This window comes from Scomber japonicus, chromosome 14, assembly GCF_027409825.1.
Source record: "Scomber japonicus isolate fScoJap1 chromosome 14, fScoJap1.pri, whole genome shotgun sequence".
NCBI lineage: Eukaryota > Metazoa > Chordata > Actinopteri > Scombriformes > Scombridae > Scomber > Scomber japonicus.
The window spans coordinates 19,255,266-19,370,474 of NC_070591.1; the positions used below are offsets into that span (position 1 = coordinate 19,255,266).

At 40.8% G+C, this 115,209-nt stretch overlaps 6 protein-coding genes across 6 annotated transcripts; 1 reads left to right on the forward strand and 5 right to left on the reverse strand.

Annotated features, from left to right (window-relative positions):
• The first annotated feature begins 1,777 nt into the window (after positions 1-1,777).
• wdfy4 (WDFY family member 4) lies at positions 1,778-39,831 on the forward strand. The gene is made up of 64 exons (XM_053333084.1): positions 1,778-1,945; positions 3,087-3,344; positions 4,622-4,733; positions 5,466-5,590; positions 5,778-5,906; positions 6,083-6,272; positions 6,890-7,079; positions 7,389-7,549; positions 8,680-8,912; positions 8,996-9,135; positions 9,367-9,497; positions 9,897-9,998; positions 10,107-10,297; positions 11,266-11,996; positions 12,120-12,213; positions 12,347-12,561; positions 12,668-12,762; positions 12,900-13,128; positions 13,461-13,537; positions 13,625-13,843; positions 14,043-14,221; positions 14,322-14,553; positions 14,913-15,064; positions 15,145-15,256; positions 15,356-15,546; positions 15,641-15,793; positions 15,878-15,951; positions 16,338-16,499; positions 16,611-16,705; positions 16,816-16,912; positions 17,042-17,244; positions 18,081-18,247; positions 18,323-18,442; positions 18,542-18,703; positions 18,792-18,950; positions 19,399-19,525; positions 19,633-19,784; positions 20,112-20,350; positions 20,440-20,552; positions 20,672-20,863; positions 20,948-21,057; positions 23,439-23,516; positions 23,648-23,839; positions 23,968-24,043; positions 24,135-24,349; positions 26,057-26,205; positions 26,316-26,430; positions 26,752-26,837; positions 26,935-26,997; positions 30,319-30,361; positions 30,548-30,667; positions 30,921-31,044; positions 31,144-31,253; positions 32,189-32,339; positions 33,263-33,354; positions 34,470-34,679; positions 34,786-34,906; positions 36,179-36,336; positions 37,075-37,233; positions 37,327-37,506; positions 37,779-37,961; positions 38,481-38,577; positions 39,249-39,378; positions 39,539-39,831. The coding sequence occupies exons 1-64, from the start codon at positions 1,925-1,927 to the stop codon at positions 39,600-39,602; spliced, it is 9,750 nt and encodes a 3,249-aa protein (XP_053189059.1). The 5' UTR covers positions 1,778-1,924; the 3' UTR covers positions 39,603-39,831.
• On the reverse strand, positions 27,186-28,014 carry lrrc18a (leucine rich repeat containing 18a). Its single transcript, XM_053333083.1, has one exon. It carries the CDS (start codon positions 27,993-27,995, stop codon positions 27,186-27,188), a length of 810 nt encoding a protein of 269 aa, XP_053189058.1. The 5' UTR covers positions 27,996-28,014.
• Positions 39,832-42,468: 2,637 nt separating the features above from the next.
• vstm4a (V-set and transmembrane domain containing 4a) lies at positions 42,469-52,170 on the reverse strand. The gene is made up of 8 exons (XM_053333018.1): positions 52,012-52,170; positions 50,289-50,786; positions 46,729-46,782; positions 46,531-46,638; positions 46,402-46,435; positions 44,614-44,762; positions 43,870-43,931; positions 42,469-43,145 (listed from the first exon to the last, which is right to left on the reverse strand). Exons 1-8 carry the CDS (start codon positions 52,058-52,060, stop codon positions 42,984-42,986), a joined length of 1,116 nt encoding a protein of 371 aa, XP_053188993.1. The 5' UTR covers positions 52,061-52,170; the 3' UTR covers positions 42,469-42,983.
• A 1,530-nt stretch (positions 52,171-53,700) lies between these two features.
• LOC128372532 (titin homolog) lies at positions 53,701-65,644 on the reverse strand. The gene is made up of 4 exons (XM_053332625.1): positions 63,827-65,644; positions 61,853-62,713; positions 59,116-59,731; positions 53,701-57,537 (listed from the first exon to the last, which is right to left on the reverse strand). The coding sequence occupies exons 1-4, from the start codon at positions 65,642-65,644 to the stop codon at positions 54,419-54,421; spliced, it is 6,414 nt and encodes a 2,137-aa protein (XP_053188600.1). The 3' UTR covers positions 53,701-54,418.
• A 7,359-nt stretch (positions 65,645-73,003) lies between these two features.
• Positions 73,004-77,387, reverse strand: drgx (dorsal root ganglia homeobox). Its single transcript, XM_053333226.1, has 6 exons — positions 77,330-77,387; positions 76,441-76,541; positions 75,765-75,866; positions 73,954-74,126; positions 73,459-73,571; positions 73,004-73,368 (listed from the first exon to the last, which is right to left on the reverse strand). The coding sequence occupies exons 1-6, from the start codon at positions 77,385-77,387 to the stop codon at positions 73,004-73,006; spliced, it is 912 nt and encodes a 303-aa protein (XP_053189201.1).
• Positions 77,388-79,452: 2,065 nt separating this feature from the next.
• On the reverse strand, positions 79,453-94,146 carry ercc6 (excision repair cross-complementation group 6). Its single transcript, XM_053333183.1, has 22 exons — positions 94,129-94,146; positions 93,453-93,640; positions 93,124-93,352; positions 92,657-92,777; positions 92,417-92,531; positions 90,935-91,652; positions 89,465-89,596; positions 88,658-88,816; positions 87,741-87,876; positions 87,373-87,543; positions 87,046-87,222; positions 85,703-85,819; positions 85,176-85,271; positions 84,237-84,455; positions 83,572-83,682; positions 82,855-82,974; positions 82,529-82,623; positions 81,859-82,004; positions 81,161-81,766; positions 80,869-81,040; positions 80,699-80,777; positions 79,453-80,603 (listed from the first exon to the last, which is right to left on the reverse strand). The coding sequence occupies exons 2-22, from the start codon at positions 93,631-93,633 to the stop codon at positions 80,172-80,174; spliced, it is 4,332 nt and encodes a 1,443-aa protein (XP_053189158.1). The 5' UTR covers positions 93,634-93,640; positions 94,129-94,146; the 3' UTR covers positions 79,453-80,171.
• Positions 94,147-115,209: the final 21,063 nt, after the last annotated feature.

A 115,209-nucleotide genomic window follows, 5' to 3' on the forward strand; every position in this document is an offset into this window, starting at 1 on the left:
TTTGTTTGGTAAATCAAGCAATATCATCAAACGACCAGCTAAGGTTTGAAACGTACAATACAACTACAATATTTCCCTTTGAAATGTTGTGGAAGTAGCATCTAGTGAAAATACTCAAGGTAAAAGTACCTCAAAACTGAAGCATCTCTGTCTGTTTGTGTGTTTGTGTGCAACAGTTTGTTTCAGTCCTGAAGAAAAACATTAAAGTTGGTGAAAAACTTCAAATTCAAATTGGCAAGAAAACTATAAATTTACCACGACAAAAGGAACAATAACAATAATAGACAATAAATATAAAATATGTCTTGTGTACAAAATTTTATATTGGCAAGGTGATGCTGTCTCAGGTGGGTGAACTGATGTCCTGCTTACAAAATCTATTGATGGCATGAGTTAGTATTTCAATTATCCTCTGCCTTCCAAACTTAAACTCAATTTCCATGTGTGAGTGATGCAGCATTTGAGTAAGAGTGTGTGAAGCAGGCCCAGGTCAGGATTGTCACTCTGCTGACTGGTCAGTCAGAGGCCTACTACAAGAGCTCAGGGAGGCAATGACGGAGGTCCAATCAGCTGTCCTGAAGACTGCTGCCACCCTGCGTCACAGTGGTACACACATAAAACACACATTCATTAAAGGACAGTGTTGGAAAGTAACTAAATGCATTTACTCAATTGCTATGCTTCAACACTATACTTCCTTCACAGGGCATGGCAAACAAGCATTTTATAAAAATACCAATGTACTTGGGTCTTGGGGAACGCCAGTCCAAAGCACTCAACTCCTAATTGAAATGATCACACACTATTAGGACTCTGTCAGTCATTTTGAAGGCTTTGTGGAAAGATTGTACTTGGGATAAAAGCTCTAATTTGCATTCAATTAAAGTATACAGTATTCATTTTATATAATGACTTCTTTCCTAAAATAAAATAATTTTTGTACAGACAACATTAATTACAAGTCTAATTATACCTTGAAAGGAAACAAGAAAACATTTTGCTATGATTGTTGTTTCTTATAGTACTTTATTCTTTGGGTCTACAGGGACCCGATTTGTTATTCATTGTATATTAAATATGTTGGTAGGATGAGAGTTAAAGTTCTGTGCATATACCATAGACTGTTTCTCTCACAATATTGCCACCATAAAGCACAGTTCTGTGCCATTAAAACCCACTAGATGGCACTGTTTAGCCATATTTGCACTGTGTCGCCAGTACAATAATAAACAGTAAATTAGTCTCACTGCAATTCCACTCACTGCCGCAACACAAGCACTTAAACCACAGTAACCCACATTGTCAATGAATGCCAAAGCAATCCAAAATTAAGAATAAAAAAACAGGTAGAACGTAATATTTTCCCCAATGTTATAGAGGATCAAGATCTGGCACTGAACATCAACTCAGTTTAGTTTTTCTTGAATTGTTATCATCACTAAACCCTTCAAACACAAAGGTTTAAAAAGCCATTAAATTATATACCTAAACTTGTCATTATAAATTGTGCTTGGTGCCTTCTTTTGTGAATCATGTGACATTCACACTGTGATTCAGATCATGACAGCTTTACACGACATGTCTATATAAAAGTTAGGGACTCTTGATAGAGCTGCGGTGGGAGGGCTCCATTCAACCAGCTAAACAACAGTTTTTCACTTCTGCTTCTCTGAGGAAGTAGGAAGGCACATGACCTGGGAAAGCTGATGTGAGTTGCTCTGCTTGTTCAAAGTTCAGTCTGTGCTTGGTGCAGATTAGTAAGGGGCGGGTAGTTTTACAGAAGGGTCTACACAGTAAGGGCTTGTCATGTGTTGGCAGGTCTCTGCTTGTCTTTCCTCCTGACATGGACAGAGATAGACCATTCACTCAGCTGGGATAACACAGCACAGCGGACAGGCTCCTCTCAGAGCCTGGAAACTCCCAGATGGCTCTCACACAAGTACAGGTAATAACATTAGGACTAAGCTGTGTGTCGCATGCATGACGTTTCTTTTGAAAAACATACTGTAAATTAGATCACATATGTGTTCTTTTGCTGTGACATACTCGTGTGTGTGTGTCAGAATGTGAAATCATTCTCAGAATCATAAATATCTTTACTGGCAGTCTATATATACACATACAAGGAATTTGACACTGGTTTAGTGGTTGTCAGTGCACTTATTGTACATGCAACACAACAAACTTTAGAAAGATACAGAAAGAATGCCTGTATTGTCGGTTTCACTCATACACGAGGAAACATCAAAGTATTAATGAACGTCTGTGGAATGTGAGCCGCCTCTCCCTTTACATATCATCAGAACTGATTCTACTGGCTCTGGCTAATCAGTTTAGCGGTCTGTCTCTACCAGTTTTCCTCATTGTTCATCATGAGTGTATGTGTGTGTGTCTATAAACAGAGTGCCCAAAATAATACCACTGTAATGAGGAACCAATGCTCTAGTCAAGCCTCAGTCATACAGTGACGCGCGTAGCAGAACTTTCCGACACTTGTGTAGTGTGATAGAGAAGTGTAACACTTATGTTAACAGCCTCCTGTCTGAGGGACCTACATCTGTAGTGGGATTATTTCACTTTATCAATAGCTTTGAGAATAGTAGGGCAATCTTGAGAGGGGAAGCAAGGGGTTTTTATCAGTGTCACATGTATTCAATTTTATAAGAACAAAAGGTCCTGTTTGCCATCTTTTGCATGTGAGCACCATATATAGGGTCATACTATCAATGTTTTACTCAAAAGGTAAATTATAAAACTACTCAGACATTATATGCTCCAAATTATTGATAATTGGGCATTACTTTCACCATGCTGATCCCACAGAGGTTGATAACTAGTGTAGTAAACCAGTCGCGTGTGTGTGTGTGTGTGAGAGAGATTGGCACATGACTGACAGTAGTCTGTTCTTCTATCTCTACTTCTCTCTGTACACTGAGGGTAGTGGGGGAAGTTTTGGTAATGTACAAATTTAACCAAGGAAGTAACACAGGAAAAACATTTTTAAAGATATTGTAGCGATTATGAAAACTCAGGATTGAATAGGCTATGGATTTGTCACCTTTGTCTCTCTTTTCCCCCCCCTCTAGGACCAGAGTATCAAAGGGGAGAGGATCAATAAGGAAACTGGGGAGCTGAGCGCTTCAGGGGAATTGTCTGTGTCTGTGGAGTTTAAGGTGAAGAAAGTGGAGGGTTCTTGTAGGGACCCTCAGCCCCAACAGATGCTCAGAGAACAACTACAGGAGCTGGGAATTTACACATACTCAAGCTCTGACCACAGAACCGATTATGTTCCTTTAGAGCAGAGAGGGGAGCATCTAGTCAAAGTCCTGCCTCTCTTCATTCAGGTATGGACCACTGGGACTTCATCCTTTTTTAGACTTATATTTTGCAGTACGTCAATTAGCCAAGTCTGTGTTTGATCCTTGATTCTGAATGACTTCTGTACGTGTTTCCACACACACACTTTTCTATTTTAGTGGAATTTTAAGTGAAGCCGCAGCTCAAATCATGGAAAGGCTCAAAGGATGCCTCAGGCTATCATGGCCTCCAAAACAGCTTGAATTGACAATGAAAACACCATGAGACAGCAGTCAGATGTTTGGCCCTCAGCTGATCCTATCACCGTCCCTTTAATGAATGTTTATGTGGTCTCCCGGCAAAGCTAAACAGTTTACTAAACTGGAACATGAAACACAAAAGCACTAGAGATCCATGGCCTCTGGCTTTGCTTTAAATAATTGTAATAATGAGGAATTTCTTCATCACCGTGTTTGAATTGCATCACAGTTATGAAGAAACCTCACATCTTTTTTTACCCGTGCAACAGTCAGTGTAAATTCCATCACTGATCTCTCTCTCTCTCTCTCTCTCTCTCTCACTCGCTCTCTCTCTCTCTCTCTCTCTCTCTCTCTCTCTCTCTCTTCTTGCTCTCTCTGTGTTTGTGTTTGTGTGTGTGTGTGTGTGTGTGTGTGTGTGTGTGTGTGTGTGTGTGTGTGTGTGTGTGTGTGTGTGTGTGTGTGTGTGTGTGTGTGTGTGTGTGTGTGTGTGTGTGTGTGTGTGTGTGTGTGTGTGTGTGTGTGTGTGTGTGTGTGTGTAACACCATTGATCAGGCTTACAGCTGCAGACGTAATCACTCTTTAGTTGTGTAGCTGTGCATGTGCGTATGTGTAAGCCTCATGACCAGAGATTTGACCAGAACCTAGGGCCTTACTTAAGAACAGCAAACTCAGTGAAATGTAATATCCTCTTATGGAACTGAAAAGAGCATATACCATACCACTGGCGTCTATTATTTATAGCGTAGTGCATTAGCCAAAGTAGATGAGATCCAACTATAATACGGATACATTGTTTCATTGCCTCTTGTAATGCATCAAGTGTATTAGATGTGAACCTTTCAGAGCAGGATGAGAACATACAGTAGTTGGCAAAGTGCAACCCAGTGAGGATAAAATGTAATTTTATGATGTAAATTGTCTGTTAAAAACAGTTTTGAAATCATATCAACATGATATTTAAATTGTAGTTTAATGTTGTATATTGTTAGTTCATTGTCAGGGTCTCTAAGGTGTTTTTTGCCTGCCAATATTTGTGTGATAGACTTTCTCCTCTCTGATGGCAGGTCTGTGAGGATGGTGACAAACTGGAAGGATTGGACATGGAGGGGTTTGTGGCTCTCACGGCTGACACTGTCATCCATAACATCCACAACAGACTGGCAGAAAGGCCTGCAGGTACTTAACAACACACCAGCACATACAGTGCAGCTGAGTTACCTCGAGGTATTAGGACTTTGTGCCTTCTCTATCCAGTTCTGCTTTTTCTGCGTGCTGCGGTTTTTGCAAGTAGGCCAATATAATTTTTATATTGTAAATGTCTTTGATATTACTAAAAGTGAAAAACCAAAGCACATTCAATCTGTCTGTGGTTGATTTTGGAACCATGTTTATCTGTTTTTATGGAAGTAGATGCTATCTTTTTTTTTGTTGTTGCTGCTCTGCTCAGGGTTTTAGTTTGAAGAGGGCACTAGAAGGAAGCTGTGAAAAACACACTAAGTGTATTAAACCATAAAAGTGCCATGTCTCAACCCACTTCAGGACTAAGTTTGTCTTTTTATGGGTCACAGCACTGTCATATTAAAATCAAAAACAGGAACTTCTGTGTAACATAAAAAAACACGCACCTGCAAAAAAGACACACAATGCAAATTTTGTCTTCAGAAACAGAAATGAATAATTTATGAGAAAAATTCCAATATGCATGTTGTTTTCTAAGAACAGAAAAATTAAACAATTAAACAATCAGAATAAATGAATTATTTGTATGACAAGAGATTGCAAAGAGAATAAAGTGCAGTATGTACTGTAGCAGTCTTCTTTTCTTTGTTGGACTCAGTTTAAAACCATGATCCTTAGGCCTCCTGAGTCATGGTTCAGCACACATTGAAGAATCTTTTGTGTTATCAGAGGGTGCTCGTGATGAGGTAGTGCAGTTCTTCCAGAGGCAGGGTGAGGAGACAAACTGTGTGGTGGGAGAGAGTCCAGGATGGCTGCTATTAAAGTCTCTGTTGCTGCTGACAAGTGACAACTCAGTAAGTGATTAACAGTTAAGACTTTTTTCCCCCATGTATTCTCATGTTGTCAGAGTCTGTTTTTTGTTTGTTTGTTGTTTTTTACATTTGATGGGAGTCACATACATTATATTCATCATGTTAACAATTGCTACACATATCTTCACAACACTAGACTGACACTAGACACTTTTTCTTTCGTTTGCAGGATATACTGTCCTGTATAAACCCAGGACTCCCGGCTGCTCTAGTGAAATGTTTGTACTTGCTGGTTTGCATTCCAGCTAAGAAGGAAAACATGGCCATAGAAGAGACCTTCCAGGAGTCGCTAACACAGGTGAATAATAGCTGAGGAAATGACCTGCGTTTTATTTCTGTGATGTTTTTGTTTAATCAGCATTTTTCTTCCTTCTTTCTTCTTTGTTCTGCAGTACTTCTCTCTAGTCTCTTCCACATCTCTCTTTTCTCTTTGTATTTTGGACTCACTCACCCTTCCCTCTGCTGTTTTGTTAGGTTCTCCTCCAGCTTTGTAGGCACCCAGTCAATGTGGAGAGGCTGGTAGAGACTCAGGAACTGCAGTGCTTAATCATTGGACTCACGTCACTGTGGGACCAGACCAGTGCCTTGTGGAGGCATCAGGCCTCCCGTGTCCTCAAGGCAGTCTCTGCTGCAGCAACAAGCAACACTGTCCCAAGCTTGTTAGGTGAGCTAACGCAAAACTATTGGGATAAGTAACATTAGTTGCTTCCAGTTATATTAGACTAAATTCCATCAATTCCACCAAAGAGACTGAACACACGTGGTAAAGTATTAAAAACATCAGAAAACAGGCTTGACAGAAAGTGAATAACTTGATTTTATTGGGGAAAGTTATTTGTGCAGACTGATATTTTTATTCCAGTAATGAGTTGATTATTCAGAGACCCATGACCACACATACAGCAGAGAGACATGCAGCAAGTATGTTTCACATGATACCTCAATTAGCGCAGATAATTGACTCAAATGTTCTGATGCACACATGTTTATTTAGATCTGCTTTGGACATCAATAAATTACCAGAATGTCATCATGTTCTTTGCTCACATGATTCTATAGCTCTGATATAAATTGACCATACATTATGTTAAGACTGGGATAAATTAAAGATATCAGTAAATTATTTTATTATGCTATATATCTCTCAAAGACGTTCTGATAAAGAGTAGCATGCTCAAAACATCACTCTTTTGTTTGTGGTGATAATTAGTATTTTTTGCATTGGGGTCATTTGATTTTCAGACTATTGTTGTGATGTACTGCATGTATCTTTCTTTTTAGGCAAGAACTGTGTTCGTATCTGCATCCAGAACCTGTTGCACATCAAGGCTGATGTCTCTGGATCACTACTGGCTGAGGTAGCTGTGGCTGTGTTTAGCTTCATTAGAGACACATATCCCCTCAGTCCAGCCCTCTTCACCGAGTTTGACACCAACAATGGCTACAAGGCCCTTGAGAACATTCTCAAACGGTGAGTTTAAAAGACAGAAACACAGAAATACTGCAATTAGATGACTATGAGAGTTCAGGATTAGGAATGAATGAGACTCTCTCTGTGAGAAAACACAGTTATTTAAAGAAATGAAAAGGCATCAAAGGAATTAGATTTTTGTGTCTTTGGTCTGTTTTTAAGCCAAGAGAAATGCATTGGAATTTTCTGTTGTAAAAATACATCTCCATCAAAGCACTCAATGATTCATATTACTCCACTAGTAGAGATATTGGTACAGAGAGTTCTTTACTTCTCTTTTGTTGTTTCTGATCATTATACCATCATAAGCTGTGAGGAAGGTGTGTCTGCGGATCAGTTCCAGTCAGTGGAGGAGCTGCTGGCTCTCATTGCATCATTCACCATGCTTGGAAAAACAGAGCTGAAAGTGGCTCTTTGTGTCAGCAACCCTCAACCTCCAGGTTTTAAGTTTGACCCGGCACTCACCAAGGGTAGGTCACCACAAGTCCTACATTGTTATTCTCTGATCACACCATCTGACTTTTGTCTAACAGCTGATTGGTCCATGAGAATAGAAACTAAACAACCATCCCATTATTATGACTTGCATGGTTCAGCAAAGATTGGCGTAGAGGGGAAATGGAGCTCCCAAATGACCACATAGTTCATCCCTTCTTTGCACTTTTGCCCTCATGTAACCGACCCAAGCTGCATCACCCCCTTTTACTGAGTTCCCACACACACCCACTGCTACCCCACTGCAGTGTACACCACCCCCCAGCTTAACAGGAAGCTGAGGTGATTATGTCTGGGATGATGAAGTGGAGGCTTCTCCTTTAACTCTGTTAGTGTGCCCAACATCCATTCACCACTGGCCTACAGCAACCAGCCATCTATCATAGATGCACACACACCTCCATCCAACACTCATAAATAGAGTGTCCATAATAAACACACACTTACCCATCCAAACATACACACAGACACACACACTCAGCAGCCATCTATCACATCAAGGAGTGTATCTCTTTCCAGCAGAGGGGCCAGGGGCTGTTTTGTGCTGATCTTATTTTGTTCTGATGCAATTTTGATTAAACGTGCAAATGAATCCTATTACTAACCAGGTATATATTTATTTACAACAAACACAAGTGTGTTTTGGCCTCCAAATCTAAGACCTTCTCTAAATATTCTGACAATGCAGCAAACAAACTCTGATCAAAGCAGATTATGCTGCATTTCTTTCACCTTCAAACATGTGATGTTGTTTGTTTTCAATCTATCTATGTATCTTTAACTCAATTGCTTATGGAATTCAGCATGCACTCAGTGTTAAAGGTTGTTTGTAATTTATTGGTTTTCATTCCTCTATGAAACTGACCTGACCTTGCGAAAGCAAAATCTGATAAATTGAACTTTTAAAATCTTTTGGCTAAATTGACCTCAAGCTGATCTTGCTTTGCAGTATAGACTACCACAAGGATACATTCTATCCTAATTCAAAATGTTAACATGCAAACTATTCAATATGACCAGTTGTAAAGTGCTAAAACATACTATGATGAGTGGAGTATAATGACACTTTTCAATTCTTTATCTCCTAATGTACCTTTGTCTCCAGGTTTGTCAGTGAAGAACCTGCCTGCTTTCCATCTGCTGCAGGCCTCCTTGCTGAATTCCAAGGATTCTCTGCTGTGTTGCCAGGTCCTTCGGACCCTACAGACTATATGGGAGAGGGACCCAGCCAATTTCTTCCTCTTGGAGTGGACTGTCCAGTCAATGGCTCAAGTGGCTGTCTGTGTGTGCCATAAACCAGCACCTGTCCATAAACTGTTCTTTTCAATGCTGGAGATGGTACAACTTTTATTGTCAAGTCCTTGTACATACTTTTCTTTGCTGCAATTTTTAGGTCTGATAAAATGCTGGGTTTCCTACAGGTAATATTCAAGCTGAACTACATTCCCCATGAGACTTTGCATTGTGTGCTCGGTGTGCTTAAGCAAAGTTGGGCTGGGACACTGGCTTCAGGGGTGGCAGGGACAGAGTTTGGAGTTGTGGCTCTCAAATGTTTTCATAGGTAAGCAGTGGTAGTAAGTTACTACTATAATACTCTTAGCATATTCATACATAGAATATTTTATCTTAAATTCACCCACATAATGTTACTCTGCTCATTGAAACAGTTGAGGTAATTCCACATTTTATCTTGTATAAATACAGTATATTTTTAATGGAAAAGAGCTGGCTATTTTCTAGCCATAGTGTATTTGGTATAGTCTCAATAAGATGTTTCTCATCTGTTCTGTAGGCTGACAGTTCACAGCGGTATGCTAGCAGAGGTGCTAAGTGACTTGGGTCTGCTGGAGCTGCTGCTCGGGGAACTTCGAAGGAGAGCTAAGATCCTCAGGAAGGCTGGAGTTGTCTCTGCCCCTCAATCAAGTATGAACCAAGATGTCTTGTGTTTCCACCTCTGATGTAATCATGATTGTAAAACAGCTGAAAGTACAAAGACAGTGATTGATTGAAATAACACCAGCATTACAGTGAACTTGGAATTGAGCAACACACTGTGTTACAATTTAGTTATTTTTTAAATAAAACATAAACATTGCATCTTAGGCCTGCAAGTGTAGCTCAAAAGTCAAATTTTGTTTCTGGAGCACCCTGGTGGTTGAGTGGTTAGAGTGCATGCCACATAATTACAGCGTCCCTGGTTCGAATCTGGCCAGGGACCTATGCTGCAGTTCATTCCTCTCTCTCTCTCCCTACTTCCTATCGGCATCTCTGCCAGTTACGATGTAAATAAATAATAATAAAAATAAGTTCTTGTGCTCTTAGATCCACAGGAGCTGCCAAGTGTGGAGGACAGTGAGAGACTGCTCACTACCTACATGCTTCAAGTTGTGTCAACTCTTACTCTGCGTTCAATCAAAAACACAGGTATACACATCCACTTGTTCACACATCCTTCAGTTTTTTATTTCCTTACTCTTTCACTTTCTGCCACCATTTGTTTGTTTCTTTATTTATGCTGCATGTGTGCTCCAGTTGCAGTGCGAGACCTTGGTATGGTTCCCTACATAAAGATCTTTTTGGATGAAGACAAATATCGAGGTCCAACTCTGAGCATCTTAGAGCAGCTAGCTGAGATTAACCCTGATGAGTTCATGAGTACAGCAATAGGAGCTCTCTGTTCCTCTACACAACAGGAACTTGGGTTGAAGCGGGACCTTCTGCAGGTACTCACATCTTACATGCACCCACACACACTCATTCCCAGGCAACAGCATACACACATCCTGAAATACTCCGATATGCCATGATCTCACCTGAACTGTGAGTGTAGTCTCCACTGTACATCAAATCATAACAAATTGTAATGCACTTAAAACATAATAACCTAGTGAATTTATTTTCTTAGCACGTGGGACCCTGATTACATTATAGACAAATGCAGATTGATTTGCTAAAACAGGTTTAGCTGTTAACTCTGGACCGATTTGATTAGGCCAGCAGCACTGTGCTGTGGCACTCTGAAGATTACCACCTTGATCAGATCAGTGAATGGGACAGAGATTTGATTAAGCCTAACTAAGTTACACACCTACTGTATGTGTCCGTTTTTATAGATGGCAGCGAGAACAGCACTCACTTGCAGATATTGTGTGTGTTCAATGTGTGTGAGTCTGTGTGTGTGTGTGTGTGCGCTTGTGCTTGTTTATGCACGCACGCAGAAGCCTATATGTGTGTGTGAGCTTTGTGCTAACATAGTTAAAGCAGGTGGCAATCAGATTGGGTACGACCTGGGTTGGCAAGTGTTTAGAGCCATTGTGATTACTCCAGTTTCAGTTAATCACATTTCCCTCTGCGTTCTGCCTCACACATTACCTATCTGATGGATTAGCTCTCTAAATTGAATAAAGCTAATGTGATTTTGTTCACCTCCAAAAACTAGTTACCTGAAATGATTTATGATATATCTATATGTTTCATCTATTTTTCATTACATTTTTTTAATTGACAAGAGCGATCATTTTAAAAGCTGAGAGATTGAGGAAAGCTTTGTGTCTATCAGAATATATTCTCTGAGGTTAATTGTTACACATAATAGACAGAGTTAAGCTTTACTGTGACTTGGTTATTTCACAGCGCAGTGTTCCTCTTTTGAAATGATCCGTATGTCTGATTGCTGTCCTTTGTGTGTCAGTCTGTGCTGAAGGTGCTGGAGAGTCCTAATAGCTGGGATGCTTTCAGACGAGCAGGGGGCTTCACTGGACTGCTCTCACTGGTGGTTGACATGGAAGGAGCTCTGTCTGACCCTCCCCAGGGAGAAGTGTGGAGGTCCCTTGGTCATCAACAACTGCTGGATCTCCTCCTTCTCATTCTCCACATCCTGGCCTTAGCTGTGCATCTTCACACAGTAAATGCACACCATTTTGAGACTGGCGGCTTTTATGAAAGGCTGGCAGAAGCTCTGCTGCAGCTGGGCTGCTTCCACACCGACGGCCCACAGGATGGGAAGTGGGACGGAGAGGAGGGATGCTTTCCCAAAACTGCAGAGGACGACCAGTCTCCAGGAAAAAGCTTTCATCAGTTTGTGGAGTTAGCAGAGGCTCCTGTGGATGCCTCAACTACCTCCACCAAACTGCAGTCTAATCTGCCTGTTACTCTTCGGACATGTATAAGGCTGCTTTCCTATCTTGACCAGTTCGCCACAGGGACCTACTCTCCACAGGGGCTAAACTTTGGACTAGAAGCTGAGGATGTGTGTTACAGAGATAAAGATAAACTAAATGGCTCAGCAGTGAATGAAGGTGTGTTTTCAGGATCCCCTCCTGTCCACTTGTCATCAAGCCCGAAATCCATAGAGGACACACTGGGAAGAGCTAGAAACCAACCAACCAATGTTTCTACAGTCTGCTCAGAGTCTCAGTACAGGTGGATATCTGAGTCACATTTACAATAAAATGAATTTATATACAAGTCAAAATTATAGTGTTGAGTTGGGACCATATGTAATCTCAAGTATCAAGATGTGTTTTTCTTTTTCTTGGTTTACAGTCGGTTTACCTGTCATCATGCTATTCTTCATCCAGGAGCAATTCGAGTCATTATGACTCTTCTTCCATCAGTGTTTACTCCAGAGGATCCACAGGTACATTTCTAAGCTGAACATGTCTTGTTCCTTAATGTTTTATACTACTTCATACAAGACAAGCCCACCGGTATCAGACAGACTTGTACTTTCTCTGCTTAGCTCCAACTTAGCTGCCCTCCCTTTTTTTCAGCTTTCTATGGAGGTCCAGTTCTCGCTGGCATACCACATTCAGGCTGTGGTCAAATCTGAGCAAAACAGGCAGATAGTGTGTGAGGGGGGACTGGTCTCCACACTCCTGACTTATTGTCAGAGCATGTTGCTGGCTCCAAAGCACCCGTTACATCTACCTGTTACACGTATCCTGGAGAAACTCTCCTCCCAGTCCATCACACACTCAGACTTCAGGTGAGATATGCTCAGCCTCTGAGGTTCAGATGGATTTTGTGTGTTTTAAATGTATTTGTACACGCACAATACTGTATCTGATATGTTTGTTACTTTTCCTCCTCAGAAAGTTCCTGTGTTTAGGAGACCCTCTTATGTGTTTGGCAGACAAAGCATCCATGCCATTACAAGATGAATGTACCCCAGTTGTCAAAGCAAATGGTAAATACTTGCATTGTGACTTTCTCAGTGTTGTTTTATATTACTACTACTGTTGGATGTTAGATATAATAAAAACACAGACATGAAGTCAGTCACACACGTCACACATCGTAATTTGTTTGTGTTGTTTCTGCCAGGTGAGAGTACAGAGGAGGACACCTCATCGGGGTCTCCAGTAAAGACACTGAAGCGAACCTTCAGCCTTTTAAAGTCTACAACTCGCAGTGAATCCCCTGTTGGTTCGGCAATGCCCATCCACCAGATCATCAGTCTGGTGTCCATGACATCACCCCGCACATTCAGACCGCACAGAGTCTCCTCTTCACCTGCCTTTGTAGAATTTGACATGAGTGAGAGTGGATATGGGTAAGTCATTGTTTTACTGGTTTTCAGTGCAGTCATGCAGTATCAAATAGATTTGACTAAAAGACTATTCAGTGATTCTTTTAGTGATTCCTAAACAAAATTAGTAATACAGGAAAGACATGTTATTTTTCAGTCATGATGATCAAAATCCCACATAGGATCCCACATAGATTGTACACGTGCTGTAGTTTAAAACAACTACAGAGTAAGGGTTGAAAATAAATCACTGGATTTGGTTTGAGCTCACTCTAATGTTCAGAAAAATGTCACCCCTGAGCAGTCAACATCATTTTTTTCACTTATTGTTTGGCATGTGGTAATATTCTTTGCAGCTGCCTTTTCCTGCCTTCTCTGGCCACAGTGAAAGGAGTAACAGCTGATGCAATCTCAACAGGTGGAATAGGAGGAGGTAAGAGATTAGTCTGCATGTTGAATATTTTCATATTTGTAAATATATCAAAATAAATGGTATAATGATCCCCTTCTTATTTTTCAGACTGCCGAGGTTTTCCTCCTACAGCTGGTCTGTCATTTTCCTGCTGGTTCCAGATCAACAGGTTTAGTTCAGCCTGCGATTCCCACCCAATCCGATTACTGTCAGTGATTCGCCACATGTCCCGGACTGAGCAACAGTACATCTGTCTGTCTATCTCCTTCTCTGCCTATGATGGCTGTCTGGTCATCTCCACAGAGGAGGAAACATTTACATACCTGGGTAACTGTGACAAGGTTTAATCAAAATTTGCCCTCAGTGAACTTTACATAACATATATTGATTGACAAGGAGTTAAAGGAATCTGTTTAGCTTTCTAGCATTCTCTCTAGACTTCCAAACTGTCAGCTATTTCTTATCAGTCGTGTTCAAAATGGGGACAGCACAACAGTTTTTACTAGTCTTTCTTCTCATTTAACAGATATGATGGAGCCCGAGATGTGCACCCCTACGTCTTTGCCCACCTCATTGAGGTTTCGCTGCTCCAGCATGCTGGTCCCAGGTCAGTGGCACCATCTGACTGTGGTTATGGCCAAAGATGTGAAGAAGAGCTGCCTGACTTCAGCCTACTTCAACGGCAAGGCAGTGGGGACAGGAAAGGTAGGACAAGAGGAGACAGAGGAGCTGATCATTGATTCAACAAAATGAATGAATGTAAATGCAACAAAATAACATCTCATATCTCCACCTTTTGTGTCAGATGAAATATATTCAGCCGTTCCCTGGCCAGTATGTCTCCATGGACCCCACAGCTGTGATTGATGTGTACGGATTGATAGGTACACCACCCATTTGGAAGGAGCATGCTGCTCTAGTGTGGCGTGTTGGTCCAGCTTACCTGTTTGAGGAGGCGTTGAGCCCTGAGGCTGTTGCTGTCGTATACACACAAGGCACCGCCTACCTGGGAAATTTCCTGGCTCTGCGCAGCAGTGGTGAGTCACAAGATCTTGTGATGAATGATTTGTGCTGTTTGTTGTTTGTTTACCCTCCAGTAGGTCATCCTGGAGGAATCTTCAAATTTATTTCATGTGGTTTATGAGTAACATCTTCGAATAAGATAACATTTCTTTCTAGATTCTTTATGACTGTAGTTTAGATTGGATTTTGATGCAGAACAACCATCATGTGCATGCAGAATACTTTAAGATTAATATTTTATGATTAAGATGCATACCTGAAATATATTAATGTATTTAGGTCAGTATTATGTCCATTATTGCTCAACCTTGCTCTTGCAGAATGGCATGTAGGATACAGTTCAACTTACCTGTGTTGTCTCACCTCTCTCTAGGCCATGATCCAGATCCTGAGTCTCTCCCTCGCAGGTTAGTTCCTGAGGAGAGGATCTCATTTGGCATTAACCCTGCAATTTCTACATTAACAACTGTCGCACAGATCAGAGAGGATTACAATGAGGTGGACTGTAGACTTATTGCTAAAGAGGTATGGTCTGACCTGTGTTGAAACTACATTATGTGTTTGTTATTTAGGTGCATTGTAGCAGTCATTTTATCTAATTACAGATGGGGATAACATCTCGAGATCACTCCACCCCCGTGTTCCTAGCTCGAAACATCAGCCAGCATCTGAATGGAACAGCTCGCACTATAGGAGCAGCCTTGGTTGGGCATTTTGGTGAATATAGTTTTTTTTTTTTTTTTTTTTTTAAGTGTGTATGCTGTTATGTTGATTCCTGCAAACACATTTGTTAAGCTCATGGTCTTTCCCTTCTAGGTGTGCGTACATTTACCCCCCGCAGTGCTGCCAATGGTTTCCTGTATGTTGGTGGGCCTACAGTTGTTCTCAGTCTAGTTGCAATGGCGCCAGATGACAGCTCTCTGTATGCAGCTGTCAAGGTTCTTCTCTCCGTGCTGGAGACTAATCCTGCTATGCAGCAGGAAATGAGCCGCATCAACGGATACAAGGTCTGCTTAAAGTCATTGGAGTAGCTATGTATAAGCAACAACATTTGCTACCTTACTATTGTGATGTTTTCTATATAATGTTCTCTCCTTGTAGCTGCTAGCTTTCTTGCTGAAGATGAAGAGCAATGTGGTCAGCTACAGAACATTTCAGCTCATTCTGTATCTCTCGAGTTCAGTGGAGCTGAGCTCTGGCTCTGCTTGCCCGCAGAACACATCTGCTTTCCAGGCCCTGCTGTCAGACCTGGAGGTAAGCATCTCAATTTAAGGATAGCTAATCTATTAATCAGCTTAATTATCATTGAATTCATTTTTTCAATATCCCTCTTTTCAGGTATGGCAGAACACATCAGACAATCTGGATCTTTCTGTTCTCAACCACTTTGCTGAAATCTTGAAATCCTCAAGGTAAATACCACTCTGTGTGTGTGTGTGTGTGCGTGTGCGTGTGCGACCAGACTAACACAGAGTATGTTGTAGGTTTAATCTAATTCATCATTAACTCACAGGAAACTAGTTTTGTAATACTGAGTACTGAAATAAAGAGGATATTGTTCAAGACTGAGGATAGACCTTATCAGCTGTTCTGTCAACATCTGCAGCAGCCTGACATCAGTATCATGAAAATGTATGACAGGAATAGTCCAGGGAATGTTGAGCAGAATCAGTCACAGAGGCTGAGGAGAAGAGCATGACTGTACGAGTGCATGGATTGCTGAATTAGATTTTCTGTCTGTGGGAACAGATTGTGATTGATATTAATGTTCTCTCTGTTTCACTCTCTGTGTCCTCAGCAATGACAGCAGGATATCTGAGGTCATGCACAGCGTAGGCCTGCTACCAAAGCTGCTATTTGAGCTTTCTGATCCTGCTGTGACCTTTCGAAAGGCTAATATAATTTCTTGTGTCATTACAAGCCTTCTGAAAACACACTTCACCCCTCTGGACATAAGCAGGTACAGCCTGAAAATGCACCAGTTGCAAATAAGCTGCTTCTGTTTTCAGTTTTCACATGACATTTTTTGGTTTAGCTCTGTATTTGAAATATGATCTTTATATTTGATCAGACTTGGGCTCTTCCTGGTCTACACACTACCTCCTCTCAGTAACGTGACTGAAAGCCATTGCATCTCTGACAGTGATCTTTACCAAGAAACTACAGGTAAAACAAGTTTCACACAATAACATCTTAATTAGTTATACCAGTTTCTTCATGAATGACACAACTTGTTGCAGTACTTGTAATCCAGACTTGTCTTGTCTGTACTGTAGCTCAGAGTTCTGGTCCAGCCAGTCTCATTTGGATTCGTAACCAGCTGTTACTTGCTCTTTGTGAAGTACTCAGCTCAGATGGCCTTCTAATCAAAGAGTGAGTGGCATCTGTTATTGCTTAGTGAAACCAAAAGTGGAACAAAAACACCTTTTCTCAGTATTTCATGTACCATAATGTCAGTGCAGACATGTTAACCCTGTATATTGTGTTCTTATTCTGCACTAGTCAACAAAAGGTCTTGTTTGAGGCTCTGGGCAGTGATTGGTTCCTGCTCTTCCTTCAGCCCCACCTTCACCCTTGCACCTTGAAACTGGGACTTGTCCTGCTCACATACTTCGTGTGCGATCCCAGCCAGCAGAGCATGTTCAGAGATGGGGTGCTCCCAGGAACCCTCATAGAGAGCATTGAAGAGCCTTCTGCTATCATGGGTACAAGTTGAATAATTAGACACAGCAGGGAGATATAATCATATAATAAAAAATGTGCCTCTTTCACTGAAATGATGAAATTAACTTTGTGTTATACAGTTCTGATATCTTAATTGATTAAACTTGTTAAATGGATGACACATTCTCTTTAGAAATCAACATTATTGGAATTTTATGAATATTTTTAAAGCCTTTTGAGTTTTCTTTGACATCACACTTGACATTACCATACTGCTCAATTACATTAACAACATTATCATTTAAAGTAATAATCTTAAAGATTTTCATTTAAATGAATGTCTGTTGAGTCCTTATCTGTCGCAGAATGAGGCAAAACAATGGTGATTGAGCCTCTGATTCCCCGGGCTCTTGGTGGTGACATTCCCGGGAAAAATCATGTGCACTGTTAGTCACACATTTTCCACCACTCAGCATTTTCCACCGCCAGAGAGGGTAGGCAGAGCTAAAACAATAGACTCACACTTAAACTCACTTTACATGAAGCAGCGGCCTCTGCTAGTGTTGCCTTAAATTGTTATGGAGCTGGGGCCCAACTGCCAACTGACTGGCATCACACAAATGACACTCTCTGGGAAGTGAGGTCCAAAAACACACCTGCAATTACCACTTACCACCATAGGTGCTGCCAAAGAGAATGATTCTTATGATTGTTACTTTAACATGATTGTGCATACATAATCCATACCATGATTGATATCATCAGTGCTGTGATATTAAGTTTATCCATAATGAAAATCTTTTTTAATTGAAAAATGTGTTAGCATGTTCATCCTAAATCAGATTTCATTATCCTTTGTTTCTTACCCTGTCACCAGACAACCTTCGGGCCCACTCTTGGTCATATGAGTGCGCCAGCGTCACGTGCCCAGGGTTTGTTGTTCTACAAGGACTGCTGGTGAGACACTCTCACCTGCCGCAGGTGTATGAAGCACTAGCTTATCTACTGCTAGGGAAGAGGGCCAGTCATACTGCAGAGGAGAAGGTGGGTATTTCTTTCATTTTGGAAATCATCATCTTCATCATACATACTGTAATTATCTTATTTTGCTTTTTACAGGTGAATTTGGATGATGTCCTACAGTCACTGATTGACAGTCAAGCAGACACTCCTGCTCATCAGCTCTGTGTTGAGGCTACAACAACACTGCTGGAATTAGTCAAAGTCATCACCAATCAAGTAAAAACATATATTTCCTTATATCTCCTCTATTATTGCCACAAATTGTAAATGTAGAATACATTTTCTCCTCACTAACAGTCTGTCTCCTCAAAATAGCAGAAACCAGGCAGTGATGCATCTTGGGAGTTGCAGCTACCAGCAAGTGTGATGCAGTTCTTTTGCCTACTCCATAACCTCCGACCCAGAGACCCACTGTGGGCATCTACAGAGTTTCTCCATGCACTCGCTAGTGTTGTGTTCCCCCTAGATGCTTCAGAGGTTTGTGTGTTATACATAGGGAATACTTAATCTAAACAGTTCTTCGCTTTCTGGGTGCTATTCACTGGTTGTCCAATTTTTTTTTCAGGGTGTGAATGAGCCTTGTTCAGTGAGTAAAGGTGAGGACGCATCCAAGAGTCATTCATCCAGGAAGCCAGTGTGCGACTTCATTCGTATTCTGCTGATGGACAGTCTTCTTAATGTTTCTGCCAGCAGCAACACACATCCTCTGGCACTGCTGCTAGAGGTGAATGCACACATATAAGCAGTCATTTATGTTGTTAACAGATCACTGTCACATTTCTTCATTCATGTATACAAACAGACATTTTTGCTGAAATGTATACCCTCTGAAAAAGGGTGTCCAATATATTATAATACTGCAAAACTCATATTTCTCCAGTAGGTGCCACTCTTTGCTCAGTTACTGAATAATGCAGAGCAGAGTTACTGATGATAAAATCATTTGCCACTAGGAGAGAGAAAATACCAATAGGCCAAGGGCTACAGATTTCTCTAGATGTGTTTTCAGCCAGCATGTACGCACACTGCCATCTACACCTACACTTAGGACAGCATATCACTATATAATAGAAAAAAAACCCATGACATTTAAAACTTTCCTTCTATATGTTGTTTTCAAAACAGTGTTGCCTTATGTTTTCTAACTGATTAACACTATATAAATGATACAGTTCTCTCCAGATGGTTCATCATTGGAGCAGAGGCAGAGTTTCCAGACTGAGCTGCTGGAGCTGATCATGGACATCATCCACATGCTGAGCCATGAGGAAGAGAACATGACTCATCTCATCTCACAAGGTACAACGTCCATGTAGAGTTATCTCAGAACACAAACTGGCCATACCTTTTGTGCCAATGCTAAAATAATCTAATCTGAAAGCACTGATTTTTACGGTTTCTCTTAGACTCCAACAGTGATAGACCTGAGGGGCAGATGGGCACGTTGATGGAGAATGTAGTGCTCGTCAGTAAGACTCTGCAGAAGAAACTTTGCAGTGGAACATTTCTGGGAGACTCAGAGAGTTTGATCAACTTCCTCGCAGATCAGATTGTGGTGGTAAGATCATCATACAAAAACATGTATACACAATGTACACAGACGCTCTACGAAAAAAAAAAAGAAGATTTTCCACAGTTAATCTGACAAATGAAAAAAAGTAGTCAATAATGCACATTTAGTTGAATTTTTATTGAACTGGTCAGCAAATAAATAAACTTGCAAAATGTTCCTCTGTAAATATTTTGATTGTCAATGAGAAGACTACTTTAACTAGTTTGAGTTTTGGATTATTATAATGTAAAATCTAAACCACAAGATTAAAAATATTTAACTTGATATTATTTTACACTGACTGATAACAGATACACTTCTGTATCCTTTCAGGCCCTGGAGAAAGGCCAAGCTCAGAAAGAAAAGACGGTGTCAGCTCTCTACTCGTGCATCAATAAAGTTCTGCTTCACTTCCTGTCTCAACCTCGACATTCCCAAGAGGAAAAGGAAGGTGTCATCAGGACGCTACAAACAATTAATGAACGCTGGGATGTTGTCATGGCAACTTACAATGCAAATGTGAACTTCGTTACATGCCTTCTTCATTGCCTGTTACTAATACGATCTGGAAGGTAACCCACATGCAGACACACACATTTGTATAGATGAAACCAGAATTTGCATTTGCTGCAAATTCACAAAATCACACTTTTTTTTAAAGCTATCCTGAAGGTTTTGGATGTGTGGCACAAAAAGTGCGCAACAAGAAAGTTTCAGCCCACCTGTTTTCCAGCGTAACCAGACATTCTGCCAATGGAGCAGATTTTACCACAGGTATTGGTGCGTTTATTTACTTACATCACTTTATCTTGAAATTTTCCTCAATGGACTAAGTTTATTGAGGTTTACTGGGTCACTTGAGAGTTCAGAACAAACATGTTTGTGTGTTTCAGATGACAAAGAACTAGTAACCATGGCGGAGGCCTGCTGGTTAAAGGTCATGACGGAGAGGCAACACACACTTGAGGAAACATATAAGATTGAGATCTCAGCCAGCCAAACAGCAGAGAAGGGGCCTGTCACCATGACTGACATCAGCCCTCTGTGGGAGGAGACGGCACACAAAGCCTGGCTGCTACACATAGGTTAGCTCTTGTTGTATTAATAATTTGGACTTGCAGTGCATTCAGAAAGAGATCTGAAATTTTGCTTGTAAAATGTCTTCTCAGAGTCTCAGAAGAAGAAGCTGGCCAGCAGCGTTCACAACAAGTTTGATATGATCAGCAGTGCTGTTCGCTCAGCTTTGGGCAGACTGGGCAAAGAGACAGTAACAGTAGAGGTAAATACGTTCACATTCCCTCACACTGTGTGGTCCTTCTCAGAATATAAAGATGCATATGCTTGTGACCGTTGTCCCCTTTGACGAGTGTGAGGTTGGTACCCTACCCCAGGTGTCCCTGTACCAACAATCATCCCAAAGTCACTGCTTTTTTTGTGTTGTGGTCCGTCCAGCCCTGTGGGGGTGTTTGATTATTTCTTTAAATGGATTTGGATTATCACAGCTGATTGCCCCTGAGTGGGCATAGTAATTGATATCTGTTAGGCCTATCCATGGGAACACTCACTACAAACACACTGTTTGCTGCTGAAGGTTAAAGACGCGTTTATTGTTGTTTTTTCCCTGAAACACGTGGCCCACATCATTAGTTCCCCCACAACGCTTAAGACGTTGAGCCATCTGGAGCAGGGAGCAGGGACATATTACTCAGGCACACAGGCATGAAATTACCGCGTCTGTGTGTCTGTCTCAACCCCAGAAAGTGTGTGCGTTCTTGTTTACGCGCATCTCTTGCCCACAGAAATCGGGTTGGCAATTATAGTGGTACCAATCTGATGAAAACATTATTCATTTGATGTTATTCTTTATCATATCAGTCTTTGACAGGCTATCAGAGAGGGTGATGAATTGTTTTTTCATCTGAGAGGCAGGCAAGAGGAGGGAGGGATCTTTGCCTTCTCTTCCTCTGCAGTGCATTGCACCACAGAATAGGTTTGGGGCATGGCGTGAGTGTTCAAAAAATGATATTCAAATCATCAGTAATGGTCAGCCACTTTCCTTCCATCCTCACGAAGAAACAAGTGAGTCATTAATTAATTTCTGGATCATCAACTCATGACCTTTATTTAGCAAGGCATGAGAGATGCTTATGGGGAGTCTCTTTTCAGTCACTGGATCCACAGTAATACATTTCTACAGAGCAATGAGTATAGTTTCAGAGTCTCAGATTTCTACTTTTATTGAACAAGAAAAATAGTTTTAAAGCCTACTGTAGGTAATGAATGAGAATATAGAGACTGATAGGCAGACTCTGTCCTCAGTCAAGCTTCAGTGCAATCCTTCTAAAGATTTATTTCATCAGCGAATGCAGTTTCCATAATCATATCTGTGTCCTCATATTAGAAAGATAATTAACAGCACTAATGATCACGTTAAGTTCATTACACATTCACTGCCAGCCTAGAATGAAGTTGACATTATGTTGCCTTATCATCAAAGGTGGCTTATTGTTGGGAAGTCATTAAAATGGAAATGAGTGTGATGTTCTGATGTTAATTGCAGAGGGAAGAGATGAGTTATGTATTTAATGCAGCATTTAAAAAGCCAATGAGGTTCCTATCTGCTAAATAGGGTAATTAATGCTATATATTACTTATGTTTGTCCAAATGAAGGAATGAAATTAGACAATGATGACGCTGACTTGCTGTTTATCTGTCACACCATGGCTCTAGCTTGCAAACTTCATTATTACTCTCTTTTCTGTCTGTAATATTTCTATAATCTCCCCTCAAATTACTCCTTTATTTCTTTCTCTGCACAACTTCTCATTTGGATAGGCAGTCAGTCATTTAGAGAAACAGTTTTCACTCTCCAGAAGGCTTGTCAAAGTTTGCTGTCAACTTTTATACATGGATTTATTCTGAAATTATGGCAAGTTTTTGCATCTCTTGTATTAGAGAAGTAATTTTTTTCCTTTTTATTGTACTTGAAATCAATTATGGCATTCATAGGGTTATACCCCAAAACACAGAATTAGCATCGGTAAATAAGACTCGATATAAAGAATTACAGCATGTTCATTCAGTCAATTAAATGGCTTTCCTGGGTCAGCTGTGAGGATGGACACATGTTGTTTCACTACTCTCTCAGCGAGCACTGCTGTGATGATGGGCTTAATGAAGCAGTTAACAGTCAGAATATGATCCCGGTGTGTCTGCTGAACATGAGCATCCTGCAGTGTCAACACGGCTCTGTTTTGGGTTTTTCTATTTTTTCTTTTCTTTTCCCTTTTCATCGACACATACACACTTGCTCACGCACAACAAAGGCGCACACGCACTTACCTTGCCCTTGACTGTGGCGTGGCTCAGTGATATTAATGTTTATGTTAATTAGATCACACCAACAAATGATTACATTTCCAGACAGGGTTATTGTAAGACTGTAGCCACTAGCTTATTTTGCCCAGTGAATGCAATTTAGAACCAATGTAATTGCATGAATGTATTGTAATTGCATGAGGAAACAACAATACCATTATGAATATACAATCTGTGAACATGATGTGTGCTGTGTGTGTACAATATGAGCTAAAGGAAGAGCGATTGTGCTGCCTGCTCTTTTCATTTGCATCCATCAGGTTACTCTCCTTTCTTTGTAGGAGTTCCTGTCCTACATGGAGTCACATCGACAGAGAGGCTACAGCATGTTTGAGAATATGAGGACAAACCAGTTACAGGTTTGACATAAATATTTCCATGGATATATTGAAATGTTATTAACAAGCCCAAATTATTTAAATTGGATCTGTTATAATGTTTATCTCTGTCTCATCTATTCCCTGTGTGCTGGCCTCTTGCTGCGGCCCAGTTAAGAGCCGCTGAGTGGGAGCGTGTGAGCTCCAAGTGGCTGCATGTGGAAGCGGAACTGCTGAGGGAGAGAGCTGTGTTCGGCCCTGGCCCAGGGGTGCTGGTGAGCCGAGACTGGGTGCAAGATGCTGCTGAAGGACCTAACCGGACCAGATTACGTATCCGCAGAAAGGCTCTTAGACGATCCAAACGGGTATAGCTCTTCAGTTTAGAGGGCAACCTCTGGAGCTAAAATATATATATATATATATATATATATATATATATAGTATATAAAAAAAAAAATTCAATATATTAAAGCACCGTATGTTGTTACAACAGATGCTAGGATCTCTGTCTCTATGTCTGAGGACCGGCATGTCTGGGGAGAGCAAAACTAGACCAGAAGCAGACACAGGTGAGCACCAGTGTTGCCTGCTGTCTTTTGAAAATCTCCCTTTCTCCTACAATGCAGCTCAATGGGAAAATGTGTGTTTCCTTTGTAAAAGAGCCAAAGATCCTGTGTGAAGTTGGAGCAGAGGCTAAAGAGGATGAAGAAGAGGGAGGCCAGGATTGTGATCATCTGACTTTCTTCCCTGTTTTGAGTGAGACACCCACTATCAGTGAGGGCCCACTCGACCCCTGCACCCCACAACCCTGCTCTCACACACAGGACTGCCCTGACATACGTATCATCCTGCAGGAGCTGTATCCTGGAGAGGAGGTATGGTAGCACAAGAGGCATGCCTGGCTAAAAACAACATGCCTAAACACAAGCACAACTGCTTCCCGCCTTGCTAATATTCACAATCATAATTATCTGATGTAGACTGAGGGATTCCAATAGCCTAGTGCTGCTATCAGAATTTCATCTTTCCTCATTAGTGTAATGTTTTAATGTCGAGGCCCAGCTCAGCTCTTCTCATTCTTCCAGTGAGTTAGAAACCAAGGCACATGTTGACAGGGACTCTCATTGCTCCGGCAACCAGCCGCGGCTTTTAATGTTTCTGACAGAAGTATTAATAAAAACAGTAGGAGGTGATGCAAGCTGTCTTACATCCGCTTAGTAAGTGTGTGATGTGTGCAAGTGTGTCCTGTTGTCTTGCAGTGGTTTAGTGTGTGAATCCTGCTGAGCTTCCTGTCAAATGAACAGAGTCATTAGCTCTGAAAAATGCAAACACTAACACACACACACACACGGACTAACACACACACACACACACACACACACACACACACACACACACACACACACAGACTAACACACACACACACACACACGAGTATACCCACATGGACTAACACACACATACACACACACATACACACAGAATAACACACAAAGGGAGACCCACACATAATTAGCTTTCCAGCGCCAATAGTGTGATTATGACAGTAATGTGTGTGGGGAGAAATCAATGGTCTGACATTAGGCTCTCAGTCAATAAAAGTCCTCCTTTTCTCTCCTTCTTCCCATCATCAGCTAAATCACCCTCAGACTGATAATACATATCTGTCCAGAGCACAGTAAGGAGATAAGGAAACAAGTTTATTGTTATGTATTTAATCTTTGATAACAATAAATTTAACTTTTTTTTTCCTGAAATCTAGTCATTGTTAGGGACCATAGGCCTGATGCGAGTTTGTGTTCACTTATGGAAATCGCCATAAAATGGGACCATGATACAGCTTAGTGTAACATTTCTGTGCCATGTTGAGGCTCACTCACCTTGACTCTTAAATGCTCTCACATGACAAGTGATATTATCCATCATTGCATGTCTGTATGTGTGCAATCACACAAGAGGTTCTGATCACTTAGCAGGTTTCCTATTGTGTATGTGGCAGTGATTAATTCTCCTAATAATGGCCAGGCAGGGCTTCCTCCTCCACCACCACCAAGTGTGTGACTCTTGTGTCTGGGGGTTGGGAGTCTGATTTGATTAGTATAAATTGTGAGGGGCCTGCGGGTATGTTGGGGCCCCATATGGTTTTTGGGTGCTGTGTCCCAGAGGGCTTGCAGTAGGGCCAACACAAGGAGACAGCCAGGTGCACACACTCACTGTGAAATGAGGGGAGACAATAGAATTAGCCACACATTATCACAATGCAGTTAGCATTAGCCGCAACCAGCGCTGAAAGCAGCATGTGGGTCCACTTCGGTGCTAGAAGGAGAACAGAGACTGTTGAAAAAGGGGCCGAGCCTTCTCCTCCTCATCAATCAGCTCTGATAATGAAGTGTTCAACTGTGTCTTTTTAATAATGATTAAAATATGTGATTAAAATGATCAATCAAGTAAAGCCTGAAGTGCCTGTGTTGCTGCCATATCATATCCCAGGAGAGAAATGTGCTGATGTGAATTGTACCTCTCACAAGGGGCTTAATGTATCTCTCTTTTCATTCTTCCTCTCTCCCTCTCCGTTTTGCTAGGTAAAGGCCAAGATGTGTGTAGTGATAGTGAGCAGCCTCAGAGTGACAGAGGGGGTGCTGCTGTTTGGGAAGGAGAGTCTGCTCTTATGTGAGGGATTCACTCTTTGTCCTTCTGGAGATGTTTGTTGCAGGAAGCACCACCCCAGCAGGTACAGCTATGTTTGTGCTACAGTTGTGTGCGGTTACAGCAAAGCGTGTAGAACATAGTTGCCCAGTTTTCTCAATCAGTCATCTGTTATTATCTTTCTTTCTCTGCCAGTGTGAGGGATTCCTTCATTTCCAACATGCTGAGTAAAGAGCTGATATCAGCCAGCTGTAGACGCTGGCTCTATGAGGACATCAAGGAGGCCCGCTTCATGCGATTCCTTTTAGAGGTCAGACATTGAAATTCTCCTGCTGATGCCAGAAATAAACAAGCATCTTATATTCAGATTGTGTCTACTCAGGATTTAGTTGGAGAAAATTTACTTTAGATATTAAAGTTTGAGCACATTAAATTTCTCCTCACATTCAATATGTGCTTAGAGTTATTTTCCATTTGTTATTTCTGTATGTGGATTTGACAGTCATTCAACATGCATGTTAAGCTCAGGGTTTAGAGGGGATCTGTTAGATATAAATATTTACTAGAGTCAAATGTCACTGCATCTAAGTTACTGAAGAGCTGCTGTCCTCTTTGTTATTGCCACCATCAGGACAATGCTATTCAGGTCTTTATGAAAAATGGACACTCAGCCTTCCTGGTATTCCTGAATAAAGACCACGTCGCTGCATATAAAAGGTACCACATTTAGATAGATTGGGTGGTAAAAAAGGTTTTTTTTCAGTATTCTGACTCAGATCTCAAATCTTATACCACACTCTCTCTCTCCCTGCAGGTTGTGCACGGTAGTATCGTCATTAAAAGGCAGAGGGGTTGCTGAGGTCATTGCTAATGCAAAGTAAGTGTCATCAGTTTGTCACAGACATCAAACAGCAACATTTTGAGACAGTAAATGTAATCTCTTTTTATTACATAAATTAAAATGTGAAATACATCAAAAATAGGTGAGTAACATGTAGCTAGATATAATACACATATGATAAAACATTGTAGGGCTGTCTAACAATAATGTCAGCAGCTTTTAGGTCATTTGATTGGCTTATGTTCTAACTTTTTTATTCTCCACACATCCTGATTGACTGTAGCCACTGAGTTTGGTGCCATTAGTCCAGTATAAGTCCTTATCCTTTTCTCCTCAAACGCATCTCCTCCTCCTCCCCCTCCTCTCGAAAGCCTTTCCGTCTGCTCATTACATCTCTTAAGGCATGTCCTACACAGGCTGCTCTCATGGACCACGTACACACCTCCCTTTGGCTCTGACTTTTCCTTCAGCGTCCCCTCACCATCCTCCTGAATGTACGACAGGGGATTCCGTTTCACATTCAACTTAGTGAGGTTGTGTAAGACTTTCACGAACTCTGGTAGGCTGATGAAGAGGTTATCAAACAGGCCTAACTCTTGGAGACTGTCTAGAGCCACCATAGTGGGAGGCAGGTCGTCCAGCTGGTTCATTCCCAGATTGAGACTCTTCAGGCTAGTAAGCAGACCCAGTGTAGAGGGCAAAGCTGCAGAGGTTAAGCAGTTGTTAGAGAGGTTAAGGTGTGTTAGTCCCACTAAGTTGCCGATGGATTCGGGCACAGACTCCAGCTTGTTGCTGTGTAGATCCAGCCATCTGAGTGACGAGAAGTTCCCAATGTTATCTGGGAGTTTCTGTATCAGGTTGCGGCTTAGGTCCAACTCATCCACGTTGGTCAATTTGAGGAGACACTTTGGGAAGATGGTTATTCCCATGTTGCTGAGGATGAGTCTGCGCCGTCCATCTGGTGTCATCCGTATTGCCTTTTTGGCAATCTTGACAGTCACCTTTGTCCCTTTGGCTCCCTTCCCTTTGGGCATGGTACTGCAACACACAGAGAATTACTGCACAATTCACTTTAAAATTAAGCTTCACTTTTTTGATACTTGCCTTTAAGAGACTGATATACAGTAATGTATCTAATCTTCACCATCACACAGTACTACAGCAAATAAATGTGATGTGTGTATGTTTCCGTGTAAGTATTTGTGTGTAAAGCTGATGTGATTTATTCAGATACAAGGGGCTTATGTATGGCCTCGGGCAATAGGGAAAGCAAGGTCTCTGAGGATTGAGAGCTTGAGTGGTGTGTGTGTGAGTGTGCGTGTGTGTGTTGCAGTGTTATGTCTGCACTAGTGTGTGCTCACCCGGTGTTGCCCATGGGGGTATTTAAGAGCACAACTCTCTAATTAAGGCTAATGCTGGGGAACAATAGGAGAGAGGCGACACTGGGTAATACAGTAAAAACAAATGAGTGCTGATGCTCCCTCACCATTCAACTGATTGAGCTGTTTGGCTCTTTTCGGGCTTTCAGGCAAGGAGTGTGTATGTGTGCTCTTGTTTGTGTGTCTGTGTGTGTGTGTGTTTGTGCGTGTAGGACATTCACATGCAAGTGTGTTGACATACATGGTTGTACTGTACTACGTTACGTGTGCAGCACGTGCACAAAGAGACAGATCAGGACTTTGATAAATGATAGCTAAGGAGTGTTGGTAGTGTGATGAGGGCTTCGCTCTTCTCCCCTCCCTGTCGAAGAGAGCAAGGTGTGTGTCTGTTTGTGTCTGTGTTACACCCCAAGGCCCTCTCTCGCCTCATTCATCATCCTCAGGATGCGAGAGGTTATCCACTGGTGCTTGTTCCCATTATAACCTCCTATAGAAAACTATTGCATGAAATTATTGCCTGCAATTAGATAACACATACTGGGCCAAATGCAATGATTGATTTAATGTAGTTTACAAAATTATTTGGTCAGGAGTTATTGGACAAGGGGAGGAGTTAGAAACTAAATACCTTTTTAAAATAGCCCCTCGCTTCCTAGTTAAATACATTTATATTGTATGGATGCCTGTTTCATTTTCCAGTTCATACCCTGCTATATCCCTGTTATAAACATTTATTTAAATTGTTAACAAAAATGAAGATATGTACTCACCATATTTTTATCTTCTTTTTTCCTGAGTTGATGTTAATAAAGTGTCTTCAATTTTAGAAACATACCAACAGCATTAGCTCCTGTGCCATTTTAGCTTGAAACCTCTCACCACTGTGTCAAAAAAAGAAAGTAATCAAGTCATATTTTCATAGCATAGCAACAAACCATTAAATACCTTGACATTAGATTTCCACTTGGCCTGGCATTAAGAAGTTACACTCAAAATGCAGTAGTGTAGTCAAAAGAAAAGATCAGGAATGCACCGTTTGTGTATATCAGCATTTCCCTAGCCTGAAAAGTCAAGGTTCCTCTTGTTTAATAGCGTTACTTAGCAACTGGGGTGCTTGGCGCCAGGACTTTATTGCCATGTTACTGGCCCACAGAGGGAAAAGAGATTTCAGGAGCAGTTGAATGTTTTCCTAATTTAGATGTAACTCGTTTTGATAGGTAGTATATAGATATATTGTAAATATTTTGTAATCCATGAGTAAATTGTAGATTAATTAGAAACATGGAATTTTGATTGAGCAGGTTTTGTGCTCAGCAGTTTGTTACAGTGTAATTTTTTTTAGAGAATGCCTCTCTATTTGAGTGAATGCCTATTCAATGCCTACCTATCAACTAACAACAGTCTTTGAACAAGCACCTCAGAGAAAAAAACAAATGTAGAGGAAACTATTGTGTGTTTTCACCCTGAAGCAGGAAATCTTATTTATTTTTCTTAGAAATCAGTAAACTTGTCATTCCTGTTTGACCAGCAATCATTAACTATGTGAAGCGGTGCCACCATTGAAAAACGTGATGTACAAGTAAAATATTGGCTCCTCTATTAAACGCCTCAGTTTGCAGTTGGAGACTAGTTCACACAACTTTCAGTACAAGCGTTACTAAAACTATTTTTCTTTACAACCTACAGATGGCACCATGAGTTTCATCCTCCACATTTCTACTCACTACTTATGCTACACACTGTAACTCACCTCAATCCCATAACTGCTCCTACAGCTGTGTACACACAATTTCTGTTTCCTGAATCACTCACTCACCTCCACTCTGCTGCTGGTTCAGAACTCTGTGTTACATTTCAACACTGGTTGCTTGGCAACAGTGCAAGCAAAAAAAAACAAAACAAAAAAAAACTTTGTATTGATAGGAATTGCTCAGTGATCAGCCTCTGATGCTAAAGTGTTTGTTTTTATGTGTATCAGGAAGACCCCTGTGGTTGAAAAGGCAGCCCTTGTGAAATGGCAGGTAATGCAATAAACATGGCTCTTTCTCCATTTTGTTTTTGTCAGAGTTGTTTGTGCTCCCATGTCCCCCTCTTAAACATTCCTAATTATTTTTAAATACTGTCATTCAGCTCCAGTTTTGTTTATAACTACATTCTTGTGTTTTGTGAGGTGTTATTAACTTCATATCATCTTGTCTGTCCCCCAGAGAGGGGAGATAAGTAACTTTGAGTACTTGATGCATCTGAATACTCTTGCTGGGAGGACATACAATGACCTGATGCAGTATCCAGTTTTCCCCTGGGTCCTAGCTGACTACCAGTCAGAGGTAGGCTCACACAGCAACATCTTTGTATTCCAAGCATTCCACATAAAGAAAATATCCTTCATATTGTAGGTCAGAGACTCTTGTAATGAAAGTATTAGGAGTTTTATTACACAAACTCATGCTAAAAAAAAAAAAAGCTAAAATGTATAGCTTATATCTTTGTCTGTAAAACACTAAATACCATGTGTATATTTTCTCTTAATGGTTATATTCATACTTATATCCCACCCCCATTAATCTCTGTCCTGGATAGACACTCGACCTGTCAGATCCTGCAACTTTCCGTGATCTGTCTAAGCCAATGGGAGCTCAAACAGAGAAAAGGAAACAGATGTTCCTACAGAGATATGAAGACCTGGAGAGCAGTGAGGGTGAAGGTACCTTTTCAGCTTCTCACTTTTCATTATTCTCCCTATTGTGGTTCAATGTATCTTTTATCCAACATGTATATCCTCTTAAACTGGTTCACTCTTTAGGAGAGTTGTCAGCACGATGCCACTACTGTACCCACTACTCCTCAGCCATAATCGTGGCTTCCTTTCTTGTCAGGATGGAGCCATTTTCACACACCTTTCAGGCCCTGCAGGTAAGCTCACTGACACCAGGAAATTTAAAAATATATCCAATATATCCAGATGAACCCCCCCCCCCCCACACACACACACACACACACACACACACATACACACACAAAAGAATACCACTCTGTATGAGGTAGATAAATATAGGTCATATTTAGAATATAATCACTGCTGATCACCGGAAGTTTCGTCTTGATTTCTCTGAAGAAATGTTAGAAAATTCAGTGCAATATGTATCAGTCTGTTTCAACTAACCCACAGGCCTTTGGCAAACCCACTGCTACCCAATGACATTCATCACTGTGTCATCTTCCCTTTCGAAACATAACCTTGCTAATAATATGACTCTAATATGAGCTATTTTGAGTTCTCTGGATCCAGCTTCACTGCTGTTTTTGGTATGAAAACAGATTATTGTGAGATTTCAATATATATGCAAATAATTACAGAAAGCACCTAAAAAAAAAAAGTCAATGCAAATAGCCACAGATGTTACCGATTTACAATACAGCATCCAGTTGATTATAATGAAAGGGCATGCATATTTGATAGTCGGAATAAAGCAATAAAGATGTTAGTCTGGTAAATTACAGTGCCTTTTTGTCTTCTGAAGCACATAACGTGTGTGTAGTAATATCCATAACTGGATTTACATCTCTAACCGAGTTTACCAGTATATATGCTATTTTCATTCATTGAAGTAATTGTTTTACTCTAAATTACATTCTCTCTCATGAGATTTCCATCATAGATTATGGAATTTTACAGAAAGATGAAATGCCTCCTTCAAATAGTAGAAAATCTTTGTATTATGTAAGCAGGAAATAGGGATGTAAAATATGGTTTACTACTCTGAAATTACTTTATTAATATGCCTATTGCCAAGTTTGGTTCAACAATATGCCAGGGTGTGACAGTGCTGTGCCTCGTCTCCTCACAGGGAGGATTTGATATCCCAGAGCGGATGTTTCACAGTGTAAAGAAGGAGTGGGAGTCGGCCTCCAGAGACAACATGGGGGATGTCAGAGAGTTGATCCCAGAGTTTTTCTACCTGCCTGACTTCCTGATGAACTCCAACCACATCCAGCTGGGTCAGGTTCATTTTTATCTCTGGGTATCACAATAATTAATAGAAAATAAAAATAAAAATATTAGTCTTGTGCAAGCACCCTTGATAGTCATGAATATGTGCTTTAAAGATAAGACTGGTGTAATTCTGTATTTTTCTTACTGTCAACAAATCCTACCAACAATGTTTTTCAGTATTTCCCAACTTCTCCACTGTGTCATCTGCCTTTCTGGCCAATGCCTGCTGGCACAAATATACACACATACATGTGTGTGTGTGTATATATATATATATATATATATATATATATATATATATATATATATATATTCATTTATTTATTATTTTTTTCAAGTTTAAAAACTTGGGCACTTTTTTTCTTTAGCAAACATTGATCAAAGAAGAGTAAATAGTGCATTCCTTGGCAACTATTTTCATTTGTGGGTTAACCCACTTTTGGTGTTGCAGTGAGTATTGTATCTTTGGGATTCACTCAAAATGAATTACAGAACCTGGTTTGGTGTTTCCTGGAAACACAAATGCGAGTACATTTAGTGCTTTTTACAGTGTTTTTGTATTACTCATTGAGGCCGAACAAATGCAGAGAATGCATTTCTTTCCCCAGGTAGCATTTGCAAAGCAGAAGTTACAAAAATATTTTTGAACCTTTTATGGTGGCAAGCTGTCTTTTTCTTGTGCATCACCACATTTCTTGGCACCAACAATTCAATCAGTGGAACAGCATGAAACCATTGGTAACCTTGTGCTTGTGATGCTATACTAACTCATAGAGCTTGGAATATTTTACATAGTGCACAATAACTTTATAGCACTTTTGATGTTTACTATATATCACTGCTGGTGGGTGCCTTTGAAGGGTTAGGACACATGGTGATGTGATATGACCCAGCATGCTCTATGTCATGTATTTTTCTATCTCTGTAGGCTGTATGGAGGATGGTACCTCTATTGGAGATGTGGAGCTCCCTCCATGGGCAAAAGACGATCCCCAGGAATTCATTAGAATCCAACGTGAGGTCAGTGACCCCGACCTCACTTAGGCTACCTGTTACTAATGGGCAGTCTGGCCTGTTACACACAAAGACCTTTCCCATAAGACCTAATAATGTTTTTCAGTGCTCATTCGCTGATGCAGTCAGAGAATGTACTGTATTAACAAGAAGTGTCCACTGTAATAGTGTTGGTTGCAGTCAGTCAGTATGTCTTCATTCATCCTACCACTGTATAAGAGACAATAGCCGTCTTGTCTTACTGTGTTTGGCTGTGTTAAATTCTTGTAGTACTGACTGTTTTCAAATATAATGGCCAGTTGTTTAGCTTATACCATTTTGATGAAGTTTAGATGGCAGACACTGCAGGACAACATGCTTATTTAACACTATTCAGGGCAAGAGCCAAACTTTCTTTTTCCATAATGCCAGTATTTTTGCCAGCTGTTTAGGGGCTAAATGTTTTCTTTCTTCACTCTCCCTGTGTGGGGTTATTGTATCTCTCTGTTGGTCTGATTTCTCCGGAGTTTGACCCTCCCTTTTTCCATTCCTGGGGCATCTATGATGGTTATCACTCTGTAATCTACTGAACTACCCATATTGCCTACCATTCTCATAAAATTAGTGACTTCAGAAGATTGTTTTTTTCTTCTGTAGACAAATTAACTCAGGACAATATATCCTTGTTATGATGGTTTTTTTCAGTTTTCTGCTATTCCAGGATGGGTTTATTAAGATTGGGTGCAAGGATACAGCTGGGCATAATGCCCACTATTCCTTATTAACTCTTCAAAACCAATCTCTGGCTAATTCTACCCAAATCATTCTTTAATTCTAACATGAAGATAAGCTCATAAAACAGGCGTGCAGCTTTTGCCGCTCTAGACCTCTAAATTGACTTTTGGAAGAAATCATACAGTACCTGAATAATTTGATTGGTTGTGCATTCTCGTAGAAGTTTCTTGTGTTTCTAAACTCTCATATTAACAGTTTGACTGATGGTTTTGGTCCCACTGTAATAAAAAAAGAGCATTGCATACTGCTGTATTTAAGACTGTACAGTGCAGGTATAGTAGTTTTGTAATATTACTTGACTAGGTGGTCTTAGTTTGAGCAACAATCTGCTGCATTGTTTCCCTTAGGCTTTGGAAAGTGACTATGTGAGTTCCCACCTCCACCTGTGGATTGACCTGATTTTCGGACACCGGCAACAAGGCCCTGCAGCTGTAGAAAGTTTAAACACGTTCCATCCATACTTCTATGCCCAGAGAGGTCGGAAGGATGCTAAGGACCCCCTCATCAAGAGCACAATCTTGGGATATGTCAGCAACTTTGGCCAAGTTCCCAGACAGGTAAAAATAAGAACTAAGAGGCAAAAGCAGGATACGTACGTTTCCTGTGTGAAGTTGTATCATAACATTGTTCTTCAAAATAATATACAGTATGTCTTTCCCATAGCTCTTCACCAAGCCCCATCCACCTCGCAGTGGCACCAAGAAAGAAGGATCAACACCACCCCATCCAACTCCATTTTTCTTCAAACTCGACAAACTTAAGACCACTGCTCAGCCATTCAGAGGTACCACTAGACAACAAAAAATAACACGAAAAATAATAATAAAAAATATACTTTAATTTAGATTCTTGCTAAAATGTAGATTCTTTTTTTTTTAAAGATTCTTTACACTAAATTATCAGCCAATTAGCTGAGCATCAAACCATAACCAAGGAAAAACTACCCTCAGTTCTGTCTAAAGTTCTGTCTAAAGCCAATAAATTTCACCCTAAAAGAATATAAAAAGATTTAGTTTTAGGCATACAAATAATACATTAAACTTTTACACATTACACTTTTTTCTTAGTTTTACAGGTACTTGTTAGTGGATTTTTGGACGGAGGCTAGTTGTTTCCTCGTGCTTTTAGTCGTTAGGCTAAGCTAAGCTAATTGACTGCTGGATAAAGCCTCTTATTAAGCATACTTTCAGTCAAAATGCCAAACTATTCCTTATTATGTCATCTTCATGTGGTGTTATTTTGTATTGTTCCTCCTTTATTTTATTTCACACCATTTGATGTCAATTATTACACACAAGATGTAGTCAGGTCTCGAGGGAATCGTTGAAACAAAGCGAGAACATCCATAGATTAATTTACACTATGGAAGGGTAGCAGAAGCTATCTGTTAGAGCTACAATATGGAGATGACTCTTCCTACTTAATAATCTGAATATCCCTACAGGCCCACTGAGGGAGAGGAGATGAATCTGCGAATGCTCAGGGAGAGATTCCTGCATATTACATTTCATATTAAATCTTAGAGTGTCTGATCTGATCAATAAGCAGATAGAGATGAATAGGAGGAGGAATGCTAAGACTAATGCAGACGCTACTTCTTTCAGGGGATTTTAGAAGCAGAGCTGGTGGCGACAGGATATAATGATTTTTGCCTGTTCCAGCATGAATAGGTCAATTACAGGCACAATTATGGCCTCGCTCTTACACTGCCTCACATACACGCAAACGTACATACACAACTTGTGCTGTCCAGGTTGCGTGTGTCCCCCTAGGAGAAAGCCTCACCTTGGTCTGACCTGGGAATAGCTGTTTTAATTGCCCAATTTTCTCTGGTCACTTCCTACAAATTTTCTGAACTGCCAAACTCTTTAATGTGATGTTTTTGTAGAGCTGTTATCTTTTTGGGGCCTGGCAAGTTTATTCATGTATACTAAAGGCAGAATGAGGTCACTTATTTTTTATTCCATAACTATTACATAGTTGCATATGGTTTAGGTGACAAAGTCTTAAAAAACACCCTCTTACTTTTTTGTGACACTGTAAACCTTTCCTGCAGAGCTGCCAAGAGGCCCAGTAGGTCAAATACTGTGTCTGGAAAAAGAGGTGTTGGTCCAGGAGAGAAACCGACTCATAGTGTCACCGCTGTTGAGCTGCTTCTTCAGTTGGGGCTTCCCTGACAACAGCTGTGCCTTTGGAAATAATGCCACAGAGAAGGTATGTAGTATATTGAGATATACAGGCTATCAGGTTGTCATTGTTAGTATTATCTCCCTGACTTCTAGCTAGTTGCATGAATCAAAATGAAAAAAATTAAAATTTGGTACATTCATCTATCTATCTATATATATCTATATATATATATATATATATATAATGTACTCCATTACATCAATTAGATTTTACAGACATCACACACACACCATCAACTAATCAGTATCAGCTGACTCTCACACTCAGTCAACAGTGAGGAAGTCTTTATGATCTGCTGAGACTTCACTCACTCATTTTCAACTGATTGACTGACCGCTATTTAAATGAACTTATTTATAACTGTTGGCAAAGCCTTATGCACTTTGTGCTCATGTCAGTGATGTTTGTCTGTTGGCTTTTGTTTTCTAAGGCTTTGTGGGGTTTACATCACAATGTCCCTGTATAAGATCCTGCTGGTTGCTTTGTGCAATAAAACTGTAAAATGTATAAACGTGAAGCCAAATCACAACATGATGTTGTAATTACTACCAGGAATTCTTACTTATATTTTCATGAGAACTGTCAAATAGTTTCATGAGAAAAGTTACTCATGAAGTAAAGCTTACTTATTTTGCTATTTGTGCTATGTGTGAAGAATGCCTGTGTGGGCGTCATTTTTCCACAAAAGGACAAAACACAAGTAATTCCATCATACACACTTCATCACAGTGACATGATGTTTTTTTGTCTGTCTAATTGTAGATTTTTGCATTGTGTGAGAGTTTATGTGACTGGGGGGAGACGCTGTGCGCCGCCTGTCCCAATCCCACTACCATCATCACTGCAGGAACCAGCTCTGTGGTGTGTGTGTGGGACGTAGCAGTCAACAAGGACAAACTCATCCACATGAAACTTAGACAGGTTAGTCTGTCTGCAACAGAGAGCAGAATTATTCGCTTCATCTCGTACTGACATATACAGAGAAACTTATACTGACCCTGTTTTTCTTCATAGCCATTATATGGTCATACAGATGCAGTTACATGTCTGGCTGTATCTGAGGTCCACAGTTTGATAGTGAGTGGCTCCCGTGACCTCACCTGTATCCTGTGGGATCTGGAGGACCTAAGCTACGTCACCCAGCTAGTAGGACACACAACTAGCATCTCTGCACTGGCTATAAATGAGCTTACAGTAAGTCTTACCATTTATAATGTCTTTCTCTGTATATTCAACTTCTCCTTAAAAACCTCTCGCTTTCCTCTCTGTCTTCTGTTCATTGTAGTCTTAGGCTCAGTGTTGCCATGTTGTTCCCCTTCACTCACCTCACCTCACCGCATAAGGAAGGGAGGCTTCTCATTGTTGACAGCATGCATATCCTCTTTGTGCACCTTTATGCTTTTTTTGTGCATCTCTGTGTACATTTGTCTACACACGGGCGTCAACACCATATTACTCTTTCCAAGGGTGAGATAGCGTCATGTGCAGGGCCTCTGCTCTACCTGTGGACGATGAAGGGTCAGCTGTTGGCCTGCACTGACATTTCCTGCGGGCCTCGGGCAGACATCCTGTGTGTCAGCTTCACACAGCGGCATGAGTGGGATGCCAGGAACGTCATTGTCACTGGCTGTGCAGATGGCATCATACGGGTAAGTTGGATTGTTTGTGTGTGTGTGTGTGTTGAAAAAGAAAGAGAGAAATAATTACTGTCTTTAAAAATCACTGTCTTGCAACTCTTTGCAGGACTAATTGGTCAGCGGGAGAGGTTTTGCTTGCTTTTATACAGTATACTTTACGGTATTCAAATATGCCAGTCATTACTTTGGCATTAGCCTTGCAGGTAGCAGCTTGGATGTCCATTGAGGTATTAGTAACAGCATATGGGTTGTGTGTGCGGTGTGTGGCTGTTTTTTCTTAGGATTAATTTAAACATATGCTGCCTCTCTGCAATCAAAGCTGCGAACTCTAAATTGGGCTTCACTTGGCGGGGGGGTGGGGGGGTGGGGGCATCCATGCCACATGCACAACACACACACACAAATGCTATTATTACTTTAATATCACCTTGAGTTATGGGGTGTGCGTGCACAGCGGTGCGTATGCGTGTGTGTTTGTTATTATGTTGAATTATGTCTGATTTTGCTACTCGTTATGTGTCTCTCATACAGATATGGAGGACAGAGTACACCAGAACACAATTACCTGGCCCTCCAGAAGAGCCTGTGTCCCCAGGGCAAGACCGAACAGCGCAGACAGAGAGAGACGGTAATGCTGCTGGCAATAGGATAGGATAGGGATGTATCTATAACAGCAAAGATGATGAGGATGGCTGACAACAGCACAACCGTAAGACTGACTGAAAAGAAAACTGCACAAAAAGAAATGCTTCTTTTATTCTGTGTTTCAAAAAGAAACTCGTCTCGATCTAATTAGATAAATCCTTAAGTGTGAGATGATTATTTTTAACCGCTCATCTCAGAGCTAGACAGCGTTGTTTTCAGATGAGCACTTGTAATGCTTGCCCCATCCCTCACTAGCATTAGGGCTAGCAGGAATTATGTTGTTATAAAGTTATTAAACATAGAGGCAGTAAACACTGATGAGTAATTCTGCTGACGTTTGTGTGCGTGTATAATTTAGAAAGCAATAATACCCAGATCCAATTTGGCATACGTTGGTTACAGCCTCGCGTCACCTCATAGGAGTATTATGCTTGGCAAATTACATTGAGACAAGTCTTTACGTAACACTGAGGCATTTATATTCGAGGGATTTTTCTCCCTTTAACAGCCTACTGACCACAGATAAACACTGCGTTATGCACAACTTAATTTTTTTTGCGAGGACCTCTGGGTCAGGTTTACAGACAGGGTGGACACCTGGCCTGTGATTCGATAATACATGGAGATTGAAGTATTCTCATGATGTATCCACAGTGAGCAACTCGTGCCAGGTTAAAGGCTGGGAGAGACATCTGGTGTTGTGTCAAGAGCTGAACAGGAGTCAGGCTGCGTCACAACGCCGTCACAAAAACAATCCAGCTATCACAGCGCTGGCCATGTCCAGGTACAGTAAATGACATGCTCCCACACAGCTAACAGTGGTGGGATTTAGTTTGTTAGAACTAACTACATTTAAACTAAACCTTGACTTACATGTACTGTATTTTATATGTATTAATGCATTGAATTTACTTCATTAACTTGGATTAATCTTTTCTGTTTAGGAGCCATGCAACTCTGCTGGCAGGTGATACATGGGGCAGAGTTTTCACCTGGACCTGTGAGTGAGAGGTTGCAGGGTATGAGCCCTTTCAATGCGCCCTGGCTTCTACACAACTTTTACCCTCTCAGAGAGAGTGTAACACAGACCTCTGCAGGCAGTGACTTAGGTAGAACACCAGCTGAACATCGAGAGACACTGTACTATATTTCAGTTCTCTTGTATGTGCATTCAGGGAGAACAATATTACAATATTTATCTCATTCAAGTCTCACACAATAAGGAATATTTGATCTCCTTTACATGAATATTTAATTGTGTATTTTTCTGTGTAAATACTGAATTTCAACAAATTTGAATAAAACTTTATAGCTATTGATGTCTACTTGTCTAAATCATCTCTTGTCCTGTGACTCTAAGTTTAAAATATCAACTGGGATTTCAATTATAAATGAAATCTGGGCTGGCCAGGATTTTATCAAATTTTACTTTTAAGGCAGATCTTGAGGGACACTATCTAGAATTGTCAAACATGTTGGAAGATTTTCAATGATGAAAGTCATGGAAGCTTCATGGTGAAAACAAAGTATTATGTGAATGATGAATAACAGCATGCATATTGAGCTAGTGTTTCCTGAGAAATACGGCTTCTTAATAGTATTACAGGGCTGGAACAGATCCTTTTCTCATGAAATGAAAACTGTGGCACACACACATGTCAGCATTTTATGCAACAAGGGTTGCATTGTTTTGCTTTGGTAAATGTTTGTGGTATGAGCAATTCAGGATGTTTAGTTGGTTGCGAAGAGTTTACTGGACTTACTTTGTTTTTCACAATGTGTTTTCAATATGCTTTGTTATGTGGCATTCATGAGTGAACACTGTTTGATCCTCTTGCACTATTATCCTCCACAAGTTTACTGTGACCATGTCAAGTATGTGTTGTGGATGATGTAAAAATGTGTTTGGGTCTTTTTGAGTATCGTGTGTGTGTGAGTGTGTGTGTGTGTGAGATAGTTGATTGTGGACAGACGGGCTATTTTAGCTAAAGCTTACATGATTGCAGCAATCACTGCTGGGCCTCCATAACACACTCCTGGGTAAATCTGACCTATTTTGTGAGAGAGATGGTATGAAACTTAACCCTTTCTAAACACTGATTTGGATTTTATAAAAAAAAAAGTGACACCCATCCTCACACTGATATCCCCATAAACAACAATTTACCATTTTAGATAAAGGTACATTGTAAAGAGTGTGGAGACTCACTCTCTTTCTGCGCCTTGCTTCCTCTCTCATGCACATGCACCACTCCTCTCTATCATAAAGGAAGAGGTCTGTGTCTTTAACCTTTGTGTGTGTGGCTAATTGTGCTAAGTGGAGTAGCTTAATAGAGTGGAAAATAGTCCTCATAATTTTCCCAGAGAGCGAGCAATGACCTTCTCTAAAGACAACGGCCATCTCCATTCTCTCTACACCACTGGTTTTATGATATGAAATGTCAAACCATTGGGTTCTTCAGAATAATTAAATCAAATAAATTATTGCACCTAGGCAGAACCATCTTGTAGCCTAACCCAATTATAATGCACTGTAAAGCTAATTATTAACCATGATTACAATTAGTCTAATTTGAATAAATGTAGTCATTAGCGGGTTCATCCTAGTCAGTGAGTCTGAACTGTGGGGGATGATGGTCTCTCTCTCTCGATCTCTCCCACTCACTGAGAGAAGGGGTTGGATGTGTATCATTCTCTTTCTCCATTTTTCACACACTGACCTTCACAAAATGGTCTACATCCTCTACCTTTGTGGGGTACTTGCAGCCTAATGCCTGCTGCTTCCAGAATTCCTTTTTAATGTTTATGCCTCTGCAATTTTGGTATAATTTCCAAATCAGAGGCACAACATCCAGGCTATTTGGCACTACCTGGTAATAATTACATCAAATATCCACTTTTGCCATTGCATAGGTTAAATTCAAATCCATAGTTCAATATTTTTGGGACATTGGCTTATTTGCTTTCTTATTTGCTATAAATGAGAAGAAAAGTACTAGTCATGTTTGTCTGGTAAATATGAAGCTACAGCCAGCAGCATAGCTTAGGATAAAGACTGGGAATGGGAGGGAAACAACTAGATCTGCTTACTAGCACCTATTAAGTTCTTTAGTAATAAAATGGTAAATTGTGATTGTATGAATGGCTATTGGCTGAAGTACTTCTTTGCTAGGAGCAGTAATCTTTTGATATTTTTGCAACTTGTCATTTCTATTTTTAGTTTAATGAGATATAATGAATAATGAAATAGTGAGCTTCAGAGGTGTTGGTTGGAGGGTCTTGTTTTTGTTGTTGTTTTTAAACATCTATTTATTGCACAATTTGTTAATTTTACAAACAAGGAACAACAGAACAAGAAGGCACATGTAGATAATTAATAATAATAACAAAAATACTTATAATAATAATGATAAATAAGATAAATAAGTGGGTATATATCAACATACACATATATGTACAAACATACACCCAAACATAGAGTCGGTGTTCTGGTAGAAAATGATATATTGTCTGCATATACACACACACTCATCGCTTACATAATATGGAGGATCTTGTTACTTTTGGATAGCTAGCTGTTTCCCCCAGTTTCCAACTGTTATGCTATGCTAAGCTAACTGGCCGGCTAGCTGTCCACTCGGATTTACCAAATAGATATTTGTGAACTATGTCAATCTTTTCATCTAACTGTCAGCAAATGAGCATATTTCCCAACATGCTAGCTATTAGATAATACGTTATAGAACTCTCAGTAAGCGTGTTGTAATGTGATTTGTGATATATACAGTTTATACTACTGTCCATTGTATGTAAGACACTGGATGCACTGTGGCTGTTTGTGACACCAGAAAATTGTCACAGAATCAAAACCAATTTCAACACATTTATATAAACAAGATTTATGCAAAGCAAAGACTCTTTGAATGTCAGACCCAGGCATATATTTATTAAATCGGTGTGTTAGTAGTACTGTAATTATAAATGCATTTAAAAAGGCAAGTGTTACAGTGCCTCATGACACTGCAGTAAAAGAGCCTGGACAATGATTTCTTTCCACAGAGTCTCCTGAGTTTATACAGAATAGTTAGCCTAACAGTCAGAGTATTAAACATCTGGCTCACAGGCCAGCGATGGCAACAAACAAAACAACAGAATCATAAGACCCAAAAACCGCTGTGCTGGAACGGAGCCGCTCAGAGGAAACACAAAACCCTCATCCCATTTACCAACAGTTGTAGCATACTTACAGCCACAAATCAAATGCTAAATGCCATATTGATAGTTCATAAATATAGTCCTTTGGATGCCAATTCCAATTCAGCTTGGAGAACTGTATCTCTACCCTCACCAGGAGGTTCCATGACGTCCATGTGTCTAAAGCTGCTGTGTTTACAGCTGTTTCTCCTGGAAGAGGATCTGAGCATACACAGTGTCCGGGCTGGAGGCTGTGGGGTCAGGGCTGGAGGAGGCTGGGGGCTCCGGCCTTGGTCTGACCAGCTCCAGCTCTGCATATGTCAGACTATCGTCTTGTAATACTCGTGTAACTCGAGGCTGGAAAAAGGAGGGATATGATGAGAGTAACTTAAAGGAATTTAGCTCACAGATAAGGCAGAGGAGTGCTGCATGTACATAGTAAACAAAGATATGTTTCTCACAGACAACTAATCTTATTTCAGTAAACAGTGGTATTCTTTCAGTTTCCATGGAAAACATCTACTCAGTATGTGTTTGTAGGACCTCTCAGAACATTCAGTTAAGTTGAAAAACATTCGGTACAATAGGCGCCCTATGCACCGTCTTCAGATCCTCCAAGTTGCACTAATCCAATCAGTATGTTCATGCAAAGCAAATGCTCACATCTTCAAAATCACAAGAGCAGCATCGGTAGAAATACTGATGATCCTTAGTTTGAGTAGTTTTCTTCTCTATATACTTGTTTGACACTTTTATTGTAGATATAAAACTAATGAAGCACTCTAAATAAGTAATTGTGTTTGAGAAGCAATAAAGCTAAATAGAATTATCAAGCTCATAACTGAATGAAGAGACGGCAAAAAACTCCAGCAGACAATCATGCAATCATGAGACAAATTCCCCCTTGCATTTATCTCAATAACAACTATGTGCATTAAAAAAAAAAATTATCTCAAAATGTTAATACATTTGTTTTAACAAATCTATTAAGCACATACGGAATGTTATATATGATGGAAGTAGTGGACAGAGGTAAGGGAATCATTGAGACTGTGTGATGTGTGAAGATGAGAAGACTTACAGTGGCAGATCTCCTTGGCTGAGTCTTTAACCTTCTGGGCTTCTGTGGTCTCTTCGCAGCAACTGGCACTGAAAAACAGAGACCACCTTAATTGACTCAAAACAGCCAGAGAAATGAAATTACAAATATGCACTGCTTGTGTATGTACTATGTGGTTTTCAATGTACTGTTTTTTACAGAAAAAAAGAGATTTATTCCGCCATTTTCAGCGTCAGTGTTGATTTTACCTCAGACAATATGCTCAGTGGGATTTTATACAAATACAGTATAATGTTCCCCTCTGTTTTCTGCTGTTCTCCCAGTGTCTCCCAACTTATGCAGTTTTCGCCAAGGAGATCATTATCATTTTCTGCCTTTGCCCATGCTGGATACCTTCATTTACTCTGTTTTCTTTACCCAGTAATTCATTTTCTTTGCGTCACAGGAGGCTGGAGCCTCTCTCCTCCCCCTGTGAATCTAATGCCTCCAGTGTGTTTGGAATATTTTGAGGAAACTCAAACTCCACACACAAAGACAGGTGTGGAAAATAAACCAGGTTCCCCCATGCTGTGAGGTTGCATTACCAACCACTGACCCACTGTATCCCAAAAGACTAGACTGTGAACATATCTGATCTTGGTGCTGGAGTTTAAAGAATAAAGGCTATATTAGTTCACTATGTACACATATTTACAGCTGAATTGACCTGTGAAAGAATATGAGATGCACAAGATATCACATCCCCCACTCAATTTGTTACTTTACCTTTGGTTGGTATGTGTGGCAGTGGCTCCTCTGGGACTTCAGGTGATTTTACGACGACTTTTCTGTCAGTTTTCTGTCTTGTGTCTTTCCTTTTTGTTCTTGGGGGAGAACTCGATGAACTGCTGGAGCTGGTTACAGTCTCTCCTGAACTGCATGGAGCAGAGCAGATTAAAGGTTGAATATGTAGAATATTTATTAAAAGCTATATATTTTTTTTAAATAATACAGCCAGGGGTACAGAATGAAAGTATTGCTTTTCCATTAAAAAAAATATTTAGTCTGAATTAATATTTTTACATTTTTTTGACGGGTTCGACAATGACGTTCTGACACGTTCTGTGTACATTGTACCAGCCAATTAACGGCCGGAATTGCGGGTTGCCAGGGTTGTCTGTTGTTCCGGTGCAGCTACTGTAGGCAGGCACTGGGTGAAATGGAGTTGTAAACAAACACGGCCGTGTTGGACTCACTAAAACCAGCGTTTTTTGCTCTCAAGTACAACTTTTCATCACAAAACTTCGAAGGTAAGACAGAATATCTGTTAGTCACTGTAAATAAGTGGTTGTTTACCTTTGTATGCTGCTGGTTCACTGAGTTTTTAGCGCAATAATAGTGGTACTGTTGAACTCGGCAGGGTCTTAGCTTTCATATGAGATGCTATTTGTTTGTGTACCATGAAGTATCAAAACGGTAGCAATGGAAATGTGGAGAGTGGGTTGACTTTCTGAAGCTATTCGGATTTTGATATTTGATCATTAACCTCGAACGCACGCTGTTCCGTTCACGGGACGGGACGGATGTTAGGAGGTAGCCACACGTTCTTCTGAATGTTTTAAACACCAACCCTTAAACATATATACTCATGCCGTACATTGTTGGAAAGCTTAGATTGTTCTGATTCATTCAAGACCACTCACGACTTATATGGTTGCTCACAGCCGTAATAGTATTACCGATTAGCTCGGCTAGCCATAGAGAAAAGCTATAGAGAAAAGCTATAATGCCTACATACCTTCAAAGTCTTCCCTTTATCCACAACGATCATCTTATGACTCAGGACTTTGTGTACAGCTCGCCAAGTATCCATTCTTGTGAAATATGAAATCCGTTTTCATAAAACCGGAATATTTTCCTCAATATGTCCATGTATTTAGTCCAACACGTAATGTAATAACACAAATAACAAACCATATACGGTCCGTTTACGTCATTTCCTGACCTGCGCGTCCATCTCAGAGTACACGTGACTAGATGTTTACGACCGTGAGCCTCTTCTGCTTCTGACGACACCACACACAAGCCAATCGGTGTTTAGGATTAGGCAGTACATGCAGAGACATTGCTGCTACTCCCACTGGCGTTACAATGTAATGTACCTCGGTGGTTTCAAGTCAGTTACAGCGAGGGTATGTTCGCTTCCTGTTTTCAAAATAAAAGCACCAACTCTATCGTTATGGTTTTCTTAATAATAAAAGGCAACGGGTGTTTTATTTTGTGAAAATGACCGGAAGTGCGTTACTCGCTACGGCTAACTTGAGTGGCTCCGAATTCGCAGGAACAAAACTTTAAGCAGATGTTATTTGGACAAATTAGCGTCACATTGTGGATCTAAAGGGCTACTTTCTCGCCTAAAAAGGTTAGACATGTGGATAAAGTGGTATATTTACAGAGTTAGAGCTAAAATAAAATCCGGCACCGGACCTGGCAACCCGACTGCTGGAATTAATTTTTGGTTGTTGCGACTACGATCACTACTATCACACTCTTATTGCTGAAGACATACTGTACCTGCTTTCTGGACATCTGACCAGAAGGTAATTGGCTGTGAAGCAAAAAGTGCAAAAAATTAAAAAGTTAAGCAACCAAAATATTGCTTTATGTGGAGATATTTGAAGGTTTAGTAAGAAACTGTTCAACCTTTGAGTCTGTGTCTCCTGTAAAAGTACTGGCAGATGAGGACCAGCGTGAACAGAAAGATGGACAGCAGGCCCAGTGAGCAGATCAGCACAGCACACACATACACGTCTTGAAAATACAGACAGATAAAATCTCAGAAAAAGATAAGATATTTACATTGTAAATTGAAACAAAATTAGCAAAAGTCAAGAACAGTACCTGCAAATAAACGCCACACTCCTTCACTGCTACCGTCCTCAAGAGTAAAGTGCACTGGAGAAACAAGTGTTCCAAAAAGTCAGCAAAAACAGAATGTGGATGACAAAAAACTGTGCCCACACTAAGTATCTTTGTAAATTGCTGTTGTCTGAGGGCACTGACCCAGTACAGCAGACAGCCTTAGTGGTTTCCAGAAATATCAAAACCGCTGTCATGAAGGGTGAGTCTGCTGTAGCATCAGCCAAAGCCATCCCACACAGACACACATACACACAAAAATAGATATGCACACACGCAAGGGCCTGGCTAAACTGCTGTTCTTGGACAGTGTTTGGGGGTTCCCTATTGCTCTGTACCTCTGCTTCCTTTTGTTGGTCGCATTTGTTTCATGTCGTAATTTTCATTGTGTGCTTCTCAGTGCGGAAAAAAAGAGGACGAATAAGGAAGTTGTTGTCAGTATGTGCCAATGAGTGATGGGCTGCAAATAGGTCAGGGGTATTTAACAAGAGGTTGAGGAGAGTGAACAGAGGCTATATAAATTACTTAGACTCTGCTCCTCGTAATGAGTTTTTAATATGTCTTTTAAACACAGGTTGATAAACATATTAATAAGAAATGATAAGATATTAACTCTAATTGACTTCTAGCCTGTTTACAGACTGCCTGCAGAATTGTCAAATATGGCCTGAATATCATGTTAATCAATGTCAGGGAGCAAAACAGTAGCTTTTGTGTTGTGGCTGAACATGAAAAACTGTATCAGAAACTGTATCAGTGCTCTAATGTACAGGCAGTAATAGCAGGAGAAGATACTCTTACAATAAGATAAGATCCTGTTGCTTTCTCTTGCATGTATTTTATCGTTTCGGTGTTGTGTGAGTTTTCTGTGTGTTCTTAATTGTGTAACTTTCCTATGCTGCTGTCTTGGCCAGGCTTCCCTCGAAAAAGAGGTCATTGTATCTCAACGGGACCGACCTGGTTAAATAAAGGCAAATAAAATAAATAAATAAGATCACAACATTCAAGATGCTGCTGTCTTTTTTTTCTTTCTTTTTTTCTTAAAATAAGTCATAAAAAATATTGAGCCACTGAAAAAGATAACAAAAGAGTAAAGATTAATGACACTAATACAAGTTTTCTTGTTCATATTATCTTGTGTACACAGGTTATCTTGTCTGCACAGTTATTATCTTGCCCGTACAAGATAAAGAAATATTATCATTCAAGACTTATGGGGCTCTCTAAAATACAAGTTTGACTGTACATTGAATGGATGAATAATAGGATAATATTACAATATAATGCAATGCAATAAATATTTTTTGCATTTTTAAAAAGCTGTTACACACACTTACTGACCACCTGTGCAGCATTGTTCCTAATATTTTGCCCCTTAATGTATGTTAATGTGGTGGACAAAATATTAGGAACGCTTTTCAATGGGTTGGATATCATCAGATTGCACATGTGTTCCTAATGATGTGCTCGGTGAGTGTACTTTTTTTTAAATGAAAACTGAATAATAACGGTATTAATTCAAAAATACTATATATTTTTTTTCAGGCCAATCTTTGACGTTGCATTAAATTGTTCACCTTCCATTATATTCCATAACAGTAAAACTAACTATGGCTTGAGCAAAATATGTGCAAAGTACACACATTAGAGTCTTAGCCCTAGTTTTACTCATTTGACGAGGTGGCACACTATATTTAAAAAGTATTTTTTTAAATGTGAGTAGTTAACAGTTAATACAAATAAACCACATACTGTATCTAGTCTTCACAATGTGGTTAACCACATGCTAAACATCTGATCAGTGCATGCAGTTTAAGGTTAACACTCTACATATGCGTCCAGATGCACATCCAGCTGAGCCAAGTTCATGCAAAAGAATATACTGCACAGGTTTTCATGCAAAGCTGAAAGCCATTAGGTACATACTTGTGTGCTTTACTGCAGTCTAGCAGTGAAGACACGGCATAAAAAAGTAAGCCATCCTCTGTACCATGTGGGGTTAGAACCTTAAAGCCAGACAGCAGCAGCTCTTAAAAGTTAATTCAAAAGTGTCGACTGTCTGCTCATTTGATCTGTTCAGAAAAGCAGCAGCAAACACTCGACCATTAGGTTCATATAGTTCATATTTAGAGATGAGAATCTCCCAAAATCTGCAAAATCTTTTGACTAAAATCCGTCCAATGATCTCAGTGGGGCGTAGCCTTTCCTGCAGACTGAGGGGTTCCCTGGATTATACTTATAACTTAGTTTTCTCTTTGTTTGCACTTATAATGTCAGCTCTTGTGTTTCTGGTTTTGTGGTCAATGCATGTCAGAGATGCCTGAGGTTGCGTGGCTTCCTTAGTGGGACATAGTCCTGAATATAGGGCAGGGCGTTGTCAGATGGCTCTGTCAAACTGAAACCTCTTCACTTTTAAAACATAAGAGGTAATGAAAGGTAAACTTTACAGCTGTGTCAGGTGTGGACAAACTTATTGCATGGTAGCAACATTTTGAATGTTGGATCCCTGTTGAACCCCTTTATCCAATGCACCTCAATAATTCAGTGTAGTTCTTGGCCAGGTCTGTTAAGATTGTTTATTGTTGATTTCTCACAGATTCCTGGCTCAGACTAAATGAGTTCCACTGAATTTTCCTCCAGAGGCTTGCATAAAGTAAACCCAGAATGCTGACGTCATGTATTTTAGAGTTTTCTAACATAGCTAGCTCAGCAACACTCGACCTTTTACTCCTCACACTCTTACACAGAGAGTGATATTGTTGAGTGTGGTTTGGCTGTGTGAGCTCATTGTTTTGAGATGGAAATGCCAGAAGATTGGGGTCACACTCAAACACACACAAGCACTAAGCAAACAGCCAAGAGACTGTCAGTGAATACATGGTACACATCCCTGTTTGGCCTTTGTTCTCTAATAAAAACTGTTGCCTTTCCTTTATTCGGTTATTATTTCCTCTGCCAGATAACATGAACAGCACGCCTCAGCTGAATGTGTGTGGCTGTAAGGGAATTCCTTGTAAAAAGGTGTTCCAGGGAAAACATTTCAGTTTATTAACACCAGAAATCCCCTTTTTCCTCTGTGTTTCAGTTTCTCATGTCAGTGATCAAGGTTGCACAGAATGTATTCTAAAAAAAGGTGAATGATGTCATGATGTCATGATGTGGTGATGAGAGATTTGTTTTCAATCACCTGAACCATATTAATACACCCAAATCTGCTTTAAAAAAGTTATTATTATAAAAAAATATTTGTTTTGCTTCACCATGAAATTCTCCTTCAGCGTTCCCTCTACCAGGGACCACCGCCCTGTTGAAGGAAAGCCTCAACATCTTACTCATAGACACTAAAACAGGGAGGATACTTTCTGATAAGCAGCTCAACAGCTCTAACATGTTTTATTCTTTAAAAAGAAGCTGATACCTAACCAATAAAAAGTCCCTCATCTCTCATCCTTCACCCCATTATCAGACTAAATGTAGCACTGATGCTTCCCACAGACAAATATGACATGGAGAGCCTAGTGTATAAACACACGTCTGGTTACCTGTCAGCTGTGTGGTGCTGGTACCATTGGATGATGCTCTCCATGTGTTTCTATGTTTGCGGATCTCCTGCACCCTACAGGTGTAGAAACCCTGATCCATCCCCGTCACACTGAAAATCCACAACCGGTACACCTCTCCCTCTTCTTCCTCATAAAGACGGAACTTTGGCTGAGGGAAAAGGTGGGTGTAGTTCCCATACAGCTTCCCTTTTTTTATGCCCATCCTCACAATCAGAAACTGCGAGGGCTCGAGGGCAGTAGAAGTAGAGGGGGATGGTGCAGAGGGAGGAGGAGGAGGAGGAGAAGGAGGAGGAGGTGGAGGAGGTGGAGGAGGCGTGAGAGTGGGAACAGCCAGGGGAGAAAAGAACCAGCGGAGGATGAGGACACTGTTGCTCCTCTTCCTCTGAGATACCAGGCAGGACAGTGTCAGATTGTCTTTCTCTGTTACCATGACAACAGGCCCAGGGACCACTGTCACATTCAGGGCATGACATACCTCTGTTGACAAAAGACACAAAAAGTTAAGCGTATGTACACTTTGTTTTGTTTCATGTTATTATTTGTCCTCACATAACAAAGTCTATTGAATATGTTCTTTGTTTAACCATATTGTACACACTTATTGAAAGTATGCTATGTACTTATTGTTTTATGACTGAATAACAGCAAACTAAACCAAAAACACATTCTTTTCGAACATTAACACAAGCACACTCATAGAGTGCTATGATCTGGTAGCTTGTGTGACTCCTCCCTACTTTTTAAATTAGTAATTAACTAGATTTGGTAATGTGCCTGACATGGAACAAGTCTGCGTTCATTTTTGCAAGATGTTTGATTTCCTGCCAATAAAACATAATTGTAGCATTTAGACAAACTAAGTTTATGTGCACACCCACAGTGGCTGCAAAGATTTAGGGCATTAGAGCTTGCTATCGCTGGTTCTACTTATATATGTCATTCCATCATTAGACGGGAATTCAGTCTGTAAAAGTGAGCAAACGCAAGAGATCTTAGGATTCAAATAAGTCGGACATTGTGTGCCCCAATTTTTACTTCCCTGCAGTTAATGGGGTTTTATTCTGCTGCCAGCTGGGTCAGGTCTGTCTTTGTAGAGACATGGTGTCTGGACACAATGTGTGTGATCAGACATGCAAAGAGAATCTACAGGTGGGAAACATTCATCATCTTGTATGGTCCACCCCCCGCCCCCCTTTCCAAGCAGGCTAAAAGACAAAAACACGACAAGATAACAGGGACCATCTGGGCTCCCATGCTGCATCGCTCCTTTTTTGTTGGTTACTTGGGAAATCTCCCTAAGGGTCTGTCCTCCACTATTTAATGTGACAACCAAAGCAGCAACAGAGACCCAAACCAACATAATACAACAGTCACCAAAACGTTATAGAGTGGGAAATATTAGTGTTTCTCCGATTGCAGAGTACAAACTTCCTTAACTCCATGATTGGTTTGACTTTAAACAATTACACTTTTTCCAAGTTTGTAAAACAGCTTTAAAGTACTAATTATTATTGTTTATGTATATTCAGTTACTGTAAGGAAGTGTTTTATTTCATTTGGCCTTTTATTAAAGTCTCATAATAAAGGCAATATTTATGATTTAACCATATGTTAGATAATAAATCAAGTTACTACTTTATTTTTTGCCTGTCTGCTCGCTTTCTTACTGCTGTATTATTGCTGTAAACAAGGTAAAGCTTACCTGTGACCAGAGCCTTAGTCAGGACAAGGACCACTATAGAGAAGTACATTTTCCACAGTCAGCGAATCCATAAACCCAGAAAACTGCACAGCACTTACACAAGCAGCTACATTCAAAACAGAGACTGACTGCGCGACCCACCAGAGCCCATACCCTCCATTAACTCTTCTCCTCTTTCTCCTCTTTTCTGTGTAATATGAAACAGTAAATGCTCTGTTCCCACTTAGAAACTCCCACTCTCTCTCTCCCAGTACTCTCTCTCACTCACTCTCTCTCTCTGTCTCTCCCTCTCTCTCTTTCGCTCACTGTGTGTCCTGCAAAACGTAGGAAATGTCATTTCCTGTGTTCCTATGAAGAGTCTTGGCCCAAGGCCCAAAACCTCAGTACTTCAATGCAATGGTCAGGTCTTGTGGTCTGCATGTGTGTATGTGCATTGTGAGTCATTTTGAGAAGCCTATACTATATAATAAAGCACTAAACATGCATTTCCATCATCCAAGCTACTTTGAAAGCCAAGTGGTTATGCTCATTTTGCATCTTCCATAAAGCTCACAAAGACCAAATGCTGATGTTCATACATGTGCGCTTTATTTCTGCATGCAGTAATGTGTTCATGCATATGTGGATGTGTGTGTGTGTGTAGGACCTCTCCCTGTCTGGCTGTTGGACAGAGTGGCATGGGCTTGTCTCTGGCTGTGGTTGTGAGACTGTCCCAGTGGTATGAAGCATGCTGCTTTATTGGGCAGGCTAAACTGCTGAGGCAGGGCTTCTGCTAGCGCTTTGAGCTTTGCCAAAGCCAAATGGGATTACACAACAGATTTAACTTTTTAGATTATACATAGGATTCTCTTAAAACGCATAGATTCACTGGAAAATGTATTGGCTTGGTTGACAAAGTGGATCACTCTTTCCTTAACTTTATTCTTTGGGTTTTAAAAAAATATACTGTAATTGAACAGCAAGTTAAACTCAGGTTTTATCACATAAGTGTAAAAGTGTCAAAATAACACTTCTGGTGACTGTTGAGAAGCATTATGTCCTTGTCACTCCAACTTTTACTTGGGGTTTCCCTCAAAGTTTCCCTTTACATAAGTCTTTCTCCACTGGAGGAATCACTCTCCTCTGCCCTGCAGTGGTCAAAGCAGGTTACTGCTTCTCAGGGGATCAACAAAAACGTATTCGAGGTCACTGAGAAACCTGGGAGCACTGCAAGCAGGCATTCCCACCACAGCAGTGTACATTAAATCTCAGTTTGAAACAAGGGAAATCAAAGGAAAGACATTTTCAGACTGTATTATTTCTATTATTGGATCCCAATGGTATAGTAGGCAAAGATTTAAGCATTTGGATAGGTTCATACAGAAAAAGGACACACACACACACTGATTTAATATACAAAATGTTATTCTCTCTTTTTCTGTCTACAAACTCTCTCAGGACATATCATTGCACTCTCTCAATAACACTTTGTAATTGTCTTATGCACTCAGTAAAGAGACTCTTCATTTAGAGTCATTCACACCCACAGGATGTTTAAACAGCCAGAACATGGAGCCAGTGGTGGTAATATTATATTGTTACAGTCTTTTGTGTAGTAAAATGAAATCAATATCTTCTTTTACATTTCCTCTTTGTTTATGTATAACCTTTACAATGTGATTCTGAAACATTCATTGTGGTGAGAAATGATTTAGTTTAAATGAAATGTGTTTTTATTGCCTGAACAAGTCCATGTCACACTACTCACAGCAACAAAGAAACATCCTCACAAACCTCCCACTTTAAAAATGGACTACAGTATGAAATTAAACCTTACACACAGCTATTATGACATCCCCATGTTTCAACTTTCACACAGTGGTTGAACACACAAAACTATGCTTTACACAATCTGCAGATCTTTGATTGACGCTGTGGATTTAAGATTTCATGCATCACAAAATGCCAAAAGTAGGGTTTTTCTCCTACAAGAAAAGAGAATGACAACTTAAGCAAGCCGATCAGTGTTCATAGCATAAACCAAACACTCCTCTGGGCTGGGCTATTTGCTACATCATAATGTACTTCTATGAGGCAACAGATTATTGATCACACTGTATACACAAGAAAGATATCTTAGCGTCTCACATTCAAAAAGTCAAATGGAATGGTGAACTTCTCTGTAACACAATAAATAGCTTAACAATAATTCTCCAAAATTGACAGCAGCAATTTAACAGCATGTCACAGGGACTTTTTTCAGCTACGAAGCAAAAACATTGAGACTTTTTTCCCTTAAAAAGTCACATTTACAAACAACATAATTTATATGATGATCCATTCATACTGTGCTTTTGGGTATCTTTATTTTATCAAATGCTTTACTTAGCCACTTGTATACATTGCATAATCAACCCCTTAAATCTCCTCACCAGTCAGACACCTCCATAAAGTCCTCCAGTTCACCCATGGTTATTATATCACGGGACTCATACCTTGAGTGGGCTGAGTTGTCAGTTTCACGAACCAAGCTTTCTGCAAGCTGGCTGTTTGTGTCACACTCATATGAGCCATGTGTGTTGTAAACTGTGTTATGTGTTTTGTCTTTATCATTAACCGTGTCCATGTATGGAGTCTTCTCTGGACTGTAGCGATGCCCCTCCGAGTTCTGTTCATTTTCGGGGGCTTGATGTCTGTAGGTGTGGTTCTCCCTAGCAGGCTGTTGATCCTGGGAGACAGTCACTGGGGTTGACCTAACTGAGGATGACCTTTGGGGGTGCACAGAGGAGGTCCCTGCAGGTTGGTAGCCTTGTGGATAACCCTGGTAGCCTTGATAAACCACATAGGGCTTGCCAGCTGGAGAAGCTTGGGAGAGACGCTGTTGTTGCTGCTTGGCTGGAACTTGGGGTTGTAGCTGAGGCTGTGGGTGCGCTTGCTGGGACTGTGGTCGGGAGGTGCTCTGGCCAGATTGGCGCACATTCAGCTGAACATACTTCCCTGTCTCTGGGTCAAAGAAAGTTTTTGTTTTCACCTGAACAGGAACATCCACTACGAAGTACTGACCTGAGTCAAGGTCTTGCAGCACCTTACGCTGGGTCAGCGGGTAGGAGTGGGGATAGCTTGACTCTACATGGTACTGTGTCACTGGAGCTGGGTGGTTAGTATGATGGAGAGTGGGAGAAGAAGGAACATGAGCAACTGTCTTAAGAGCTGCATGATGGGAAATAGGGCCAGTAACATGAGGGGAGGCAAATGGGAGGGAGTCAGAGGTAGTGGCATGAGGGGATGCAACTGGGAGGGAGACAGAAGTAGTGGCATTAGGGGAGGCAACTGGGAAGGAGACAGGGACAGTAGCAAGAGGGGAGGCAACTGGGAGGGAGACAGGGGTAGTTGCGTGAGGGGAGGCAACTGGGAGGGAGACAGGGGCAGTAGCATGAGGGGAGGCATGGAAAGAGTGACGAGAAGGCTGGGGCTCTGAATGCGAAGAGGGCAAGCTTGACTCCAATGCTGGTGCACGAGCAAGGGAGACAGGTGGGGAAAAATGAGGGGAAGCCACAGCATGGCGGTTTGAGGAGCATACCTCAGAGGAGGAGGTGGAAGGAGTACTTGAGACCTCTTGAAGAGATTTCTCAGCCGGGCTGTCTCCTGTAGCTTTGGACAACTCTTTCTTTATCCTCCGTTTGGCCAGTCTTTTCGCCCTAAGCAGGGCTTTCTCGCTTTTTGGGGGAACAACTGGAGGCTTTCCTAAGCGGGACACATCACTACTGAAACTGCATGCAGACTCTGGCCTCTCGTAGTCATATAGGCCCCGTATATCTGCCACGTCCCCCACACTGGTGACAAAACTCTCCACATCCTCAGACATGTTGCTGATGACAGAGCGGGAGTCATCTTCATCCATAGCAAAACTCCGCCTGTTGTAGGGCCTGTGGTGCGAGAGAGGGGCTGAGTAATCCTGTGATGAAGATAGCTGAAGAGTTGAAGATTCTTTGATAGCAGCAAGTCTGGTGGCTGTATCAGGATGAATTGGGGTTCCTGCGTTACGTCTCATAATCTCCGGCTCCTCATCTCCTCTGTCTGACCAGGGTGAACCTACCCTGAAATCTTCTCCGAAGTTCTTATGGAAGCGTGGTTTGACTGATTTGGTGAAATAGGAACCTCTTATAGTGTTATCCTTCACCCTGAACATTGAGGGCTTGGCTCCGTGTGCAGGAGAGGATGTGTTGGAGCGGGGGAGGGATGGAGCTGGAGATGCAGCATTATGAGACCTGCGTAGCCTATTGTAGGATCCAGAGTCCTCAGCTGACTCAAGTTCATTGTTTCTGTGTTGGGAGGGTGCAGGAGAGCGTAGTTGTCTTTCTCTGAGTTTCTTTTCTGACTCTGTTGAGGTGATGGCATAGTACTGAAGAGCATCCATCCTCTGCGCTGCTTTTTTCGACTCCACCTGAGAAACTCTCTCCTTTTCTCTCTGAGCTGCTAACTTTTCTTCTTCTCTCTTTTTAGCCCTTGCCTCCTCCTCTCTTTGAGCCTGCAACCTCTCTCGTGCTACTCGCTTCTCCTCTCTCTGCGCTGCCTGACTCGCCTCCTCAAGCTCCCTGGCCCTCTCCTCATTGGCTTGCTGTTCCTCTCTTTGCTTAAGAATTGCTTTCTCTTTGTCAGCAGCTCTCCTTTCCTCCTCCTCGTTTTGAGTTCTTATCCACTCTTCTTTGTTCTGTCTTTCTCTCCTCTTCCCCTCAACCTGCTCCTTATGTTTCTCCTGTTCCTGAATCTGTTTAATCATTTTCTCTTCTGCAATTTGAGCAGCTCTCTCCTCCTCACTCTGTTTTCTTTTCCTCTCCTCTTCAATATAAGTGAGTCTCTTCTTGTCATCTTCAATCTGTTTGGTCTTTCGCCTTTGCTCCTCAATTTGAGCAGCTATCCTCTGCTGCTCCTCTCGGGCTGCTCTCTCTTCTTCTCTTTGTTTTCTTCTCCTCTCTTCTTCAATCTGTTTGGCCTTTTGCCTTTGCTCCTCTTGAGCAGCTCTTTCTTCCTCTATTTGTTTTCTTCTTCTCTCCTCCTCAATTTGTGTGGCCTTTTGCCTTTGCTCCTCAATTAGAGTGTCTCTCCTCCGCTGCTCCTCTTGAGCAGCTCTCTCTTCCTCTCTTTGTTTTCTTTTCCTCTCCTCCTCAATAAAAGCAAGTCTCTTCTCCTCCTCAACCTGTTTGGCCTTTTGCCTTTGCTCCTCAATTAGAGCAGCTCTCCTCTGCTGCTCCTCTTGTGCAGCTCTCTCTTCCTCTCTTTGTTTTCTTTTCCTCTCCTCCTCAATAGAAGCAAGTCTCTTCTCCTCCTCAACCTGTTTGGCCTTTTGCCTTTGCTCCTTAATTAGAGCAGCTCTCCTCTGCTGCTCCTCTTGAGCAGCGATCTCCTCTTCTCTCTGTTTGACCCTCTTTCTCTCCTCAATAGCTTTCATCCTCTCTTCTTCTGCTCTCAGTTTTGCTCTCCTTTCCTCCTCAATTTCCTTCATTCTCCTTTCGTCCTCTCTTTGCTTTGCCCTCCTGTCCTCCTCTTCTTTTTGTGCAGCTCTCTCCTCCACCTGTTTTGCGTTTCTTTCTTCCTCTGCTCTTCGCTCTGCTTCCTTTTGTTTTTCCCGCCTCTCCTTGATCCTTAAAGATATGGCCTCCCTCTCTCTTGCTCTTCTCTCCTCCTCTCTTTGAGAAGCTCTCCTCTCTTCTTCAGCCAGAGAGGCTCTATTCTCCTCTATTATGGTTTTTATTCTCTTATTTCTCTCTAATTCTGTCCTTGAAGCTTCCTCCACTTGTTTTGCCCTGCTCTGAGGTTTTGCAGTGGTTTCTTCATGAGGAGTTGCAACAGTTTCTTGTCTTGGTTTTTCTGTCCTGTCTTCCGCAGTCTTTTCACCTTTTGTTAGATTTGTTGTTATTTCTTTCATGTTGTGCATTTGCCCCACATCTGGTTGTGGATGAGAGTCTCTATCTAAGTTTGGCCTTCTTTCAGCTGAGGAGATTTCTGTTTTTTCATGTAGATTGGAGGTATCAAGTGGCTTTAGGTGTTGTGACACATTTCTTGGCTTGTTGACTGAAGAAGATGATGTTGTTGCTTGCATGTTGTTTGGCTGATGAATACTTTGAACTGCTTGATTACCTCTTTGGGTACCAGCTCCAGCCACTTCCTCCCTGCCTGCCTGGTTCTTAATATGTGCTTGTGATGACATGTTTCTCTCTGTGAGGTCTTGGGTATGTTTTGCAACAGTTTCTAAGATACCTTCATTGTCTTTGACATCTATAAGCATTTTCTCTTGTCTTTCTTTCTCTCCCAGTTTAAACATGCCTGTCCTTTGATGTTCTTTCTCTGTAATGGGAAACACTACGGTTTTGGGCTCTTTGTTCACTTTGGAGCTGACCTCTGTCTTATTTGGCAAACTCTTCTCTTTCACAGAGAGGTCTTGATGATCAGCAGTGAACACTGGACGTCTGTTATGACGAGTATGGATTAGTGGAAAGAAACCCTCTTTTTTGTTGGGAGGGAATTCCTGAATTGGGTTAGCTGTTTCTTCTGAAACAATTACTTTTAGTCTGGCATAGTCTGCAATTGCTGATATCTCGGGTATTGTAGAAACTCTCTCTTTTGGTTTTGGTTTAACTTCAGGTTTCTCCTTTACTACATTTTCCCTTGTTGGCTGTGAATTTCTTGAGCTATGTCTTTCCCTTGCTGATAAACTGGATTTGCTTTCTGTGTGGTGTTGTCTGATATGAATAGCTTGACCTGCATCCATATTTTCACATTTACTGCTCTGTTTCTCTGTGGAGTAATCATTTATGTTCTCATCTCGAATGCTTACTGGGCAGGATTCCATTGTTTTCTTTTTGCTTTGATCCAACGCAAAGCCTTCATGTTTTACTTCCTTGTATGATTCATTGCTGATAGCAGCCGTGCTTGGAAGTAATCCTCGAAGTTCCCCTCTCTTTGAAACTGCATCTGACCTATCTCCAACATTTGTGCGATTGTTGTATGGTTCATTGTTTCTTTCTATTACCCCTTGAACTTGAAAGTAGTCTCCTTCCATTGGTTGTGTCTTTGATGTCTCATTTTTCTTCACTTTATCAGGATTTCCATTTTGAGTATTCTCACTTGTTTCATTTTTGCTGCTGTGTTGATGTACTCCCACTTTGCCTTCCAAATTGACAGGATTGCTTACTGAAGTGAGATCCTTTTGCTGGTCCGCTTTGCTTAAGGTGCTCGCTTTTTCATCAGAATTAGGGACAGCTGTGGTATGTTTTCCCATCATCTTCTGGTTGTCCTTCTCAGTTACTGCTGGCACAACTCTGATGGCAATACTGTCTATATGAATATTATTGTCCACTTGATTATCATTCTCAGTTAAATGGCTAGATGGATTGGTTTTGATGAATGGCTTTGATTGGTTTGAGTCATGTCTCTTTTCTTCCAGTAGAGGTGCACTCTTGTCATCTATATTCCTGCTCTTGGAAGGATTTATGATAGTTGTCATATCTTCTTTCACTGATGGCTGGACATCATGTTTTATCAGAGTTTCAACATCAGCTCTGTTGAAATCGTCCTTGTGGTTGATCTTGACTTTGAACTTCTCATTGACATCTTCTGCTTGTGTGGTTTGTGGATTTTTCTCTTCAGTAATAATTCCTCCTTGATCTTTCTTGATGATCTTTGCTGAGCTCTCTTTTGGTGTGTTATCTGTGTGGTCTTTCTTTTCTCTTGCTATTATGTCCTGTTTGTAGAGAGGGGGTTGAGTTTCAGCCAACACTTTATTTTTAGCAGGTACAGTGACTGTGGTGGGTATATCTTTTTCAGTCAGGGTTTCTTGGAGTTGTATTTCCCTTTGGGGTCTCACATTTGTATAAGAACTCTCCTGACAGGGAGTTGTCCTTTTCTCAGAGAGATTCTCAGTCACATTGTTCTTCCTGGTTGAGGTGTTTTGCTTGTTTTCAGGATGGTTATTCATACCAACTTTAATCTGATCTTCTTTTACTGTAAAATGAGTTTCCTGTGCAACTCTGCCTTTTGCTTCTCCTGTGTTAACATTTGTTGAAGATTTATTTTCTTTACTTACTTCTACACCTGAGCTGGGATGATATTTATCTGGCTCAGCATTACTCTGCTCTTTTACACGAGGTTGCTCTTGGGTGCTTGTGTCCTCCTGACTGCCACTCAGTCTTTCTCGTACAGTTACCATTATTCCCATGATCTGCAAGCTGTCATCAGTTGTTGTCAGTTTTTGTGGAGGTGATGAGTCCTCAGGATTTATTTCATGTTTACTTATAGCTTGTGATGGATCTTCTTTCTTCTTGTTGAGTTCTTCAGACTTTATTGAAGTCTTATTTATTTTTGGATTTTCAGAGTTTTCTCCATGTTTTATTTCATGTTTTCCTTTGTCATTCTTAAGTTCCTGATCTTTGTTTTGTGTTGGCAGCTTAATTCTAGGTTGATCCTCTTTCTTCTGACTCTCTGTCAAGCCTCCATTTGTACTCATGACATGACTTCCAGCCTGTTTTGCTTCTGGTACAGAGTCAACGCTCTTTGTTGGTTCTCTGGGGGGTGTCTGTGAGGGATCTAGTATCTGACAGGTGATTGCTGCAGAGCTAGAAACTGAAATGGACTTGACTGGTTCCATTTGTACTCCTGAAGATCCCATATGCTCTTTTGGTATAGTATTACTGGGCATTGTGCTTTCATGCCTTCTCGACACCTCGTGTGACGGTGGCCTCTGCCTTATATTAGTACTCTGACTACCAAACAATTGCTTGGTGTAGTTTTTGGATGCAAAACCATCTCGTATAGAAAAACCCTTTTCTTTAATGGCTGAAATCTCTTTCTCAGCATGAGCTTTTATCTTGGATGTCAAAATCTCCTGCTTTGTCAAAACTCTCTCTTTATGGTACAGTGCTCTGGGAGGGAAAACACCTGGAACTACACTATGTTCAGAAAACTTGGATTTTCTTTCAGGGGGTTTGGCTGAGTTAGAATCTCTTTGCTGTGTAACATCAGCTTGTTTCAGAGTGCTGCCTTTGTCCAACTTGTCAACACTGTCGTCTTTCACTTTATCAGTAACAGACTCATTGGTAGGTAAACATTCAGCACTAGATAATTTAAACTCTTTGGATGACTCACTGTAAATATAATGACTTTCTGTCACCTCATTAAATTTAACGCTGCCTACTTCCTCCTCATTTTCTGTTTTAGGTGTTACAGGTTTGCTTGTTGGATTATATTTGTCTTTTGATGTCTTGTTATTCATTGTCTCAACTTTATTAAGTGGTAAAGATGATGTTACACTGACATCATTTGAAGAAACATTTCCTGCAGGTGATGCTTCGTTTTTGTTAGTTAAGATTGCATTAGCTAAACCATATTTCTCTCTTAGGCTCTCATAATCATTAGCCCCTCGATCTTTAATATTTCTGCTAACGGCTGAGTCTTTTTTCTGTCGATTCATTTGTGTTGCCTGATCCTGCTCTTCATTTTTACTGATGTTTGCCCTTAAAGGAACATCAATCTTTGCAATGTCATCCCCTTTTGTGATAACAGTACTTCTGACTTTCTCTTTTTGTTCTCCTTTCATTTTCTCCTTTATTTTGGCCAACTCTGCTTTAGCTTTAGCTAACTCGGTTTTAACTTGGTCAACTTTACTTGGTTCACTTTTGACCTGTTGTGACATGGTTAGTTTTGCTGTGGATTTAGCCTGCCACTCATGTGTCTTTTGTGTTTTTGTTAGCTCTGCTTTAGCTAGCTCCACTGTGGTTTGTTCCAACTTTGCCTGTTCTGTTTTTCTTACTTCAGTGTTTGCCAATTTAGCTTTACTTGCCTCTGTTTTAGGGTGCTCTGCATTTACCTGATCCGTTCGAATTGAATCTTCCTCAGGTTTCTTCTCTCTAACATCCTCAACATTATGCTCAGCCTTGACATTTTCCACTCCAACTACCTTTGTCTTCTCTTGCTCTGCTTTGGCCTGTTGCACTTGTATCTGCTGTAGTTTAGACTGTTTCGCTTTTCTGCGCTCTGCATCAGCAAGTTCTGCTTTAACTTTTGCTGCTCTGATTTGTTCTCCCTCTGTCTCTTCTCTTTCAGCTTGTTCTGCTCTAACCAGCTGTGCCTCAACTTGTTCTGCTTTGAGTCTTTCTTTTCCGCCTGGTTGAGTTTTGGCTTGCTCTGTTCTTGCCTGCCCAGCGTGCTCGGTCTTTACCAGTTCAGTTTTTATGTGTTCTTCTTTTAGCCTCCCTGCATCAGCTTGCTCTGCTTTGACCTGCTCGCTTTGCTGTTCTCTTGTATGCTCGACTCCCACTTCTTCTGTAATGCCTCTTAGTATTTCTGTTACATTTTGAGCTCTGGTTTGCTCTGCTCTTATCAGTTCCTGTCTGGCTTGTTCTGGCTTTTTTCCTCTGGCCTGTTCTATCTGTTTCTCTTTTCTTGGCTCCTCTCTTTGCTGTTCTGCTTTATGATGTTCTGCTTGAGCTTTGTCGGCCATGTTAAACTCTACTTTTGTCTGTTTTATGCTGTCCTGCTCAGTTGGTTCAGCTTTGACTTTTTCTGAATCAGTCTGACCTACTAAAATTACCATAGCTTGTTCTGCTTTGGGCTGCTCTGCTTGAGCCCAGTGCTGAGCTTTTGCCAACTCTGTCTGGGCGTGCTGTACTTGTATCTGTTCTGCTGTGTCCTGTGCAGCCTTGACCTCAACAACCTGTCTATCCTGCACCTGGTTGGCAATTGTTGGAGCGAATACTTTGTCAGGGACAGATAATGGATTCTTTTGCAAATTGTGTTCAAACTGTTGTTTGGCTTCTTTTGGCTGGAGCCTTTGCTCCTTTAGCATTGGTGAATATTGTTTTCTATGACCTGTTTCTTGCATGAGAATAGTTTTGTCCTCATCTGAATAAAAGGCGTGTTTGTTTCTATATTCTTGATCAGCATATCTATTGTAATCTGATGTCAAGTAATTATCTTTCATTTCTGTTTCCTCATTCTGTCCAGAATACTTTTGAAGTGCATATTTGTCCCTAAATGCTCCAGGTTGCTGTTTTCCATGATATGCTGGATTTTGTACAGCATCATTAAAAGGTGGAGCATTTTGTGGCATTTGCTTGAATTCTTGATTCATATTCTGTGGATGTTCTCTTCTGTATTTGTCTCTTGGTGAACTGAGTTCTTCCTTTATCACGTCTGCTTTTTGGTAATCCTGTGCATGCTTGTCTTTTTCCATTAAAGCAGATATGCTTTGTTTCCATGGAGAGATATCTGCATTCAGACTGAGCTTTTCTGTGTCTTGGTTGTTTGTCTGTCTCCACCTATCCTTTGAGGACACATTACTGTAATCATGTTTGTTCTCTTTTAGTTGCTGATATCTATCCACCTTTGTGTTTTCCATTCCCACTGCTTCACTAAAATGTTGCTGAGTATTTACCTTACCTGTTAAATATTCTCTGACTTGATTGTTTTCAGCATATAGCCTTGGCATATCTGTAGCTCTATAAGATGGTTTATCCCTATATATATCCCCTCCCAGAGTTTCTACGCTCTCAATCATGCCTTGCTTATAAGGAGTAAATGATGATAAGTCCTCATGGAGGTTCTGTCCATTAGCCAGCTGATTGCTAGAGTAATTTTCAGGTATATAACTAGTGAACCCAGAATGACGAACTGTCTCATTTTGCATCTGACCTGTCTGGTATTCACTTGAAATATACTCAGAATTTTGTCCTTTATATGCTGTCGCAGTTTGAGAATGCATTGCTGTAAGTGACAGTCCAGAGCTATGATGTTGTTGTACATATTGATGTGAGGCCTCGTGTGTCCAGCTGGATTCCTCAACCTGAGAAATTTTAATATCTGAATCTGGAAACTCCGGAATATCTATCACAATGTCTCTGGGTTCCTGGGAAGAGGGTTGTTTGTTTTTCTCCAGTGTCTCCAAACCTTTAAATTTGGTAGGACTGTACGTGCTTTTCACTCTCTTCCTGTTGTCTTTGAGATTGAAGAGGAGGCTTGAGGCTCTGGATTTATAGCTAGACATCCTAACATCAGGAGTGGCTCCCCTGCTTTCAGCTCGCACTGGAGCATGTTCCACAGGTTGGGGAGAAACTGCATATTGCTGCACCTCTGTTGTCTCTTGATGTGCATGGACTTGAGGTGTAAGCAACTGGCTGATGTTGAAGGGAGCTGTGCTGGTGTTATTACTGACAACATTTGGTGCTGCTGTTACTGCATTGTTGCCAATTGGAATTAAATTCTCATTGTTATAAAATACTCCTGATTTATTTGCTGTCATCTCTGTTGCAATGTTTTGCTCCGTCATGATTTTGATTTTGTGCTGGAGGGCTTTGACAGAGCTGATCGTGTCCCGTACACGCCGAGACATCTCAATAGTGGGTGATGCAGTTGATGGGCGCTGAGATGGGAGCCTGTTAGTACCCAGGCTCTGTGTCCTCTTCCTGTGGGGATAATGTCCAGCCAACTCAGACTCACAACGTTTCTCCACAGCGGAGGCCTTCTGTAACATTGTGGATGTTGATGTGGAGCGTGAAGGCGTGGGCGCCAAGGTATTCCTCTGGTGTCTAATACCCCTCTCCTCAAACATAGAGGCACCCTGTTGTTGGGCTTCCAATGAAAGCTCCTTGTACATTGGTGTCTCACACCATTTGGGGAACTCCGAACAGTGCATAAACCCTGATACTTCTCCTTGTTGGAAAGGGAACCTGTTATGGTCTCTCCATACTCTAAAGGGGCTAAACTCACTGTGTATAAAGAAATTAGAGTTACAGTTAACTTGTGTCAACATGCTGTGTTTACTGTGGGAAGATCTCATAAAAGAAGATGCAGAATTCATGTGAGCCACTGCAGCTACTTCAGAGGAATAGAAGTTGGTGTCTTGGGATGAGAAGGGGCCAGCGGGGGGGAAATGACCACTGTCAAAGTTTTGCTGGTATGATGTAGAGAATTCAGAAAGTTCCCGCCGGATGCTCATGAGAGCTGATTTGTCCCAGCTTGTCTCATCATTCCATTCTCTTAGTTTACCATCTGTCCCTGCTCCATCCCTGTGTCCCTCAGAGTTAAAAGCTTTGATAAGAGAGGAAACTCTGGAGCGGCTCCTGCGCTGTTGTGAACTCAACTCTGTGGCTCCATTGCTGAAGAAGGAGAGCTGTTCGTCATTGAGAGATTTCTCTTTCTGCATTTCCATGAAGGCGTGCTGGAATGTGGCAGAAACCCTCCCTTGTGTCCTCTCCCCATAAACGCCCCACTGTGGGTCTCTGTGGATCTCAGCCCCATACACTCCTCCATGAATCCAGTCCTGTCCATACTGCTGCACTCTGAGGCTGAAGCTCTCATGTGCAGCTCTTTTAAGTTCCTCCCTCTCTCGGTCCTCTCTGTCTCTGTCCTGTCCACTCTGACTAAAGGCCAGCTGTCTGTCTCTCTGGCTGCAGGGTGAAGATGAGCCAAGGTCTGAGTCATTATAAACAGCTTCATCTCCAATACAGAGACTCCTGAACGCTCGATCCGTCAGATTGCTGACTTCACGGTCAGTCTCGTCCAGAAAGGACCCACCACTGGAGGTGTCGCTGTAGCCTCCATCACTGTGCTTTCGATGTCCACCACTCTTTCGGCTAGAACGGCGTTTCTCAACTGAGGTCATGATGCAGGCTCGTGAACAGAGAGCTCTGTCCTCAGGTGTTCAGTCATTCATGCAAATCCCAAATTGTACACACTGTCTGCTGGTGGAGCTTGTAGGACCCAAAGTTTAGTGCCCCAGTCACAATTTTGGGCAGGCAGTAGCTCCTACGGCATTGTGCATTTTAGTTGTCCTCTGTCCAAATAAAACTTGGAGTTTCCTACAGAAGAGAAGAGGAAGGACAATTAGCCTGGAAATGACCATGGATTCACACATGTCAGCATTGCTATTACTATTACACACCCAGTTTATAACAGTGTCTGCATGAAGTGTTTGGTGCTTTAATCCAACGATTACATTTTTTGGTCATGTGAGATTGTTTTAAAAACTGTAAAAACTATTATTTTTTGGTGGCTTTAATTTATGATAGCTATCTTTGATAAGAATCTGTTTTTTTCTTTTGAATTAAGCAGCAATGTACTGTATGTGGTTCTTAAAACTGCCTTGTAAATCCTCCTCCTCAATCAGTGTGACCTTCAGGGACATGTTGTGAATAAAACTATACTGTTGCTAGGCACAGTAAAGACAGCTTCACGTGAGTTATTTTTGGAAAGCAAGACGCTTCCGTAGAAACATAGATGATAACACACGCACACCCACATCATATCATGGTCACTTTTGGGGGACATTACATAGGCTTACATTTATTTGCTGGAGACTAACCCTAACCACTTCTTGCCTAATCCTTACCCTAAACTTAACCACTAACCCAAAAATCAGGAGGACATGGCTTTTGTCCCCAATATGGACAATAATTTATATACTTATATTGGTTCACTAAAAAGTACATACCGTCACACTGTCCCAACTGAGCTCATGTTAATGAGATCAATTCAAGAGTTAAGAGACCCTACATGTGCAGGTTAGACTTCTATCAAGTTGTTTCTCTGAGTGAAACAGTTGAAAGATCTGGTTAGGAGCAGCTAAACACAACATTACATTTGAAACTTATCTTGTAGAAAAACCCCTTTGGTTTTACTGCACTACAGAGAGGGCAGGTGGAAATAGGACCAAATTATCCTGCTTAACATGCTGCTAAACATAGATTTAAGAGGTAAAATTAGAAAGTGTAGATACGTCATTTGTCATCTAAAAACTTGTTAAAAACAGCTGTATTTAAATCACTCTATTTAAAGCCTTTATTTTTGGCTGAATGACCAATTCACAAAATAAAAAGTTAGTTAGTGGTGCTTTTGTGCAAACCGTTCTACTTAAATATGGTCAGTGCATTCAGAGGTGTAAATCTAAGATGGTAAAGGCCATGGGTGAGTGCTGTGACATATTTGTATTTGTTGACGCAATGACTTTTCCAAGCCTTGTTACTCTCACTCTTCACCAGTAAGCTTGCTGTGGTATATCGTGAAGGGCCTTCAAAATTGTACTTGTAATAGACAATAGAATATAAAATTAACAATGCCTAAAAATAAAGCTGATGTTAAAAAGATAATGCACAACACAGTAATAACACCATTTCTTTCTTGCAAACTGCAGAGAGAGATATCTTATTCCTGACTTTAAAATGAAATGTTTTCACATTTAGAAGCAGCAAGGCAACGTCATGGGTATGTTCTGGTTAAATTTACTGACGCTGCCAGGCAGCCGTCACCTTGCTCAGAATATCCAGTTGTTCATTAGTATCTTCTGACCTGGACGCCATCCATCTCATATGCATCTACAGAACAGCTACACCATACCACAGTGCTGCCAGGCTGCATCTGTATATCAAATAAAAGTCATGTAGCAATTGAAAAACATTTAATAATTTCCTGCAAAACCTTTCGTCTTAAGCAGAACACAACAGTAGCTTTTAACCAGGCAATTTTACAGTTACACTTATTTCAGTGCACAAAAGACACAAAAACGCTAACTTTGAATTTACGTGTCACTCCAACTCTACTCTTTGTAAGGCCAAAACTACACAGTGTGTTCAGTCATACATTAGAAGGAAGCAAAACAAAAAGAAATCAAGCAGTTATGGTAACTATCTGTAATTTGAGTCCCATTTTGCAGTAATAATCTTATGTAAAACTGTCAGGATGATTTCTGTTCATTCTTGCATATGACAGGTTTATTTTTGTCCAGTGACAGGCCTCCAACACTAAAACCTGACACCAAAGAGGCCTCCTCTCACAGGATCTCTGGTCCAAGCGTAGACTGAACAGCAGCAAATCTGTCATTTCTAAGAGCAGAAAGGATATGATATGAAGCTTATATATGTCAGCTACTGTCAGTGATATTATATATAATTCAGTCACTGAAGTTGCACATTACCTTTAGTTAGTGAATGTGTATTTTACATGTATATTCTTTTGGAGATTAAAGCAGGGGATTTCATTATATTTTGACATTTATTTATCTGCATAACAATGCACTTTACAAAATGAAACTACTGAAAAAGGTAACATGCATGTATTTATGGTTGAGAATGTCAACAGAGAGCTTTTTCTTTTTTCAAGTGTCCATCTTGCAATATGAACAACAATGTAGAGTGAGGTCTTGCCTTACCTTCCAGTTTTATAATCCATAATTTGGGCCTTATTGTAACTCGTCTCCCAAAAAAGGCCTGTTGATCTGATCCTGCCCTGTCCCCTTTCTGGCAGTACTGGCTCTTTCTATTGACAACAATCCAAAGCAAATCCTCTATATAGTCCACAGTCTAGTCTTTGAGCATCTGACTAGAAGCAAGCAGCGGGACTCGGGGCCGAACACCAGACAGAAATAGAGAAGTTGTCCCAGGGAGAGTGTCCACCATGGGGGACAGATTGAGGGCTTGAGCTAGCATGCGGTTCTGCAAGATCCTTTGGTGTCGAGTGTCAGATGGATGAAACAAACAGCCTCTCAACTATTTATAAATCTGGACAGCTAACTGTCAGCCATTAGCAGCTAGAGCTAACTGTCAGCAAACTGGGGGAACGTTACATCTCATGAGGAGGTTGTGGGGTCTAAACCTGAAGAAAAACCTAATGTTATGTACATGTTTTTTATGTTTATTATTGTGGGTGTTGGGCAGAGGGAGGTTCAGTTTGGGTGCTCCTCAGGGAGACATAAATAACTCCATTGCCTCACACTGGAGTGCCTCCCTCTTCGTTGAACAAAAATGACAAGAGTGTCAACAAATGGCTGATAGTCACCACCCACCTGCTATCATCACCCCTGACTTCAGCATTGACTACAAGAACATATGATGGAAATCTCTATGAAATGTTCTCATTAATTCCTTTTCAGAAAGATTTTTAACTCACTGTCACATATCTGAGAAGTTCATTTCAAAGCACTCTTATTACACTAGTTAACCATGGAGATCTAATCTCCCCAGTTACAGCCTCACTTACCCCCCAGCAGAAAAGGCCATAAGGCAGAGGAAGGGGAGGAACTGGACCTCCCCCTTTTCACCCCTCTTGCCCACCACTACAGCCCGCTGCTATAATAGGAGATTGCTGTAGCAGATAGTTTCCTGGGTTCTTGGCGGGTGCCGGGCCGGCCTGGCTGGATGATGGACACACACACATGGGCTCTAATGGAGACTCGCTCCACTACATATGCCCACTCAAACACACACACATACACACGCACACACACACACACACACACACACACACACACACACACACACACACACACACACACACACATACACATATCAGAACATAGTTACTTCTGGGGACATTACATAGACTTACATTCATTTCCTGGAGACCTATTCTGACCCTAACCATACTTGCTTAACCTTACCTAACCTTAACCACCAACACAAAAATCAGCTTTTTCTAAATTGGTTGACACATCGTTTGACCCCAGTTGGACAAGCTGCCCCCAATTAACTGGTCTCAAGTCTGAAATTTGTCCCCAAAAGTAGCCTGTGATAGACCACAAACACAGACACACACATACACACACCCACACACACAGATGGTTACATGTGGCTCACTAAACTTTGGGAAAGGCTGAGGTAATCCCTTTTTTGACTAATCTCTAAACAAGTCCACTTCCACCCACACGCCCTTCTCATCCACCCCTTTTTCTCGTCAATCAGCAACATCCGTCTCTAAATTCCTTAAAAGAGATAATCAGCTGCTCCACTGATCTCAAACTCTCTCAGCCAGAATTTACAACTTGCTGGTGTATTATGGTGTTTTGCTACTTACTTGTGGGCCTTCAATATTCAGTACTTGTTAAAAATGGTTTTGATTCATAAAATATAATTTGCAAAAACTTCCCCCAGCAAAAAATACTCAGTGTGTGTTTATCCAAAATGCTCAATTTTCCCACTGAGGTTTGAAATGAAGCCTGCTGTGTGGAGTCTGGACAAGTTTCCTGCTCACTGTGGCCCTCTAGTGGACAAACTAAGAACAGACGCTTGATATCGCCTGCTCTGGACTGAAAGGTGCTCGTTTATATATATATATATATATTTCTTGAGTTTTTGTGCTGTGCAGTCCACCACTTTGCCTCAACTTACTTGTCTTATGAAGCTACTGAGGGCTGTGAGCATTGATCTCAAACGCTGAAGATGCTCTTCCCAGTGCTGAGTAAGGAGGAGCAAAGCTGTGGTTATGTGGCAGACAGCAGACAAGCACATTACTTGCTGCATTAAGATATGCTTTGTTTGTATTATCTCCTTTCAGAGATGAGCTTAATTGATTCTAATTGATTGGGTTATTGATCATCTCTGTTGGAGGAATTAAAAGCAGAGATTATACTGTACTGGGGTGTATTTGGCCCCTCAGTGGACTGGCCCTGAATGGACTTCATGTCTGACAGAAGAAGCTGAATTCTTGAAAAGTACATTTTAGGTTTTGTACCTGATGTCAACCAAAATTATTGTATGTATGTACCAGTCTCTTCTTGAGCATACTGTTTAAGTGTGTTTTATATTGTGTGTGTGTGTGTGTGTGTGTGTGTGTGTGTGTGTGTGTGTGTGTGTGTGTGTGTGTGTGTGTGTGTGTGTGTGGATGGGTGCATATGGACTACGTCTCCCGGTTTCAGGACATATTCCCCCACATCCCTGCAAAAATATTTCATTACTGCAACAAAAGAAGCCCATTAACTGCACTGTAAGAACAGAGTTCAACTGCTGTCCCCCACATTCACCATGTTTGTCTGCTTTTCTGGCTGCTCTCCAGCTAATTTGATATAACAATGCTCCACAAAACAGCCTCAGGACTTTTTTTAGGTGAAAGAAAATTATCAATGATGCCACATGCACAGCTGAATGTCAACACCAACTTGACTTGTTTATGAAATATTAAAGCAGTGAATTATGGGCACCATGCAGAACTTAATGATGATCGGAGTCATTACAACTTCAGCATCCTTTGTTTTGGCTAATGATTAAATTCTGAACTACTGTATTCAATTTTGGAGAGATTAAATGTGTTTTCCACATCTTTTGTATGAGTTGGCTGGATTCCGTCGTCCACATTGGTACATTTTTGGAAAAGAAGCTGATTCGTATAAGGATATTGTGTTATCATTAGCTGCCATGTCACGGGGCTTAACATCTTTGCTCTGGAGCTCTCTCATGCACTGAAAACAAAATCATTATATTAGGGCATGATGTTTTTTGGTAAAATTATTTGTGGCATGAATAGATGCAGTAGTATACCTGCTATATAACCTGCAATATTATGAAACCAAATGTATGAAAAGAGACCAGAATTAGTTCTGATTTTATAAGTTTCTTCTGACTGAATTTTTAAATTTGTCTTATTTATTTGTCTTTCTTATTTGAAGGGATGTTGTGTGTGTGTGTGTGTGTGTGTGTGTGTGTGTGTGTGTGTGTGTGTGTGTGTGTGTGTGTGTGTTGTGTGTGTGTGTGTGTAATAATAAAATGAAAAAACACATCAAGTCTTAAAAACTGTTAATGTGACAGTGAAAGCTCACTTTATTGGTATATTTGTAGGGTATTTACAACATGCACACATAACAGTGCAAAAAAGAGGATGTGAGTGCTCTGTGTTCAACCTGGCACGACTTCTGACATTATCTCCCCTGTCTATGTCACCAGGGTGTCGCCTCATCAATTATTGACCCAGTACTTCATGGTAATACATAATTTCTTATCAATTATTCATGGTAATGTGTGTGTAGTTTACTTAATTGTGTTATTGACTATCAAAAGTAATTTCCTGAAAATCCTCAAGGACGCAAATTGAATCAGCCCAACTACTGGTTGTGTGCTCTGCGGTTAAGTATTCTCAATCTGATCAGCTGATCCTTTATTCAAGAGTCATTCTGGTGAGGAGTGATATTTAGAAATAATGAATTAACAAATGTATTGCCTGTGATAAACTACTGTGCAAAGAGCCCTGAGGTGATGAGAGATGCTATTTTTTAAATGTAAATTCAACATGAATAAATAGCATATATCATGTTTAATGGGGTTTATTAAAGAAATGCTCAGAGAGGAGCGTAAGAGAGTGAGCGTTCCTAAAAGTAAATAAATAATAAGAGTCACGATTGCTCTCCTCTCCCGGCTTTAAGGGAAGCTGATAAATAATGTATCAGAACAGATGGTTGGAGCGAGAGGCAACAGGAGAGGAACATGAGCGACTACATCTTTAATTGTTTTAAAGAACATGTCACAACAGGACTGGTGTGTTCCCTGTCTGCTGGCGCTACAGATGCGCTAACAGAGTGGAAGGGACACCGCCGCTCTGTCACAGAGTCTGCGTCAGCCTGCCTGGGGTTCACACTGCAACATACTGTACTCTGGCACATGTACACATTTATACAGAAAATGGCTGATTAATATTAAAGTGCACTTTCACTTTAAAATAAAAAAAACAAAAAAAGAGAGAGATGATTGTTTGAGCCCATTACTGACCTGATGGCATAAACACTATATTGCCAAAAATCCTCGCTGTCCGGCCATCAGTTCTACACTTACAGTTTACATGCATTAACATTCACAATGTAAGCATCTGTCCTCTTTATGAAAACTAAAGATTACTTAAATTCACATTATCGAATAGGTATTAAGTCTCACACGCACGTTGTATCTGTGTTAGTCCATCAAATGGAGTCCAAGAGTGCATGAAGACAGATATAGATCCAAAACCACACTTGTGCTTTTATAGGGATAACAAGGCCCCACATATTCAGCATTTCTCACAAACAATGATAATTTACTGTCAAATAAATATTTTAATCTTTGCATCCATACATTGTGATATCAGCAAAGTCTTTCCCAGGCTGCTTCTGTAGTCAGTCAATAGTTGTGCTTAGTTGCTCAGGACCAGAGTAGAGTAGAGTAGTAATAACAGGCACGATCACACAGATTTTGAGTATCAGTACATCCACCTTGGCTTTATGTCCAGTGCCTCACTTTTTCTCCAGTGACTCCTTAGAGCAGGGAGGGTGTTTATCAAGGTTGCTGCCCAACACAGAGATCTTGGTGGCCGGGCTGGGACTTGAGCTGTCTCCCCCTCTTCCCACAGTGCCGGACACATCGATGGCAGGGCCCACCGTGGGCCTTGCCACACCGACTCCAGACAAGACTCCCACGCCGGTTCCAGGCCCTGCTGCCGCACCGAGCAGGTTGGCAGACTGCAACACAGCCTCCGAGTGCTCACGGGCCTTCATGCGCAGGGCTGCAACGCTGGCTGTGCGGTTGCCCTGACAACCGTAGGGTGGCAGGAAGGACAAGCCCATGGGGTCAGAAACGCAGCAGGAGCACAAACCATTACCTGAAAAACAGCACAAGTAGGACTGATGGTGAGAACAATGAAAACAGACATAAACATTTCTATTTTCCACTTAATGAGAATCATATTTACCTTTCAGAGTGGCGACCTGTGAGAGGGCCTGGGCGTAGGTGGCAGAGTTGAGGAGTGTGCCTGGTATGCAAGATGGGAAGAACGGACCACCAGGACCTACCGTCCTGTTGATACTGAAGAGAACAAATCACCAAGCAAAAACGTCAAACTTTAAACAGACAAATTATCCTCCTAAAACACCTGCATTTTTTAAAAGGTGTTTTAAAAAGACATTTTTCTAACTTTGTCTTTAGCTGTGCACTGTAGGCCTGGTTTCCTCTTTGGCTTTGTTTGTTTCACAATTCATTTACATGGAAAAGTGTATTAAGAACACTGTACTCTACAGAAATGCTCAAGACAGTCTGGTGATTGTTGCCTCTCATTTACTTTCATCATCCAGACCAACCAGTCTGCAAATCTGGTGCAAAAACCTCTCTGTCACAAGCTCTTACCAACATAAGGATATTGTTTCACAACAGTAACATACACAACAATCATCTGTCTGTCAGTTCTCACCTCTGCTGCATCTCCAGTGGTTCTTTCTGTTTTCGGCTGTGGTCCACTGGGGACTGAGAGTTGATGCTGCGAGATGGAGGAGTGCCCTCACTCATCTGCTCTTTGCCTCCTTCAGGGTCTGTGCTGCCTCGCTCCGTCTTCCTCCACTTTGCTCTGCGGTTCTGAAACCAAACCTGTATCAAAAAAAGAAAGAAAGAAAGGAAATAAAATGAATAATTGAGACTTGAATTTCCTCACACATCACACAGTTTGTATTCATTTATTTTTATTTGTTAAATGCCGTTTTACATCCATTCTAATGTTTTATTTCTTTTGTCATATCATTGATAAACTTTGATGCGCATATTTGCTTATATCAAGGTAATGTTCATGTCTTGTGAAGAGGCCAAACGAAAGCTTAAGCTTTTGCGTTTGAATGTCTAATTTCCCACAGTCCACAACTTATCCCCAAAACTTTACCATCCACACAGCTGAGAACATATAGCCAAGTTCTGTTATCTTAATCGAATGAAGGTCACTGCCTATAACAACATTTAATTGAGCAATTTTTCATTATCATATTTTAATGACTTCCCACTGACAGTTGTGCTGCCCGAGAGAGAGGCAGCTATGATGAAGTCGTTTATTTCCCTATTTAGTGATTGTTTGACAACATCAGATTCGATTAGGACTTGGTTCTAGCAGGCATTAATCATGATGTGTGAATGGAGGTTAGAGTCGGTGTGCATGTGCTCTGCATCCCTCCTATTGTACCAGAGGCATAAATGATGTCAACAGCCAAACAAAACACATGCATTCATTCGGCATAAAGAAAGGACAACATTTTGGTGGCAGGACAACAATACAACCAATGGACTTATCTCACCCCTGCACCTTCCAGCTAGAAGTCGCGCCCCCCTCCCCACACACACCCGTCTCTGAATGGGCTATAATTGCTCCATTAATCTCAATTTGCTGCGTGCTCTTAATGCGGGGGAGGCCCATTGACACTTTACAAAAAGGGGGGCAACAACACTACAACAGAAAGGAAATTTATTTTCTAATAATAATGTAAGTTTAATATCCCTGCATACTGCGGTGGATTCATGTTCAGATTTAATAATAGGAATGTGGTAATCGGATTAGGAGGGGAATAATTTGTTTACAATCCCTAATTTACAGCGCTGGATTCCATTATCAACCCCGCCATTGGGTTTAAGCGATAGTAAGATGACCCTGGGGAACAAAAGGCAAACTATTATATTTCCCACAATTAGATCTGCGCGCACAACAAAACCCAAAAGCAAATCTGGAATGCAGGAAATTACATACAGGACACATAACTTAATTACATCTGGCCAAGTTTATAACCGCGCATATGTGCAGGGCAGGAGCAGAATATAAATTGTCAAATTTAAGGTGCGTGTGTGTGCGTGTGTTTTCCTGTTTTTAGGTGTGTGTGTGTGTGTGTGTGTGTGTGTGTGTGTGTGTGTGTGTGTGTGTGTGTGACAGAGCGAGGAGATGGGGAAGAGAGAGTTTGGGGGCTGCAGGCTTTGCCCTCTGTACTTAAAGCACATATCATTTTGTGTCTGTGCGGGAAAGAGATCTGCAGGGATGATGTATTCTTTCCCACCTTTGAGTCGCGGACAAATTAGCGAGGAACATTATCGCTGGTTAATTATGAATGACCGATTAATCAAGCTAATCTAATATTCACCATTATGTTGATGTTATTAAAGTGCATCGCCCGAATGACAGAGTGGCTTAATTTACGCTCTCTCTCTCACACATGGTCAAATGCGCCCAGGACGCAGTGCGCTGCTGCAGCCTACCTGCACCCTGGCCTCGGTCAGGTTGATCTTCATGGCCAGCTCCTCCCGGGTGAACACGTCCGGGTAGTGAGTCTGAGCGAAGACTGCCTCCAAAGCCTCCAGCTGCACGGATACAAAACACTAATTATACCTTTAAATAAGCACATTTTTCATTCATTGTGCTCTTTTATACATATATATATATATATGACTTTCTTTCGTTTTCATTCTTAATATTACCTAATCAAGCCCATGCAATCTATTATTATGAAGCTTAAACTTAAACTCGCTTGTGACAGGTATAACAGTCCAAAGGAAGAAAAAAAAGAGGCTAGAATAGGCTGAAATGTTGGCCTAACATCAAATTCCTTGCATGCTTAGAAAGGCCAATTTATGGTTAAGTCCATGCATGACCCTCAGAAGGAAAGATATTCATTTCTAGTCTAAAGGTTGCATTTATATTTTCAATTGTGAGCCAACTGTGGTGTTTTCTTTAAGATGTTATATTATTATTCCTATTATTATTATTATATTACAGGCCTCAAATTTATTTAAGTTGCAAGCTGAAAGCAAAACTCAGTCAAAGTCCCATTTTGAAAACTTTGCATATCCTGGTTTTTAACAGGTTGATAAAGCTACCTGTTTCGCTTTAAGTGGAGTTTCTTGCATTTCTAACTTGCTCAAGATATATTTTTACCTGTTGCAAAGTGAACGTTGTTCTGTTTCTGCGCTGTTTTCTACGTAGAAATCCGTCATCAAAATCAGCCGGGGCGTGGTTGCCAAAGCCGGTTGAATTCACTGAAAAGTTTAATACACAATAATTCAGTCACTTTGTAAAGCAATAAATCACAATTGAATGTTAGTATTTAAATAAATTCAGGAAATTTAACAAAAAAAAAGGAAATGCGGATTCTGTTAAAAAAAGAAAAAAAATAGGCCAAAGCGATGAAATTGCAGAATGTATTGTCTAGCACATTTTGTATTTCCATTAGTTGCATGAAACATTGATGTTGGGAGTCTGAGGGAAACCATGACGGACTAAGAGCCATGACACCCAACATCTGTGCCCGGGACAAAACGCCCCCTCTGCCCCGGGGCCAAACCACCAGCGCTTTTCATCAGCACATCAGAGCAGAGGGAAAAGCAGATTTAGCCCTTTATATCCACTTCAGTATCTGCCAAGAAGAGTTTATATTGTTTAAACGTTTATAAAAATAGAAACTATGTAACTTATTTTAAAGAATATGGCACATTTTATTAGATTTGTCTGCCGTGTGATAATCACTGATTGCAGGTTAAAGTGTAATAATCTTTTGATTTATAACTACACGTTTTTAAAAAAGGCAGTCTTTTATGAGACTGTGTCAACTTAATAATCAAATATATGTGCCAATTCCTATTTCTATAAAAAAAGAAAGAAAGAAAACGTTTTGCCGGCCTGTTCTTAGTCTGACAAAAAATGACATTTGACGCTGTGGGCGCATTCACTCAGCCCGATCCATGAAACTTTACGACTATTTATAAAGGGACATGCTGTGTAAATAACTGAAAACTAAAAATCACAGTACGAGGTACTGGTGACTTACATGTGTTGGAGCGACAGCACTCCCCATCCAGTTGAGGCGGACAGTGAAAGTAGAACATCCTGGCGTGTTAGTGAGCTGCGAACCTGGAAGAGAGACAAAAAGTTTCAGCTCAACCCCTCAGATCGGTTTACAGCACCCGCAGAGCGATTCAGTGATATGGTGAAGAAATGTTAAAAGACATCAAATCTTCCCGTAAAGTGGTGGTGGCACCGTGCGGGATTTTGGAGGATTCACAAAGTTGAAATCCCTCTTGTAGAGAGAGAGAGAGAGAGAGAGAGAGAGAGAGAGAGAGAGAGAGAGAGAGAGAGCTACCTGCAGTGAGGATGCTGATGCGAGTGTGTTCCCGCTCTGGAGAGAAGTGGCTGCTGCACTTCCACTGACTCTCTGACTCGGTGTCTGGGAGTGTCCAGACCCCCCCCCCCCCCCCCCCCCCCCCCGCCCCCCTTCTCTCTCTTACACAGACACACTCTCTCTCTCTCTCTCTCTCTCTCTCTCTCTCTCTCTCTCTCTCTCCCCCTCTCTCCCTCTGCCTCTCTCTGGGAGTGTCCAGATGTCTCTATAACTGTATAACTGTCTACAGAGTGTTAAGGCTTTCAGCTAGTGTCGTAGAATCTCACGCCTAATTGGTCCTAATCGGATTATCACGGCTTTGTCTCTCTCACCCCCAACCCCTGATATGTGTGTGTGTGTGTGTGTGTGGTGTGTGTGGTGTGTGTGTATGTGTGTGTGTGTGTGTGTGTGTGTGTGTGTGTGTGTGTGTGTGTGTGTGTGTGTGTGGTGTGTGTGTGCGTGTGTGTGTGTGTGTGTGTGTGTGTGTGTGTGTGTGTGTGTGTGTGTGTGTGTGACACAGAGGGTAAAAAGAGAGAAAGAGAGAGAAGATATATACCCAGGGTGGCAAACGGCAGCTCTGCTCTGGTACCAAAGAAATCATCACAAGTGATTGTTATTCCAGAGTCAAGCATATTCCCTAACCATAAACATGCACACATACCCGCTGCACTTTTTATTTGGTTCTTTCATATTAAAAAAAGGAGGATGACTGCTTTTGGGTTTTAGATTGACTGTCGGGCGGGTTAATTGCTCGTCAGGGTGTGTTAGGGGGTCCACTTTATAAGGGGTTGGGCATGGAGAACACTCACAAGGCCAAATTTTTGATTTTGTTCACAGCAAGGGGTCCAGCGATTTATTTCGCTTCCTCAGATAAATGATCTGCTGCGGGACCCTTTCAATTAGTTTTAAAGCGCATCTGGGACGGCAGAGCGCAGACGCCATGCGTCTCTGAGGTGGAGGCAAAATGAGGCTTCGAGAAGCAGCTGAAATTTAGAAGAGGAGTGCGGGATTGGACTAAACCACATAAAGTGCAGAAAATCCCTTCTAATGGCGCGTAATTGGTTCTGTAATATCATTACAGGCGGATAATGGCCAGTTACAGGGCCCCGCGCTATTAAGGGTTTCCCTGGCGTGCAGCGTTTATGTTATTAAAGGGGGAATATAATGATATTTTAGTTATTAAATGCGCGTAATTAATTTATGCACCACTGAAAATAAAGTTGTTATTATGACCTCGGCGAGGTGCGTGGAGAAAATTGAAATCAAATAACGGTTGATAACTTTATCCCAATATTCGGTCTAGGCAACCCTGACAGGAACACAGGCCTGAAGTGTGTGCATCTGCTTCCTGTCAGCGCCTTTCCTCTCCCATCCTCGGATGATTGGTTAAGTGAAGAAATGAAATTATAGTCTCATGTTCACTAATTCGGATTAATTTTACAAGGAAACCCGAACTAGGTTTGGTCTAAAATTTCAGATTAATGTTGACATGATTTCTAGTTATCAGCAGGTAATTTCAAGACCTTGGTCAGCACACCTTCACTCAGGTGAAACTCATCTAAAGAGAGACTTCGAAATGATATAAAAAACCTTCAATATGAAAATTGATATAGGTCTTAAGATGTTGCTCAACCTACATTTATTGGCAAATCAACTACTTTAAAATGCTATTATTTCATTCTTTAACAAAATTCAATAGTCTTTCCTCTGATCCTGTATAGATTAAAACAAACAAAAACAAAACTAATTCATTACAGACATTTATTGCATATAATGTATGCAAAACAGCACATTGGGTACTTTAAGAAAATATAAAACATGACAGCTTAATGACTCAGCTTATTGACAATATTTTAGAAGTAATTGGAAATACAGTAGGTCAGTTCACATTTTGAAGTTCATCTCCCAAACATCTACACTGTATTTGTGAATAAAAGTCATTACAAAATCTACAAAAGTCTGTGTTGATTTTATTTTTACAAAATGACACACTACTCCCCAAATTTAATTTTACGGAATCATGTTGTAAAATCTGACACCAGTGAGGCAGTTAAGATTATTACTCAAGCTAATACAATTTGAAATTTCAGGCAAATACAAAACACATAAATTAAAGTATAACCAGACACAAACAAACAGAAACAGAAACAAAGAATACAAAAAGTTCTTACATGAGCACAAAAGTCAACCCAACTTACTTGCAGATAAAATAAATTAGACATTGCAACAGATTTAATAACAGTAATAATCAGAAGAGCATATCAGCTAATCCACTGTTCTGTGTAATAACTCCTACAATGTGGCCCCTCAATAAAACACTATGGTCATATGAAAATTACATTTTGATCAACTGTGGCTGACAAATTATTGTGAAAAATACATCTAATTTTGGCAAAATGTAACAAAGAAATGGCAACAAACAAAAATATTTTGCAGGTTTTTATCTACAGACGCATAGCTAACAAATACACAAATATTCAAAGTTTGCGCTCTGCTTTTATCTGTGATTCACTCAGCGAAAGCGCTCCTTCAGTTTCCAGATACCCTCCTGACCGGAGGTCCTATGAAAGTCACAGACGCTCCTCAGCAGCTCTCTGAAGACCGGTGCCTGTTCCTGGGTCAGTCGAGGTTTGAAATATTCCAGCACTTCATGTGTGCTGGCCTGTCCGTCCACATGTGCCTGGAATGCTACAAAGTTACGTAGATCCACCAACAGCTCATCGTGCTGAGTGGATGGAGCAGAGGTAGAGCCATCCTCTTCCTCCTCTTCTTCTTCTTCTCTTTGGCTGGAGGGCACGCTGAGGTGATTACGGACTCTCATCTTAGCCAGCAGGGAAGAGGAGGAGAGGGGGGCGGAGCTGGAGTCAATTTCTGCTCCCTCCCCGCTGAAATGAGCTCCTGAACCAGGCTTCTTTGATATAGACTTCTCTAAAATAGCAGCATCCTAAACACAGAAACAGATACATTTAAACAACATGGATTAACAAATACATCACATCTGTCATAATGCTAATATGCTAATAATAACACTGCCCTTACCTTGCATTTGCCCGGAGTAGGGGCCGACTGAACGGAGGCTGTAACCAGAAGAGAATTTTTCTTCTGTCCAAACCGTTTCCTGGAGAGCAAAAAAAGGGGAAAATTGTTTGTGATAAGTGAGGTAAGTGAAACTCTCAGCAACCTCAGACTGTGACTGAGACATTGCATACCTTGCAGGAGGAGGTGGAGGAGCTCTGTTGAGGGCCAGCCTGCACTGCTGCCGAGAAACTTTGAGAGCTTTCAGAGCATCTTTGGCCACTCTGTTTGCTTCTGCCTCAACCAGAACATAGTCAGGGTTGGAGGACTCCATGATGGTGTCATGCTGCATCACGCTGTGGATACCTGAAAAACAAACAAAACCAAAAAAGATTCAAGGAAAGACAGTTGTGGGGAAAAAAATCAACAAGAAAATGTATAATTTTGTCTGGATTATGAAATGTATCATTGTACACAAAAACCTACCAGACTTCTTGAAGAGCTTTGCCAAAACATAATCGTCTGATTTCCCTTGGTCTTCCGCCTCATCTCCACTATCTGCTTTCTTATAGGCCCTTTTTTTCACCAAGTGAGAGATGCGTTGGCCCTCAAAACGAGCATCCTTGGAGTGTTTATGTTTCTTATGTCTGTGTCTGTTTGAGTCAGCTGAGTCGCAGTGTTTCCTCTTTTCCCTGTGTTTCTGTGGGCTGGTCAGGGCAGAGTCTTTGTCTCTGTTTTGGTGAGAGATGAGTGTGTTTGAGGTTTTGACTGTTGGCGTGACTCCATTACAGTCTCTGTTATTTTGTCCTGCCTGTTGTGTACTGGCTGATATATTTGGCTCTACATTCAAGTCATGTGGGTTGGTGCTTTGACTGTCTGTTAACACAGTCAGTTTACCCTGAGAGTTTTTACTGCAAGGCGAGGCGTTTCCTTCTCTTAATGCAGAAATGTTTGTTGAGGAATGTCTGTTGTCTGCAACCGTTTCATTCTGGTTGGCAGTGGAGTGCTTGAGTGAATGGCTGCCATGATTTACAGTGTTTGATGGCTTTGGTCTCCCGGGTTTCTTGGGTGCCTTGACATCAGAGCCTGTACCTGTAATGAAAATAAGAACAAAGGTGAATTCTTCTTATCTCGTTTTTGCAAAAGATGCAAAAAAGGAAAAACAAAAAGAAAAATCTTTAGACCTGCAAATATGGCACTGGTCTCTGTTCCTTCAGTTCCAGTCGGATCAGACAGAGTGAAGAGCTCATAGATGTCATTAGACTTGAAGAACCGTCTTTGTTTGGGGTCCTTCAATACACGGTTGGTCAGGAACTGTTTGAAAATTTGCCTGAATTACAAAAGAAAAAAAACAGCATTAGATTCTTGTGTGTAATTGCTATTTTACCTCAGCAGGCAACGATGATCCTCTGTCACCACAGAGCAGTTTGGTTGATGGATGAGAGAATTAGTTAACCTCACTTCTGTAGGTATCAAAATAGAATCCCTGCAGCTCTTCCAACCTGCTTTTTGAAAGCACTTTACAGACCCAAACCAAACAGAGCAACAGTTTAGAAGTCCTACATTGGCCATTTAATAATGCAGGAAAGCTTTTCAATTACGGAGAACTGAGACAGAGCAAGTAGTAAAACAGCAGTGATGTGAGCAATTAGTCATGACATTACTAATATTCCTGAATGTGTGAAGTCGATGGTAAAGACAACTAAAATGGAAGGTGGGAGAGAAAGCAACAACACAGTTCCCACTAATGGATTTCTTTACCTCTTTTTATTGACTTCTGGGATTGAACATCATGTATGAACAAGTATTCACAGCCAAACATTAGGAGAAAAAAAACAGTTGGTGCTGTCTGACCTGTGGTAGATTTTCTCCTCAATGGTCCCTGCAGTCAGCAGCCTGTAGATAGTCACTTGCTGCTTTTGACCGATCCTCCATGCCCGCTCTCGTGCCTGTGAACAACAACGACACAGATTTAAATAAATACTTAAAATAATCTGACATGCACACTCACTCAAAGTATTTTAATCTAATGATTAACAAGCAAGCAAGCAAGGTTCCAACTGGAAATAATGGTAATTTTAATGTTACAAATATTGCAGGTCCATAAGTGTCACAATAAAAATCTATTAAGAGTAATTGACCTCGTAAATGTTTTTTGAACAAGGCTGTGTGTGTCTAACCTGTGTGTCAGTACTGGGGTTCCAGTCTGGGTCATAGATGATAACTCTATTGGCTCCAGTCAGATTGACTCCCAGGCCTCCGACTTTAGTGGTCAACAAAAAGATAAAAATTGATTTATCCTGTAAGAAAAAAGACAAGAGGATAAAACAACTTCATGTCAACATCATGTCCGCAATTTTATATTCCTTTTACCTACCCCTGTGAGGAAAAAATCTACAGATTTAAAAAAAATAAATAGTGGTATTTTAAAATATTCAGTTAAAGCTTATTTAGAGATATAGTTAAATCTAGCCTTGTCTTTTAGCTACTTGATTATCTCCATGGGATAAAATGAAGTCATTTTAAATTGACAATAACATTTTACATTTGGCTGTGGTTTTGCATTAGATTACAACATTAAATTGTAGTTTTACCATTTCACTGACAATCCGAAAGTTTAATAACTGTTAATTAGTTTGAATTATAAATCTAGATTGTAGACAGTGGAGACAATTTCTATGATAAATAGTTATAATGGTAATCATTATACTTCATAATACATTGATCCATCTGTATTTCCATAGAAAAACAATAAGGTACATCCAGTTTGAACAACAGATTGTCATCAATTAGTGTTTCCACCTCAGGGTGAGCAGGGTTCCACTGAAACATTTGGTCCCTCAGGACGGGATTTACAAGGGAAACACTCAGGGCCATTAGGGATGACTAATCCTCACCTCGTTGTAGCGAGCGATGAGGGGCTGTCGGGAAGCTATTGTGGTAGTACCGTCCATTTTTAGGTACGTGTAGTTATTATCTCTCATGAACACCTCCAAGATGTTCAACATCTGGGAAGGAGGGAGATGATAGAGAGATGATGAGAAGAGGAAGGTAGGGAGGGAAACAGAGTGATGAAAAAAGGGGCTGGAGTTTGGATTATCTCTAAAAGGATTAAAGCAGATTAATATTACATGGACAGAGATACTGACAGGGAGGGTCTCAGGTTCCCTCTGAGGTATAATCTCATTGGTATTGACTGCAACAGCTGGGGCCTCTCTTACTCCCTCTTACACACACACACACACACACACACACACACACACACACACACACACACACACACACACACACACACACACACACACACACACACACACACACACACACACACACACACACACACACACACACACACACACACACACACACACACACACGGGTCGCTGGTAGACAACAGCAAATACAGGTGACAATGACAATAAACCAGAGAAGAAATTACCTGACCTGCCAATACAAACATCCAATATTAATAGTACAAATATATACTTATCTCTATATTAACTGCTATTTTAGAGTAGTGATTGTTAGGTAACTCAGACAGTCAGTGGACCGTGTTTCTAACCTGTCTAGACTGTGTGAAGAGGAGGACTCTGTGGCCTTGTTTGAACCAGAGACGCAGCAGTGACTCCACCACCATCAGCTTGCCTGATCGCTTCCAATAGCCGAAGTGTTCCTCTTCAGTCAGCTGGGCCTCTGGGATTCCCCTCAACATTCGGGGACCGCCCGAGAAAAGGTCCGGGTGGTTACAGATTTTACGCAACGCTATCAAACCTGAGAATACCTAAACAGTGCAAAAAGAAAGAGGGCACAGGTGCTCAAATGGACCATTACCGGTGACAGGTCAATATTATAAAAAACTTATGACTCAGGATTTTACAGCATTGCACCTTTAAACAAATAAGCGCATTTACTTTAGCCTACAGGAATGAGTTACAAAATGTATTATTTATTTATTATTAGCCAATAAAAGCTGTGTTCCTTGATGAAGGCCCAATGGTCACTGCATTAGTAATGGTGGTTAATGGACTGAGAGTGACCACACCAATGTGTCCATGAGAGCATGTGTGTATGTGTGTCTTTGCAATCTGCTGTGGTCAACCCCCGGCTCTCCGACCACGTACATTTGGTCAGTGGTGATAAATGCTTGAGTCTCTCTCTCTCTCTCTCCAGGGTCTGGCTAATGTGAGAACAGCACAACCTCCTTAAAAGAGAGCATCTTAAAGACTAAAGTAAAGCTGTTAGAGGTTTAACGAAATTTACATTACAAAAAAATTAAAGATCAACACCTTGAAGTCTTAAGTATAGTGGAGTGCTTGAAAACACAGGGAAATGGCTGTAAGCAATGAATTGAAATTCATCAGTTGGAGGGTTAAATAATGAATAAGGCTTGTCTTGTTCCTGGAAGTCTACTCAGCAGAGAGTTGTGCCCTCCATGTCCTTGTAAATGCAACTTGGGTCAACACAACAAGACTAAATGGATGAAGCATAAAATAAACCTTACCTGCATATCCCCGTTTAGTATCTGGTAGACCTCTTTGGAATCCAAGAAGCCCTGATAAACCTGCCGCTGATCCTCTGTTAATCTGCAAAACAGGACCTACGCACACGCACACGCACAAAGCAGTGTAAGAGTGTGTAATGAGCATTGAGCATCCCCCTTTAAAGCCCCTTGATGAAGTGCAGTGTGTAAGAAGAGAAATTAGAGGGAATGTGTTTTTTAGAGCCACTGCTGTCCTGAGGGACTGACTTAATGAGCTGAAGTGGACTGAGGAGTCAACAATCGTCAGCCGCGAGGACAGACCAGAGACCGGCCACCTTAATAAATACCTGCTCCTTTTACTTTACTAGGACTTTATTAGCTGGCTTCACCTGACAAAGGCCATGCACATTAATCAAACAGTCCTTAGATGTGGCACATGCAGTCACATCCAATCAGATAAACATCTCCCCAGCTAAGAGATGCAAGACGGAGAGACTGTTCAATACTTCGACAGAACAGGGTCAAATGTGTTACAGTGTGTTGAATACCTGTTCATTTTTGTCAGGTAAGGAGAGGCTGGCCTTGACGTCTGCCTTCATTCTTCGGAGCAGGTAAGGATTTATGGTGTCCCTCAGCACACATGCGCATTTAAACGCCGTCTGGACCTGAAAATGAACAAGTAAACCTTTTAGCACAAACAAACTGTTACAAAACAAAAGCAACATTCAGCTCAACGTGTCAAACCATCACATTGACAGTCACACCTGTCAGTGTGGATGTTTCCTGAGGCATGATTGCCGTTTAGCCTTTTTCCGCTCTCTCATCACCTCCCTCATGTTGCTGTCCCTCTCAGCAGTAAGAGCCATTAAACATTGATCAGAGTGCTGTTGGTCTCGAGGGACAGAGCCCTTCTCTTTCATCAGTACTACTGGCCTGCTCCACTGGAAACAGGGGGGAACTTAAAAAAAACACGTGGTCCCTCCCCACACTAGGAACCTCACTGCAAATGGCCTGCTACATCTTATCCAAAGACAGTGCTAAAGCCAGTTAGCTCTTAAAACATTATCTCACAGGGGGTCCACAGAGGGATCAAAGAAACCCTCGGCAAAGCTGGAGGGGACAATAGCATGGCTGGATTTAGGGCTCATTGGAGGTCAGAGTGGAAGTAAAGGTAAGGAATGCAGCAGATGATGCTGAGTGGATTCACAAGGGGGTGTAAACGCATGCTTGAGTAATGGATCCCGCATCAAAACACTCATCCAGCCCCACCTCTCGCATAGATGGTTTTATGTACATCTAGCTGTGTGCACATCAGCTGAGGGCCTGCTTTGCTGCTCTGAGAATTTCAAGAAGAGGATAAAGCAGCAGAGCTTAGCCTTCTCTGACCATTTAATAACATTAATAATTAGTAAAGGTTTTTATTATCGACAACGGAAGAAGCATCAATGAACTGCTTAAATAATTAAATCCATACAGTCAGTGGGTTATTAATGATTGGACACTAATGACAAAGGGCTACAATTTAGCTCACTGGCTCTCCACTTTAGCCTCTCCCTCTCTTACGTACACTTGGGTATGTACTGAAGTTCCTTTGCATGGACCTACATTATCCTGCACTGCACTTAATGGCTCTGTTGCTCCACCATCTCCCTCCCTGCATTACTTCACTCTTCCGTTCCAAAACTGCATGTGTGTGACTAGTGCTGTCAAGTGACACTTCAGCCCTTCCTCGCTCCCTCTCTATGCTATAAATGTCATATGGTTATGGTATTTCTTGTAGGATTTTTGCCTAAAGCTTCTAAAATTGTATTCAATGTTTGAGTGGTGTGACTTTTGTGGAATAATTGTACCACTATCATATAATTGTGCATTTCTGTGAGTAGCTTGATACCTGCACAGGTGATGCATTGCTGTATCCCCCCATGGTGATTGGCACAGAGAACTGCTCCATGAAGACAGGCAAGGTACCCAGTTTGCCAGGGAAGACAAAGTCAAACAGAGACCAAAGCTCCTTCAAATTGTTCTGCATAGGAGAGCCTGAGAGGATGAACTTGTGGGGAGTGCGAAACTGGAGAGAAAAAGAAGAATGTAAAATATAAGATGTTTCAGCAAGTTTAATGTTCTGAAGATAGGAAAACAAGCTCTGAGGAGTCCAATCAAGCAAATGTCATTACTACTGACTGGATCTGGCTAGTGTTGTGGTTGAGACTGTGTGTACCTGTTTGCAGGCTGTGGTAACTGCAGCATTTGGATTCCTGATCTTATGGCCCTCATCCAGTATAACATAGTGCCAGTCATAACGTTGCAGGGAGTCCCACATGTTCCTCACTGCTGAATATGAGGTTATCAAGATACCATGACATGCCGCTATCTCTGGAATCAGTTTTTCCTGCAACAGAAAAAACAGTTACACAAACTTCTATCAGGTAAGTTCTTTGTCTGAGGAATTCCTATTAATCTGTGGTATCTTCTAAAAGAATTGAAGCAGAGCATCTCCTGTGTGGCATTAACAGACCACTGGTGCCCCCCAGAGGAAAAAAATGCCTTATAGAAAACGTTCTAGCTCAATAATGAACACACATTTACCTTGCTGCTGGTGAAGGAGCCAGTTTCATGCAGAACAGCCACTCTGAAAGGCGGCCACCAGGTGTGGAACTCCTTCACCCACTGGTGCATGACTGTAGCTGGACACACAATAACTGTAGGACCCAGACCAGCATACCTACAACCAATCATACACAGCAGAGAAATGTTTAATCCCAAATCAGCGATTCAGCTCGGTAAATAAGGGAGCTCAGGGTTATTCAAGTATGGATAACCTCAGCAAATTTCATTAGCAAATTACAGTCATCATTTCTGTATCAAATTATGTAAAATAAAAGGCATTCTCCAGAGAGTAACATATAAAAATGTGCATGTATACAATTTGTGATACATTCAGGCATGAGCGAATGGAGGAAGCCAATGACTGTGTATTAAGATGATCTTACTTTAAAGGCATACATACATACACATACACACAAAGAGATACACTAATGGGCTGGTATGAACCTCTGCCGAGTGGAAGCTATTGATACTGGGCCATAATTGAGTTTGCAAGCAATCAATTTGTGGGCGTCTATAGTAGACAGATTATTGACCATCACAGAAGCTCCACCTATTAAAGTGTCGTTTGTGCAGTAAAATCAGATTATCACCACTGCGTCATATTTTCCACAGTTTATCTGTTGTCCCACACTTGCCCCACCCCCATTTCATGAGTCCAAAATTCCTATTAAGTGTTCATGATTAGACGACACGTTCTTTCAAACACACCCAAACAGAGTGTCAGTGTTTCCTGTGATGTCTGCAGTAAGAAAGTGAAGAGTCTGATAATTGAAACATGTTTAATAATTCAGATGAACACTCTCAAGCAGAAATCCACCTAATCAAATATTCATACCATACAGACACACAGTCTCTGGCCACAGCTTGTGTGCATGTGTGTGTTTGCGTATGTGCACCTGTAGTTGGATCCTCTGGTCCTTAGCTTGCTGTAGCTCAGTCCAGCCAGAAAGCTGATGATCTGGATGGTTTTACCCAATCCCATCTCATCTCCCAGGATGCCGCCTGCCTGCTGACAGTGGAGTTCCCACATCCACCGCACGCCTGTCTGCTGGTACCTGATTATGTGAAACACACACATGCAAAAACTATGGACATCCAAAACCACACACATGACAGGGTATCCCAGTAATCAGATTGTATATGAACTAAAATATGGTTCAATTATCCTTAACTGTAAGCATCCACACAGTTCCAATGTCAGAGTAAATTACTTCTGTCCCTACAAGCTACAGGAATAATGTGTTGCAGTGATTAATATATTACTATATTATTATCAAATCCAGGCAAAACAAGCACAAAGTTTGTGATACATTATGACAAATGTGGTAGTTAGAAAAAGACTAGTCCAGTCAAAAGGCATAACAAATTAGAAATGGTAGCTGGCTTTACAAACACATTTATTAACTAAAGTATGTTCAAAGTGATGCCACAGTTATTCTTAAAACTGTTTTAAAACTACAGTATAACAAACAGACTTTTACAAATGATTATAAGTGATTTATAGTAGCAGTAAATGAATAAAGTGTATGGCACATTGTCAATATAATTTCAGAAAAGACAAGTGTTGTAAACCAAGATAACAAAGACACAAGGTACAAAGCTGGTGGTGAATTACAATCACTTCCTTAGTGGACAGTAGAAAACATGTGCAACTGACTGTATGGATACTTGACATAACTCTCACTGCTTCATTATAAACTTACTTGTAAAGTTTTTTCCAGAGAAAACCAGGCACTTTGAAGCCTTCATCAAACTCTGCATCACTGTCATCTGTGAGGTCCTCGTCTCTTTCCCTCCTCTCCTCCCTTTCTAGGAGTCGCTGTCGCTTCCATCTCCTAGTGAGGCAATTAGTGTAAGCTGATTAAGTTATAGCAGAGACAGCTCCAACACAGACCTTACTTAAAGTTCTTTTTTCGGTTATCAAACTTTATGCTCCAAAAGAGTGCGATATATTAAGTGAACTCGGTTTCATGACTTGTCTATAAGTATTAACCGTGTTATAAACAAGTCTATAGTATACCCAACCTTATACCCAATGCATGCTGGGATAGCTCCAGCTCCATGCAACCCTAACAGGATAAGCGGGTATAGAGAGTGGATGGATGGATTTTCTATTTGCACTCTGTGACTTATTTCAAGACTTGCCTACACAGGTGTGTGGATGGCAAATGTTTTGAGTTGTTGGTATTTCCCTTGAGCGGTAGAACATCTACAGCAAAAAGGGAAATGTAAAGGAGAACAGTTTTAATAGCGCAGGAGAGAGGGCAGTTAGAGGCACAGTCGTCGCGCAGCAAATTAAGATTGATACAGACAATTAGTAGTGCGAGTTCCCCAGAAAGGTGTGAGGTGGAGAGGATAAGAATCCATCTTCATTTGGGCCTGGTCCTGTCACCCTGCCACGAAACTGGTCCTTTAGCTGGGCCTCGGAGACCACACTCTCTAATTAAGTCAAGACTAAGCATTGGTTCAGTTAATTACACTTTTCTGCCCCCACTCCAACCCCCCTACCCAACTACAAATACTGCCCACTCTAATAATATCATTCCTCACATAAGCTAGCTTCACCATCCATGCCGTGTCTATGCTGTTGAATTGACATTCAATCACTGTAGGGTAGAAAAAGGACACATGCCAACACAATTTATTTGGCAGCTATAAATATGAAATCTCATTAGGGCTGCTCTTCCATTAATTTGAGCATTAGAGTGAGTGAGTGTATAAAACCATGTGCAGGAGGATAATTAGGCCAGTGTGAGAGCAGAGAGAGAGAGAGAAGAAGAGCAGGGAGTGAATTTGCTTAGTCAAGAAACAGCTGCCAATCTCATCTGGGATTAACTCTCCTTCTGCACTATGGAGCCAGCAGAAACCCAACTGCTTTTCTCCTTAACTAAAGGGAATAACAATGGCACATTTGCACCACTGCCATTACAAATGTACCAACTTAAAGGCTCAATCTGGTGTTTATTGAGCATGTTATTTACAAGCTCGGTTGTCTGCATTCTCTGAAGAGGAAGACAAAACTTTTGCACCTTTGCATCAAACCATAACTCCAACTACAAACCTTCTGCTCACAAACTGTAAACACACTAGTTATAGTTGATTTATGTTAAAATTGGGGGCAGAATAACAAAAACAAGTGAACAAGTTTATAGCAGATAGTACAATGATCATACCTGATGCGTTGTCTGTAGTACTCTACATCTCCATCATCTTTGAAGTTTTTCTTTTTATCCTTCTCATCCTCCTCTTTATCTGAACTATCAGGGCAGTATTCGTCCTCACTATCCTCCTTCTTCTTTACTTTCTTCCTCCCTTTTCTTTCAGTCTTTCTCTTGTATAGTTTCAACTCATACTCTTCATCATCTTCCTCCGCAAAGCCCTCCTCCCTGGCTTCTCTTTCGTCTTGTTCAGGATCTACGCCTTCATCGCTAGGCATGTACTCGGACCCCTCGCTGTCAGTCTCCTCTCCCTCAGCGTGATGCTTCCTCTTTGGTTTAGGGAACTGTGGCTCAGTCTTGGGTCGAGCCTTAGGATGGGCCTTCAGAGCAGTTATCTGGAGCTTTCGCATGCGCTTCTGCATTTTTTTGTCCTTGGAAGAGGAACCACTTCTGTTGGTTTTTCCTTTGGCCTTCCCATCAGGACTGAGTCCATAGCTCCCCTTCTTCTTCAGGAGAGGGGCTCTCTTCCTCTCAGTGGCCAACTTGGCCTGGTCGGCCAAGTACTGATCAAAACCTGAGTCCTCAGCAAGCATCAGTTTCCGAGGTTCCTTCTTAACCTCCTTCTGCGGAATTCGCGTTCCAAAAGGAGTCATTTGTCCTGTTCGGATAAGCTCCTCCCATTCTGTCTCCTGAGCTGGCATGAGCATGCTGCCAAGCGTGGACGGCCCGGCTTCTGGTGCAACACACAACACGCAGGGTTATACAAAGGACTGCTGCTGTCAGTTTTTGAGAGGTATCAGCACAGTTTTTTTTTTTTTTACTAGTAACACCATGGGAAAGTCCCGATTGTGTTTGCATCTAGTGGCGTGTGGCGTGCATGAGGATGAAATGCATGTGTGCATGCAGGTTTGTGTTTTAGAATTAAGGAAACACATTTGTGATGTTCACACAATACATTTTGGTGAGAAACAAAGAGTTTTTGATTACGACAAAACTTCACAGTGTACCTTTAAGTGCACAGCTATATTTACATTAGTTTCTTCAAGCTGATAATAAACAGATGGTATACAAGAATTTTCAAGTAGCAGTTAAATCAGTACTGAATCACATTTAGCTGAAGACAGCGGCTACACTGAACTATGTGGGTCGCAACTTGCAAATATGTTGCTCCAATGGCTGCATCTCTCAGTGACGTCACAGACAGTGTTTTCTGACGGGTTTATGTTTACATTTGGCCCAATCAAAACGTGGTACGTTTCTTCATCACTTTCATTGCAACAGGTATTAATGCTTTTAATTGTTTCCATTTCTGCTTTGTTTTGTTATATTTTGGGCAGTGCTAAACATCACCCTTGCTTTACATTAACAATAGACAGCAGAGCAACTTGCATTATGCGACTTTGTGTTGACTCAGTCTGATAAGTATTAGACCATAGAACAATGTTTTTTGTCAATACATTGAAAAGAAATCAAAGGTTAACATTTAAGTCATCTCACCTTCCTCCCCATCATCCTCTGCCAACAGCTCAGCTTCCACCCTTTGTGTGTCTTCTCCTCCAAGAATGGCTTGAAGTCGTTTCTGTTTAGCTCTAACTTTCTTGAGCTGTTTCTCCTGAATTAAAAGAGATTATCATTATCAATATCAATATAATACTAAAATATATTAGTATGTTATATAACATAACCATGTACACAATGTGATTTTAACTTGAAGATTTGTCAGACATACTACTTTACCTTATTTTCTTTCTGTCTTTTGACAGATTCGATTTTCCTACAGATGTCTTTGCTTGAGGCTGCATATGGAGAGAGCTGCTCAATGATCTTGTTGATTTGTTTCAAAGATGTTGTAACGGACCTAAAGGAAAGGTATTAACTTAGATTAAGATTAATCCGCCCTCTTAAGGTTGGCACTCATCTTCTAACAAAAACAACCTTCTTGGGAGGCAATTGTAGAAGCATTTGTTGTACATTTATTGTATGTAATCCATTCAAGATCACAAACATATTTTGTGTTGGAAAAAGAAAGGCCCTTATATATTACAATTCGGATGAAGGCAAAAACTAAATTGTAGCACCTTCCAACAGATAAGATGGGAGGGGGAGAAGTAACTTCTGACTGAGCAAAAAGAATCTGAAGGAACACTTCAAAACTCAGATGAGAAAAAAAAACATTTAATTCAGTTATTGTTCTTGTCCTTTACCTGACATCATCTAGCACAGACTGGTACTCCTTCTCTGCATCGGCTTTAGCAGCAGCCTGACTGGCCTCCTGGATCGCCTCATCCACTTGCAGCAGGACACCTTGCTCGAGGACATCCTGGTCATAGACAGCCACACCAAGGCCCTGCAGCTCATCAGCTCCAGAGCTGGCAGATGCTGCTTGGATGCGCTGGCGGTCAATCTGCAGCATGGCTCCAGACTTCTTGCCACCTAAATACACAGCAAATGACAATAAATCAAGCCCTGTACAGACAAGAACTGATACTTAATCTTTATGTTTACAGCAAAAACGTATTTATATAGTGCTCACCGCTGGTTCCCTCCCCTGGTCCAGTGTTGGTCGGATAGGCTGCAGCAGCCTCAGAGCCCTGAGAGCAAGCTGCGGAGCCCCCAGTGGCTCCATCCTCATCAGTCCCCCCTGGGGTGAGAGCAGCACTAGTTGGGCTGGAGAGGGAGGAGGGCGCCTGGTCTTCTGAACCGTCTATTGGCATAATGCAGCTGCAGACAGACAGACATACAGAGGGTCATCCAGACGTCAGTGAACACTGAATTGGTTACTTAACGCTGGCTCAACGTTACTTCGTTATCAATAAAGGCAATGAAGAGCAAAATAACATTAGATACCGTTGTTGTATGCTAACGTTAATTGTAAACAGTATGGTTAAGTGAGTAACTTTGACAAAAACATTTTGTTCTATCCAAACAAAGTCCGTCAGGGAGAAGTCGGTTAGCTTTACTTTAAGCAAGTGAAGTTATCAACATTAAGTTCAGTTGTGTCTCTCAAGTTGCTTTCCATTGTTTACGTGGCTGGGCTAGCGTTAGCCTGCTAAGCTAACAGTGAATAGACTCATCAGCTGTACTCGGCTTCACTTAAACTACCACACTTTAATACGACAGGCTGTACGTTTACTGAGTAACTGTGGTCTGTCAGATGGCAGACACATTAAACCGAGTCTCGAAGCGTCAATGACTGAGAATGTACTCACAAAACGTTGCAGTTATACAACCCCCATGCCTTGGTTTATGTCATCTTGCTTCAAAGCGTCCTGGTTTCCGGTGCCTGTTAAAGGACCGTGCTTTCTGTTCAATGCTTAACTTGTGGGACAGCGTCCTCTGCTGATTCACAACTACAGGGCTTCTGTCCTGTAGATGGCGCCACGAAACCACTAATTTCAGTGGAGAATTAACTCTGGAGGAACTCGTTGAACCTCATTTAGTCCAATGAAAATATTTTTGACTTCTGTTTTGTGCAGCCAGCTTGGGAATGGGTGCGAGTGAAAGGGGAAAAAGAAAGTCTTACAGTTTTTGTGTTGCAATCAGGGTGCAGACCAGTCAGACCTTGCTTAATGGTTCTGGCCAACAGGCCACTCAAATTGTCAAAATTTCTCTTCCTCTCAGTCCTTTCAAATGTCTTCTTTTTTGGAGGTTTCATGGATGTTACAAATTTTAGCAGTGCCAAGTACTTGCATGTCAGAGGAAGTTTATTTCTGTATCTGCAACAATAAATAGAGGACTTAATTAAAATATCCCTACTGCCTTGCACTGGAGTGCCTGTGCAAAGGCCAGCAATCTTTCCAAACAGACTCATCTATATATGGACATTATTTGCTGTCAACCTTGGCTTGGAAAGTGTAAGGAAGGAGACGCTGGTCTCTATTTGCTTAGCTAGTAAATGTGGGTCACCCTCAGTCAAACCTCTCCAGAGACACTGGAGGGGATTTGAATGAACAAGAACTAAAATTAAAGTGTGTCACAGTAAGAAAAAGAAAAAGGCCTTTACTTGCAGTTTTAGTACAAGAGCTGTCTGCAGTGTACTGACTAACCCTCTTATCAGTAGACACAGACACATTGTGTTCTTTCTAGGTTGATATAAAGGCACACGGTTAAGAGTCAGAATAAGTTAAACCATCAAGCTGCTGGTGAATCACCTATGGTGGGAAATAAGAAGGGATGCAATCCAACATTTTCAGTCCCAATATTAATACCGATACCTCGACTTTAGGTATCGGCTGATACCAAGCAAATACCAGTGTTTAATTTATAAGCATGTACCTCACTGTGTGGAAAAGACTGGGATTATTCTTTTAATGTTTAAGACAAAATCAGGTTTGACTTAAACATTGCTTTTCTAACACAAAATGTTACAAATAAATAAATAGACAGAAATTTACCAAATTGTTAAAATAATGGTATCCAACTCCTGATTGTCCCATAGTCACAATACCTGATCAACCTATTTGAGTCAATATTGAAACGATATACAACATTAGTATTGGTGCAACTCCAGAGATAAGCTGATACATTCACACAATGTTGGGACTATAAGGCTGAGCTGCAAAGAGGAATGTAAACTCTATGTTTGTTGTTGCGCCTCCATCCTTCTTGTAAATTAAGCACTTTGGTTAAACTTTTATCACAGCGAAGGAGGAGATAAGAAAGATATATATGGTTGTGTTTTCTGCACATCATAATTTAAGGACAGTGAGTTAATAGACCACACCAAGCTCACACGATTTACTGGGTGGCAAAGCTGTCCATCCTCACTTTACATGTGTGCAAGCATTTATGTGTGAGCATAAGCATGTGTGATGAATCCTGCTTCTTTGTATGTAAGGAGTTGGTGGATTTATAGGGTGTAGGAGGCTGCTGGGAGGTTAAAGTACAAAATCCCAGAGGGGGCGGGGTGTGTTGTTAACACTGCTGCTCTGTGCTCTGCTGCATCCTGACAGAAGAATAACAAGTGGAGCAAGATTTAAAGACTGAACTTTACATCTGCAAAGCTTGGTGGGCTTGGTTTTTGTAGAGTTATGGTTTCAAAACATGCTGTGTTTATTTGCATAAAGGGGTAAGTGAGGTAACGCGAGGCACTATAGTTACACTTTCACAGGTGATACATGCCACATAATGTGTTTTAAGTTGTTAGTCATCTGTTATCTTCTGCATACCATCCTCCCTCTCAATAAAGGGTGTTTTAGTCCATATGACCTTCATCAGCTGCCTGGAGCCTGATGAATGTCTTAAGGATGAAATCAAGACATTTTTTGGGACACAAGGACAAGTGTGTGGGAGCTTTTTCCTCACATTCTTTGTCTATTATAGGGTTTTGTGCCTCTAATTTTCTTTTAGTTAGTTTATAAGTGTGAAAAGGGTCTGATCTTGAATAAAACTTTTTTGCTGTGTTTTGTTGCATTAGATTATAGAAAGCTGTTTTATGATGAGTAGTTTTATTAGTGTGATGTTGAATTTCATCTGTGCCTTGCTGTTGCTCTTTTTGTATTTCTATCATTCTTAGGGCAACTTTCTTTACTGAAACGCTCTGGTGTTTTGTGGTGTGTGCCCCATTTAAAAAGTGAAATAGGAGCACTTTATGTGGTTGTTTCCTCCTCAAAATGTAGATGTTCAATTTTGTCGTTTTCAGAGCAGCCCCACTGGATTTGATGTTTTTCTGGCTCTAGAATCACCAAAAATGCCAGTCCTGAAGGACATTTTGTTTCCCTCACATTTAATTTATCAAGTGAATTTAAGAAATCTGTTATTGAGGGCAGGGTTTCTTCTCCAGGAACACATTTAAACATGCAAAAATGAGCTTTTCCCAAGGAGACAATTCGATGGAATGCTGTTACGTAAATGCATGAATGCGTACAATTTGTTGATCGACGATAACTGAAAATGAATCTCTTTGGGTTTTGTTTTTCCACTATATTTGACATTTCATGGACTAGTTGAATAGAAAAGAATGGGCAGATTATTTGGTAATGAAAATGATTGTTTGCAGCCCTAAAATCAAATTTCCTTGTCTCCACTGAATCTCAGTTGTGAGTATACAAACATATCCATGCATGCAAACCACAGAGAAAAAGTTTCACAATTCCATATGTTGTAATAGACATGCACGCCCATACTATTAAATCATTTCTACAGGTGAAATCTGCAAATTACCATGTAGTTGAGTTGAACACTAACTGGGACAGAATCTAACTGGGAAAGAGACAAGAACAATTATGTTTTCTTAAGCCACAGACTGGTTAATAAATCAACATGATTAAAGCGTCATCATGTCTATATTAATGCATATTCAATCCATATTGTACTTTACACATGTCTTGCCATATTGGCAGCACTAATGTCTGCCATGTGTTCCCCTGTCGCAGTTAGTAGATATCTGTATGTGGGTCTGATAGTAATTACAGGGGTGGGCTGGCTTCTCATCCGGGTGCATCAGACCACTACCATGCGACAGTAGATGCTTAACACATCTGTTTGTGATTTCACTCTGCAGCAGGTGTGTGTTTATGTGTGTTTCACACTTCTATGCTACTGTGCTCTTATAAACATCTTATGCAAATTAGTTTCGGAAGTGAACCAGTCAAAGTGTTGCGCTGAAGGAAATGTTTTAAATCTTTATGTCACGATAAAAGGTTTTAAAGTGGCTTCTAGAGTGCACAGGAATTACCTACATTCAATGATCAGACCTGTGCGCTCACATTCACATCTGTCTTCCAGGTCAAGTTATAGCTACACATCACAGGAAGTTCACACAGAAATGTGTATTTAGCTGGACTGAACCAGACCAGAGAGAATCTGGATGAGGCCTGTGTGGTACAGTGACACGTCCCATGAAACCATCAGAACCGCAGTGTGGGCTCAGTTTACTAAAAGTGTACATGCATGTTTACGTGTGTGTATGTGTGCGTATGTGTGTGTGCGTTTGTGTTTCAATGCGTGTATGTATGTATTGCACTCCAGTGATAAATATAGTCTTTTCTTACATGTGGCTTGGAGGACTCCAGCCAGTTGTAGACCACAACAATGGGATCAGGACTGGTTTGGTGATACACAGTGGCAGCAGCCCTGACACATAGCCTGAAACACAACACAAGCAGAGACAATACATTGCAACAGATGTAGGCTTATTTCACTTTTCATGGAGCCAGTTCACAAACTGTTAAGACATACATGTCTAGTTGTCAAGCTGATTATATATGCTCTGTATAGCTGCCCCCTGTAAAAACAGCCGTTCATCTGTGAAGTCTTGGAGACAGGGAACAGATAGGGAGGTTCCATGGGAGGGAAGATGAATGGACATCCAGTTAAATGTAAACTTCCTATAATGGGAAAACTTCCAGTCTACCAAGTTTTGCTGCATTTCCCCAAGGTTTAAACTGAGTTATGACTCCTATATCTTGACTTGGTACCTCACGGGCAGGAGAGAGAGAGGAGGGCTTTTGTCAACATAAAATGTTCAACAACTTAGAGTCAGTCATAAGTAGTTGTGATCTCTTTGTACTCCAGGAATCAAAATCATAACTCATATTAGCATAACATTGTGTGTGTGTGTCTCTCTGTGTGTGTGTGTGTGTGTGTCTGTGTGTGTGTGTGTGTGTGTGTGTGCACACAGGCAGGTTTTTCCTCGCTGGGACCTTTTCCGGTATACAACCGTGTACTTCAAGACGAGTAGTCTTCATTGGGACCAAAGCAGAACATAATTTCTGGGGTTCTGGGTAAAGTAAAGATTAAAGTGTGAATTGAGGTTAGTTTAGGGTTATGGTTTGGGTTAAGCTGTCCACCACAATGAATAGAAGTCAATGCAAAGTTCTGACAAGGATAGCTGCACAAACTTTGTGTGTGTGTGTGTGCGTATGTTTGTGTGTGTGTATTTCCATTCAACGTGATGTATGACTCTTGTGGTTCCTCTCCACCTGTTCTGTGCTGTGTTGCCCTCTGACGTTTGTCTGAAAACATAATAAATTTACCACCATCATCCTCACTGCCTCCACCTCTCATTCCAGTCCCCTCATCCCACCTCTCTCCTCTTTATGTCAATGTACTATTGAAATGGTAAGGTTTTTCCTTAATACACAAGGATCAAAACTCAAGCAAAATTAATACTGAAGAATTTCTATCATCCTTATTCAGAACTATAATATCACAACTAAATGATTACAAATGTTAAATTAAATCAGTTTTCTATGACTTATTTGGCTGTGAGCTGTAATTTTCCATGGCTTTCAACCCCAGCACTCAGACTCAGATTCTTCACATTTCTCTATGCCGCTGTCCTGTGGTGCTAGATAGGTTTGATGCTATTTTGCCCACATGGGATACATCTATAGAGAACATTTGAACAGTCCCATTGTTTGGTCTGTGTTTGTTCTCTCCGTCTAATCAGACACATGTGCACCGTCATCGGAAATGTGCGCTGAACACAGAGAACTTTAGCTGGGGGACCTCTGCACACCAGAGACCTCACCCACTGGGCCATTAGGTTTATGGACAAAAAACAGATTTGCAATAAAATCAAATGTTACAGCACAAGAACAGGAATTGGGGGGGATGATGTGCTGAGTCAACATAGCTAAATCTTAACAAAGGTTCACAAGGGGACAGAGGGAGATAAACTTGCTGGGTATTGTTGAAGTTTTGAAACCGTATTTCAGGAAAAGGGATGAAAAGATTTTGATTCATACTCTCACAAGACTGAATCAGTGGGGACAAGACGGCCAAAGACAAGGGGATCAGTGGGACTTAGCTGGGTGACAAAAAGGTCAAATACCAAGTTCAAAGTTCAAAACTCTTCCCATCAGCATACTGAGAGATATTTTGGATGTTGTGGGAACAGGAAACAACTCAACACTGTCGTCTTGCCAACTCCACACTTACATTATGTACAGTAAATTGAATCCCTGGAGTGTGTAATGACAGTGTCAAGCACAGTCTGTGAAAAAAAGGAGTTTTCGAAAGACAAATTAATCACAGTACATTGAAGTTTTTTTGGCTGTTTCACAGGAAATTGCTACTGTATTTCACAGGCAATACTTGTAGGAAAAGGTATTTTTTATCTTCATTTAGAAAACTAACATGCTTGGGTTATATGAAAACAATTAACAATTAAGATAATGCATGCAAGAATTTATCTATTTTAATTTGAAAGGATTTCCATAAGCCCAAAGGTCTAAACTTGCAGAGCGCCATGAAATCCTTTAACAAGGAAAGTAAGGGTGTGCAATAACAAGAGATAATTATTCTTCATATTTAGAAATATTCCTCCATTCAACAGACTGACTGACAGTTGTTAGGGGTAAAGAATGTTAGATGTCATGATCTTTTCAGTCTAACAGAAACTGGTATTTTAATTGTAGTTGTACTATAGCCAAGTATGTCTGGCCAAAAAACTGAAATAAAACCATACATTGATAAGAGCGAGCTTCTGTCTCTCAGGACCTTGGCCTCAAGGGAGCCCTTTGTCCATCACTCCCTTCGTCTGCCTCTCCATCTGATTTACACCAGGCCTACTGAGTGTAGCAAGGGGAGGATAGGCTGCCCGGGAAGCTCTCAGTCTGTCAGGGTTTTGAGCGGTTAATTTACTTAAGGGTAGGATCAGAGGGTGTTGAGCCCAAGCAGGGTGCCCCTCATGGCCAAAGAGCTGGGACCAGGCCCCCACGTGTCCTGGGAGTCATAAATTTGCCAAAAGCTTTGTTAGCCATGACTCCTCTGCTCCTGTCCGTCTATCAAACTTACCCATGTCCACACTCAACATGATTAGAAGCACGCCTCACGCCACACAGTTAGAAGCAAACAGAGCTGCCAGCCACTGTATGTAGCAGCAACCGTGCTATGTGGCTGACAACAGTGTTGAGCCTTCATGCCATGGCCGAAAGCACTTGGCTTTTCTTTGTCTGCTGAAAGACAAGCTGTGGCCTCACAGGAAAGATCAATGCCTGAATTTGAGTGTCTTCAGCCCTCAAACAGAGAGTCAATTAAGGGGGCTCTCGACCCCCTCCCTGCCCCTTCTCATCCCTCTGGACTAGGGTCAAATCACCCTGAGCTCAACATCCCATAATCCATCTATTCTCATCCCTGATTGGCTGTGAGACACCCGACATCACTTCCTGCTGCTGATGTCACCCGTGTTTACAAAAGTCGGAGGAAACTTTGCCTTTCATAGTTATCCAACTGGATGAGACGTTCGTCCCCTCCGTGACGGGAGACGGGAAGGCAGGAGACTGATAAAGGTACCACGTGTGGCACCCCTTCCCCCACCCTTGCTGGACAAGACGAGATTTCAGCTGTTTGAATGAAAGGTAACAGTAAAAGGATACTGAACCGCTGCTAGCTTTCGACTAGCACCTAAGTTGCCTGCAGAGGAAAACGCTAGATTACTTCCTGTTTTGATTAATTCCCACAAAGAGCCTGTTGGTTATTCATACCTGTGAGAGCTGGCTGATTTTTCCGTCCATGGAGACTCGAAATTAGCCCCTTTAGCCTGATGGACCTTTAACGCACCACTCGCCTGTCTACCACACCGGTAGACCAACGGACAGTAAGAGGTTGTCGTGTGGGCAGAGTTATTAGTATGTGTATAATACTAGCTTAGTATTATTTTGTATTGCTGCTTAAGCTTGTGCTTTGGACATCTCTGCTCTTACTAGCTGGAGATGCCGACAGAGTCTTTATTTACATGCTGAACTGTTTCTGTTAGCCCGCCAGGGCTTGTGTTAATGTGTTTTGTTAAACCGCCCTGTCGAGTGGAAAGATCGAATATCTGCGGGCAGACCAGCGACTGCATTTCCTTTACAATCACGTCTCTATCGCGTTAGCAAAGTTAGCTTGCTTGTGGGAAACGCCATCTTGAGCGAGAGATAACATCAGCTTTGTCGGCCAGTTTCAGGTGAGTTGACGCTGTTGCGCCATGTTATCCAGCGGAAATGGTCCCCGTACCTGCATCCTGTTCTTGTGTGACGAGACTGTGGAGTCCCGCCATCTTGAACCCCCACGTTCCTGAACACCCCCTTCACACCCCCCCCCCCCCCCCCCCCCCCCACACACACACACACACACACTTTCAGCATGCTCCTGATTGATGTGGAGTGCTGCGGGTGGTTAGCAAAAATCTATAGTATTATATACATACTTATAATTAAATCTCTAACACATATAAATACACGTGGGCAACGTCTCGTTTAATGTGCCATTAGAGTGATCTGATGAGGAAAAACTGACCAGGGAGATAAAAATTCATGCACTAGATTGTCTGATCTCTTTAGTGGACCAAATCAAACATGCTGACGTCTTGTGGGCCTCAATTTTAATCACGGACTAAGAAATATTTTCAGCTGCACAAAGGTATCATGCGTGGGAGATGATGAACAATCTCAAAAACAATCCAGTGCATTAGAAGAATATATGAAGTGCTACACCAAATCCTTTTTACTGAACATCAAATCCCAGTTGAGCTGTGACTTATCTAGGCTAATAATGAGTATTCACTGTCACCTTTTCATGAAGTGCTTTCTCTGCTGTCATGTGCTAGTTTCTAGACTTTCACCAGAAACTTGGCAAATCTACAGCACATCAGGCTCTGATTACAAAAGTTTTATGTGTCCCATCAATGTATAAAAAGTACATTGAATTAGCAGAGTAAGCAGAAAGTCTACTATACCAAGAATAAGAGGAGCTGAGCTTGTGACCATCATATGACCCTTGTTTGAGGGAACCACACACCTCATGCTAAGAGTGCACAGGACTCATATTTATGTTACACCAAAGACGCTTCCAGATAAATGAAGAGTATTGCTGGGAATGTGAAAGGCCAACTCTGGAACAGATAAAGTGCTCTGCATGCAAGCCAAGAGTCCATTAGCCACTACCAATCTGATATTAGCTCTGGGCCGAACAGCATCAGCAAAGGAGTCAAGTCAATGAGGAAAAATAAATGCTTTCAGAATATTATAGGTCAACAGGGAGCACTCAGACCTGGAGAAGAGAAAGGAATGAACTAATATAGAAACCATAAAAAAATGCCTGCTTTTTGTCCCCGTCTTATTGTGTATCTTCTTTCCTCCACCACATCCTCTGCACCTCCAGCTCACACTCTAATACAAACAGGGATCCAACCATGGAAAATACAGTACCCCACTGCTGCCAACCATGTGCTCTTCCTCTCCTTACCCACAACAGCCCTTCCTTCCTGGCTCCCTTCATTCAGCTCTTTTGACATCCTGTATCAGTGATTGTTATATGGGTGTGGTGGACAACAGAATACAAATGATAACATGCGAGTGGTCATGTTTTGGTAGACGGAAAGGTTACACTACTTACTTAGGTTCAGCTGCATCATTGAAAATATTGTTGTTATCTCTATGTACTAATTTATGTGTTGTTACCCAAATAGGCCAACAGTTTAGAAAGTATGCTTATTTGCTTTCTTGTCAATAGTGGAAGGAGATGATAAGGATATTCCTTAAAGTCTGTTTGTTGAGAGAGAAGCGAGCCAGGAGATGATTAGCTTAGCTTTGCATAAAAGCTGGAAGCAAAGGGAAACAGCTAGCCTGGCTCCCTCACAATTTCAATGATACACGTACAGTTTATCAATTAAGTTAAATCATGTATGTGTAATCCATATAGAGAGTGTAAAAATGTCAATTTGTGGTAAAGTTACATCCTTAACTAGTTCCCGGAGTCTTGCTATCACTGCAGGTTTGCTGTGAGGAAGCCCTTGGCAAATGTTTGGCATTATAATTAGTGAGCTTTAGAAGTGTTGGTAGGTACATTTTTGAACTCTAAAGAGAGCCAGGCAAGCTTTTTCACCCTGTTTCCACTCATTATGCTAAGATAGATTAACCACCCACCAGCTCCAGTACTACGTAATGCACAAACATGAGAGTGGTATTGGTATTTTTATCCAACAACCGGCAAGAAGTAAATGAACATAACTCCCAAAATGTCAAACTATTCCTTTAACTGACTGCACTGGAGGTTAACATAAAAACAGTCTCACTGTTGATCCAGAATCCCAGGCCTGCCTTTTTACTGTTGTGTAATGAACCAGACTATTTGCTGAAATAACTATTATTATTTGTCCTCTGTTCACATTAATGATCTTTTTCAGTTGTTTTCTACTTCATTTGTTATCTTTAATCCCAGTTTCAAGAACGCTGAACTTTCTCATGCCAGACCTGATGACCCATCCAGCGTTTGCTGCGTCTATGTTTAGAAGTGAGTGCTAAAGGTCATGCCATTTTTATTGTTGCTTTCCAGCAGAGGCGATAGCGTTTCCTGTTTCAGGGCATATTTTTATTGTCCAGAACGAGTTTTGCCTCCCTCCGCACTATCCTGAGGGGAGCCATGATCCTGCTTAATGGGGGTCTTGTTATCTTGCCACATGTTTGTAATGACCTGGGGTCTGTTCAGAGTGGACATTCAGGAGGAACTTCTCGTTGAGGACAGTGATACATCGTGTCAGGAAAAAAATTGGGACCAACATAGGAATGCAACACTCATTCAAACAGTGTAAACAAAGTGGTTCTTGGAAGAAGCCACATTTCTGCTGCATGCAAAACTAGATCAGAATGAATAACAACTAAATAAACAAATAAATAACAACTATTACATTTCATCACATGACTTTCAAAAGACACGCAACACGATTGTTTTTATTGGCTTTCTATAGAGTACATTTCTGAATAAGTAAGGTAGCACATCTTTTATCAGTCCAACATTTCCTTTCACATTTCTATTGTGTCAGATATCTGGATGCAGTACAGTGATGTCCTGTATACTAGACAGTAAATTTAGCTGCTGTGGTTAATGTGCTAGTGTGGATTGTAAATGCAACAATGAGGGTGACATTGAGAAGAGGAAATGTTCTGGGCTTTCTCATCCAGCCAGGTCAGCATATTTCATTACAAATATATGGTCTAACGTCATCTTAATGCTCCCTTGGCATTATCAGCACTTACAGGTGGTTGAAAACAAGAGTGCAGTGGTTGCTGCTTCCACAAAAGGAAATGGAGAGGAACAAGCTCATCAAGCTCACAGTGAGATTTGAGCCAAGAACCAAAATGGTTTCAGAGCTAAAAAACTAATAAAATGTGCTTACTGACTCTTACTATCCTTCCTCCACATGAGCTGGGTTTTCATCCAGAAATGTTAATGCATACTATAAAACAGCTGAAAACTAAAGAACACTAAATAGGAACAGAAATACTTCAATCTAACTCTAGAAAAAACACTTCTATTATTAATTAACAAACATCTAAAATGTTTCTGAAATGGTATAAATATTTGACTGACAACCGTTTAAATACATCTGAGTAACATGTAACAAGTCATGATTTTTCATTTTATTTGTTTGAGAATTTTTGTGGGATGACACAAACTAAAGTCACAGATAATTCTAACTGCTTTCAACAAATCTCATTCTTTATTTTTTTTTTATTTTTTAAATTCTCAGTCCACGCAAGTAAGACATGTAGCCAATAAAAATAAACATTATCAGTGGGGAAAAGGCTGTGTTTCTGTGTAGAAAAATATTCTTTATTGTTCTTCATCCTTTCGATAAATCTTTCTAAATCTGCAAGTGGGGAATTGAGATATTGCGAAATTATGACACAAAGTGATAGTACTCTGTCTCTGACATTTTCTGTTTCATTCCATGCCTCAATTTGTAGAAGTCATATGCAGTATATGCCTTAACCTTAAAGCCGCACACTCACACTAGAGCCAGTTGTTTCGTACTGTGCTGAAGCACGAATGTCCCCCCTCCCCTGTCCCTGCTGGCCCACACACTCACATTACCTCAAACCCAAGTGTGCTCAAGCACGGTTGGCTCCGACACATGCGTTGCGCAAAAACATATAGACAGTTTACTCTCATAAAACATGCACAGTGTGTGTTCACGTGCTGTGCACCGGTAAAACACAACACAGCCGATCAATTAACACAACGCACTATGATTAAAAAGTGCAAGCTTGTTCTTCTGAGGCATGCAGTACTATGCTTGTGTAAAAAAGACTAGTAAAAGCAGACGTACTGATTCAACCCTTACTCCAGTAAAAGTAAGACTTAGTTTAATGACTTAGAAGTCGCCAAATGACTTACTTTAATGAATTTTGTTAGTTTATATGTATATTTGCAGATTTGTAAAATATTACTTTTGTGAGGGTCACAGTCACAGACAATAAACTTACCATTTCATAATTGTGGTAGCAGCCATGCAGCAGATGTAATGAAGTCCACGCAGCATGCTGGATGCAAACTAATATTAAGCCTATAGCCTATTCATTATAATGTTGATGGACATAAATTGAGTTCTTTTGCCTTAATAATGATTAAATAATACACAAAAAATGGTCAGATTGGGAACCCATATATGCATAATGTCTCCGCGTTGCATTTGGTGTTGCTTGAAATGACCAGTGCTCAGCTAATGTTGCCTTTTAAAAATCGTTGATTTCCCAGGATTCCCTGGAAAATTGGCTTCTTTTCTCAGGATTTAAAATGTCTTATTTTCGGGAAAAATATTAATCCCTAGTGCGCATGCGTGGCCAAGTGTACCGTGCTCAAGCACACCTCTTCCAAGTGTACCGTGCCAGGGAAGTGTACTGTACTCAAGCATGGTACACTTGCACTCACACTAGCCAAATAATCTGGATTTTAGGGGGAACGTGCTTGGGCACGGTGCAGAAGAACAAGCTTGCACTTTTTAAATCATAGTTGTGTTAATTGATCTTGTTTTACCTGCGCACACCTCACACATCTGTGCATGTTTTATGAGAGCAATCCTCTATTCATTAGTACTACTTGATACTTTGCACTCCCACAGTTGCACTGCATCAACATAACTGTGTGAGGTCTCACCTGCTCATCAGCTCCAACGCTTTGGTTCACATGGTAATGTATTTGACTGACAATTGCCAGTAAAAAAGCAGCTGATTTAACATCACTGACATCTGTTGTTTGGATGCAAAATATTTCTAGTTAAACTGATGACTTTTTGGCTTCCAGAGCAATGAAACACAGATGTTTCTTTTACTCTGTGTGCTTGTCCAGTGTGATCTAATACTTCCTTCTTATTCTGTTGATAACAAAAAGTTGAAGTGGTTTTTCTATTTAGTCATGTTTTTAATGTTTCATAGAGCTGGCACACATTGTACAACATATCTTGTGTTGATCACCTTTTTTCCTCAAGGGAAAGCCCTGCCACTCTAATGCCCAGAGAAACGCCAAACTCAAAATATTTCATGAACATTGATTCTGATTCTTGATTAATCAAATAAATTGGAAATGTTCCACTTGGGCTGTGCTACAATTACAGTATGTAATTGATAAAATGGGTGGGATAAGTATTTCATCCTTTGAAAACCTTTGCCTATGTCGTAAGTGTAACTTATATGAGAACCTTTTAACAAACAGTTCAACAATTTAGGGACAACATATATGTGCCTCTTTGTTCTTTGCAGTCTCAGTGCTAAGCTAAGCTATCCAGCAGCTACTGTGTGGCTTAACAGGTATGAAAGTTGTCTCATCTACACTGCACCAGAAAGCACACACTGATGTCAAAATGTTGAACTATTCCTTCATCTCCATGACATTTTGTGAAAAACATACAGCAAGTTATCCATTTTATGTTTAATTTTGCTGCACCACAAATAAGTTCTGTTTACCTCCATTAACTTTTTTTTTTTAATCTCAAAACCACTTAAGTAAAATCTAAGATATCTGCAGATACCACTATGGTTTTGTTTTGGGTGCTTTGGGTGAACCCCTGCAACATGATTTCTTAAGTTAAAATATAATCACTGACATATCACAGACTATTATAACAACACTGATTTATGCATACTAATTACATACAGATAGGGATGATATGAATACATATATAAAACGTATATCTTTTCTTCCAGTTAGTACCCCTCTTTCTCTCATGCACTATAAATCATTTTTAACAGGGCATAAAGGACAGAGGGGATCATCATTATCTATGATGAGAAGGAACTTTCACACTCATGAAGAAGCAACAACCTCTTCTTGCTCTCCTCCTCTCCAGGTATTCAAATTTCCCGTCGCGATGTTGTTGACTCAGCTGGGGTCAGTCAAGTGCTGCTGTTTGAAAGTACCTCTCATTTGTCCTGCTGTTATCCACTAACAGCCCCTAAACCCTCTTAAGCCCTTCTTTATTATCCTAACACTTACTGAAGGCCACTCTGCCTTCCTGTCCTGCTCTCTCTTCCCCTTCACTGCCTCCCTCAGGCTCCTGCTGCCTCTCCTTCTCAGCTTTTCTTTCAAATTTCTAACTCTATCTTTTTGTTTCGATGCATGAATGTCCATGTTTTCAGAGCCCATCTGATAGGTTAAAGGTCAGTGGGGTTTCAGAGTTCTGCATTGGCAATTCTCCCCGAAGGCTTTGGGGGTCCTGGGACGACGTCTAAACATCCTCACTAATGCCAGGTTGTTCCTATCAGCCTCAAGGTCCAAGTTTGTTTGTGTGCAACATACCTACTAGGGGCACATAGATGCTGAGGTTGCAATGTAGTACAAGCCTTTCCTTGACCCACAACATATACTGATTCTGCAGTTTATCTGGCTAACATAGGCCTTTTAAAAACCAGGTGTGGTAAATCATTGCCAGTGCACTGAGTCTTAGACCACCGCTAAATGCTGTATAAACAGTCTGTAAACCCTACAGTGAAATGTATTTTCTTTGCAAATTTACAACCCATGTATCAAAAACTCTGTGCACTGAATCTGTGCAGTGTGTGACTCTGCTTGCAGGAGCTGTCAACACATCAGATTTCATTTTTGAATTTTTATGCTGGAGTTCCATTGTTTAAATATTTCAGAGGTTTTCCTTTACAGAGAAGATTCATGCAAATTCGATATGGCATGGGTAATTGTAAAAAGTGTAAAGATGTAAAGATACTGGCACAAATTGCAGACAATGGTGAGACCCTGTTTTCCACAGTGTCATGTGACCCACAGTGGTTGCCTGTTATCACTTCACATGACTGTTTTTCATGGTTGTACTAATGTGATAAAAGTCCATGTTTGTTGAACTGCCATCTGTCAATGTTAGGAACCACCACATGCAAGCAAAGTCTTATTGGATCAAGATCAATGCTGGTGATTCCTTCAGACTACATCTACACTACACTGTCTCATTGTAAAAATGCTGTTTCTTGTGAAAAATGGGTCCACGTTTGTGTTTCCATGTTGTTCTTGAAGAGACCACTGCCCACAGTGAAACATCTGAATATTAGAGTGCTGAGCAGGTAGTGTGCGGTAGGGTTTTAGTGCTTTTTCTCTGAAAATAACTGCCTGCTGTGGCCACTATTAAAACTGTAAGAGTAAACCAAAACAGTGAGGTTGAGAGTTGGACAGCTTAACAACAAGCTGAAAGCCTGAAGCTCAGTATGAAACTCTGTAAAGCTCAGAGGAGCTGCAGAGTCTGGAGATAATTGTGTTTCGGCTCATCACTATGAGCAACATCATTTGATACATTGCTGTGGTAAAAATATTAAGTATGGCTTTAATTTTACTGACACACAGCCCCTCAATAGGGGACCTTGCATTATTGATTTGCAATACCGAGCACCAAACCAGCGTTTCAAGATGTATACACTGGAGACTGTGTCAGAAAAGCTCAGTTATTGTTGTTTAAAACTTGGGTTGAATTTTAACAATTCTAGTTGATTTTCTTTTGAAGGATATCCAATCTGAATTCAAAAAATCCCATGGTTAATCTTTTAATATAGGCCTGTGGCCTGCATGAAGCTCTATGTCCATTAGTGTCACGTGGCCAGATAAGACTGACTCATTTGTCTTTCTTTAACGGTAATTTATCGCGTTGCCGCTCTGGCTGCTGCCATGTGGACTCCACAACATAGCTAATGGAGCTAAGAGCTAACGACAAACCAAACTAACGGGGCTAATCAAGCTAACAAATAAAATATACAATAATGTAACAATTCTTAATGTAAACATGAATATTTTTAATAAAGCACCAGGTTAGAAGGCTCCTTGTAAAAAATGCCACATTCTCTAAGAATCTCTTTCATAGTCAAACAAAATGGCTATTGTAACTGAAATGTCCCTTACCAAATCAATATTTAATTTTATTGAATCATGCTTTAGTCTGGATGGAGGGCTGAAACTGGGAGAGAAAAAAAAACATTTACAAATTAAACCAGTTTAGCAAGGACATGGGCCTACTTTTAAACCTCAGTGACTGATAACAGTCTCTGTCAATGAGAAAGACAAATAAACATCCAGACCAGCACCCCTGCAGCTACATTTGAAAACAGATCATCTCTCCCTCCCGAAGCTAAAATAACAAACTTAATATGTGTTTTAACAGATACCACGCTTCCCCAGAGAGCTCGTCCCTCTGGAGTAATGGTGAGTCCTGCTCCTGTATCCTGTATTCCCCCCAGTCATGCCTAAAATACCTTGTTACCCTGACTATATGAGGAGTAAGCCCAATACAGCATATATGAATATGTAGCTTTGTTATTCGGCTATGAGGCATCATGGTACACTTTGACGCTATCAGACCGTGTTCACAACATTAAAACACATTTCGAAAATCTGTTTGTGTTACTGTTTATTTTGGCACTTGAATTTGATTTAGTTTGAGTCTTAATGTTTGAGTTTAGTTTGAGATTAGTAACTTAATAATATTAATATTATTATTATTAATAATAATATTCTCGTCCACAGCACTTGATAAGGTTATGTTTATGTTCCAGCTCTTTAAGTGAGTCAGATCATTTGGCTCAGTTCAGCAAGAAGAGCCAATTCTTTCGCTCCCACATGGCTCTTCGTTAATTACTACTTGCTTTTTTATTTCAGTTTAGTTTTAGTTAGTTCATCAAGTGATTTAGTAGTTTTAGTTTAGTTTTTAGTTTGAGGAATTGACTAGTTTCAGTTTAGTTTTTATTTTGAGGAATTGACTAGTTTCAGTTTAGTTTTAATTAGTTCAACAAGTGATTTAGTAGTTTCAGTTTAGTTTTAGTCTTAGTTTTAGTCTTTCAGGTATTAAGAGAAAGCTTGACTTGTAGAAGCTGAAAAGGATGGAAGAATGAGTGACACCAAATATGGTTTATCAAGTCCTTTTTAATTTCATTCTTTAACCACTGCGGCTGCAGGACAGGAAGTAATCGAGGGAGAAAACAAAGCTGAATTTATCTGCAATTCAGTTTAGTTTTAGTTAGTTTTACATTGTTCATTGTAGTTTTTATTTAGTTTTCGTTTTCGTTTTAATTGTAGTTTTTATTTTAGTTTCAGTTAACTAAATTATTTTTTCATTGCTAGTTTTAGTTTTAGTCTTAGTTTTCGTTAACCATAATAACCCTGGTGTGAGTGCATGTCACAAAGTTTAGGACCTTGTCGTGTAATATAAATATCTATAGCACAAGCAAATTTCAGTAACATATTGTTTTGCCAATGGAAGAATAATATTCTGTTGATAAAATATAATATAAATCAATTTGCAGGTTTATGAGATATCCATCCACACAGACAAGCAGACCAAGTGAAACAAAAACATGACCTTCTTGGTGGAGGTAAAAACATTTTCCCAGAGCACAAGAAACCTAGACAGGTCCTTTGGAGCTCAGTCTCTACGGTGCAATCTTTCAATGGCACTTTCTTCCAAGTTTTGGCCCCTGTTTCTTTTTTATGCTGACTGTGAGTTGTGTATTTTCGTCAAAATCAAATGCTTTACTTTTCTCCAGTGTGACTTAAATCTCAGCGCCTGTGGTGGCAGGTTTGAGTAGTGGCTAGGCACCATTGTGAAGCATCGTTGCAAGGCCAAACAGAGAAACGTTTCCAGATCTCAGGGTCTGTGGTTGTCTGCAGAAGTAAAAACTACTGGCCCACAACTGTGTGTGTAAGTGGATGCTAGGTATTTCCAGAGAAAAACAAAAGAAGGATCATTTCTGAAAATTCTGCCAATGACTTATCCCTAAAACTCTTGTACTCATTTCCCCAAAACGCTCATATTTTGATTCACAGCAACTTTGTGAGACATATTTTAACATATGTTCCATTTTCTCTTTCACGCACTCATAAATCCCCCATTTAGTCATTCAGATAATACATTTGTTGCTTTTGAAGACAGACGTCAGTGTACAAATATTTCACAATCTAATCATTCTGACCAGAAGACCAAACAAACTAGCAGGAATTCAGTTGAGGAGCATCACTGATAAAAAATTGCCAGCAACTCAGTTAAAGCTATTTGTGTCTATCTAAACATTTACTCCATTTACTGTACAGTAGAGTTCTGTTATAAAAGTATGTTATGTCAGACATGCAATCTTCATTTCCTCTGCTTATGCATAAATCTTCATCGTGTTTAATAGAACACTAATATTTACTTTTGGATACTAAAATAAGGTGGCTGCATCTATTTTTTTTTAGTCCAAAGCTTTGAAATGCTAATTATTGTTCATTTTTATCACTAGATCAGATGAAAAAGCCTTTTGAGAACTGTGTGGGAAATGCCACGCTTTACTTGACACAAAGTCCTGGGAAATATTCGTAACACTTGACACAGAAAAAAGTAGTTGGACCCAGAATTTTATTGGCTTTCACATGAGCAATTTTCACGGCAAATAAAAAGAGACAGGATATATCATCTGATTTAATGGTATATTCAGACATATATCCTTCATGAAATATCATAATTTATCTAGACATTTTGAGGAGTGTTTCCTGTGTGTGCAACACTAGTTGGATTCTGCTAACATTCATGAACTCTACACTGAAGTAATGAGTGAGAAATGAGTAAGAAAAAGCACCGCCAGCAATTTTCATGTCCATCCCAGGAGCTGGACAGCCAGGATAACATGGATGTAACCTGAAGTATTTTCTGGACCCCAGGGTAATTACTGAGTGGGACTGCAATAACTGCTGCAATCTCTGGAGTGAAATTAACCAGCCTGAAAAGGTGTTAGTTGCTCTTTCACCCCAGAAGAAATTATACACAATGTAACCAATAATCTCTCATTTCACACATTAACACACACACCTTCAGTTACACATTATTTTTCATATACTACCTCTTCTTCACCTATTTGATTTTCTTCCCTTTCTTCTTATTGCTTAGTCTCTCTCCTCTTCAACGTCCTCAAAAAAGAGGAAGGTTCACCCTCGTCCTCCTCATCCTCTACATCTTCTGCCCTACATCTTTAAATTATTACCCAGTTTCTCATTTCATTCTTTTTCATCATGGATTCTGACAGCCTTTCAATGTCTTTTAGCATTAAAGTTAAAGGAGGTGCTTTAGTCCAAGAATTCAATCTTCTTCAATATCTGCTAAATAACATTAGAGATTCCTATATAATGACAAGCATGTGAATATTTTTCCTTGTATAACACTTTCAACAAACTTCTGTGGCCAACGGTGACCTTTACATGATGGTTTTGCTCACAGGACACAGATGACGACAAAAATAGGCCATAAAATCTGTCAGCTACTTTTTTTTTAAACATAGAAAAAGCCCTTTTGTCAGTTTTCTTTCTTTTTTTCCAAGTTTTGTTTTGACAAATATTAACCATGGCTTTCACTTATGTATCATAGTTATTGTGTTTGAAATTTCATTCATGACATGTTGACAGCAGTCATTTTCTTATTAACTCTTGATGGTTGGATGCAAGTAATAAAACCTTCAGGGGGGGTCGGTTGCTCAAATCAGGGATTGTGTATTGAGCTAACCATCAAAAGCAGGCGCAGAAATGGATGTCACAGCCCTGCTTCTCACTGAAACTCTTTAAACCAAGAGAGAACAGAGAGATTTGTTCACAACTGTGAAAATTACAGACTCTCGGGCAGTGGGAGGGGTCCTGTTAGCGTGTGTGTGTGTGTGTGTGTGTGTGTCAGGAAAGGAGGTTGTCAATGTAGACATGATTGTTTCTGTAAGTGGCCTTGAGAAGCTGGCAGTGAGTTTGTAAAATGTGGATATGCTGTTTGGTGATGATTTGACAGAGACAGTATTACTCAGACAGATGAAAGGGCTGCAGTGTTAACTTGGCTAGAAATATGCATTTTTGTTGTTACGGAGAAGCTGTGTCCTGCATTAGATTACACAATCATTTATTCAGTGCTACACAAACACCAGCAAAGCGTTCTGTGAGCTGTTCTAGTGAATTAGACACAAACCTTCTTGGGTTGTGAGAGTTTTAAGATGCCCAGACTCAGTCCCACAACTAGCACTCTGCTTTTACTGTACTATTCTACTATTCTTGCTACTAAGTCTCTACATTAGGCCACCACTGCAGGCTGTCATCACTTTAAAAAGTACACTTGACACTATGGCCTCAGCAGCTGTGATTTGTAAGGGAAAATACACTAAAGAGAGGACAGTACAACTCATTTTAAATGCCAGTTTGAGAAGAAACAGTAACACGGTTCAATATTTTGTTGCAGGTGGAGAGACATCTTCAGTTACACACAGAGAGAGCGGGGATTCACATTTTGGCTGCGTTATAGCTTTTACCAGCTTGGTCGCTATAGTCTTCATGATGTGTGTGTGTGTGTGTGTGTGTGTGTGTTTGTGCGTGCGGCTGTGTGTCTGTGTGTGACAGTTGTAAATGAATAAATATAGCAACAATAAGGCAGGTAAGTATATATTTTCTTTTCCCCATGATTCATGATTTGGAACTGACCTTTTAAGGAAATAAATGATGTGATTTTGGCATCAAATCAGACCATTTTTCTTGAAAATGTCTTTCTTATTATACTGTTTCCATTTAGAAACAATATTTTTTAATAACTCTTATCAGTGTGTTCACATTCGTCACAGCTGGTTTAACATATCCCTTCACTGTTTTCAGCACATTTCATGCTTGTTAAAACTGAATATTTGGATAATTGACATTGATCTAAACCAGAAAGTAACCTTCAGACTAATAAGTATAGCTGTTTTAAATGTAAGGATGCAGTGTGAACTGTATTAATGTAATTAGACTCTTAAATGATTATAAATTGTCCAGAGCAGAGTTTTTAAAGTGTCTGTATCCTGTTAACAAAACTCCAGCTGCAGCTGTTCAGTGTCACAGGGTACGTTTTTTCCTTCATGGGTTTTAAATGATCTTATAGCTTGTTTTTCTTTCTTCTTTAGTCATTTATGCTTGTGTTTGGTCTCTGTGCCAATGTACACAGACTCTATACATGAAAAAATAAATAAAAAAAGTGTTTTTGAGGAGGCAGTGCAATTCTGTACATGAGCAGTCCCTTAGAAACTGTGAAACACTGATTTGTGAGCTTCCATAAAGAGGCTAGTGGA

Excerpts from the sequence above, each read along its gene's own strand:
- wdfy4 (XM_053333084.1), top strand. The coding sequence starts at position 1,925 with ATGGCTCTCACACAAGTACAG. Across the intron at positions 26,838-26,934 it reads CACGTCGCTGCATATAAAAG|GTTGTGCACGGTAGTATCGT; the intron begins GTACCACATTTA and ends CTCTCCCTGCAG. Across the intron at positions 34,680-34,785 it reads TTGGCCAAGTTCCCAGACAG|CTCTTCACCAAGCCCCATCC; the intron begins GTAAAAATAAGA and ends TCTTTCCCATAG.
- lrrc18a (XM_053333083.1), bottom strand. The coding sequence starts at position 27,995 with ATGCCCAAAGGGAAGGGAGCCAAAGGGACAAAGGTGACTGTCAAGATT.
- vstm4a (XM_053333018.1), bottom strand. The coding sequence starts at position 52,060 with ATGTACTTCTCTATAGTGGTCCTTGTCCTGACTAAGGCTCTGGTCACA. Across the intron at positions 50,787-52,011 it reads GACTAAGGCTCTGGTCACAG|AGGTATGTCATGCCCTGAAT; the intron begins GTAAGCTTTACC and ends TTTTGTCAACAG. Across the intron at positions 46,639-46,728 it reads AGTGTGGCGTTTATTTGCAG|ACGTGTATGTGTGTGCTGTG; the intron begins GTACTGTTCTTG and ends TGTATTTTCAAG.
- LOC128372532 (XM_053332625.1), bottom strand. The coding sequence starts at position 65,644 with ATGACCTCAGTTGAGAAACGCCGTTCTAGCCGAAAGAGTGGTGGACAT. Across the intron at positions 59,732-61,852 it reads ATTCAATTCGAACGGATCAG|GACATAATAGCAAGAGAAAA; the intron begins GTAAATGCAGAG and ends CTCTACAAACAG. Across the intron at positions 57,538-59,115 it reads CAGCAGCAAAAATGAAACAA|AAGAGGAGGACAGGAGGGCA; the intron begins GTGAGAATACTC and ends CTGCACAAAAAG.
- drgx (XM_053333226.1), bottom strand. The coding sequence starts at position 77,387 with ATGTTCTACTTTCACTGTCCGCCTCAACTGGATGGGGAGTGCTGTCGC. Across the intron at positions 76,542-77,329 it reads GTGCTGTCGCTCCAACACAT|TGAATTCAACCGGCTTTGGC; the intron begins GTAAGTCACCAG and ends TAAACTTTTCAG. Across the intron at positions 75,867-76,440 it reads CAACGTTCACTTTGCAACAG|CTGGAGGCTTTGGAGGCAGT; the intron begins GTAAAAATATAT and ends GTATCCGTGCAG.
- ercc6 (XM_053333183.1), bottom strand. The coding sequence starts at position 93,633 with ATGCCAATAGACGGTTCAGAAGACCAGGCGCCCTCCTCCCTCTCCAGC. Across the intron at positions 88,817-89,464 it reads CTCTGGAAAAAACTTTACAA|GTACCAGCAGACAGGCGTGC; the intron begins GTAAGTTTATAA and ends TCACATAATCAG. Across the intron at positions 82,005-82,528 it reads GAGGAGAAAATCTACCACAG|GCAAATTTTCAAACAGTTCC; the intron begins GTCAGACAGCAC and ends TTTGTAATTCAG.